The sequence below is a fragment of the Suncus etruscus genome, chromosome 4 (genome assembly GCF_024139225.1).
Source record: "Suncus etruscus isolate mSunEtr1 chromosome 4, mSunEtr1.pri.cur, whole genome shotgun sequence".
In the NCBI taxonomy this organism is placed as follows: Eukaryota; Metazoa; Chordata; class Mammalia; order Eulipotyphla; family Soricidae; genus Suncus; species Suncus etruscus.
This window is the reverse complement of record NC_064851.1, coordinates 16741177-16846493: the sequence shown is the minus strand read 5'-3', so window position 1 is coordinate 16846493 and position 105317 is coordinate 16741177. Positions and strand designations below refer to the sequence as shown.

Sequence of the window (105317 nt, the reverse complement as noted above, 5' to 3'; positions counted from 1 at the left end):
GAAATTACTCCTGGCAGGTACGGGGGACCATATGGGACGCCAGGATTTGAACCGATGACCTCCTGCATGAAAGGCAAACACCTTACCTCCATGCTATCTCTCTGGCCCCTCTTCTCTAGTCTTTATTATTATTTTTTCCTTTATTCCTGCTCTGGGTCAGTTTGCTCTTTTTCTGTTTGTTTAAGGCAGAAGATGAGATTATTGATTTGAGATTACACTGCATTTCATCTTTCTCAACCACCAGTAATATTCCTATTACATGATACATACTACATTTAAACATTTTTAGGACTGTTTCTCTTCGGAAGTTATTATTTATTTTCTTTTTCTTTCTTTCTTTCTTTCTTTCTTTCTTTCTTTCTTTCTTTCTTTCTTTCTTTCTTTCTTTCTTTCTTTCTTTCTTTCTTTCTTTCTTTCTTTCTTTCTTTCTTTCTTTCTTTCTTTCTTTCTTTCTTTCTTTCTTTCTTTCTTTCTTTCTTTTTTCTTTTTTTCTTTTTTTTTGGTTTTTGGGTCACACCTGGCAGTGCTCAGGGGTTAATTCTGGCTCTATGTTCAGAAATCGCTCCTGGCAGGCTTGGGGGACCATATGGGATGCCGGGATTCGAACCACCATCCTTCCGCATGCAAGGAAGATGCTTTACCTCATGCTATCTCTCCTGCCCCTATTTATTTTCTTTTAAAAAGTATATTTTATTGGGGCTTAAGAGATATCATGAAGGTAGGGCATTTTCCCTGCATGCAGAAGGATGGCGGTTAGAATCCTGACATCCCATAGGGTCCCCCGAGCCTGCCAGGAGCAATTTCTGAGCATAGAGCCAGGAGTAACCCTGAGCTCTGCCGGGTGTGACCCAAAAACCAAAAAAAAATTATGTTTTATTGGGGCCAGAGATATATCATGGAGGTAGGGTGTTTGCCTTGCATGCACTGTCCTGCATGCAAGGCAAACACCTTACCACTGTGCTATCTCTCTGGCCCAATGTTACTTTTTTTTTTTTTTTTGGTTTTTGGTTTTTGGGCCACACCCTGTGACACTCAGGGGTTACTCCTGGCTATGCGCTCAGAAGTTGCTCCTGGCTTCTTGGGGGACCATATGGGACGCCGGGGGATCGAACCGCGGTCCGTCCTAGGCTAGCGCAGGCAAGGCAGGCACCTTACCTCCAGCGCCACCGCCCGGCCCCCAATGTTACTTTTTTGACAATTCTTTTTTAGGTAATTACCGACCCAGGACCAATGGTGGTTCGAATTCCAGCATGCCATATTGTCCCCCGTGCCTGCCAGGAGCAATTTTTGAGCAGAGAGCCAGGAGTAACCCCTGAGTGCCGCTTGGTGTGGCCCAAAACCAAAAAATAAAATAAAATAAAATAAAATAAAATAAAATAAAATAAAGTGGCTCCAAAAATCAAAAGTTGAAATTAGGGCCTGGAGAGATAGTGCAGCAAGAAAGCTGCTTGCCTTGCATGCAGCTGACACAGATTTGATTCCTAGCTATGCATTTGGTTCCCCACAATGTCAGGAATTGATCCCTGAGCACAGACTCAGAGGTAGAATCTGAGCATGCTGGGGATGGCTGGCCCTAAATCCCAGAAAGAAAAATAGTTTGCTTCAATATAGAAACTGGAAAATCTGTCTAGTTAGGGATGGCCAAAAATATTGAGAACATTCCCTATATCTCTTCCTAAAGGGAAGGAAAAAACCTTATATAGAATTTTTTTATTTATTCAGAATCGGAGTGATAATTCAGCGGGTAAGGCATTTTGTTTTGTTTTGTTTTGTTTTTGGGCCACACCCGGCAGTGCTCAGGGTTTATTCCTGGCTATTTGCTCAGAAATAGCTCTGGCAGGCACAGGGGACCATATGAGACACCGGGATTCAAACCAACCACCTTAGGTCCTAGATCGGCTGTTTCCAAGGCAAACACCGCTGTGCTATCTCTCCGGCCCGGGGAAGGCATTTGTATTACACACAGTTGACATAGGAGTATAGAGCTAGCATAGGGGTTCAATTTCCAGGATCTCATATGGTCCCTGAACCATCCTGAAATGATTCCTGAGTGCAGAGCCAAGAGTATCTCCTGTGGGGCCAGAGTGATAGCACAGCAGTAGGGCATTTGCCTTGCACATGGCCAACCCAGGACAGACCAGAGTTCATTTCCCTGCAACCCATATGGTCCCCTAGCCTGCCAGGAGCTATTTCAGGTGTGTCTGAAAACAAAGAAACACAAAAAGAGTTATCTCCTGAGTATTGTCGGGTGTGGCCCCCAAAATGAAAAGAATAAAAGAGGAAGGAAGGAATCTTCATTCACATCAAAATGGTACTCAGGGGCCCGGAGAGATAGCACAGCAGTGGTTGGTTCGAATCCGAATCCAGGTGTCCCATATGGTTCCCCGTGCCTGCCAGGAGTTATTTCTGAGCAGACAGCCAGGAGTAACCCCTGAGCAACACAGGATATGGCCCCAAAACAAAAACAAACAACAACAACAAAAAATGCTACTCATGGCCCAACCCCTTACGTGAGTTTCTTTTGTTTTGTTTTGTTTTCTTTTCTAGTTTTCAAGAAACTTTACAAGAATTTCTTGGTCAGCCCAGTGCCTATCAGCCTGTAACCCACCATTCTTGACAACATGCTTCCTTATTCTCTCTTCCTACAAAACTGCTTCTTGTGACAAGTCAATGTGTGTGTGTGTGTGTGTGTGTGTGTGGTTTTGTTGTTGTTGTTGCTGTTTTGTGGGGATGCATGAACCTGCCATCTTCTCAGGCTGCTGGTCTCTAAGTAAATCTATTTTTCTTTTTTTTTGGGGGGGGGGAGGGGGTTTTTGGGCCACACCCGTTTGATGCTCAGTGGTTACTCCTGGGTAAGCGCTCAAAAATTGCCCCTGGTTTGGGGGGACTATATGGGACAGTGGGGGATCGAACCATGGTCCTGATCCTTGGCTAGCGCTTGCAAGGCAGACACCTTACCTCTAGTGCCACCTCGCCGGCCCCGTAAATCAATCTTTCTTCTTTCTTTCTTTCTTTCTTTCTTTCTTTCTTTCTTTCTTTCTTTCTTTTTTTCTTTCTTTCTTTCTCTCTCTCTCTTCTTTCTTTCTTTCTTTCTTTCTTTCTTTCTTTCTTTCTTTCTTTCTTTCTTTCTTTCTTTCTCTTCTTTCTTTCTTTTTCTTTTTTTCTCTCTTTCTTCATTCTTTCTCTCTTTCTTCTTTCTTCTTCCTTCCTTTCTCCTTCCTTCCTCCCTCCCTTCCTCCCTCCCTCCCTCCCTCCTTCCCTCCCTCCCTCCCTCCTTCCCTCCCTCCCTCTCCTTCTCTCCCTCCCTCCTTCCTTCTCTCCCTCCCTCCCTCCTTCCTTCCTTCCTTCCTTCCTTCCTTCCTTCCTTCCTTCCTTCCTTCCTTCCTTCCTTCCTTCTCTCCTTCCTTCCTTCCTTCCTTCCTTCCTTCCTTCCTTCCTTCCTTCCTTCCTTCCTTCCTTCCTTCCTTCCTTCCTTCCTTCCTTCCTTCCTTCCTTCCTTTTCTTTTCTTTTCTTTCTTTCTTTTTTGGATTAGCTGCATGCAAGGTAAATGCCCTACCCTACTGCTGTGCTATCTCTCTGGTTCCCAAGGAGTAATCTTTGAGCACAGAGCCAGAAATAGTCACTAAACACCACCACTGGGTGTGGCTCCCTCCAAATTTTTATTTATTTATTTATTTATATTTGGGGGGGGGTCACACCCAGCAGTGCTCAGGGGTTACTCCTGGCTCTATGCTCAGAAATTGCTCCTGGCAGGCTCAGGGGACCAAATGGGATGCCGGGATTTAAACCACTGTCGTTCTGTATGAAAGACAAACACCCTACCTCCATGCTATCTCTCTGGCCGCTCCCCCCAAATTTTAAATATTTCCTGTCCTGGGACTGAAACAACTGTACAGCTGGTAGAGCATTTGCCTTACATGCAGCTGACTGGGGTTCAATCCCTGGCATTCCATATGATTCCCTGGGCCTGCCAGGAGTAATTCCTAAATGCAGAGTCCTGAGTAATTCCTGAACATCACTGAATGTGGCCTCAAAACCAAAACAACAAAAACAACAACAAATATTTCCTGCCCTATCGCCTGGAAATTCCTTCCTTCCTCCTATGGCCTGAAAATTCCTTCCTTCCTCCTGCACCTGCACACATTTCTGTTTCTCCTTGAGGCCGAGCATCAGGGTCACCTGCACCTCCTGAGGATCCTTGGAAGCCACTCTTGTGATGGAGGACCAGGAACGAGAGGTAAAACTATCTAGATTGAAGACCTCTGTGGCTAAAGGTGAGAGGAAGACAGTCATGGGAAAGATCCAAGAGGCTGGAACAGATAAACACTGTGTGATGCGACATTTGTATTGCACCCGGTGGACTATTCCCTAGGAAATTCACCATGCTACATGTTCATGAAGAGCCTGTAAATGGAGTTTTGTGGTTACACTACATCCCATCCTTCAGAAAGCAAAATTAATTTACATATTCAGACTTGAGGGGCTCTTCCAACTAAAGAACCATATCAGAAAGGCCTGAATTGAGTTCTTGAATGTCTGCCAGCACAGGCATTATAAGTTTGAGGCCAGCATAAAGGAATATAAGGATCAAAAAAGCAAGCAGAAATGAATCCACATTCTAGTCAGACTCTTATTTTGGGGAGATCTTGAAAAACACAGTGGAATTTTGTGACTGTGTCATTACCTTCAGAAAGGTGTGCTAGCCTTTAATACATGACAACATTGCAAGAACCTCTGTGTGATTCCAATAAATTTCCTTTTTCATTAAAAAAAAAAAAAAAAAGGAGGGGCCGGGTGGTGGCGCTGGAGGTAAGGTGCCTGCCTTGCCTGCGCTAACCTAGGACGGACCGCGGTTCGATCCCCTGGCGTCCCATATGGTCCCCCAAGAAGCCAGGAGCAACTTCTGAGCGCATAGCCAGGAGTAACCCCTGAGCGTCACAGGGTGTGGCCCAAAAACCAAAAAAAAAAAAAAAAGGCATTTATCTTGCACATGGCCAACCCAGATTTGATCTCCAATATTATATATAGTCCTCTGAGCATCACGAAGAGTGATCCCTGAACACGGAGCCAGGGTAAGCCCTGAACTCAGTTGAGTGTGACCCAAATACCAAATAAATGAATAAAATAAGGAAATGAAACCCCAGCCGCTCACCTGCAGACTCACAGCAGGGCTTCCTGTGAGGTGCTGCCTGATTGAAACAGGTTGACATGTGCAGGTAGAAGGAAGTGTTGTAATTTAGACGCACCGAAGGATTTATCCCATTAAACAAGCAGCCTTGGAGACGATCTGGGGATAGGACAGAAAGTCAAAAAGGACCCTTGCTTCTTTGCAGGTGAAAGCAGTGCTGGTGAGCTGGGAACAGCCAGCATCTGGGGTTGATTGGTGAGAGGGCCATTGTGAGTTGAGGAAGTGGAGGTACTGTGAGGTAAAGATGATGGCCAAATGGTTGGTGATCAGTGAAAGGAATGAGATACAGTTCTAAGCACCTGCTGCTCCTAAGGAAACTTCCAACTAGTGTATTTGCTACAGGGAGTGGAGGCGGTGGATAAAAATGCTCCGGTGCTTTAAAACTGGCACTCTCCACGTCTGGGCATTCTGGAAGCAATTTCACACTTCTTAGGAAGACAGAGCCAGCAAAGATGAAGCCAAAAAACTATTTCCTGAGAGCACAAAAATACTCTTCTCAGTTGCCTTCTTGCAGATAGTGTGCTGTGCCCAATAACCACTGGGCAGAGGCTGTTGGCTCAGTCCATATCTGGAGGTTCAGGGTCCTGGAAATTGAACCTACCTCTTTTCTATTCAGATTTAGGGGTCACATTCCTCCCATACCTCTTCTGGAAAAACTCAGATCCTGAACATGAAAGGAAAGAAATGCTTTTTGTGAATATCTACTGGGCCTTGACACCAATTGGAAGAACTGAATCACTTGATTGACTTGCAAAGCAAGTTAATTCCCAGGTTGCCAACGCGGAAGTTGTGGTTCATAGAAAGGAGTAATTTTGCTGAAGGGCACACAACTAATAAGTGACAGGGGTGTGTCAATTTCAGTCATGCACCCCATAGTGGCGGCTCAGTCAACACTGGACTAAATATGACAGTAAAGCCCGAACTCCTATTGCTAATGAAGTGGCAAGGAGAATGGGGGGCCCTGGCAATGTGGATTAAAGAAGCTTTTCTAGCACCAGCCTGAACCCATGACGGCTGCAAGCCCATGGAGATATAGAAAGAAAAACCAATAATACTGTCCCAGAAGTCTGGACCTCTGACAAAAAAAATGCTCCTATAGGAAAAAACGCCATGATAATAATATGAAAGTAGGTTGCTAGAATGTAGTACAGCAGGTAAAGCGAAGCCAAGTTCATTCTCCAGCACCATCTGGTCCCCTGAGTCCCTCCAAGAGTGATCCCTGAGCACAGAGCCAGGAGTAAGTCCTGGACAACTCTAGGTGTCCATCCACAAATAAAAAAAAAATGAATATGAAAAAATAAAAGACCTCCAAAAGCTTCCAGCTCTTCCCCTTAGCAACAACTCTAAATAATTTTTTTTAAATTATAACACTGAGGTTTGTCACATTGTTCATAATATAGTCATTTCACGCATTAAATGTTCAAACACAAATCCTACTACCAGTGTGACCTTCCCTTCATCAGTGTCTCCAATTTCTCACTCACTATCCTAGCCTGTGCCCTTGCAGGCACAAACAAGTTTACTTCATATAGTTTGTTACAGGGACCGGAGAGGTAGCACAGCGGTAGGGCGTTTTGCCTTGCACGAAGCTGATCCAGGACAGATGGTGGTTCAAATCCCGGCATCCCATATGATCCCCCATGCTTGCCAGGAGCGATTTCTGAGTTCAGAGCCAGAAGAAACCCCTGAACACTGCCGGGTGTGACCCAAAAATAAAAAAATAAAAAATAAAAAACCGGGGCCGGGCGGTGGCGCTGGAGGTAAGGTGCCTGCCTTGCCTGCGCTAACCTTGGACGGACCGCGGTTCGATCCCCTGGTGTCCCATATGGTTCCCCAAGCCAGGAGCAACTTCTGAGCACATAGCCAGGAGTAACCCCTGAGCGTTACTGGGTGTGGCCCAAAAACCAAAAAAAAAAAAAAACCTCAAATATATTGTTTGTTACAATACAAAGGCAAATGAAATTATCAGATCAACAAGGGCCAATTTAACACACCTCAATTGTTATATCTAACAGCCTCATTTGTTCTATAAAACAACTCCCTGTGCAATTGTTAGATATAACAATTATTGATTGCTATATCTCTCCAGGAGTTACTAAAATCAGTGCTTAAGGATTTACTGGGCTGTGGTTGGTACTAGTTGAGTCCTCTCTGTTACTGTTTAGGCTCATTGAGCTGGGTAGATTACTCTGTAACTTTCCCTTCACATTTCCTGGGATACTATTGGGCTGACTGACACTACTAAGAAATTTTGAGGTGGGGGCCAGAGCCATAGCACAGTGGGTAGAGCATTTGCTTTGCATCTGGACTACCTGGGTTCAATCCCCAGCATCCATATGATTCCCCAGGCCTGCAGGAGTAATTTCAGAGTGCTGAGTCAGTAGTAGCCCCTGAGCACTGCTGGGTGTGAGCAAAAAAAAATTTATTTTGGGCCCGGCGTTTGCCTTGCAAGCAGCCGATCCAGGACCAAAGGTGGTTGGTTGGAATCCCGGTGTCCCATATGGTCCCCCGTGCCTGCCAGGAGCTATTTCTGAGCAGACAGCCAGGAGTAACCCCTGAGCAACGCCAGGTGTGGCCCAAAAACAAAACAAAAAATAAATAAATAAAAATTATTTTTTGAGGTGTCATGTGACCACGCTCTCAGATCTAAAACAAACTAGGTGGCTTGGCAGTTTGCTAAGGTTAAGTTATGGAGCTGGGTAATTTTTGTTAGAGGGTATAAGGTGTGGCACTAGGTTGCTCTGGTTCATGCAGAAAGGGGAATCTTCCCCCACCCCTTCTGAGAATGCCACAGAGGTATCAGCCCAGGCCAGACCAGACTACCTGGAAGTATCGGCGGCCATTATTTTCTTTTAAAACTTGGTGGAGGAGCCAGGCTATTTTTCTGCCAAGAAGACAATGGTTGTGAGTAGGGGCAATGGGTTTTCTGGTGGTAGGGTGAGAGGGAGAGATTTGGCTCATCTCATCCCCATTCTGAAAATATCCCTGAGTTTTTGGCCTGTGGTCTGGTCTCACTTGAGAAGGTTCAGCTCATATTATTTGAGTTCACTTGTGGAGCTGGGATGTTTCATACTCATCTACATCTGAGAGCCCCGAGTGGGAACAGTTTGGGATATATATATATATATATATATATATATATATATATATTTAAAATAACTCTGTAAAGGCAATCTTCATTCTGCAACTCACCCATATCTCAACTTGAATGTACTCTCAGTTCTCTCTCTCCTTTCTCCTCTCTTTCTCTCTTTCTTTCTCTCATATTTTCTTTTTCTTTTTTTTGGTTTTTGGTTTTTGGGCCACACCCAGTGTTGCTCAGGGGTTACGCCTTGCTGTCTGCTCAGAAATAGCTCCTGGCAGACACGGGGGACCATATGGGACACCGGGATTCGAACCAACCACCTTGGGTCCTGGATCGGCTGCTTGCAAGGCAAACGCCGCTGTGCTATCTCTCTGGGCTCTCTTTCTCTCATATTTTCTAAATAAAGGTATTTTACTTGATTCCTGAAATTCATTTCCATAAGAATAGATGATAAAGCTGGAGAAACTGAGCGGACAGGACTGATTATTCATTTATCCCTGTAATCTCTTGCTACAGCCTGAAGTCACGGCTCCCTGAGATCTTGGGTGTTGGGAATCTCTCAGGGTCAGTGGGTCTCAGGTACAGCTTTTCAGCTGCGCAGTTAAGCTGATGGAATAATAACATCCACCTGGCACAGATGCTGTGATAACTTTGCCCAGTTGCTCCCTGAGGACTGGAGGTGTTGGTAGCACTCTCTTGCAGGTACTACCATCCCCTCACTCCCTTCACCCAAGACACCTATAAAATTTGATGAAACAGCCGCCAAGAGTCAGGTGACCTGAAACATTGTCACCTTGTCACAGGAGTAGCCTAGAGGTCCTTGCAGCTTTAGTGCTTTAATCCATAGCTGTCTCATACATCTCAATGCCTTCTGTGTCTCTTGGCAGCAGCATTTTCCCTTTGCTTGATTTGATCTCTTGTTTGGCTCCAAAGTGTATAAAACCCACTGCTGATGTTGCTGGTAAGAGGTCACACTAAATGATTTACTTGGATCCAAAATTAAAATGGTGTAAAGGGGCTGGAGAGATAGCATGAAGGTAAGGCATTTGCCTTTCATGCAGAAGGATGGTGGTTCGAATCCCTGCATCCCATATGGTCCCCAGAGCCTTCCAGGGGCGATTTCTGAGCATAGAGCCAGGAGTAACTCCTGAGGGCTGCCAGGTGTCACCCAAAAACAAAAACAAAAACAAAAAAGGTGAAAAGGCTGGAACCCGAACAGTGGCACAAGCGGTAGGGCGTTTTTCTCTTGCACAAACACTGACCTAGAAAGGATCAGGGTTTGATCCCCAGCATCCCATATAGTCCCCCAAGCCAGGAGTAACCCCTGAGAGTTACCAAGTGTGGCTTAAACCCCCCCCCCACAAAAAAAAAGAGTAGTCTTTGCCAAATGTTGCTCAAGAACCAAATAATTTTGTGGGTTTCACACTCAAATGCTCAGGGATTACTCCTGGTTCTGCACTCAGGAATCATACCTAGCAGTGCTCAGAAATGCTGTGGACTGAACTTAGGTCAGCTACGTGTAAGGTAAATACCTTACCCATGGTACTATTGCTCTGGCTCAGAATCAAAACAATTTTAAAAGAAAAGTGAGGGGCCTGAGTCATAGCGTAATGGGTAGGACGTTTGCCTTGCATGCAGCCTACCCAGGACTAACCCCAGGTTGATCCTAGGCATCTCATATGGTCCCCACGCCTGTCAGGAATGATTTCTGAGTGCAGAACCAGGAGTAACCCCTGAGTGCCACCAGGTGTGGCCCAAACATAAAAATAAATAAATAAATAAGTAAATTTTAAAAAGGGAGGGGCTGGAGAGATAGCATGGAAGAAGGGCATTTGCCTTGCATGCAGAAGGGCAGAAGGTCAGTGGTTCGAATCCCAGCATTCCATATAGTCCCCCGAGCCCGATTTCTGAGTATAGAGGCAGGAGTAACCCCTGAGCGCTGCTGGTTGTGACCTAAAAACCAAAAAAAAAGAGTGAACACAAATGGAGAGATAGCACAGCAGGCAGGGCACTAACACTGCACATGTCTAACCCAAGTTCATCCCTGACATTTCTTCTGGTTCCCTGAGCACTGACAAGAGTAATTCCTGAGTGAAGAGCCAGGAGTAACTTCTGAGCACTGCTTGGTATAGCCTGCTGCGGACTTTTTATCATAATAAGATAAAAGTCCCTGAAGCAAACCTTAGTGGGTTTATTTTTCCACTGGGAGTCAAGCGGATGCACGAGCGGACGAATATGAAATATGAATTATGAAATAAATGAAACCACACAGAATTACAAGGTGAAAACAAGAGGGAGAGGCCAGAGAGAGGCTTTATTCCTTGAATTGGGCCTAATATAGACGGATTTTTGGGGCGTAGCCAGGGAGAAAAGAAAAGGGGATGAACCAATGAGATCAGAGCTAGAATTAGCATATGAAGAGACAGCTAAAGAGAAACCAGATACCTTTAAGGAAATGGGGGGGGGGGGGGAGAGAGAGAGAGAGAGAGAGAGAGAGAGAGAGAGAGAGAGAGAGAGAGAGAGAGAGAGAGAGAGAGAGAGAGAGAGAGAGAGAGAGAGAGAGAGAGAGAGAGAGAGAGAGAGAGAGAGAGAGAGAGAGAGAGAGAGAGAGAGAGAGAGAGAGAGATCACAGGAGAGCTCAGCAGGAGACTTTTGGCGGGCTTTGATACTGACATTTCTTTGTTTGTAGGAGAGCTGAGGCTGGATTTCTATAGTGGCCAAATAGGGGAGGAGGTAATGTTACAGCCATGTTAGAATTACCGCCAATGATCCACGCAAAGGGTTAAATGATTGACTTTGCTAAGCGGGCCTTTTTGGCAAATAATTCTTTTAGAAGAGGAAAGCCCTGCACCAGGGAAGGAAAAGACCACGTCTGGTGCGTGCTTTCCTGGGATGTAACAGTAGCCCCCAGAAACAAAAACAGAGAGAGGGAGAGAATGAAGGCTTCTCCAGGGTGGGAGAGAGTGAAAGCCCCAGTACACATTCCCAGTGTTTAAGTATGAAGGTTTGCATCTCAAAAGGGGAGGGTGGCACATGTGCCTGGCATGGTCTGGCAATACTTTGTATGCTTTAGTTTTAGTTAAAAAGACATATATGGGGGCCGAAGAGATAGCACAGAGGTAGGACGTTTGCCTTGCAAGCGGCAGACCCAGGGCCAAGGTGGTTCGAATCCTGGCATCCCATATAGTCCCCTGAGCTTGCTAGGAGTGATTTCTGAGCAGAGAGCCAGAAGTAGCCCCTGGCTGGTCCGATGGCAGTGGTTTATCACAACTTACTAATGTTAGTATTACAAAAGTTGCTATATAAGCCCCCCCCCACTGCTCAATTTGACTGGCTTTAAAAAATAAAAAGTAACCCCCGAGTGCCTCAGGTGTGGCCCAAAAAGCAAAAATAAATAAGTAAATAAAAGGCATATTAATTTATATTGGGGCTTTGGAATCACTGTGGTGCTCAGGTATGACATCCTGACAGTGTTCAAGAGACTATTTGAGGTGTCAGGAATTAAACTAGACTCAGCTACATGCAAGAAAAGTATCTTATCTTAGGGGCCGGAGAGATAGCATGGAGGTAAGGTGTTTGCCTTTCATGCAGAAGGTCATCGGTTTGAATCCCGGCATCCCATATGGTCCCCCGTGCCTGCCAGGAGCAATTTCTGAGCATGGAGCCAGGAGTAACCCCTGAGCACTGCCGGGTGTGACCCAAAAACCACACCCGTGGCACTCAGGGGGCTGAGGTTCTGCGCTTAGAAATCACTCCTGGTAGGCTCGGGGGTGGGGGGACCATATGGGGTCCCCCATGTGAAATCAAACCCAGGTCATCCTGACTGGGCTTTGTGCAAGGCAAATGCCCCTACTGCTGTGCTATCACTTTGGATCCTGGTTTTTGGGTCATACCTGGCAGCACTCAGGGGTTACTCCTGGCTCTGTGCTCAGAAATCGATCCTGACAGCTTCAGGGGACTATATAGGATGCCGGGATTTGAACCAATGACCTTACCTTCATGCTATCTCTCCGGCCCTCCTCTTTTCTTTTTTTTTTTTTATTCTTTCTTTTTACTCCCGGTTCCTCTTTTCTTATATTTTTCTTTTGGATGGGGGATTGGAGCTATATCCTGCCATGCTCAGGGGCTATTTCTGGTTCTGGCTCCAGGAGAGACCCTTGGTGGTGCTCTGGGGATAAAATGTGTTGGGGATGGAATCAGGGTGGGCTCTGTACAATCTTTATGTTCCTCTTAAATTGTTTTCATTTTTATTAAAGCACCATGATTTACATACAGTGTTATTCACAAATGGATTTTAGACATTCTATGTTCCAGTACCAATCCTACACCAGTGTCTTCTTCCCTTCACCAGAGTTCCCATTTTTCATCCCCACCCCACCCCCAGCTCCAGCCTGCCACCTCGACAAGTATATTTTAAAGTTTGGTATGTTCTTTTGTTCTTATTTTGGTTTACACCCTGTGAGGCTCAGAGTTACTCATAGCAGTGCTGGGGACTTTGTGGTGTTGGGATCAGAGCTGGGCTTCTGCAGGCAAAGCAAGTGCTCTAGACCTTTGAGTCATCTCCCTACTCCTTCCCAGCAAGCAGTTTTAAATAACCTCAAATCATGTATTGGTAAGACTTTCCTTTTTCAATTTTATTTCTCTCTGTCTGAGCCAATATATCTGCAGCACTTCCCTACTAGTTGCTAAAAAATCTTTGGCAAGCCACAGAGTCCAACTAGAACTCATTGAATCTATAGTCATGGTTATCTTCTATTTATGGCAAATGAGATCAGTTTTTTATTTATAACAGTGATTTATTCTATTTTTGTATTTGTTTTGGTGCCATGTCCGGCAGTACTCCTGGCTCTGTACTTAGGGATCACTCCTGGCGAGGCTCAGGGGACCATGAAGGGTGCCAGAAATCGAACTTGTGTTGGCCTTGTTTAAAACAAATGCCCTACAAGTTTCATTATCAGACTTAAAAAAAAAAAAAAAAAAGAGGGTCGGAGAGATAGCATGCATGCAGAAGGTTGATGGTTCAAATCCTGGCATCCCATATGGTCCCCTGAGCCTTTCAGGAGTGATTTCTGAGCATAGAGCCAGGAGGAACCCCTGAGCGCTGCTGGGTGTGACCCAAAAACAAAACAAAACCGAAACAAAACAAAACAATTTTTAAAAAAATCTGAAAGATGGGCAAAGAACATTCACTTGAGATCTTATATTAACCAGTCTAGCAGAGAGCCAGAGAGATGTTTCAATAGGCTAAATGTAATCCATCCTCCTTGGCATGGAGGAGACTGGGGATCATGCATGGTTTTGAACTAAAAGCAGTTATGTGCAAGGCAAATATCTTAATCCCAAACTATCTCCTCATCCAGCAGGACCAAGTTGGTTTTTTGTTTGTTTGTTTTGGGGTCACACCTGGCAGCACTCAGGGGTTACTCCTGGCTCTATGCTCAGAAATCGTTCCTGGCAGGCTTGGGGGACCATATGGGATTCCGGGATTTGAACCACTATCCTTCTGCATGCAAGGCAAACACCCTACTTCCATGCTGTGTGTGTGTGTGTGTGTGTGTGTGTGTGTGTGTGTGTGTTTAATTTGTTCGATTGTTTTTTTTTTCTTTCTGGGCCACACCCGGTGTTGATGCTCAGGGCTTACTCCTTGTCTCTGTGCTCAGAGATTACTCTTGGCAATGCTTGAGACCCAGGTTGACTGTGTACAAGAAAGTGTTTCTTTTTTTTTTTTTTTTTTTTTTTTTTTGGTTTTTGGGTCACACCCGGCGGTGCTCAGGGGTTACTCCTGGCTCTATGCTCAGAAATCGCTCCTGGCAGGCACAGGGGACCATATGGGACACCGGGATTCGAACCAACCACCTTTGGTCCTGGATCAGCTGCTTGCAAGGCAAACGCCGCTGTGCTATCTCTCCGGGCCCAAGAAAGTGTTTCTGCTGTTGTTGTTGTTCTTGTTTTTTTCGGCTACACCCAGTGACGCTTTGGGATTACTCCTGGCTATGAGCTCAGAAATCGCTCCTGGCTTAGGGTACCATATAGGACGCTGGGGGATCGAACCTCGGTCTGTCCTAGGCTAGCACGGGCAAGGCAGACACCTTACCGATTGTGCCACTGCTCCGGCCCCAATAAAGTGGTTTTACCTACTGTTTTCTCTCTGGCTCTGGAGGCTCAGATTTTTTCCTGGTACTATAAGGTTCACTAAATGCTACTAAAAATTATCCCTGAGCATCCAGTAGCCCTCGAGTTCTACTGGGTGTGGCCCAAAACCAGAAAGAAAAGAAAATAGAGTTGTTGGCATGGAGATTATTGAGAGGAATTCAGAAGGAAATATATTGTCCTCACCTAGCACAGCAGACTCACAATTACCCTGTGGAATTCTAGTTCCAAATTACCCTAGATATGAAGGATTTTTTTTTTTCCACTATCAACTGACAAAGAACCTGTCTGAGAGAAAAAGCAATTAATAAAGTTAGCAGTGTTTTCTGAAGGAAAAGAGACAAACTACTTGGAATCAGTTAACTGAGTGAGTTGAGCATTGTTTTGCAACTGAAGTCTTTTTTTTTTTTTTTTTTTTTGGGGGGAGGGAGGATCACCCTGGCAGTGCGCAGGAATTACTCCTGGCTCTACGCTCAGAAATTGCTCCTGGGGCCAGCGAGGTGGCGCTAGAGGTAAGGTGTCTGCCTTGTAAGCGCTAGCCAAGGATCAGGACCAAGGTTCGATCCCCCGGTGTCCCATATGGTCCCCCCAAGCCAGGGGCAATTTCTGAGCGCTTAGCCAGGAATAACTCCTGAGCACCAAACGGGTGTGACCCCCAAAATAATAAAAAAAAATAGTTTTCAGAAATTGCTCCTGGCAGGCTCAGGGTGGGGGGGAGGGGGGGGAATATATGAGATGCTGGGATTCAAACCACCGTCCTTCTGCATGCAAGGCTATCTCTCCGGTCCCACAACTGAAGTCTTAAATTATATGTGTATATTTTTATCTTTTTTTGGGGGGGTTTGGGCCACACCCGGCGGTGCTCAGGGGTTACTCCTGGCTCTCTGCTCAGAAATAGCTCCTGGCAGGCACGGGGGACCATATGGGACACCGGGATTCGAACCAACCACCTTTGGTCCTGGATCGGCTGCTTGCAAGGCAAACGCCGCTGTGCTATCTCTCTGGGCCCGTATATTTTTATCTTAATTTTGTTTGTTTGTTTGTTTATTTGTGGGCCACACTTGGCAGTGCTGGGACAGTTCTGGGGCAGGGGGATACTTCTGGTTTTATGCTCAGGGTTGCTCCTGAATTCAATGAACCATGTGGTATTAGGGTTCAAGTAAGGTCTCTGCATTAAAAAACATATACTGGGTCATCGATAGTATAGTGGGGAGGGCATTTTCCTTGCACCTGGGTTCAATCTCTGACATCCCATATAGTGTCGGAAACCTGCCAGAAGTGATCCCAGAGCTCAGAGCCAGGAGTAATCCCTGAACATCTCTGGGTATAGCCTCTCCATACACTCCAGCTTTGGAGTTATTCCTCTAGTACATTTTTTTTTTTTTTTTGGCTTTGTGTCCACACCTGGCAGTGCTCAGGAATAATTCTTGCCTCTCTGACTTCAGGACAGATCCCTGGTGATGTTCAGGAGACAATACACGGTGCTGAGGATTTGAACTAAAGTCAGTGGGATGCAACCCAAGTGCCTTAGCTCCTTACAGGGGCCACACCTAAAAGTGTACCGGGAGACAGAAAGTCATGCAGTGTTGAGGGGTATGAAACATGTACATGCCACATACCTAGTTCTGGATCCTAAGATATTTATTTAGTTGGGGGGCCGGAGAGATAGCACAGCGGCGTTTGCCTTGTAAGCAGCCGATCCAGGACCAAAGGTGGTTGGTTCAAATCCCGGTGTCCCATATGGTCCCCCGTGCCTGCCAGGAGCTATTTCTGAGCAGATAGCCAGGAGTAACCCCTGAGCACCACCAGGTGTGGCCCAAAAACCAAAAAAAAAGGGGCCGGGCGGTGGTGCTGGAGGTAAGGTGCCTGCCTTGCCTGCGCTAGCCTAGGACGGACCGCGGTTCGATCCCCCGGCGTCCCATATGGTCCCCCAAGAAGCCAGGAGCAACTTCTGAGCGCATAGCCAGGAGTAACCCCTGAGCGTCACAGGGTGTGGCCCCCCCCCAAAAAAAAAACAACAAAAAAAAACAAAAACAAAGAAAAAACAAAAAAAAAGATATTTATTTAGTTGGGGTGGGAAGAAAAAAACTTAATTAGTTGATTAATTGGAGGGGTCTGTAGGAGGTGGGTCATGTCTGTTGGTGCTCAGGGCCTACTCCTGACTCTGTGCTCAGGGGCCACTCCTGGCTGTGCAATGCTGAGGATTGAACCAAGTTGACTGTTTTAAGGCAAGCATCTATCCATAGTACACTCTAGATTTTTTTTTTGTTTGTTTGTTTTGTTTTTGGGTCTCACCGGGCAGCACTCAGGGGTTACTCTTGGCTCTGTGCTCAGAAATCGCTCCTGGCAGGCTTGGGCGACCATATGAGATGTCAGGATTCGAACCACCATCCTTCTGCATGCAAGGCAAATGCCCTACCTCTATGCTATCTCTCTGGCCCCTGTATTCTCTAGATTTTAAGATAAGGGACAGAGCCTGAGCTATATTACAGTAGGTATTTGCCTTACATGAGGCTGACCCAAGTTCAGTCCTTGGCTACCCATATGATCCCCAAGCAGTACCAGGGGTGTTTTCCTAAGAACAGGGCTTGGAGTAAGCCCTACATCTGTGAGAGTGGCCCCCTACCCACTTCTTAAAAAGATATTAAGGGAGAGTGATTAAGAAACAGAAAGTTGGGGCCAGAGCAATAGCACTGCGGTAGGGCATTTGCCTTGCATACGGTCAACTCTGGACAAACTGGGTTTGATTCTTGGCATCCCATATGGTTCCCTGAGCCTGCCGGGAGCGATATTTGAGCACATAGTCAGGAGCAACCCCTGAACGCTGCTGGGTGTGGCTTAAAAACCAAACAAAAAAGAAAAATAAAACAAAACAGAAAACAGCAAGTTCTGAGAGAGGTGATGACTTTAGATTCTTGGCCATGGATGGCAAGGTTTGTGCTTGCCTGCTAGCTCCAGGCCTACTTTAGACTGGTAGGATCCCAGTACTATGATGCTCCCTCTTGCCTCCTTCCCATGTATTTGGAATCTCAGTGACACTAAATCACACTTGCCTCACAGATAAGTTCAATGTAAGAAAACAAATCCAAACTTCTGTATTTTGAATTCACTAGCTGCAAAATTCTGGATAAGACAGTTGCAGTGAACTTTTATTCTTGGGTTTTCCTAGCCTAACTACTAGCTAAGGGAGGGAAAGGGTGGGGGTGAGAACGAGACTAGGACCGCCATCTGGGCCCTTGTTCAGAATGCTGACATGGCACCTGTCAAGTCACTGTGCCTGACATCCTCGAGGACAGTTCATCTGGATCCTGCTCCTTCTTGCTTTCCTCCCTGCCTTATGAACAAGTCCTTGTTCCTGTTGGTTTTATACAGACCCTCTACACTGGCATTCTGGAGAGATCAAGAAGCATGGTTGTAGCAAATATCCCTATGGTCTTCACCCACCATCAGAGAACTGGGTGGCAGTGAGGCTCCTCATTGCTGGCTTTCTCCAGCAGGGAGAAACCTGATTCCAAGAATGGTTAGCTGTCATTACTCAGTCAAGAAAAAAAGACTTGGGGCCAGAGAGTGATAGCAATTTAGTAAGGCGTTTGCCTCGCACGTAACCAACACAGGATGGACATCCCATATGGTCTCCCAAGCCTGCCAGGCTGATTTCTGAGCATAGAGCCAGGAGTAACCCCCCCCCCCAAAAAAAAAGGAAAAAGAACTTGGACATTTCAAATCGCTCTGAATTGTGTCACTTAAATATGTATGAGCAGGATTTAGTAACTTGTAGGTGCTCAAAAAGGAATAAAAACCAAACACCACTTTGCTGACTTTTTTGTTTGTTTCTGGCCACACCCAATGATGCTCAGGGGTTACTCCTGGCTCTGCCCTCAGAAATCGCTCCTTGGTGGGGGGGACCATGTGAGTCTCTGGGGGATGGAGCTATGGTCTGTACTGGGTCTGTCCTGGGTCAGCCGAGTGCAAGGCAAAAGCCCTACCATTGTGCCATCGCTCTTTTTTCAAGGCCATATCCAGAAATACTTGGGAAAAAAATTCTTATGCTGTATTCAGGAGTCACTCCAAGCAATACTTGGGGGACCATATGTGATGCCAGGGCTCAAACCAGGGCTGACCCTATGCAAGGTAAACTCTTTTCTCAATAGCCTAGTACAGGGATCCTTGAACTACATCCCGCAGGCCATATGCAGCCCACTGAGGACATTTATCCAGCCCATCAGGTGTTTGCTACTGCTGCCTGTCCTACTTAGCAGCCAAACTGTCTTGGCAGTAGGCTGTGGAATGTATACCACACTCTCTGACTCTCCTCTCTGTCTCTTGACTCCTCCACTTAGTTTTGAGCAGGGGTCCTCAAACTATGGCCCATAAAAAGCAGGTCTATAGTTACCATTGAAATACTGGTAAGTTGGGGCCGGAGCTATGGCACAGTGGTAGGGTGTTTGACTTGCATACGCTAACCTAGGACTGACCTCAGATCCCTGGCATCCCTGGTCCCCCGAGCCAGGAACGATTTCTGAGCTCATAGCCAAGAGTAACCCCTGAGCATCACCACGTGTGGACCAAAAGAACAAAAACAAACAAACAAAAGAAATGCTATTAAGTTTGTTGATTTAATTTTACTCATTCTTTATTTTAAATATTGTATTTGTTCCCATTATTTATTTATTTGGTTTTTGGGCCACACCCAGCGGAGCTCAGGGGTTACTCCTGGCTGTCTGCTCAGAAACAGCTCCTGGCAGGCACGGGGGACCATATGGGATTTGGGGAATTGAATCCACATCTGTCCTGGATCTGCCATCATCAAGGCAAAGGCCTTACTGTTGTGCCATTGAAAGCTTCATATTTTGTTTTTAGTTTTTGGGTCACACCCGGCGGTGCTCAGGGGTTACTCCTGGCTGTCTGCTCAGAAATAGCTCCTCGCAGGCACGGGGGACCATATGGGACACCAGGATTCGAACCAACCACCTTTGGTCCTGGATTGGCTGCTTGCAAGGCAAACGCCACTGTGCTATTTCTCTGGGCCCTGTTCCCATTATTTTTTACTTTAAAATAAGATATATGCAGTGTGCATAGGAATTTGTAGTGGTTTTTTTTTAAACTATAGTCTTGGGCCGGAGTGATAACACAGTGATAGTAGAGTGGTAGGTTTTTTGTCTTGCATGTGGTCAACCCAGGACAGTTCCGGGTTCCATCCCCAGCATTGTATCGAATCCCTGAGCCTGCCAGGAGAGATTTCTGAGGGTAGAGCCAGGAGTAAACCCTGAGCATCGCTGAGTGTGGCCCCCAAACAAAAACAATAAAAATCCAATTATAGGGGCCAGAGAGATAGCATGGAGGTAAGGCATTTGCCTTGCATACAGAAAGATGGCGGTTCCAATCAGGGCATCCCATGTGGTCCCCCAAGCCTGCCAGGAGCGATTTATTTATTTAATTTATTTATTTATTTTGGTTTTTAGGGCCACACTCGTTTGATACTCAGGGGTTATTCCTGGCTAAATGCTCAGAAATTGCCCCTGGCTTGGGGGGACCATATGGGACGCTGGGGGATCGAACTGCGGTCCTTCCTTGGCTAGCGCTTGCAAGGCAGACACCTTACATTTAGCGCCATCTCGCCGGCCCCACCAGGAGCATTTTCTTTTTTTTTTTTTTTTTTTTTTTGGTTTTTGGGCCACACCCAGCGGTGCTCAGGGGTTATTCCTGGCTGTCTGCTCAGAAATAGCTCCTGGCAGACATGGGGGACCATATGGGACACCGGGATTCGAACCAACCACCTTTGGTCCTGGATCAGCTGCTTGCAACGCAAACGCCGCTGTACTATCTCTCCGGGCCCAAGGAGCGATTTCTGAGCATAGAACCAGGAGGAACCCCTGAGCATAGAACCAGGAGGAACCCCTGAGCGCTGCCGAATGTGACCCAAAAACAAACAAACAAACAAAAAATCCAACTATAGTCTGTCCCTCCAATGGTCTGAGGAACAGTGAAATGGCACTCTGTTTAAAAAATTTGAGAACCCCTGGCCTTGCACATCTTTACTGAAGATTTGCTGGATGTAAGAGGAGAATGGAGTAGGCCTCAGTGAGCTATTCAATAAGTATAGTGATGGGGCACAGCGGTAGGGCATTTGCCTTGCACACAGCTAACCCAGGAAGGACAGTCAGTGGTTTGGATTCTGGCATCCCTTATGGTCCCCCAGGCAAGCCAGGACTAACCCCTGAGTGCCACCGGGTGTGACCCCCCCACAAGCCTCCCAATAAAATATAGTGCTAAAATGAAGATGGGGTGCAGAAGAGAGTTAGAAAGAGGATGTCTGGGGCCGGAGAGAGAGCATAGAGGTAAGGTGTTTGCCTTGCATGCAGAAGGACAGTGATTCGAATCCCGGCATCCCATAGGGTCCCCCAAGTCTGTCAGGAGCGATTTCTGAGCTTAGAGCCAGGAGTAACCCCTGAGCATTGATGGGTGTGACCCAAAATCCAAAAACCAAAAAAAAAAAAGAGGATGTCTGTTAGAGATTTGTTTTTTTGTTTGTTTGGTTTGGTTTTGGTTTTTGGGTCACACCCGGCAGTGCTCAGGGGTTACTCCTGGCTCTGTGATCGGAAATCTCTCCTGGCTCTGTGATCAGAAATCACTCCTGGCAGGCTCGGGGGACCATATGGGATGCTGGGATTTGAACCACCGTCCTTCTGCATGCAAGGAAATGTCCTACCTCCATGCTATCTTTCCAGCCCCAGATATGTACCTGCTTAATGGTTGTCTGGTCTAGGAAGAATTTCTGTATCTAAGTGCAAAAGCACAGTTGGGGCCTGGAGGATGGGTTTTCATGAGTGTATTGCTCTGCCCCTACTCTGACATGCTATGACCAGCTCTGTTCTGAGCCCTGGAGAAGGCCTTCCATCTGGGGACCCGCAGGGATGTTCTCTGGAGTTGGTAGTCATAGGATCATGTCTACAGGCTATTCTGTCCGAGTTATTTCTATCTCCTCCTGGGGGTGTCAGGTGACACTGGGACAAGAAGGGTATTGTAGCATGAGGTGACTCTCCAAGTATCCTTAAATGGATGTCATTTGGGACCAGTGCAAGCCACACACAAGCCTGCCCACAGGCTTCATGCAGGACAAATAAGGGAGTAGGTGGGAACTTCTCTCTCTGGAACAAAAGGAAGTGGATTAGTTATGATTTGACTTCAGGAGAACTAGGGTGTGAATTTTTAGAAGTCAATAAAAATGAATTATTTCTGTGTAGGGCACTTTTGGTGAAATGAAACCAAAAATTTCAGGACGGTGGTGGAGATTATGAGGCCGTTACAGGAAATCCCAGGCATCTACAAGCAAGTTAAATTCAGCCAGAGACCACTGGTATTACAAGTGGGGACTTGAGGGGCCAGAGAGATAGCATGGAGGTTAAGTGTTTGCAGAAGGACAGTGGTTTGAATCCTTGCATCCCATATGGTCCCCCGAGCCTGCCAGGAGCGATTTCTGAGCATAGAGCCAGGAGTAACCCCTGAGCGCTGCCGGGTGTGACCCAAAAAACAAAAAACAAAAAAAAAAAAAAAGAAAGAAAAGAAAGAAAGAAAAGAAAACAAATGGGGACTTGAAAAGTCAGAGACTGAAGCTGCTCACCTGGCATCATTCACTATTTTTCGTCCAGATTCTAGTTGCTCTAACTCCAGTTTTTGGGCAGAGAACACTTAGCAGTGCTTAGAACCTATTCCTGGCCCTGTACTAGTTAATGACTTTTGAACTGGAGAGATAGTACATAGAGGATAGGGTTTTTGCCTTTAATACAGCAGGCCTAAATTTAATCCCTGGCATCCTATCTGGTCCCCTGTGCAGTATCAGAATGACCCCTGAGCCCAAAGCCAGTAGTAAGCCGTGAGCATAATCAGGTATAGCCCTAAAACAAAAGCAAATGAACAAACCAAAAAGAAGTGATCCCTGGAGGTATATAGAAGACCTTCTGTGGTGTTTGGACTGGCTGCATGCAAGGCAAATTCCTTAACCTTTGTACTTAGTGGTCCCTAAAATATCTCGGGGTTCTTTGTTAGCTTGATTTTTGGTCTTGTTTGCTTGATGTTTTGTTTTCGGTTTTTTGGTTTTTGAGTCACACCTGATGATGTGATATACTCCTGGATATGCGCTCAGAAATTACTCCTGGCTTGAGAGACCATATGGGATGCTGAGGGATCAAACCGTGGTCTGTCCTAGGTAAGCAGCGTGCAAGGCAAATGTCCTACCACTGCGCCACTGCTATGGCCCTGTTGTTTGTTTGATTTTGCAGTAGTCAGTTAACCATGTATAGTGCTGGGGATTGAACAGAATCAACTGCATACAAGATGAATGCCTAAACCTTCAGTCTATTTCTTTACTCTCCTTCACCCCATTGTTGTATTTAAATATCTCAACTATTCTTTTTTTTTTTTTTTTGGTTTTTGGGTCACACCCGGCAGTGCTCAGGGGTTATTCCTGGCTCCAGGCTCAGAAATTGCTCCTGGCAGGCACGGGGGACCATATGCGATGCCGGGATTCAAACCGATGACCTCCTGCATGAAAGGCAACCGCTTTACCTCCATGCTATCTCTCCGGCCCCAAATATCTCAACTATTCTAAGTGTGGGTATTATTATTCTCATTTTACAGCTCAAGAAATGGAGGCACATGTTGACTTACTTTCTTTCTTTCTTTCTTTCTTTCTTTCTTTCTTTCTTTCTTTCTTTCTTTCTTTCTTTCTTTCTTTCTTTCTTTCTTTCTTTCTTACTTACATTCTTTCTGTCTTTCTTTCTTTCGTTCTTACTTTCTTTCTTTCTCTCTTTCGTTCTTTCTTTCTTTCTTTCTTTCTTTCTTTCTTTCTTTCTTTCTTTCTTTCTTTCTTTCGTGGGGGGGGTCACACCTGGCAGTGCTCAAGGTTACTCCTGGTTCTATGCTCAGAAATCGCTCCAGGCAGACTCGGGGGACCATATGGGATGCTGGTATTTGAACCACCATCCTTCTGCATGAAAGGCAAATGCCCTACCTCCATGCCATCTCTCCGGCCCCACATGTTTACTCTCTTGCCCAAGTGAGACTAGTAAAATAAGCCACTAACTTTTGTGTTTAGGGGATCAGGCAATGCTAAGGTTAGATCCTGGGGCCCCAACCCTTTGAACTCTCTCCCTGGTCCCTGTAATGGTGGCCCAGGCCATCTGACTTTGGGGTCTGTCCTAGCCCTTCCAGTGGAGAATGCTAGGAGATGAAGCTGACAGGCTGACAGGCTTCTGCTGTTTGCTTGTTCCAGCCCCGCTCCCACACTTGAAAGCTCCAGCTGAGAGAGTTGGCAGCAGATGTGGTGTTTGCCCCTGCCTTGCCCTGACCACCCACCCCTAGAGGTAGCAGGAGAGTCTAAAGTCCTTAGGTTTTAATGACATTGCATTTTGGGGTGATAAATATTAAACCCACTATTTGGCTCAGTGTCCAGAGATCTCTAGAACCAGGTAAGAGGTCTCTGATAAGGGAATTGAATCGAGAATGGCACTGGCCATTCTCACCTTCCAGAAGCATTTGCTGGTGCTTCTGGATAAACAGTAGTGCACTCCCTCTCTGGCCTGCAGACTGTGAGCACCAGGGCCAGGGCATGAGCTGGGAACTGTGTGTTGACTCCTTGCCCTGTTCTGGAAAGCCACATTCTACTTCATTGTCTGTGGAGAGGGCATCAGAACAACTCAGCCCAGAGGAGAAAATGAGACAGCATTTCCAGATGCTTAAACAGGATTAGAAAAATGCTCATTTATTACTTGAAGAAAGCAAGGATGGGGCTTGAGCAATAGTACAGCGGGTATGGTGTTTTCGCCTTGCACCTGGCCATCCCAAGTTGCTCCCTGGTATTCCATATTGATGGGATCCCATAGATCCTTGTTGGTTGATCCCATTGATCTCTATTGATCTCATGTTTATTTTTGAGTACTAAGAGTAATCCCTGAGTGCCAGAGCCAGGGTGTGGCCCAAAACCAAAAACCCCCAAAACTTCAACAATTCAGGGATCCTCAGTGCCATCCCATAACCCTATTTAATAACAAAAATGAAACAAACAAGTTTTCTAATAGCAAAGCTGGTACCAGGTGTATTCCCAAATCCATAGGACAGGTCTGGCATTTGGTACTTGAGTCCAACAGTGCATGGAGTCATGTGGTCTTGGGGTCACATGGTCTTGGTCTTGGGGTCTTGGTCTCAGAGCCTTGCACATAGTAGGCATGTGATTTACTGCTTGAACTGTTTTATTTTGAAATCTAGAAAGATAATGCCATCCTGTTAAATTGGATATCTGTGTCATAAAATTACAGAGTATAGGGTCAGAGTGTAATATAGTGGGTAAGGCTTGCCTTACATGTGGCTGACCTGAGTTTTATCCTCAGTAACCCATATAGTTCCCCAAGTTCACCAGGAAGTGAACTTCACCCCTGAAGTGAAGAGACCAGGAGTAAGCTCTGAGCACCTCTGATTGAGTATGGCCTCCAAACCAAAAAATAATAAAATTCAGATTTTTTGTTTGTTTGTTTTTGGGTTACACCTGGTGGTGTTCACGGATTACTCCTGGCTCTGCACTCAGAAGTCACTCCTGGCAAGCTCAGGGGACCATCTGAGATGCCGGGATTTGAATCAGATTTTGTCCTGTGTTGGCCGGGTGCAAAGCAAATGCCTTACCACTGTGCTATCGCTCTGGCCCCACATATAAATATATTTATTTTGTGGTTTTTTTTTTTTTTTTGGTCACACCTGGCAGTGCTCAAGGGTTACTCTTGGCTCCATGCTCAGAAATTGCTCCTGGCAGGCACGGGGACATATGGGACGTCAGGATTCGAACCGATGACCTTCTGCATGAAAGGCAAATGCCTTACCTCCATGCTATCTCTCTGGCTCCATTTTTTTTTGGGGGGTTACACCCAGCAGCACTCAGGGGCTACTCCTGAGCTCAGAAATCGCTCCTGGCAGACTCAGGGAACCATATGGGATGCCGGGATTCGAACCACCATCCTTCTGCGTGCAAGGCAAACACCCTGCCTCCATGTTATCTCTCTGGCCCCATATATAAATATCTTTATCATTATGTACTTCAAAGTGTGCTGGCAAGTTCAAAGCCTCCCATGAATGTGTAGCTTGCCTTTTTTGAGTCTGAAAGTTCTGGTACATATGTGTGAGTGTGTGTTGCAGAAATGGGGGGGGGGTGAGTATCTTTCTCTGCTTATTTCCTCATAAGTGGATTGGGGAGCCTGTGATGGAGGTTGGTTTATTAGAACTCAATTCCAAGACTAGGTTGAGGAAATAGATTTCCATTTTCAGTGGCCCCCTCCTCCATTTTTTTGTGTCAGTCTGATGATGCTAGTGAGTCTTGGAATGGTGGAGGGACGTGGTGATGGGATGAAACTTGGGGCTCCAGCATGCAAAGCATGTTCTCCAGCATTTTGAGTCATTTCTGTAGCCCAATATTTCCACTTGAAAAAAAAAAACATATATATGTGACTTCCATATGCCATGTAAAAACTTCTACTTGGGGTGAGAATGAGATCAAGAGAGAGGAAGAGAAACTAAGAAATGCAAAGAAAGAAACCAGGTCATAAATATGTCTCTGAGCACTGAATAAAACCAATAAAACCTTTCCTAGGTAGAGGCTAGAGACAGTGGCTAATATTCTTGCTTTGTGAGCATCTGACCTAGATTTGATCCCTGGCATACTATATGGTCCTCCAAGTCCTTCCAGAAGTGAGTTCTGAGTGTAGAGCCAGGAATAAGCTCTGAGCACTACTGGGTGTGACCAAAAGTCAAACAAACAAAAAAGCTCTCCAAGGTGCAGTTTTTAATCTCATCAATGAAAGGGAAAGGTCTTGAAGCCAAGGTCAAGTTGTAGACTGTCTTGGATTACTGGCCCTGCTTGAAAGCAAATAGAAGAGACTCTCGTTAAAGATTTAAGACTATTGCTGGGCCAGGAAGGTGGCACTAGAGGTAAGGTGTCTGCCTTGCAAGCGCTAGCATAGGAAGGACTGCAGTTCGATCCCCTGGCATGGTACCCCAAAGCCAGGAGTGATTTCTGAGCGCATAGCCAAGAGTAACCCCTGAGCGTCAAATGGGTGTGGCCCCCCCCCAAAAAAAAAAACTATTGCTATGTGGGGCTGAAGAGAGAGAGCTGTGGGTAGAACACTTGCTTTGCACACAGCCAATCCAGTTTCAAACCTCAGCCTCCCATATGGTCCCTCTAGAACTACCAGAAATAATTGAGAGTAGCCAGGAGTAACCTTTGAGTATCATCATCTGTTGTCCAAAACAAACAAATGATCGTTGCTAAAGTTAGGTCAGGAAAGAGCTAAACAGTCTGAACACATGCTCTGCATGTAAGAAGTCAGAGTTTTTGTTTTTTTTTTTTTGGTTTTTTTTTTTTGGTTTTATTTTTTTTGGGGGCCACACTCGGTGACGCTCAGGGGTTACTCCTGGCTATGTGCTCAGAAGTCGCTCCTGGCTTGGGGGACCATATGGGATGCCGGGGGATCGAACCGCAGTCCGTCCAAGGCTAGCGCAGGTAAGGCAGGCACCTTACCTCTAGCACCACCGCCCGGCCCCAAGAAGTCAGAGTTTGATCCCTGAAACCACACATTCCCCTGAGCATTGCTGATAGCCACTCCTTTACACAGAGCCAAGAGTAACACCTGAACATATGGGGGTATGGCCTCTCCCTTCCCCCCCAAATCAAACAACATACAAATATTGCTTAAGCAGGGGACTGGAGAGATAGCACGGAGGTAAGGCATTTGCCTTTCATGCAGAAGGTCGGTGGTTCGAATCCGGGCATCCCATATGGTCCCCTGAGCCTACCAGGAGCGATTTCTGAGTATAGAGCCAGGAGTAACCCCTGAGCACTGCTGGGGTTTTTTGGCGAACCAACCACCTTTGGTCCTGGATTGGCTGCTTGCAAGGCAAACGCCGCTGTGCTATCTCTCCCAGCCCCTTTGAGTTGCTTAAGCAACTCAATCTAGTTAAAATCAGTCCAAGCTCTAAAGCACCCTAAGATCCTTGAATAAACTTCTTTTTGTTTGGTTGTCTTGTTTTGTTTTGGGTCACACCCAGCAGGGTTCAGGGGTTATTCCTAGCTCTGCGCTCAGAAATCATTCCTGGCAGGTTTGGGAGACCATCTGGATTGGAACCCTGGCCTGCTGTGTGCAAGGCAAACGCCCTACCTGCTGTGCTACTGCTCTGGACCCCTGAATGAGCTTCTGAGAGAACTAGGGTAACTGATGTATACTGCATTCATTCAGTTGTGGGGGCTTTGCTAAGACCCATTCGGAGACTTCTACTGCAGACAGGGAGCTCAATGAACTGGCTACCCAGGAATCTTTAGTTAGAGCCCTCCTGTGACCGGTGCCTAGAGGTGGGGGGCAGGAGTTACTGCCTTCTTGGGGTCTTCAGGTACTCTTCCCACTTCCCAGGACTGCCTTCTCTCCTATCTTCATCTTGGCCAGGCCTGCTGAGGCTGGGACAGCTTGAAGCTGCTTGGCCCTGGAATGACCCCCAGCAGATGGCCTTGACCCTTCCTCTGGCCCTGCAGCTTTCATGGCTGAGAATAGGAAGCAACATGCTCCTCATCAGAGCCTGGATTCTGCCCACAAGTCCCTTTAGAAATAAAAAACAAAATAGGTCATTGTTCCCTGGACAATAGTTCCTTTGCAGACAGTGTGTCCCAGACCTTTGCCATGAGAGATTTCTTCATGCACAGCTGGGCTGGAAGACAATGTTGGACTGGGGCCGGTCAGTCTTAGGGTATCCGAGAGGGCTGACAGCTGTTAGTGGGCTGGTGTAGCTGAGGGCTTGAGAGTGTAGCTGTAGGTGTGAAGGGACTTCAGGGGTTAGCACTTTCTGTGGGGCAGTTCTAAGAGAGATGAGGGCTGGCTAGACTAAAGGGGTTGGAGGAATACATGAGGGTAAGGCCATCAAATGTTATTTAATGCCATGCTGTTCTCTCCCTCTTCCTCCTCCACTTTTTTTTGTTTTGGTTTGGTTTTTGGGCCACACCCGGCGGTGCTCAGGGGTTACTCCTGGCTATCTGCTCAGAAATAGCTCCTGGCAGGCACGGGGGACCATATGGGACACCGGGATTCGCACTAACCACCTTTGGTCCTGAATTGGCTACTTGCAAGGCAAACGCCGCTGTGATATCTCTCCGGACCCCTTCCACCTCCACTTAACATCTGCTCTATGTCCATTCCCTTAACATTTCCTATGCTACCTACCTTTTATAATAGTTTGGTTTTGGGACCTATAGTTAGTTGTGCTCAGAGGTTACTCCTGGCTCTGTGCTTGTGGGCCATTGCCAGCAGTTCTCGGGTGATCACTTGGAACTAGGGGTTTGAACATGGATATGAGGATTGGAGGAGTTCATAAACTGCTTAGATTAGAGCCTCTCACAAAGTCAGGGTTCAATAATTCCATCTCTCTCTCTCTCTCTCTATCTATCTATCTATCTATCTATCTTCATCCATCCATCCATCTATCTATTGATCGATCTATGTATCTCTATTTCTCTCTCCATTCATCTTTGTGTTCTGGGGATGAAAACCAGCCCTCACATACAGGCATGTGCTCTATACTAAACCCCATTCTCAGCCCCATCTCCTGCATCTGGGGGGACCATATAAGGTTCCAGGGTCAAACCTGGATCAACCAGCCAATCTCAAGGCAAGAATGTTATCTTCTGTAATATCTTTGTTCTCATGCCTTTTGGTGCACTGCATTATTGACTTGGAGATGAAACCAGGAGTGGAGTGAAAGACTGAGTTTCTGCTTACACGTGGGCTTGAGAAATAATGGTCCCTTGAGGACAGAGAGATAGCACAGCTGTAGGGCGTTTGCCTCCTAAGCGGCAGACCCACGACCAACAGTGGTTCAAATTCCTGCATTCTGTGCCTGCCAGGAGCGATTTCTGAGCACAGAGCCAGGAGTAACCCCTGAGCACCACTGGGTGTGACCCAAAAACCAAAAACCAAAAACCAAAATAAGGATTAGAGCAGACACTCTAATAGGGCTCACTCTCCCCTAAGTTTCACATAGTCATTGTGCCCCCAGGTCAGAGCTCATATCTTAATATATCCCATTAACAGTATTCAGAGGTTTTTGTTTTTGTTTTTTTAGTTGGGGGCCACACCCAGGAGGCTGGGGCTACTGTGGGCTCTATGCTAAGGGATCCTTCCTAGAGATATTCAGGAGATCATGCAATGCTGGAGATCAAACTTGCTGCCTCAGCATGCCAGCCTTATGTTCCAGCCCTCTGAACCAAGACACTCCTACCTGCCCCCTGTCTCTTGGGTGTTTTTGTTTTTCTTTTTCCACTCTCACTCCTTCATTCCTCCCACTCAGCATTTCTCACTGCTGAAGGACCTCCATGGGCAGTGGGAGGGGGACTTAAAACTGAAATTGGGGAGGGGCCAGAGAGGTAGGACACCAGGTAAAGCATTTGCCTTCCATACAGCTGACCTGAGTTGGATTTCATATGGGCCTCATCCCTGAGCATTGATAGGTGTGGCCCAAAACCAAACAAAAAATCACCACCAACAACCAAAAACTGGAGCTGGGGAGATAGCTCAAATGTATGAAAGCACATCATGTGTGAGGCCCTGGGCTCAGTCCCTGGAATATATACTTTCCTCTGTCAGCACCATCAGCTTCTTGGATGTGAGCCTTAGAAAACATTAATTAGGGGCTGGAGAGATAGCATGGAGGTAAGGCGTTTGCCTTTCATGCAGAAGGTCATCAGTTCGAACCCCGACATCCCATATGGTCCCCCGTGCCTGCCAGGAGCAATTTCTGAGCATGGAGCCAGGAATAACCCCTGAGCACTGCCGGGTGTGACCCAAAAACCACACACACACACACACACACACACACACACACACAAAGAAAACATTAATTAACTAAAACAACAGCAACAAGGATTCTGGGGTCCCTGGTCTTCTCACCTCTAACTTCGCCTTCAGTACTGGTGGATTTTAGGCTTTAAGTCAGAGGGCTCAAGCATATGCTTAATAAGTAGTTTTCAGTAACAAATGAGTATATCCATAATATCCATCTTGTATTGGGACCTTGATACTGCCCTACAAAGCTCATTTCTAATATTTTACTGCCTCAGTCCCAACCCTTACTTCCCCCCATCCTCCCATGTAGGTGCAGCTAATGACATGAAGCTCACCACATAGAGTGATAAGTGCAGTTAGAGAAATAACTACACTGAAAACTATCATAACAATGTGAATGAATGAGGGAAAAAGAAAGCCTGTCTCGAGTACAGGTGTGGGTGGGGTGGGGAGTAGGTAGATCTGGGAAATTGGTGGTGGGAATCCTGCACTGGTGAAGGGGGGTGTTCTTTACATGACTGTAATCATACAACTACAATTATATTTGTAATCACTGTGTTTAAATAAAGATAATTAAAAAAAACAAATGAGTAAATGAATGAATGAGTAGATGAGACCCCCAATTCTATCTTCCTAATCTTTAGGAAACTAATACCTTTGACTTTCTCTATTTTCTGAATCTGTCTCTTTCTCTCTCTTTTTTTTTTTGGGGGGGGGGGGCACACCCGGCGGTGCTCAGGGGTTACTCCTGGCTGTCTGCTCAGAAATAGCTCCTGGCAGGCACGGGGGACCATATATGACATCGGGATTCAAACCAACCACCTTTGGTGCTGGATCAGCTGCTTGCAAGGCAAATGCCGCTGCTGTGCTATCTCTCCGGGCCTCTTTCTCTCTTTTATTTTGTTAGTTTGTTTTGGGGCCACACCTGGCGATGCCCAGGGGTTACTTCTGGCTCTTTGCTTAGGAATCACTCCTGATGGTGCTTAGGGATGTGGGATATCAGATATGGGATGATATGGGATGTCAGAGATTAAACCAGGTCAACCATGTGCAAGACAAGCATCCTATCAACTGTACTATGCTATTGCTCTGCCCTGTTTCAGGCAGAGAGGGGAGGCTTTTGGGCCACTCAGGATGGTCCTGGGTTGGCTGCATGCAAGCCCTATCTGCTGTGCTATCACTCTGGTTCCTGCTTTTGGATCTCTTAAGAGAAAGAAATGCCTGTCTTGAGGCAGAAGGCTTAAAAGGCTGAGCTGTGCTTTGCAAAGAGGGGGTGCCCCAGCATTGTAGTACTCCAATGCTACTCCTTATTCTAACAGTAGTCCCCAGAACTGCCAGGTGTGGCTCCAAAACAAACAAAAAAGCCCCAAACCCTAAAATGGACAAAAAAAAGAAGTGTCTGTTTTTTCCACATAACAAAAAGTTTCTTTTGGCTTTTGGACCACACCTTGTGGTGTTCAGAGTTTACTTATTGGCTGTGCCTTCAGCGATCACTCCCAGATAAACCTGGGTTGGTGTGTAAGGCAAGCAAGAGACTTAACCCGGTACAGTTTCTCAGTCTCCAAAAAAATTGTTGCAAATCCAATGAAATGATTACAGTAGTTTTCAAAACAGAAGTTGCTTAAAGAGCAGATACTCCACTTTGCTTTTTTTTTTTTTTTTTCATTTTTATTTGTTTGTTTTCCACACCCTGCTGTGCTTACTCCTGGCTCTGCTTTGGTGCTCAGAGAGCCATGTAGACTAAACCCCGGTAGGAGACTGAACTTCGGTAGGCTGTATGCAAGACTTACCTGCTATACAATCTTTGTGGCTTTCTTTTCTTTTCTTTCCTTTCCTTTTTTTTTGGTTTTTGGGCCACACCCGGTAACGCTCAGGGGTTACTCCTGGCTATGTGCTCAGAAGTTGCTCCTGGCTCGGGGGACACTGGGGGATCGAACCGAGGTCCGTCCAAGGCTAGCGCAGGCAAGGCAGGCACCTTACCACTAGCGCCACCGCCCGGCCCCTTCTTTTCTTTTCTTTTCTTTTTTTTTTGCTCCTAGCAGGCTCGGGGATTATATGGGATGTTGGGAATCAAACCCGGGTCCTTGCTGGGAATCAAACCCGGATCCTTCCTGGGTTGGCTTCATGCAAGGCAAATGCTCTACTGATGTGTTCTCTCCGGCCTACTTTTTTTTTGTTTGTTTGGTTTTTTTTTTGTTTGTTTGTTTTGCTTTTTTGGGTCACACCCAGCAGTGCTCAGGGGCTCTACGCTCAGAAATCGCTCCTGACAGGCTTGGGGGACCATATGGGATGCCGGGATTTGAACCACCACGCAATGCAAATGCCTTGCCTCCATGCTATCTCTCCAGCCCCCATTTTTTAAAATAATTTTTAGACCATTGTTGATTACAAGTCTTTCACAGTTATATTTCAGGCATATAGTAACAGTTGACCCTTTATTTTCAACAAGGAGACAACCCCTAGAGTCTATATACAGATGGAACAAAACAGGGTGCAATAAACTGCTTGCTCTCTATCAGGCTGGGTTAGATGTCCAGTCCACCCATCAGAGAGAATATAAAGCAGATGGAAAAAGCTCCTGTAGCTCACCCAAGGAGCTGGAGAGGAGCAGGAAGGCAGTCTCTCAGCTCAGATCCTCTTCTGGCAGTGTTGACAGCGTCAGAGGAGGAAATACCGTGGGGAAAGCACCCTACCCAGCTAAATTCTCCCTGGGGATAGAGGCCAGGTGCAAGGTGAGAGGGACTGGCTGCACAGTAAATCTTTCGGGTGATAGCCAGTTCCTGCACAAGGTAAAGGTTACCTGGACATGCTAAGAGAAAATCACCCACATACTAGGAGCCCACTCTATATCTTTGGGGAGTTCAGAAGTCAGGAACAAATGGTGTGGGACTCAGTAGGTTCATGGGGTCCCCTCACTGCTTCTTGCCTCTCCTCTGTTCTTCCCTTTCTCAGATTTGCCTCAGATTTGCTTACATCTGATGACACCATTTCAAATTTTCTTAAATCACTAGGCACTCCCTGGTCCAGTGCTCAAGTCTTTCACTCAGTTTCTCCCAAAAATAATCTATCTCTGAAACATCACTTACCAACTCCCTGGAGGTGCTAAGGAAACTATTTGAGGCCACTGACTCACAAGGCAAGTGTCTTTTCTTTTCCTTTGGTTTTTGGGCCAGACTCAGTGGCACTCAGGGGTTACTCCTGGCTCTGTGCTCAGAAATCGCTCCTGGCAGGCACAGGGAACCATATGGGATGCCAGGATTCGAACTACCCTACCATCTGTTCAAATCAGCTGTGTACCCTATCGATGTGCTATCTCTCCAGCCCCAAGGCAAGTGTTTTAACCTTGTGCTATCTCTCTGGTTCCACCTCCATGAAACTGCCATTAAAAGATTTTCTGAGGAGGCTATGCCACCTAGCTCCCTTCCCCCACCTCACATGACTGTCATTCCTGGTGGGGGACCCAGGACAGACTGGCTGGTGCTGCCAGTGAAGGGGCAGATGAGTTCAACACAGTCAAGTGACTGAGAGTCTGGAATTTGGGCCCCTCGGTCACGTGGGAGGAATGTCAGTACTCTGGCCGGGGGTGCCCCTTTCCTCTGGATCAGAATCTAGAGAACAGGCCCTGTTTAGGGGAGGATCCCTCCCAAGATGCCCTTCCTGGGTACCCTCTGTAGGGGAGTGGGGAAGGACGGAAGGCAGGGAGGTGAGACTGGACAAACATAGAAAGAGAAGTTAAAGAAGGGCAGATGGACACAGAGGGGCAGACCAGAGGGAGGGATAAAGACTCCCAAAGAGAGGTCAAAGTGATAGCACAGTGGGTAGGATATTTGCCTTGCATGTGGCCTACTGGGATTCTATCCTGGGCATTCTTTTTTTTTTTTTTGGTTTTGAGAGAGAGAGAGAGAGACAGAGAGACAGAGAGACAGAGAGAGAGACAGAGAGACAGAGAGAGACAGAGACAGAGAGAGACACAGAGAGAGACACAGAGAGACAGAGACAGAGAGAGATAGAGAGACAGAGACAGAGACAGACAGAGAGACAGAGAGAGCGCATAGGGACCTTAGAAGGGATGGGGATGGCAGGGCACTATTGCACTGAGAACCCCAATTTGGGGGGGGGCACACCTGTCAGCGCTCAGGGGTTCCTTCTGGCTCTACGCTCAGAAATAGCCCCTGGTAGGCTCGGGCGGGGGGACCCTATGGGATGCCAGGGATTCGAACCACCGTCTCCTTCTGCATGCAATGCAAAAGCTCCAACCTCCGTGCCATCTCTCCGGCCCCCCCGAGAGCCCCAATTTGGAGCCCGAAGGCGCCATCCCGCTTGCCTCCAGCAGGGAGCGCTCTCAGCGCGCGCGGCCCGGGGCCGGGGCGGGGGCGGGGGCGGAGGGTCCCGCGCGGGGGCGGGGGCGGGGGCGGGCGGGCGTCCTGGTCCCCACTTGGGTCCCCGCGGCCGCCTTTAAAAGGCCGCGGGGGAGGTGGCCCGGGTAGCGTGGTGGTGCTCCCGCGATCCTTGCATGCGCGCCGGCTGCTCCCCCCCACCCCCGGCACCCGACTAGGACAGACAGACCCTCGCTTTCCACCAACTCTGCGCGGGTAAGGATTCGGGGTGCTCTCCCCAGCTCCCGGGGACCCCCGATCGCTGGAGCAAGCGGCTCCTCCCACAGCTGTGAGCTGGGCTATTGCAAAGCAGAGCCCTGGGGATCCCCACAGTGTACCGGCTCTAGCCCGTCGCTGCAGTAGGAGTTTTCCTGCACTGCACCCCGAATCACAGCCTTTCCCCCCTTGTGCTGTGACTTGAGCACCCCCTGGGATGCAGATCGAGGGACACCCCTTTCCTGCTCCTATCTGTCTCTTACTTCTTCTCCATCCCCTGGCTGGACCCCTGGCTGGCTGGTCTGTCCCAGAGAGGTTCAAACAAACTGGGGTGCTAGGAGAGGGAAGGGGTGGATGGACTCTGGGTTGGGGGTATTCACTCCAGATAGATGGATAGATGGATGGATGAAGATAGATAGATTATTGAACCCTGACTTTGTGAGAAGCTCTAATCTAAGCAGTGTATGAGCTCCTCCAATCCTCATAGCCATCTATCTCAAAGTCCCCAAGCTGTGAGAGACTGTACCCCCACACCCCTGCACCCCCAACCCTCCACCATCTTGGGTCTGCACAGGTGTGATGTGGGTTGCACAGCTGGGGGGCTCTCTGGCTGGGTCTAGGTAAGAAGGTGTTAAATGCATGATCACAATGGGAAGGCGGGAAGCTGAGCAAAGTCCCTTTGTCCCCCCCAACTTTTGTCTCTCTGACTCCTTTTCAGGACTTAATGGAGCTGGGAGGGAGGGGACTTTTCACAGGCTCTGGGAGGAGGTGGGGAAACCTCCGGGGATCAAAAGACACCCCCCCCCCCGGTAGTTTTCAGGCCAGAAAGGACCCTTGGAGCATTAGGAAAAACTTTTAACTCTGGGTTGTCGAGGTTGGCTCCCCACACGGTGAAGATGAGGTGACTGAGGACTCAAAATGGGCTCTGTGTGTGTGTTGGGCGCACGCACACTTCTTGCATCACTGCCCATTGTACAAGGGCTTTCTTAGGGGGTCCTTAGCTATAGTATGTGGCTTTTTTGCCTTGCATGTGTCCAACCTGGGTTTGATTCGCAGCAACAGAGTCCCTGGAACTCATGTGGAGTGACACATGGGCACAGAGCCAGGAGTAAGCCCAGTATGCCACCCCTAAAACAATAACAAAAAAGAGGTGCTTCAGGAAACAGATAGTAAGCCCAGCATTCACACACAGGCTTACCTTCAATGGCTACCTATCTCCAGTCTACTGTACCAGAAAGGTGGGGAACCAATCCTTAATTCCTTCTTCTGGCCATTTGCTTCAGTTTTTTGTTTGTTTGTTTTTGGGTCACAACCGGCAGTGCTCAGCAGTTACTCCTGGCTCGGTGCTCAGAAATCGCTCCTGGCAAGCTCAGGGACCATATGGGATGCTGGGATTCGAACCACCGGCTGTCCTGAAAAGGCTGAGTGTGAGGCAAACTCCCTTCAGCTATGCTATCTCTCTGGCCCCTGCTTCAATTTTTTTTTGGGGGGGGGGTCACACCCGGCATACTCAGGGGCTGCTCCTGGCTCTACACTCAGAAATCACTCCTGGAAGGCTTGGGGGACCCTATGGGATGCCGGCATTCGAACCACCGTCCTTCTGCATGCAAGGCAAATACCTTACCTCCATTCTATCACTCCAACCCTTTTTCAGATTTTTAATGCATCCATCCTGGGTCATCCACTTTCCCCTGGTTTCCATTATTCACAACCCCCTGCCCCCCATTTCCTCCTGAGCTCTATCTGTGCCTCTCTGAATTGCTGGAGTGAAGCTGGACCTGACTTCCCTGTAGCCCCCAAGTAGGACATGCTTGGGGAGGGTGCCTGTGATCCTGGCCCACTTCCCAGATGGGGAGACTGTGCCTCTCAAAAGATTATGAGAATAAAACTGAACGGGAACCAGAAACTCCCAAACTTCAAAACAGCCACCGGCCTTTGCACCAGCTGAATACTTTTTTAGGTGTGGGGAAGGAGCAGTAACTCCTCCAGACATTTGGATAATGCTTTTCTAGGTTCTGCTTCTTTTTTTTTTTTTGGTTTTTGGGTCACACCCGGCGTTGCTCAGGGGTTACTCCTGGCTGTCTGCTCAGAAATAGCTCCTGGCAGGCACAGGGGACCATATGGGACACCGGGACTCGAACCAACCACCTTTGGTCCTGGATCGGCTGCTTGCAAGGCAAACGCCGCTGTGCTATCTCTCCGGGCCCGCTTTTCTAGGTTCTGATACTGACAGTTCAAGACAGGAACCTGGCAATTGGCAAGGAAGGGAAATAAAATGCAATAACGTGGATCAAATTAATGAGCATTTGCTCTTATTTATTTATTTATTTATTTATTTATTTTGGTTTTTGGGCCACACCCAGTGATGCTCAGGGGTTACTCCTGGCTCAGAAATTGCTCCTGGCTTGGGGGGCCATATGGGACTCCGGAGATGGAACCGAGGTCGGTCCTGGGTCAGGTGCCTGAAAGGCAAATGCCCTATCACTGCGCTATTGCTCCTTATTAAAAGAGATGGTGGGGGTGGGTGGGTGCGGGGAGCAAAGAGATATACAGCAGATAGGGCAATTTCCTTGCATGCAGCCAACCCAGGTTCACTCCTGGCCAAGCCAGAAGTGATTCCTGAATTGCAGGGCCAGGAATAATCTCTGAAGTATTTCTGGGTGTGACCCAAAACACAAACATCCCCAAAAACAAATCAAAAAAGAGGGTGGAAGGAGCTAATCCTTCCCATGCAGAAGCTCTAGATTCAATCCCTTCAGCTCTGCAAGTCCCTGAGCTTAATGGGGTGTGGCCCCAAAGAAAAAAAGTTGAATTTAAGACTAAAGAGAAAGTGCCTTCCTGTGACCTGGGATAAGTTCTGTTCCTTTTGTGGCACAGTCTTTTCCCAGATCGCTGAGGAGACAATAGAGTCCAGGTGCAAGGTTTGTGATCTGGGGATATGTTTGCAGTGGTTAGCCAGTGCCTGTGCTGAAGAAAATAATGACTGCAGTCAGATCTAAGGGTTCTCTTTTTCTTTCTTCTCTTTTTTTTTTGGCCAAAGTTCTGGTGGGGCTCAGAGGACCATTTAGGATACCAGGGCTCTGACCTCAGTTGGTTGCATGCATCCTACCTGCTGTTCTATTGCTCCTCTATAGCTAGCTCTAATGCCAGCAGAAAATGCAGAGCTGAGACTGGGTGTGAAGTCACCTCAGCCTCTCTACCCTGCCAACCCATCAACTACCTTGGCCCTGGCCCTGTCCATTCCCTAATAAGCTGTGGTGATGGTGGGTATTGTGCCTTCCTTGTCCACTTTTACCTGTCAGACCTAGCCTTGGTCAAGGGCCAAGAGCTGTATGCAGGGAACAGGCCTGGAGCTGGACTTTTTCCAATGCACTCTTCCCTCTGCCTCCTACAGTAGTTTAGTGTAACCCAACGGAAATGGGAAAAGTGGTTAACTCAAGCTTTCACCTGTCTTGAGATTTGATGCCTGCGTGTGATGAACTCTGTTGGAGAGGGAAAGGTGAACTGTCCAAGGATACCAACTGGGACCTGTGCCTGGACCCAAGTAAATTTCAAGTTTAGGGAGCTGCATGTTGTACTCATCTCTGGGCTTGAATTCTCCTTTTCAAAGGAGACTGCACTTTGAGTTACCCCAAATCAGTGCTTGGGGTTATTCCTAGCATTGCTTGTGGGGGGATGCATGTGGTGCTAGCATCAAACTTGGAATTCCTTTCTGCATGCAGAGCATAGCTGAACTGTCTCCCTGGCCTGGATGATACCCTTAATCCAAAGGGGAGACCCAGAGATCTTCTTTTGGGTCCAGGATGGGGAGATAGATAATACAGTGGTTAGGGCATGCCTGGGTTTGATCTTCAGCACCGCAGGGCCTGCCAAGCATTTCCGAATTTGGCTCTCGAGGTCCCTGAGCACTGCCAGGGTGGCCCTGGTGGTCCCTGGCACACAGGGCTTCAGCATCACCACATCCTTGGATCCTAGCATTGAACCACTTGATTCTGTTGGCCAAGTAGGTTGGCCAAGCATTGCCGGGAGTGGCCCCACAGTTACCTAAGAACCTCTTGGGAGTCACCCTCCTCTCCAAGAAAAAAAAAAAATAAATAGGTTCAGTTGGAGTTAGTAGTATAAAGCTCAAGACTGGAAGAGAACATTGCAAAGAGAGTGAGCAATCTGGGCTGAAAACTGGCACTCCAGAGTCTCAGCGTGGCCACAGGAATGCTGACTCAGCTTCCAGCATGCTGCCGTGTCTGCAGACTGGAGAGATCCTGTGCCCTGTGAATTCCTCTGCTAGAGATGGCTTCATTTGTAGTTTCTTGGGGTGGGGGGTCAGGGACTAAGCCCAGGGCCTTATTCGTGGTGAAGCATGAGCTCTACCACAGAGTCCCTTGGCTTGACTTCCCTTTCAGCAGGGAGCTGGACAGTAGATTGCAGATTCGTTATCAGCACTACTTGTGACCTAAGTCAAGTCATTTCCCCCCTCTGAGTTTCAGGAATCATCAAGCCTGATAGAGTTGCTGCAAGGGTGGCAAGATCATATAAATAGGGTTTTTGATTTTTTTTAACAACTTGGTAAACCATGGTGTGACCTTCCCTTCACCAATGTCCCCATTTTCTAATTCACCACTCCAACCTCTCCCCTTGCAGGCACAACAACTAAATTTACTTCATATTGTTTGTTACATACAATACAAAGGCAAATGGAGTTATCAAGACTTAGATCAACTCTGGTCAATTGGTAATAATGTCCTATCTTTCTATGGTGTTACTAAAGTCTAAGGATTTACTGGGCTCTGATTGGTGGTACTTAAGCCTTTTGTGTTATTGTTTAGGGTTACTGAGCTTGATGTTCTATGCAACTTTCTTATCAGATTTGCTCTGATCCTAAAGGGCAGATACTACTGTGAAATTTTGAGGTGTTGGGATTAAATCTGGATTTATAGCTCAAACAAATTTTGTGGTTGGCAATTGGATAAGGTTAAGCTTGGCCATTACTTTTTTTTTGGTTTTTGGGCCACACCCGGCGGTGCTCAGGGGTTACTCCTGGCTGTCTGCTCAGAAATAGCTCCTGGCAGGCACGGGGGACCATATGGGACACCAGGATTTGAACCAACCACCTTTGGTCCTGGATCGGCTGCTTGCAAGGCAAAAGCCGCTGTGCTATCTCTCCAGGCCCGGCCATTACTTTTTATTTTTGTTTGTCTGTTTTGTTTTGGGGCCATATCCAGCAGTGCTCAGGGGTTACTCTGGGTCTGTGATCAGGAATAACTTCAGACAGGCTTGGGTGAACCATATGGGATGCCAGATCAAACCTAGGTTAGGTTTGCAGATTGCAAGGTAAATGCCCTAACTGCTGTAAGATTCCTGCGTGGGACAAAAAGGGGAGTATGTCCCTACCCATTCAGAGATAGCCACAGACCAGAGCACTGGAAAGCGTCTATAGCCATCATTTTCTTTTAGTTTAGTAGAGGAGCTAGGCCTTTTTTCTGCCTGGAAGATGGTGGGTGTGGGCCCATAAAAATGTTTTTTTTTTCAACATTCAACTTGATGATGGTCATTGAGAAGTTTATTCCCTATAGGGCAGCATGGGTGTTACTTGCCTTCATTACCCTCAGACAATGTAGAAAAGGCCAGGGTGGAGACTCCCTTTAGTTTACAAAGGCTGGATTATAGGCAAAAGACCAGTTTGGGGGGCCAGAACAATAGTACAGTGGGTAGGACATTTGCCTTACATGCAGCTAATCAGGTTCTATCCCCGACATCCCCTATGGTCCCTCGAGCAGTGCCAGGAGTTATTACCTGAGTACAGAACCAGGAGTGATCCCTGAGCCTTGCTGGGTGTGACTCCACTCCACAACAAACAGACTAGTTTGAGGACTATCAGGTTGGGTTCCAGTTTCTAGCTGTGTGTGACCTGAAGCAGGTCACTTCTCACTGAATGTTGGGTTCAACAGTAAGCCCTCAGCAACCTTTATGTGATGACTTAATGTCCAAAGAACATTCAAGAATGCTCCTTTCCCCCCGCCCCCTGCCTTTCCATACTACCCCCAGCATTTTCATAATTGCTCCCAGAAAAACTTCATGCTTAAAGTTTTCCAGGCGGAAATTCTCAGCCTTACTGTGGCATGAAATCAATTGTTTGCATTTAATTTGACTTCTCAAATTAAGGGGTAAAATTTGAGGAGAGGGTAGGGGGCAGGGTGGGAGGGGAAAGGAGAGGAGGAAAATGAAGTTAAACCAGATGTGTTTCTGTTTAACTCTAGGATGGTGGTTAAACTGGCGAGGCATTACCATCCTGCTTTCTGAATTCCTGTAACCCGGAGTTGGGTTTCTCTAAAAATTGTAGTGTTCCTTCCCAACTGGTGTGGACTTGTCCTCCCCATTATTATTACTATTTTATGTTCATTGGAAGCCACAGCATACTGGCCAGAGAGAAGACCTCACAGATGCTGGGGCTTTCAGACCTGGAAGGGTTTTAGAAGTTGGCCCTGACAGTCCTAACTGGCCAGAGTCAGCCCTTGAGAGGGTAAAGGGCTAGCCCTGGCTCATCCTATATTAGAGGGAACTGAGTTGGACTGAAATGCAGTCTTCCGACTCAAAATTCATGATCTTTGCGAAACTAAGTGTAATATGAAACTTTGAAATGAAAATGGTGTTTCAGGGGCTGGAGCAGTGGGCAGCAATAGGGCGTTTGCCTTGCACGCGGCTGACCTAGTTCATCCCCCGGTGTCCCATATGGTCCTCCAAGCCAGGAGCAATTTCTGAGTTCATAGCCAGGAGTAACCCCTGAGCATCACCGCGTATAGCCCAAAACTAAAAACTAAAAAAAAAAAAAAAAAAAGAAAAAGAAAAAAAAAGAAAGTGATGCTTCATTTTTATAAGTATATCCCTGTATATCTATTTTTTTTTTTTTTTTGAGGATGGGTGTTAGATTACTCTCTGTTCTGTGTTTGGAGGTTAATTCCAGCAGTGCTAGATATGAAGGGCCTGGGATCAAACATGCTTTCAGCCTTTACAATCATCTCCTCAATTTCAAAATTGTTTTTATTTTGCTTGTGGAGGGGAGCTGTTATTGGGACACACCAACGGTGCTCGGGGCTTACTCCTAGCCTTGAGTTCACAGATTACTCCTGGAGGTGCTCTGAGAACCATATATAGTGCCAGGATTGAAGAGGGGTCTGTTGTGTACAAAGCAAGCACCTTAACCTCATGCAATCTCTCCAGTCCCACTTTGGGGAGTGGTGATTTTCAGGAGTTGGACCACACCTAACAAGATGCTCTGGATTCCTGGCTCTTTTTTTTTTTTTTTTTTTGGTTTTTTGGGCCACACCCGGTGACGCTCAGGGGTTACTCCTGGCTATGCGCTCAGAAGTCGCTCCTGGCTTGGGGGACCATATGGGATGCCGGGGGATCGAACCTCGGTCCGTCCTAGGCCAGCGCAGGCAAGGCAGGTACCTTACCTCCAGCGCCACCGCCCGGCCCCCGATTCCTGGCTCTTTAACTGGGAAGTTGGGGAAGTTGTTGCTTGGAGGACAATGTGGTGTGGGGAATTCCTGGACACCCTCCCTTTGTCGTGTTCCTCATCTCCCCTACAACTGCTTTCCTTTAAAAATTCTTTTTGGGCCACACCCGGGACACTCAGGGTTTACTTCTGGCTCTGCGCTCAGAAATCACTCCTGGCTCGGGGGAACCATATAGGATGCTGGAGGTCAAACCAAGGTCCGTCCTACGTCAGCTGCTTGTAAGGCAAATACCCTACCACTTGTGCCACCGTTCCGACCCCTCCTTTAAAAAAATCTTAAGTACAGGGCCGGAGAGATAGCATGGAGGTAGCGCGTTTACCTCGTAATGCAGAAGGTCGGTGGTTCGAATCCTGGCATCCCATATGAGCTTGAGCTTGCCAGGAGCAATTTCTGAGTGTAGGGCTAGGAGAAACCCCTGAGCACGCCAGGTATGACCCAAAAAACAAAAACAAAACAAACAAAAATCTTAAGTACTACAGTACTTTAAGTACCTTTAAAAGATCTCTCATGTGATTTTGTTGTATCAAACTTGGTTTTGGTGAGCACCATTTGATTTTCTCTTCCTTTACTTGTCCCTGCTTGGACACATTCAGTCAGTAAACACAGCAGTTAATAACTCACTCCTGTGAGCCATCTGGGAAGAAAGGGCTTAACTCAGCTCTTCCTGTGGATTTTTTCACCCCACCTCCAGCTGCTGTTTGCTCTGCCTTGTTAGGGAGCACCTGTCCCAGTGGCTCAACCTACCCTGATTGGAAGTTCAGAAATTAGCCCCACACATTACAATACACAAGAAACTAAAGGCTTAAAGCCTAAGTGGGAAATAATAGATACCATCCTTCGCCCTTGCCAGTCCCCAACGTTGCTTCCATCTTTGCAAGATGAATGCCACAATGCATATTTCTACAAAGATTCCTTTATTTCTTGATTTTCCTTGTTGTGGTTGTTTTGGAGCCACATCGGTGACACTCAGGGGTTACTCCTGGCTCTGTGCTCAGAAATCACTCCTGAGTCGGGGGATCATATGGGATGTCAATTGGGATTGAATCCAGTTCTGTCCTGGGTCAGCCGCGTGCAAGGCAAACGCCCTATCACTGTGCTATAGCTCAGGACCTCCATTATTCCTTAATCATTAAGATAAAGCCATTTAGAGGCCAGGTAGATAACATGCTTGGCACATTCTAGACCCCGAATTTATTTCTGGTCCTGCTCCTAGCACTGCCATATGTAGCCCTGTTAGCCTCCTAGTACTGCTGGGTGTTTCCCCTGGTTCTCCAAGCAGTTCCAGTGACTCTAGCACTGCTGACTCACCAGCCTAGCTTTGCTTTGGGTGGCCCTGGGCAATGGAAGACTGTGGGTGTAACTGTTATAAAAATATGGGACCAGAGAATATTACAGTGGCAGGGTGTTGGCTTTGCGTGTTGCCAACCTGAGTTTGATCCTTAGTACCATATATGTGATCCCTAAACGGAGCATAGAACCCGGAATAAGCCCTAAACATCAGGTATGGCTCCCTCCCCCTCCCCCCAGAAAAAGAGGGAGAGTATATATATCTTTGTTTTGACTGTTTTTGTTGCTTTGGTTTTTGAGACACATCTGGCAGTACTCAGAGGGCTGTTCTGGACTCTGATCTTGAGGATTGCTCCTGGCAGTGTTCAGGGGAACATATGTTGCTGGGAATCAGACCTGGGCTCTTCCATGCAAATGCACAGTAAGCATGAGAGGTAATTTGAGGAGCCCTACTTATTATGATGAGTTAACTAAAACTGCAATATCAAGTACTACTTAGGGTATCAGGAATCAAAACCAGGACCTTACATATGCAAGTGCTGTACTGCTGAGTCACATTCCCAGCCCATTACAAAATAAACACTGAGGTGCTGGAGTGAGAGGTTAGGGCATTTGCTTTGCATGCAGCCAACCCAGGTTCAATCTTCAGCATCTTATATAGTCCAGCAGAGGTTTTGTGAAAATGCTACAATTTGGTGGGACCGCATCAATGATACTGGGGCTTACTCCTGGCTCTGCAGTTAGGGGTCACTTCTGGCAGGCTTGAGGAACCATCCATATGGGATACCGGGATTCAAACAAGATTTGACAACATACAAGTTACCCATTCTACTATTGCTCCAGCCCAAATGCTGCATTTCAACTGTTTCCTTTCATCTAAATTAGGATTAACATTTCAGGACTTCCTCTGTCAAAAGACAAAACCAGAGACATAACATAGTCAACCTGGGTTCTAGCCCCAGCATTCCATTTAGTCTCCTAAACATTGATAGGAGTAATTCCTGAATGCAGTTTGACCATTGCATTGAACTTGTTTTCCTTTCCATTTACAGAGAAGGAAACACAGGCTCAAAGGAGTTGAATAGAGGATTTCTCAAGGGTCACAACTGGAAAATGAAATGAGACCTAAATCTTGATCACATGTCTCCCTACCCAATCTAATTAGCATCAGATGGAATTTGGAGGGGAAGGGGGACACACCCATCAACACTTAGGACTACTCCTAGTCAGTGTTGGAAGTGGGACCACATGATGCGATCAGACTCCCACACGCAAAACTGAGCTATCTGCCTAATCCTGGATGTATTTTTTTTCTTTGACAACATTTTATTTATTCCATTCATCTTTTTTAATGTTGTTTGTTTACTTGGGACCACATCTGGCAGTGATCAGGGTTTATTCTTGGCTCTGCACTCCAGGGTTACTTCTGGTGGGCTTGGGGACCATATGGACTATGAGGAATCGAATCTGGATCAGACTTGTGCAAGGAAAATACTCTACTAGCTGTGCTATCAGTCTGGCCCCTTATGTTTTTTGTTTGTTTTGGCTTTTGGGCCACACCCAGCAGCGCTCAGGGGTTACTCCTGGCTCTGTGCTCAGAAATTGTCCCTGGTAGCTTGGGGAACCTTATGGGATGCTGGGAATTGAATCAATGGTCATCCTGGCTTGGCTGTGCTATCTCTCCAGCCCTCTGTTTTTTGTTTGTTTGTTTGTTTGTTTTTGGTTTTTCGGCCACACCTGATGATGCTCAGGGTTTACTCCTAGCTATATGCTCAGAAATTGCTCCTGGCTTAGGGGACCATATGGGATGCCGGGAGATCAATCGGTGGTCCATCCTAGGCTAGCACGTTCAAGGCAGACACTTTACCACTTGCGCCACTGCTCCGGCCCCTGACCAAGTTGTTTACAAAATAGCCATTTCACAGCATCAAATGTTCAAACACCAATCCCACTACAAGAGTGACCTTCCTGTATCCTCAATTTTTGACTAATCTCCCTAGCCCATCACATTGTAGGCACATACAAATTTACTTCATATTGTCATAACACAAAAGCGAATGGAATTATCAAAACTTAGATTGACAACGGTCAAATTTAAATGATGGTTGTATTTCTCCAGGTGTTACTAAAGTCAGTGCTTAAGGATTTCCTGGGCTATAGTTGGTACTAGTTAAGTCGTCTCCTTTATTTACTGGCTCACAGAGCTTTATAGATTTCTATGTAACTTTCCCATCAGAATTTCTATGGTACCATAGGGCTGATAACTACTACAAAGTTTGAAGTGACAAGCACACAGTCAAGATCAAATTTGGTGGCTTGGCAGTTTGCTAAGTAAGGCTGGGTTAGGGAGCTGATTCCAGGAGAATGTCAGGTGTGGCTGTGGGCTGTTATGGTTCATGGAGAAAGGAGAGTCTTTCCTCATCCATTCTTTTTTTTTGTTTGTTTGTTTTTTGGGTCACACCTGGTGGCGCTCAGGGGTTATTCCTGGCTCTCTGCTCAGAAATCACTCCTGGCAGGCATGGGGGAGCATATTGCATACCAGGATTCGAACCACCGTCCTTCTGCATGCAAAACAAATGCCTTGCCTCCATGCTATCTCTCCGGCCCCTCCCCATCCATTCTGAGAAAGCCCCAGAGGTACTAGCCTGGACCAGACTACCTGAGAAGAGACAAGCCATCATTTTCTTTTTCCATGAATATTGTAGCTATTATTGATGTAGTTAAAGTAACATGGCTACAGTAGTAGTCGTATTTATGATGCTTTCATTTTATTCATTTCTAAATCTATTTTTTTTTTTTTGGGTTTTTGGGCCACACCCGTTTGACGCTCAGGGGTTACTCCTGGCTATGTGCTCAGAAATCGCCCCTGGCTTGGGGGGACCATATGGGACGCCAGGGGATCGAACCGCGGTCCTTCCTTGGCTAGCGCTTGCAAGGCAGACACCTTACCTCCAGCGCCACCTACCCGGCCCTCTAAATCTATTTTTATGTCAATGTCATGAGCATATAGTTACTGTACCTCACTATCACCATGGATGTAATGCTGTGCTTATTTGATTTCAGAGGGATCCCTTGTCTTGAGTTTGTAATGGAGATGAGGTGGGAAGCTGCAAACGGGTAACCAGGCAGAGCTGCTCCTGATTGGGCAGGCTTGGCAGGCGTCCTTTTCCCTATATAGCAGGTCTTGGCCTGGACATGCCCTCTTCTCACAGAGAAGGAAATGAATATTTCTAACAGAAAGCATTCAGAGACCCAGAATGGCCTGAATTTGTAGCCTAACTCTATCATTTCATTTAATTTCTCCCTTTTTTTCTTTGTTTTTGTTTTTTTGGGTCACACCTGGCAGCGCTCAGGGGTTACTCCTGGCTTCATGCTCAGAAATCACTCCTGGCAAGCTCAGGGGACCATATAGGATGCTGGGATTCGGACCACCGACCTTCTGTATGAAAGGCAAACACCTTACCTCCATGCTATCTCTCTGGCCCCTAATTTCTCCCTTTTTTTTAAGTTTTTGTTTGTTTGTTTTGTTTTTGTTTTGGGGTCACACATGGCAGCACTCCTGGCTCTATGCTCAGAAATCGCTCCTGGCAGGCTCGAGGGACCATATAGAATGCCGGGATTTGAATCACCGTTCTTCTGCATGCAAGGCAAATGCACTACCTCCATGCTATCTCTCCGGCTCCTCTTTTTTAAAGTTTTAATTTTGGGGCCACACCTACCAGTCCTTAGGGCTTACGTCTAGCTCTGTACCCAAGAAATCACTCCAGACAGTTTCAGAGGACCACATTGGGTGCTGGGCCTCAAACCTGGGTTAGCCACATGCAAGGCAAGCTCCCTATACATTGTAATATTGCTTGGGTCCTAATTTCATTTCTTGTGATCTTTGGGCTATTTATTGGTTTGGACACAGTTACCCATCAGTGCTCAGGGCTTTGGCTCCTGGTGGGGCTCAAGGGTCCTTATGCAATGTCAGCAATCCAACCTGATCCATTACATGCAAGGGACCTTACCCAGTTGGACCTCTCCAACTCCTTTTTTTGTTTGTTTGTTTGTTTTTTTTTGGGTCACACCCAGTGGTGTTCAGGGATTACTCCTGGCTCTGCACTCAGAAATTGCTCCTGACAGGCAATGAGGGGACCATATGGAATGCCGGGATTCAAACTGGGGGGGTCCGTCCTGTGTTGGCCATGTGCAAGGCAAATTTCTTACTGCTGTGCTATTGCTCCGGCCCCTCTCCAACTCCTTTTTATCACTCTTATCTGAGAACCTTGGAGACTTGAGGGAAGTCAGGCTAGTTCCTATATGCTATCACTTACCCATCCTGCACCCCCTGCAGGCAGACATTATTATATTTGGTTTCAGGGCCACCCTTGGCTTTGCTTAGGGAATATTTTTGCCTCTGTGTTCAGCCTACCCCTGGTAGGCTCAGGGGACCATGTAGGATGCCATGACTCAAGCTTGGGTCAGCTGAGTGTAAGGCAAACACCCTACTTGCTGTACTATTGTTCCATCCCCACACCAGACATTATTAATCAATAATATTCACTTTCTTTCAAAGCCTCAGCGTCACTATCTAGAAATATTTTTTAGATATTAAAAAAGATCTGAAGTGCTCAGAGCTTACTCATGGCTCTGTACTCCGGGATCACTCTTAGAGGGACTCAGTGGTGCTGGGGATCAAATCTAGGTTCTAGCTTCCTACACCCTAGTTGTTCTATTATTTCTCTAACCCTGCCTCATGTGCTTCCTGAGTGCAGTCTTCCTTGCAGCCTGATGACTGCTGAATGTAGGTAGACACATAAGATTAAAGAATAGGGGCTGGCAAGATAGCACAGTGATAAGGCATTTGCCTTGTACTCAGCCGATTCAGGATGGACAGTGGTTTGAATCCCGGCATTCCATATGGTCCCCCAAGCCTGCCAGGAGCAATTTCTGATTGCAGAACCAGGAGTAACCCCTGAGCGCTGCTGGGTGTGACCCCCCCCCAAAAAATATGGAAAAATATACTGGAACTGAGAAGTTTAGATAAATCAAAGGGTAGACCACATGTCTAGCATATGAAGGCCTGGAGTTCAATGCCTAACACATTGCCTACCACATCTCACTCTCCCTGAGCACTGGGTGTGGCCCCTATGAAAAAATTTTTTTCAAGAGCTATTTAGATTTAGTTATGTTACAGGGAAAGGGGAGGGTCATGTTTATAGATAACCAGAACTTATCACTGAGGGGCCAAGGAATGGTACAGGAGTTCTGGCAAGACAACTGCCAGAACCCCTGTTAAGATACCACATAATCGGGCCCAGAGAGATAGCACAGCGGCGTTTGCCTTGCAAGCAGCCGATCCAGGACCAAAGGTGGTTGGTTCGAATCCCGGTGTCCCATAAGGTCCCCCGTGCCTGCCAGGAGCTATTTCTGAGCAGACAGCCAGGAGTAGCCCCTGAGCAATGCCGGGTGTGGTCCAAAAAACCAAAAAAAAAAAAAAAAAAAGATACTACATAATTATCTGGAATCCACCAGGACTAAGCCCTGAGCACAGCCAGGTGTGGCCCAAACAAAGGAATAATTTCTGAGAACTGCCCTAAAAAAACAAAACAAAACAAAATAGGTATGGGTTCAGGTCCTGTGACTAAGAGTGCTGACTTATGGGGCTGTGTACAATCCAGGCTTTTTGTTTTATTTTGAGGTCATACCCAGAAGTTCTCAGGCCTTACTCATGGCTCTCTGCTCAGGGATCTCTCCTAGTGGGTCAGGGGACTAGATGGAATCTGGGGATCCAATCTTGGTTACTTGTGTGCAAGGCAAATGCCCTACCTGATATACCAACTCTGTGGCAACCACAACCCAGTGTGTGTGTGTGTGTGTGTGTGTGTGCGCGTGTGTGCGTGTGTGTGCATGCGTGCATGTGTCTTGGGTCACACCTGGCAGCGCTCAGGGGTTACTCCTGGTTCCACGCTCAGAAATCACTCCTGGCAGGCTCAGGAGACTATATGGGATGCCAGGATTTCAACCACCATCTTTCTGTATGAAAGGCAAACACCTTACCTCCATGCTACCTCTCTGGCCCCAACAACCCATGCTTTATGAGTGAAAAGGAAGTGAGTTTCAGATATTTCAACACCCAAATATAATTATGTCAATAGCTATAATAATAAAAATAATAGTGGTAAGAATTAGTAATAGAAAGTGTGTGTGTGTGTGTGTGTGTGTGTGTGTGTGTGTGTGTGTGTGTGCACGCGCGCGCGCGTTTGGCTTTTGGGTCACACCTGGCAGTGCTCAGGGACTATTCCTGGCTCTACACTCAGAAATCGCCCCCTGCAGACTGGGGAACCATATGGGATGCCGGAATTCAAACCACCATCCTTCTTTATACAAGACAAACACCCTACCGCTGTGCTATCTCTCTGGCCCCAGCTCTTAGAAATTGTTAACCAAGCCACAGTGTCAAGTGCTCTGTATACACTCATATCTTTATTATAGCCTACTTTTGTTTTTTTATTTTTGGATCATGCCTGGTGGGGCTCAAGGCCTTACTCCTGGCTTTGAGCAGAAAGATCATTCAGTGGTACTCAAAAGTGGTACTTGGGAAAATTAAGCTCTGAGAATAGACTAATTTCTTAAGAGTTAACATTTTTCAGAGGGTTGATGGGATGGGGGATAGCTGCTAGGTTGTGTAGTAACTTGGCATGCTCTGGATCAATCCCTAGCAATACATGTTTTTCCAAGTGTGTGATCCCTAAATACTAAGTTGTATGTTGGCTCAAACTTTTTTTTTGTTTTTTTTTTGTTTTTTTTTGGGTCACATCTGGCCGCGCTCAGAGTTACTCCTGGCTCCACGCTCAGAAATCGCTCCTAGCAGGTTCGGGGGACCATATGGGATGCCGGGATTCCAACCACCGACCTTCTGCATGAAAGGCAAATGCCTTACCTCCATGCTATCTCTCCATCCCCTAGGCTCAAACTTTTTAATAAAAATTGTTCCTTTTTGTTCTTGGTGATACGTCAGTAGTGTGTGTGTATGTGTGTGTTTGTGTGTGTGTGTGTGTGTGTGTGTGTGTGTGTGTGTGTAATTCCCAATAGTACTGGTGAGAACAGGTAATTGCTGGGAATGAAACCACAGAAAAGACATGTTCCTGTTGAGCTTTCTTATCCCAATCTTTTATTTTAATTTATTTTTGGTTTTTGAGCCATACCTGGCTGTATTGAGCTTATACCTGACTATGTTCAGAGATTACTCCTGGCAGGACTCAAGGAACCATAAACGTACTGGGGATGACCCAGTTGGTCATTTGCAAAGCAAGCACTACCCTCATTCTATCTCCTCATCTCTCCTGCCCAAATTAAAAAAATTTTAACCTGGGGCTGGAGAGATAGCATGGAGGTAAGGTGTTTGCCTTGCATGCAGAAGGACGGCGGTTTGAATCCCGGCATCCCATATGGTCCCCCGAGCATGCCAGGAGAGATTTCTGAGCGTGGAGCCAGGAATAACCCCTGAGTGCTGCCGGGTGTGACCCAAAAACAAACAAAAAATTTTTTTAACCTTGTCTGTTTTATTTATATTTTGTATTCCCACTTTATCTTCCTTCCCTTAACATTCTTTCTCCCTTTTCATCAGGTAACCTTACTTCTATTAATCAAACCATTCATATTTTCTTTTTGGAGAGATGTAAGTAGGGAGGGTGATGGGACACCCCTGGCAGTACATTGAGACTATTACTGGCTCTGCTCTGGACTGACTGACCATTGGCAGTGCTCAGGGAGTCATATGATGTGCTGGAATCGAGTAAGATCATGGTCATCACATCCTCATGCATAGCAAGTGCCTGCTAACCATACTATCTCTCTTACTTCTTGTTAGCATATTGGGGGGGGGGGAGAATCATAGTTGGATCATACAGTGCTGGAGATTAATTTTGGGACCATAGAGAACATGTTCTCTATCCCTTTCGTGCATTCCCTTGTTCATTAATTTTATGTCCTTAGAATGCACATGAGGTGAAGTCTAGTATTTGTCTTTTTTCTTCTAATTTATCTCATTTCAGTGTCTTCTATTCTATTGCAGAAGGAAACTTCCTTTCTTTTCAGCTGAACAACTATCATTGAAAAATGTGTCGGGCCCGGAGAGATAGCACAGTGGCGTTTGCCTTGCAAGCAGCCGATCCAGGACCAAAGGTGGTTGGTTCGAATCCCGGTGTCCCATATGGTCCCCCGTGCCTGCCAGGAGCTATTTCTGAGCAGACAGCCAGGAGTAACCCCTGAGCAATGCCGGGTGTGGCCCAAAAACCAAAAAAAAAAAAAAAAAAGAAAAATGTGTCACATTTATCTAGGGCCCCCTTACATTAGCTATTGCAAATAACGGAAGAATGCTGCTGGCATGTTTGTGACACTTATTATTTTTAAGCCAGATGGCAGCTTTACAATTTTATTAACATAATACAATGTACCCAATGACTGTCTCTTTGGAATTGGTGACTTTGATGGCCAGCTGGACTGCTCTGTCCACAGTTGCTTTGTGATTCTCGGAAGAGGCATCCTAAGCAGTCACAGCACAATAAGATTAGTTGCATATCATCACCTCAAACTCCTTTATGTGTGGACCAAGAACTTGAAGAAGCTGCTGGGAAATGTGTACGTTGTCTTGTTGCTCCCAGAAGTGATGCTGGGCACCAAGATCTGTCCCTTGAATCTTCGACACACTCTGTTGTCAATGCCTCTGGTCTTCTACCAGTTCTGCTTAATCTTGTCCTAGTGGTTGGACAAGTACCTGATGAACCTTATGATGTCTAAAATTGAACCCAGGTCTTTTCATGCAGAGCATGTGCTCTTTCAGCTCTCCCTGGCCCCACGCTCCACATTTTGCAAGTTATGAAACTTGAGCCTGGAATTCCGTATGAGGAGTGATAGCATTGTCTGAGTATTTACAGGTATTGTTTATGTATTTGGTGTTACTTTCACCATTGAGCTTGGTGGGCTCCTACATGTTTTCTCAATTGGTTTTCGAGTGGTTCTTCTAGTGCTGGGGGTGAATTCTGTTTCTGTGCCTTGCCATGAAGGTGACCGCAGGGAATCTGTACAGAAAGGGAAAGTAGGAGCATGTAGTGAGGTGGGATTGGGCATTTTCCTTGCCCTATACATGGATGGACTATGCTTAGTTCATCTAGAGAGGTAAAGGGGAAGTAGGGCTTGTTGGCAGTGCTCGAGTTCTATTCCTGTCTCTAGTCAGGAGGACTCTTAGCATTGCTTAGGAAACTATATGGGGTACTGGGGATTTGAACTAGAGTCACAAGAAAAGGAGTGTATGCAAGGCCTTCCCTCTGGGACTCTCTTGGGACCTTTCTCCTGCTTCCTGTTTTAATCAACCATGACACCCTGGAGTCTTCCAATTACAATTTACAATCATACTTTCCAGTTTTGCAAACTCTGGGGATGAGTTCCAGGGTCTTTTCCATTTCTATTTTTTTGTTTTGGGGCCACAGCTGGTGATATTCAGAGATTATTCTTGGTTTTGTAAATACTTCTGGTTTTTGGGCCACACCCAGCATCGCTCAGGGGTTACTCCTGAACACCCTCATTATACTATATTCACTAAAGACACTAAAGTCACGAGTATTTACTGGTACTGCTTGTCTTTTGTGATACTGTTTTTGTGCAGTGAGCTTGGTGTGCTCCAACATGTTTTCTTGATCGTTTCAAGTGTTTCTTGCTGTGCTGGGGGTTAGTTTTTGAAATTAGACACCCTGATACATGCTGAAGAGTTAAGCTGGGGTTGTTCTCTTTGCCTGTCTTTATCAAGTGACAGGAAGAAGAACTGAAAGCAGCAACCCTTAATATGGTACAAGTCAGATACTACGAAGGCTGCTGGGACCCACCCAGTAGGGGCTTTGCCTATAGTTCTAGGATAAGCCCAGTGATGTCAGCCAGAAACAGGCCTTTCCTGGTATGGTTGGAGCGGTAGGCGGAAAGTCTGAGTTCCAGTTTTGCACCTGCTGTTCCCTCCTTTTAGTTCCCTTTCTGTCTGTATTGGCAGTTGGTAACATGGCTTTTTCTAGAATTTTCTTTACTGTTGTGGCTACACCTGGTGTGCTGGGGGAGTTTGTGTGTATGTGTTGTGGGGGAAAGTTGGGTGGGACCTTGCAGGTGCCAGGGATAAACCTGGAGTCCTAATCATGCAAAGCATTGTACTTGAGTCATATCTTAAGTCCTGGCACTCCTTAACTCTTGCTTAGAAATCTTGAATCCTTTGTAATCCAATCATCCATGATGCCACTCTGAGTTTCCTGGATGGAGAATCTCTTGTGGAAATATTTTATGCTCTTTTTTATTTTTTGTTCTTGGGCCATACCCTGGGAAGCTCAGGGGTTTCTTGTTGCTATGTGCTCAGAATCGCTCCTGTTTTGGGGGACCATATGGGATGCCGGGGGATCTAATCACCGTCTGTCCTGGGCCAGTTGCATGCAAGGCAAATGCCCTACTGCTGCACCACCACTCCGGCCCCTTTTGTGCTTCTAATATCTAACAAGGTGTGTGTGTTTGAGAAAATGATGTGGTGTTACCCTGAAAGGGGCTTGCAATCTCACTTGGGTTTGGTTATCAGTGTCCTTGTCCTGCCTTTTGTTTTTCCCTAAGAACCTGTCCAAGTCTCCCACAGGTCAGTTCTCTGGCTCCTCTGCTGGCTAACAGTGGGGCAGGCCTATTCCTTGGGGTGGAGATCCAGGCCCCAGGGAGGTTTCCAGGAAGAGAGACCAACTGTCAGCCCGCCTGGGGTGTTTCAGATCCTGTGATTTCCCCAGCCCTGCCCAGACTGACATGAACAGGAACTGACACCCCTCCCCTTGGGGACTGTTCAACACCAGGTCCTGAGAGGAAGGTATCGCCACTCTACAGTGAGGCAGAAAGGACACTCAGAGAGGGTAAGGAGCTTCCCCAGGGTTAGAGCTACGGGTCAGTGGAGCTGAAATTTTAATTTAGAATCTGGGATTGTAGGGCCAAAGAGATAGCACAGCGGTAGGGCATTTGCCTTGCACGCAGCTGACCCAGGAAGGACAGTGGTTTGAATCCAGGCAATCCATATGGTCCCTCGAGCAGCCAGGAGCAATTTTTGAGCGCAAAACCAGGAGTAACCCCTGAGGGCTGCTGAGTGTGACCCAAAAACCAAAAACCAAAATAATAATAATAATAATAATAATAATAATAATAATAATAATAATAATAATCTGAGATCTTTTCTTTTTGCTACCCAGTCTGCTGATCAAGCAAGCTGGTTTGGGCTCTGATGAGACAGGATGGGTCTGGTCTGTCTTGGAGGCGAGGTCTGGTCCAGATATCCATGCTTGGCTCCAAACCGTGGCTCATTGAATTGCCCAACAATGCTAGGATCAAACCAGGGGCTTCTACAGGGCTACGCCTCTATGGCTACAGTCTTTGGAGTTCTCTCCCTGGGACCTTATCACTGTTTTTGTTAGAAGGGCAGGAAAGGGAAGGAAGTTAGCAAATGTTACGTAGTTCATAGGTAACTAAGCTGAATTTGGGTTTATTTTTTTGGGGGGGGGGTGCAGCATACCTGGCAGCCCTCGAAGGTTACTCCTGGCTCTGCACTCAGAGATCCACTCCTGGCAGGCCAGGGAACCATAGGAGATCAAAACTGTTGGTCCCGGGTTGGCTACATGCTAGGCAAACGCCCTACCCTCTGTGCTATCCCTCTGGCCCTAAGCTGGAATTTGAACTTGGATCTAGCTAAGGGTCCATGACCACTTAGTAAATATTAGATCCAATTCTGCAGCGCAGATGTGTAAACTCTTCTTGAACCTGATGCTTCTTCCAGAGAAGCCCTGCAAGACCAGAGTTAAGCCTAGTAGAAAAGGACTACGTGACTTGCTTTGATATTCCTGAACTGATGAGGGAAGAGCTTATCTGTTCCCTGAGTGTGTGATTTCTGGGGATGGGGGGGGGGGGAGGAGGAAGGGGAATGGAAGTGGGGTGGGGCAGGCTGAGTGTCTCCAGGATCAGGGTCAGGAGGAGGCCAGAGCAGTTATTCCAGGTTGAAGTCTTCAGAAACTTCATGTGGTTGGCCCTAGCCTTGTCTGGCCCAGTACTCTGGGCTGGATCTTTCTGATTTTCTGTCTCTGGCTTGAAGTCTTTCTGGGGTGGAGAGGCAGAGCACTGGCTTGTGTGAAAACTTTATTCTTTTAGGACCCATCTCCCTGGACCCGGCCACTGTCTCCTCGAGGAGGAAGCAGATTCTTTCCTTCTGGGCAGCTACAGGACTTGAATGATGGAGTGCTTCCTGACTGGCCCTTGGCCAGGCTGGGCTCAGCTGTGCAAAAAGTTCTGGTGCCGAGGCTCTAGGTTGGTTTGCCACCTGCCACCGCCAAAGGCTCTAACGAGGAATGCGAGATGGGGTACAGTGTTTGGTGTAGCCATAGCATTAGTAATTTCTTTTTGTCACACATGGCCCTAAGCTGGAAGTAAGCTCAAGGCTTACTTCTGGCTCTCCATTCAGAAATTAATTATTTCTGGTGGTGCGCAGGGGACCATATGGGATGCCGGGGATCAAAGTTGTGTCAGCCATGTGTAAGGCAAGTGCCCTACCCACTGTAACTATTGCTCCAACCTGGAGCTCAGGAAATTTCTGTGACATGACAGGTGGTACTGGCCTGAGACCTTGTTCCTTTAGTATCTAGAGTGGTGCCTGGTTGGGGACAGAAGGGAAATTACCCCTGGAGTGGCATTTGGGTTTTTAGGCTATATTCTGTGTGTTCAAGGGCTTACTCCTTTACTGTATACTCAGGAATCACTCCTGGCGGGCTTGGGGTAACCATAAGCAATCAGTGTTAAATCAGCAGCTGCATGTAAGGCAAGCACCCTGTCTCACCTCTCTTGCCTTCTTGTCTTTTTTTGTTTGTTTGGGTTTTTTTGTTTGTTTGTTTTTGGGCCACACCCCGAGGTGTTCAGGGGTGACTCCTGGCTGTCTGCTCAGAAATAGCTCCTGGCAGGCACGGGGGACCATATGGGACACTGGGATTCGAACCAACCACCTTTGGTCCTGGATCGGCTGCTTGCAAGGCAAACACCGCTGTGCTATCTCTCCCGCCCCAGAATGATTTCTTGTCAGTCCACTTGGGCAGCACCAGCACCCACTTCTGTGACCTGTTGTGGGCGGTGACAGTAGGGAAGGGGGGAAAGAAGGGGTGCACAGACATTCTTGCACACACACATCATGTAGCAGACATTTTCTTAGCACCCTTGCCCGTGAATCGTAGGGTAAGGTGCTGGTATTCGACATGAATCTGGTATCGTCTGTACCTTTAGGGCTTCAACATGTGAGGAGAGGGTTGTAGACTAGACCAAACAAAGTCCCAGGAAAGGAGAGCACCTCAGAAACCCAACCAGGCCAAAATGACCAGTGATTTCCGGGGGAGGTTGTTCTTACTCGGGACAATAAACATCACTGAGCATCTGGTGGAGTCAGGTATGGTTCTCCAGTGGCGTGCTGGCAGTGGCCATCACTGGGTCCCTCTTGAAGTGAGTGCCCTAAAAGAGCAGAGATGATAAGGGAGTTGAGAACATTTCAGAGAGTGAGGCAAGCATTCAGGCTGTGGAATCTGAAGCTGGGCTGACAGGGACTTCTCACCCAGAGGGACAAGTAAAGGCCTCACTCAACCTTTGGGCTGCTAAAATTTTTTTTGTTTTGTTTTCTTTTTGGGGGGTATCACACCCGGCATGCTCAGGGGTTACTCCTGGCTCTGCGCTCAGAAATCACTCCTGGTTGGCTCGGGGGAACCATATGGGATGCCGGGAATTGAACCCAGGTCCGTCCTGGGTCAGCTGCGTGCAAAGCAAATGCCCCCTGTGCTACTGTTCTGGTCCACTATTTGTATCTTAATTATTTTAGAAAACTCACACTGCAAGCTATTCACCCACAAGCCAGTCTCTCCACCATGTGGAATCACAAGCCTAGATGGAAGCCCACTCCAAAACTCTCCTGTCTCCCATTTATTGAGAATCCCAGGGGGAGGTGAAAAAGCCAGATGAAAGGCAATGGGAAAAAAGGTCTCAATTTACCTCACAGGTGGGAATAGGAGTTTGATGGTGTCGGAAAGGAAGGCAGGCAGGAAGGATCCAGGTTTGTAGACAGGGTTGGCTCTGCCAAGGGAAGAGAGGGAAGGGGGAAAAGAGGAGGGAGCCTCCCATTAGTTAGATGGCTTATTAAACTGTTAGAGGGGGCTGGAGTGATAGCACAGCGGTAGGGCATTTGCCTTGCATGCAGCCAATTCAGGATGAACGGTGGTTCAAATCCCAGCATCCCATATGGTCTGCCCTGCCACGAGTTTCTGGGTTCAGAGCCAGGAATAACCTCTGAGTGCTGTCGGATGTGCCTCTTCCCACAATGTTGGGACCCTGAGACATTGAGACATAGTATATTAAATTAGGGGTCAGGGATAGGAGGGAGAGGAGGAGGCAAGAGAGATTGTGGAAGAGTGCTTGCTCTGCACACAGCTGACTGGGTTCAATACTGGTACCTTGTATTTGCTCAGAGCTTTCTCCTGGCTCTATGCTCATGGCTCTATGCTTTATGCTTTCTCTTGCAGTGCTTACTCCTAGCTCTTACGGAGTGCTCACTACTAATGGGCTCTCAGGGAACTCTATATGGTACCCCAAACCAAAATCAGGTTGATTGCATGCAAGGAAAGTGTCCTACCCATTGTACCATCGCTCTGTCTCCTATCTATCTGTACAGTGCTAGGAACTGAACCCACATCTCTTGTATACATGGAATGTGCTTTGCACTGAGTCATATCCCTGCCCCTAATTTGTATTGAGATGGGGAGGGAAGAAGGAAGGGAAGAGAGGGTGGTACAAGGGATCAAACCTAAGTCCCCACTTATGCAAAGCATGTACTTTACTGCTGAGTTAAATCCCTGGCCCTAAGTGTTAAATTTTTTGTGTGTGGTGGGGAGAGGAGGCCCACCACCAACACTTTTTTGGTTACTACTGACTCTGCACTCAGGAATTACTTCTGGCCAGTACTCAAGGGACCGTATGGGATACATGGGATTGAACCTAGGTCTGCCATATGCAAGGCAAGCACCCTCGCCACCGAACTATTGGCTTCAGTTCCTAAATGTTAGGGTCTTTTGTTGTTTGTTTTTTGGTTTTGGGGCCACACCTGGCGGTGCTCAGGGGTCACTCCTGGCTGTCTGCTCAGAAATAGCTCCTGGCAGGCACGGGGGACCATATGAGACACCGGGATTCGAACCAACCACCTTTGGTCCTGGATCGGCTGCTTGCAAGGCAAACGCCGCTGTGCTATCTCTCCGGGCCCCAAATGTTCTTTTACCGATTTTTGGCCCTTTCAAACAATATCACTTTTTTGTATTAAATATTACTTTAAAAAACTCAATACTGTGGTTTACTATATTGTTGATTTGTTTTAATGTTAACTTTGATTTATTTTTTATAATCTTTGTGGGGCTCCAGGGACCATCTATGGCACTGGGGATTGAACTAGGACATGCAGGCTACCTGTATGCAAGGCAAGTTCTATACTCACTGGAGTATCTCTTTGGCTCCTTCTCTTTCTTTCCTTTCTTCTTTTATTGTATGTATAATTATAAATTTGGGGTCAGGAGAATACAGGGTGTAATGTGCCTGCCTTTTGTGTGGCTGACTTCATTTTCACCCCTAGCACGCAGGGGTCTCAAACTCTCGGCCCCTTAGCTGTTTGCCCTGTCCTAGAGGAATCTTTTCTTGTTTTGTTTTGTTTTAGTTGTTTGGGTCACACCCCCCCCCCCAATGTTCAAGGCTTACTACTGACTTTGCACTCAAGGATCACCCCGACTTTGCCTCTTGCGGCCCCCAGGTAAATTGAGTTTGAGACCCCTGATAAGGTCTCCTGAACACTTCCAATAATGAATCAGCCCTGATACAGGTGTAAGTCAACCCCCCATATCATTTCTTCTCCCCCTAAAATGTTCAGATATTAAGTGTTCAATTTGACAAAGTTTTGTTTGCTCGGATTTGTTTGTTTGGTTTTGTTTGCTTGGATTTTTTTTTTTGTCGTGCCAGGAACTGCACTAAAATCAGCGTGTGTGCTAGCTAAGGGCCACATTCCTGGCTCCAACTTGATGAATATTGGGGAGACGGAGAGGAGTTGAGCCACAGCCAGCCTCAGTAAATTCAGGCTTATTCTTCACGAGTTCTGTGGTCAGGAGTGACATCCGGCAGTATATTCGGAGAACCATATATGGTGTGGGAGATTGAACCAGGGCATGCGGGTTACAAGGCAAAAAGCCTTTTAAAAATCTCTCTGGCCCACCAATTTCAGGAATTTTGACAAATGACATTATGTCATAATCATGTTGCCGAGACAAGATTGAAAACAGTTTCTCTCACTGCACTGACTTCTGTGGCCTCCTTTTGCTGCTTCCATACTGGTCACCTATTCTTTTACCACCCATTAAGAGTTTCCTGTCAAGTGTTAGAATCATTTAGTCTGTGCTCGTAAGTCCATCTGCTTTCACTAGTGTCATGTTTTAAAGATTTCTCTCTATGGTGTTCACAATTTTTACCTTTTTTTTGGGGGGGGGAGGGAGAGTTTGGGTCATACCTAACAGGACTGGGCCCTTTTCTGTTTGGGCTTGGGGGCCGCTCCCAGATATAGTTTGGGGACCTAAAATGCCAGAGATGAAACCAAGGTCAGCTATGTGCAAGGCAAATGCCTTAATCCCTAAGCTATCTCTCTGGTCTTCTCCCTCTCTTTTGGTTAGTAGGTTTTTCATTGCATTGGTTTCTTTATTATTTTATTTATTTGTTTGGTTTTGGGGTCATATCTGGGAGCATTCTGGAGTTACTCCTGGCTCTCTGCTCAGAAATCGCTCCTGGCGGACTCGGGGATCATATGGGATGCTGGGATTTGAACCACCGTCCTTCTGCATGCAAGGCAAATGCCCTACCTCCATGTTATCTCTCAGGCCCCTTGGTTTCTTTATTATTAATAATAAATTATTATTAATATTATTCATTGATCTGTTAACTATTTAAGCAGTTTCTCTTGAAAGGTATAGCAATATTCCTTATGTATGACATGGCTGTTTTGGGAGTGAGGAGAACTCCCAAACTAAGCTCAGGGGGCCTGGGTACCCTTCCCTGGGGTTTTCCACCCAACCAGGCCAGGTGGTTCGGTGCTAGGACCTGAGGATGTGAAACTGGTTTGGTCTTTAGGGCTATATCAGAGGGATTGTGTGGTAATACGGCTACTATCTGAGTCCTGGCACCTGCAAAGCAGCATTCCTAACCACTGCGCTATCTTCCATCTCCCTGTGTTTTCTTTTTTTCTTTTTAGGACTCTACCCAGTGATGCTCAGGGAACTGTGACATTAGGAAACAAACCCTGGGCTCCTGCTTACATATGCTGTAGCCAGCCCAATCGAATCATCTCTCTGGGCTCTTTATTTGTTGGTTCATTTGACTTTTGGTTCCTATCTGGTGGTGTTTGAGAACAACTTATAGTTAGGGGCTTGGAGTCATTGCTAGTGGTACACAAGGGATTATGCAATGCTAGGGGTTGAAACTGAATCTCCTGCATGCAAAGCATGTGCTCTAGTCCCAGGTTTCCTTTTGAGGGGCCACACCTGGTGATGCTCAGAGGTTACTCCTGGCTCTGCACTCAGGAATTAGTCCTGGTGGGCTTGGGGCACCACCTGTGGTGTCTAGATCAAACCTGTTCAGCTGTGTGTAAGGAAAATGCCCTTACCTGCTATACATGCTTTTCATTTTCATTTTTCTTTTTTTTTTTTTTTTTCAGTTTTTGGGCCACACCCTGCATTGCTCAGGAGTCACTCCTGGCTGTCTGCTCAGAAATAGCTCCTGGCAGGCACGGGGGACCATATGGGACACTGGGATTTGAACCAACCACCTTTGGTCCTGGATCGGCTGCTTGCAAGGCAAACGCCGCTGTGCTATCTCTCCGGGCCCTAATTTTCATTTTTCAAATAAGAATTTTTCTATAAACATTTCCAGGTTTTCTTCTTGAATCAGTTAAATCATTGTTAGTGTGTGTATGTGTGTGTGTGTGTGGTCTAGTTATAATTTTATTATCGTTTGTGGGGGATTGTGATCAACTAGCTTTGCATTCAGGTGACAGTACAGTGCTGGGGATCAAATGGGGTCAGCTGCATGCAAGACAAATGCATGTACTATCTCTCTGATCCATTAATGAATTCACTTACTGAATAAAAATCTTTCTTAGTATGAATTCTCCCCCTTTTATTTTTTTTGTGGGGGGGGGGCTACACTCAGGATTTACCCTTGGCTCTGTATTCAGAAATCGCTCCTGGCAGGCATGGGATGCTGAGATTCGAACCACCATTGGTCCTGGGTCAGCAAGGCAAAACACCCTACCGCTGTGCTATCTTTCTGGGGCCCCCCCTTATGTGTTTTATCTATTTAGTTTCTTGCTCTTTTTATCCCTTTTGTTTTATTGGTGGAGGGGACATGATATATGGGAGTACTTGTTACTCTTAATTCAGTGCTCAGGTGGTGCTGGGGATTGAGCATGAGGGACTCTTGCCTGTGAAGCATGTTCTCTAATCTTTTACTGTTTCTAGCCTCTGCATTTTCTTTTTTGTGTTCTTCATGCTTATTTCATATTCTCAGTCCATTTGTTGACTATGGCATTTCCAGTAAAATCTTCAAAAGAAACGAAAGTTCCTGATCTTAAGAGTTCCCGTTCTTTATGCAGTGATCTCATTGCTTTATTGGGGCCAGTGGGTCAGCTCTTGTCTGGTACTGAATAATCTAAGCCTGACCCTAGTCTCACTGTCATGGAGCTTGTCCTGGGATGGGAGGACCTCATAGTGCGAGCTCCAACCACTGGGCCACATCTGGCTATGCTCAAGGCTTGCTCCTGTCTCTGTGCTTTAGAAGGCTCAAGAGACCATATGGGGTGCTGGGGATCCAACATGCGTGCAAGGCAGATGCCTAAAATGCTGTTCAATTTTTGGCCCCCGAGGTTTTCTTTTTCACCCAGTGTTCCTGGACTCTAGGAAGAAAGGGGTGGCAAGTAAGTGTGGGGGCTACTACTTTCCTCTTTAGTTCCACGTTGCCTGCTGTGCTATCCTGAGTTGCCAGGGCCTAGAAGAGACCCCAATATTTGGCTTGTCCAGGACAGTGGGCACAGACAGAGCATGGGGAGATGCAAGGTGTTGGAGGAGAGATTTAATGCAGTCAATGGTTTTCTTTTTCTTTTTTTTTTGGGGGGGGGGAGGTCGTACCTGGCAGCACTCAGGGGTTCCTCTTGACTCTACGCTCAGAAATCACTCCTGGCAGGCTTGGGGGATCATATAGGATGCCGGGATTCAAACCACCATCCTTCTGCATGCAAGGCAAACACACTACCTCCATGCTATCTCTCCGCCCAAATGGTTTTCTTTTTCTACAGGATTCTTCATCACCCCAAAACCATGCCCTACGGGTTGGCATGCTCAAAGGGTTGGCACACACTTTACAGGTAGGAGCCCCTGGTTCAATCCCTGGCACTACACAGTTTCCCAGCACTGTAGTATCTAGTCCCCGAAAACAAAAGCACAAACTCCCAATAACATTCTCTGTGCTCTAGTGCTGCTATTGCATCCCACCCTCACCTTCCAGTTTTGTTTTCTCCAGCATTTCCTAAACTGAGTCATATTTGTGCTTTTATTTTTGGGGTGCCTCCCAGCACTGTTGAGGCCCCAGAGTTCAGTCTCCATGATTCTTAGTCATGGCCCCACAGTTCAGTATCATGACCCAGTGATGTGCTCTGGACTTGGGGTTGCTGAGGGCCAAGCTCAGAACTCCCACATGCAAAATATCCTTTGAGAGTTCTCCTCAGCTCTCTAATAATTTTGGGTAGTAGTTTGTAAGTCACACACCCCTTCTTCACTCGTGAAAATCTTTGGAAGAAAGGCAGCAAATTAATCATAGACATCACTGGATTCAATGATTATTATTAGAACTGATGGGACAAATATGTTTTTTTTCAGTGCTGAGGATCAAACCCAAGGCTTCATACATGAAGCAAATGCTCTGCAGTGGCCCTTGGAACAATTAAGTAATCGTTAGAAACTGCAAATGAAGAGACATATTAGCAACAAAAATAGAATAAAAAAGTTTTTTCTTTTTTAAAGATCCAAAGGAGGCTGGAAGGTTTGCTCAAGGGTCTGGAGCATGTGCCATGGATGTGAATTCTGGCATTATGTTTCCTCCAGATGACAAAATAAAACAACAGACAAGGCCGGAGAGATAGCATGGAGGTAGGATGTTTGCCTTGCATGCAGAAGGATGGTGGTTTGAATCCCGGCATCCCATATGGTCCCCTGAGCCTGCCAGAAGCGATTTCTGAGTGTAGTGTGACCCCAAGAACCAAAACCAAAGGAAAAAAAAAGGAAGGAAGGGAAGGAAGGAAGGAAGGAAGGAAGGAAGGAAGGAAGGAAGGAAGGAAGGAAGGAGGGAGGGAGGGAGGGAGGGAGGGGGAGGGAGGGAGGGAGGGAGGGAGGAGGGAGGGAGGGGAGGGAGGGAGAGAGAGAGAGAGAGAGAGAGAGAGAGAGAGAGAAAGAAGAAGAAAAGAAAGAAAGAGAAGAAAGAAAGAAAGAAGAAAGAAAGAAAGAAAGAAAGAAAGAAAGAAAGAAAGAAAGAAAGAAAGAAAAGAAAGAAAGAAAGAAAGAAAGAAAGAAGAAAGAAAGAAAGAGGAAAGAAAGGAAGAAAGAAAGAAAAGCAAAAACAACAAAACAAAACCAAGTGGAAATTCCATATGTAAAACCAGCAACATGAAACCTCACCTGACCTTTCTGCTTTCATCACAACGAAAGTCTCATTTTCCAAAGACTGTCCTTTCCCAGTTTGTTCCCCCCCCCCTTTTCTTTTTATTTGTTTGGGGACCATACCCAGTAGTGCTTAGTGGTTACTTCTACCTGTATTCAGGAATCAAACCCAGATTGGCCATGTGCAAGGCAAGTGCCCTACCCACTGTACTAGCTTTTCTTCCCCCCACTTCTCTCCCTTCATACCAGAAACATTCCCGTTGCATTTTCAAGACTCCTCCTCTGATTGAGGTGGTGCTCGATGACAAGGTGGGAAACAGATTCTGGTTTCTTTTGTTTATTTTTGAATCACAGTTGACCTTGATCATCCATCAAGGTTGCCTTTTGGGGTTTGGTTTTGTTTTAGAGCCACACCTAAGCAAGCTCAGGGCTAACGCCTGGCTGTGCACTCAGGGATAATTCCTGGCAGGGTTTGGGGGACAATCTAAGATGCTGGGGATGGAACTTGGGTTAGACATGGCCTAGGCAAGTGCCCAACTCAGCTGTACTATCAGTCTGGGTCACAGTTTGATCTGAAGATTGAACCTAGGACTCCTACTTGTAAAGTCCCTGCTCAGCCCTTTGAGACATCTCTCCCCAGATCCCAGTGTGGTGATTCTTTAACTGGCCTTCACTCTAGGCTTGAGGAAGGTTGGACTTATCTGGACCTTAGGCCTCTGTAGGGGAAGCCTGAAATGATTCCTAGAGTCCTTTTATAGCTCTGATGAACTGGTGGCTGAAAGTAAAGGACTGCCTGCAATCTCTTCAGGGTCAGCACTGAGTCTGTGTGCAGTCCCTCATCTCAAGTTACTACTCTAGGTCACAAGTTGGTACTTTGAGTTGGATCATGCAGGTTCATAGTTCATAATCTCAGCCTTGCAACTTGCTGTGTGACCAAAGGCAATCTACTTGACCTGTCTAACCTTAACTTGTCAATTTTCACATCCTCTATAAAAATGAGGATCGGGACCGAGGTTCGATCTTTCGGCGTCCCATATGGTCCCCCCAAGCCAGGGGCAATTTCTGAGCAGTTAGCCAGGAGTAACCCCTGAAAAACCAAAAAAAAAAAAAAGAGGATCCTAAAAGTTCACCCTCACCCTGTCTGGGTGGCAGGTCACAATGATTGCAGGTATTGTTTCATTGCTTGCTAGAGTCTTCTAAGTGCTTTCTAAATACATTGTCTATCGAATTTTATTTGTGACTAATACTCTATTTTATTTTGACCACAAGCTTGGTAGGCAGGGATCAGTGACCCTGTGGAACAGATAAGGAACCTACAGCTACAGCACAGATAGAAAGTCACTTTTTTTTTTTTTTTTTTTTTTGATTTTTGGGCCACACCCGGTGATGCTCAGGGGTTACTCCTGGCTATGTGCTCAGAAGTTGCTCCTGGCTCGGGGGACCATATGGGACACCGGGGGATCGAACCGCGGTCCATCCAAGGCTAGCGCAGGCAAGGCAGGCACCTTACCTTTAGCGCCACCGCCCGGCCCCGAAAGTCACTTTTAAAGCTCTATGTCTGGGACTTAACCTCACACTCACCTCTTCCATCTCCAAGGTCTTGCTATGCTTCAAGACTATGCTGCAGTGTTCAGAAAGATTCAAGTGGGGATTGGGGAATTACTGAACAAACCGAGCAGTTCCGGAAATCTCAGTGAGAAGCATCCTCTCCCCATGCCTATACCTAGCTTTTCTGGCCTTGGTTATAAGATGGTTGCTTGCGTGCAAATGCCGGGTTAGTGATGGGCCAGAAGTTAATTAAGGTAGAAGGAGGGAAGGCTGGACCATAATGGAATCATAATACCTGGGAAGAATTACGGACTCAGAATACCTGGGATCGAGAGCCAGAGAGACTGGGAAAGGGAGAATCACTCTTGGGGCACTTGGAGTCAGCAAAAAAAAAAAAAAAAAAAAAAAAAAAAAAGGCTTAAGTTTCATTGAGTTCGAAGTGGAAGTTGGAGTGTGAACCTGGGGCTACAGTGTTGTCTTACCAAGAGGCAGGGCCAGACTCTGAGACTCCATATAGCTTCTTCATTTCTTTGGTTTTTTTTTTTTTTGGTTTTTGGGCCACACCCGGTAACGCTCAGGGGTTACTCCTGGCTATGTGCTCAGAAGTTGCTCCTGGCTTGGGGGACCATATGGGACACCGGGGGATCGAACCGCGGTCCGTCCAAGGCTAGCGCAGGCAAGGCAGGCACCTTACCTTTAGCGCCACCGCCCGGCCCCGCTTCTTCATTTCTTGCAGTTTCAATTTACTCACTGGCAAAGGGTATCTAGTGTGTTGAGTGAAGTTAGGGGGAGAGGGCAGTGCAGGGACCTTGAAGGTCTGGTTAGATTGGCACAGGAATGCCCAAGATTTTCTGAAAATCTTGCTTGTTTTGGACCATGCTTAGGGTTTATGCCTAACAGTGATGGGGAACCATATGCTTTTTTTTTCTTTTTTTTTTTTTTTTGGTCAAGGGGAGGGTTTCTCTGGGCCTTGGGCTTACTCCGGCTCTGCATTCATGGATCATTACTGACAGGGCTTGAGAATTATATGATGGTCCATGGATCAAACCCAGATCAGCCACATGCCAGACCAGCACCCTACCTGCTATAGTACTGTTTCAGTCCCTCATGCATTTTCTTATCCCAAATATGAGACACAGGGGCCAAAGAAATAAATAGTACACTGGCAAAGTCACTGCCAGGAGTAATCCCTAAGTTCAGAGCTAGGAATAGTCCCTGAGCACCACTAGTTTGACTCCACCCCCCGCCCCCAAATTTGACCATCATACATATTTGACTCATGGGGTTCTTGGCAAGGCAACAGTGAGATGATTTTGTGGTAAGACCTCTGACCTCCCTAAACCGCACACGCCAGTTTTTCTCCCATTCTCCTCCCAGCTCTTTTTAACACTGCACTCAAAAATCCTGGAATTTTGACATTTAATTTCCTTGGGGAGGGGGGCAGTGATTAAGGGTTTCTCCTAGTTCAGGGGTCCACCACAGGGGACCAGACAATGTATGAATTTGCCCAGGGCAGTTTCATGCAAGACAAGCTCCTGGTACTGTCTTTCCAGCCTTATCATTTTACTTATTTCCTCCTCTGGCCCTCCTGCAGGGAAGCAGGCCCACAGTGGTTCAGTGCTTTAGTCTAGCTCACTGAACAGTGAGGAGCCTGGAGGGAAGGACCTCCAGCCTAGGGGTGTCGAGTCAGAGAAAATTGGATCTTGGAGAATCAGGGCACAAGAGCAGCTGAGACAGCTGACTTATGGTTGGCAAGAGCTGCCCAAGAAAGTATTTGGGACCTGGATTGTGGTGATGACTGGCCCCTGTAGTTGGCCAGCGGGCAGAGAGCCCCATGCCCGAGTTAGGCTGTCAGGTCAAAGTGTGGGACTTTCCAAGGATCCACACCCGTCCAGCAAGCTCAAGTTCAGACACTTGCTTTCTAGCTTTCTTTAACTTTTCTATTTTTCATTTTGTGGTGATGGGGATTACTCCTAGTATGCTGGAGATCAGGCCTCAGCACTGAACCACCACCTCTCCAATCTTTTCTTTAGCTTCTTGTTAGTTTGGTTTTTGGGGGGAGTCCCACCTGGCTGCCGAGGGCTTAATCCTGGCCCTACACTCAGGAACTACTCTTGGTGGTTCAGGGAACCATATGGGATTCTGGGGATTAGAATCTATGTCTGTCATGGACAAGGCAAGCACCCTACCCACTATTGCTTCTTTTGCTTTTTTAACTTCTCTACATGCCCCCAAAATGGATAAAACTACCTCAAAGAAAGGATAGCCCAGGTCTCCCTTCCTTTGCACCCCACACCTAGGTCTAGGAGGCAAAGCACTAGACTTGGAGCCAGGCAGATACAGGGGGATATAGGGACCTTGGACAAGTTGCTTCACCTCTTGGTCTTTGTTTTCTCTTAGACAAAGGTTGGAGCTGTCTTCCCCTGTATGCTGACCTCCTGGGGCTTTTGTGTGAGCCCTGTAAATACATAGTATGATTAACTGAAGGTTGTCCCTGTAGCCCTCAGCACAGGGCCCAGCGCACAAGAGACCTGCAATCGGGAGGCCAAAGAGGGGCTGAATTCAATGAGCTGCTGGGACAGGGCAGTCACCTAGTTCTGCACCCAGTAGGGCTGTAGAGCAAATGCAGTTGCAAACCTACAATTTGACAAGCATACAGAACACACAACAGTGAGCATTCAGATGGCCTCCTGCACTTTAAACTTACCCATCTTTGGTTTGTTGGCAAGATTTTCTCCATTGGTAGAAGCAGTTGTTAGAATACGGCATAGAGTGGTTGCAACAACCCTCTTTTCCTTCCCTCAAACCAGCAGGTCCAGGGGTGTTTATTATCTCTGGCTTACGGATGTTGAAACAGACCTAGAGTGTTCTGCCAGGACTCTCTGACCCCGACTAGCCCCTGACAACCCCAGAGAGGCTGAAGTTCAGGCTAGATAAGAAATCTTCCAAGGAACTGGCCATCATGTGAGGGAGGTGTGGGTGGAGGGAGCAGTCTGACAGGAGAACCAGTCTTAGAATAGTAGCTGAGATGGGAAAATAATCTTTCTGGCCCTCCACTTAGACTTTCTGGGCCTCAGTTTTCTCTTCTGACCTGAGCTGATAGTCCTGCTTCCCAGATCTGGGAAGGCTGACTAAACACCCTGCACAAGGAGGTACCTTGCTGTTTCTCCCACACTCCTGGGTGCCTGTTGCTACCCTCAGGCAGGCCACTGAGTCCAGTGGGAGTAGTAAGGGCACTTGCCACAGTGTCAGAGGGTTAGATGAGGCCACATGCGTGAGACAAGTTTGGCACATTCAGCAGCACTCTTAGTCTCATGTAGGCCACCAACTGGCCTTTATCTCTTTGCTTCTTACCGGAATCCTCTCTCCCCAGAATGAATGCTCAGGGTCAGGGGGGAGCACTCCTGCTGTGCTGAGTCAGGCTTGGGGAAGGCCTGACTGGGCCATGCATTACTGGCATGGCAGTTCTGAGAGCCACAGAGCCACTCTGGTGGCACTTGGGGATCCTAGGGATGGAACTCAGATGTGCTGGAGCATATGCTCTGGCCCTCTGAGCAACCTTTCAGCCCTGCCTCTCTTTTCTAAGTATTGTTAGGACTGTAGGAACACAGGAGCAAAGGAGAAATGATATGCCCAGGTGTCCCACATCAGTGAGCAATGGGAGTTTTGCCCAGCTGGACGTTCTTGCTCAGGAACCCTTGGGTTCTTGGGTTTCTTATCTAGAGGTTGGGTGTGTCATTCCTGCTTTGCTACCTCCCAGGGTCCCTCCCAGGGTCTCAGACGCATAAACAAATAGCCAGGAGCCAGGGGGTGTTCTGAAAATATGAGGAACTCCCTTATCATGCATGGGCTTAGCTGAAACAAACACTATCTCTGAGAATATCTGGGTACTCCTTGCTCTCAGGCTAGTAGGATGTTCTTCAGCCCCCTGCTCATACCACCCAGGATCCTGCTTATGTCAGCTGAGGCCCAGCAGGGTGAAGTTCACAGTTCCTTTCTCCCAGTGTTGATCTGCCTCAGTCCCTCTTACAGGGTGCTGTGCATGCCTCAACCTCATCTCCTCTTGGCCACTGGAGAGCCAAGGTCCTACGGGAACACCAGCTGAATCAGGGGACTGCAGGAGCAAGTATGTATCCTGGGCTCCAGGGACACTGGCCAGAGGTGAAGTGGAGCCAGGTCTCAAGCCTAAGTCTGTTGTCTTCTCTCCTACCCCCAAATATACCCTCAAATATTCCAGGGGCAGCTCTTTATCTCCTGCACAGCAAACGATTTTGGTTCCTGGTGAGCTTTAGACAAACTTGTCACTCATTTTGCACTAACACATAACATACATGTTGCAAACAGATATGGTGTTTCCTCTTGGCTATGCCTCCTGTTTTGGGAGTTTATTCTTTTTTTTGTTTGTTTGTTTTTGGGTCACACCTGACAGTGCTCAGGGGTTATTCCTGGCTCTATGCTCAGAAATCGCCCCTGGCAGGCACAGGGGACCATATGGGATGCCGGGATTCAAGGGAGTTTATTCTTGTCCCTAAATATCAAACATCTACAAGGAACCGTGATTTCTTCTTTTCTATTTTTTTTAATCTTTTTAATTTTTTATTTTTGGGTCACACCCGGCAGTGCTTGAGGGTCACTCCTGACTCTGGGCTCAGAAGTTGCTCCTGGCAGGCGTGGGGGACCATATGGAATTCGAACCACTGTCTGTCCTGGATCAGCTGCCTGCAAGGCAAACACCCTATCACAGTGCTATCTCTCTGGCCCTGTTCTTTTTTTTTTTTAATTTTTTTATTGAGATCAATGTGAATTACAAGTCTTTCATAGTTATATTTCAGGTGAATAGTGACAGTGATTAGGGCAATTTCTACCTCCAGTGTTGACTCCTTCTAAGGAACTGTGATTTCTAGCTTAGTCACTAACTGGTTTTGTGATCTTGGGAAAGCAAGTTAACCTTTGTGCATCTGTTTTGTTGCCTGCAATAGCGCCTACCTTGAGGCCAGGGATGAATTTCAGAGGTAAATAGAGCGTTTATCTGGCCCTGGGTTTCATCTCTTCAAAATATGTAGATAAAACAATAATGTTACCTACTTCACAGGTGGTTGTGAATGTGTTAATGTGGACAAAGCCTTCATAGTACCTGAAGTTAGATGTTGTTAGTTCTAATATTAAGAAAATATAAAAAAATATAATAGCTTAATATTTATTAGATGAGGGACCTAGAAAGGTAGTATAGAGGTTAAGGTGATTGTCTTGCATATGGTTGGCCCTTACTCAAATCCTTGGCACTGCCTATGATCCCTTGAGCACTGCTGGTTGTGATCCCAAAGCTAAAAATAATTAAAAAAAAAAAAAAAAAGAGGGGCTGGAGAGATAGCATGAAGGTAAGACGTTTGCCTTGCATGCAGAAAGACGGTGGTTCGAATCCCAGCATCCCATATGGTCCCCTGAGCCTGCCAGGAGCGATTTCTGAGCACAGAGCCAGGAGCGCTGGCTGGGTGTGACCCAAAAACAAAACAAAACAAACAAAAAAAAAGAACAGGAAAAATAGTATAGCCGGCAAGGTATTTACTTGCCTTGAACCAGTTAAATTTTCTGGCATGCAGACAGTCCAAACACCCCCCAGGAATAAGCCCTGAGCACAGCTGGGTGTGAACCAAGAAACCAAAACAAAGCAAAAAAGAATATAGGGCCAGAGAGATGGCTCAGAAGGCTTGATATATGCCTTGCATAAAGGAGGCCTGAGTTCAGTTCCTGGTACATGGTTCCTCATTACTGCTGGATTTGTGTTCCCCCCAAAAAACCTACATGACAAACCTAAATGACAAAGTGCATCACTATGGTTTTTTTGGGGAGGGGGATTGAGCTCTGGGTTTGCTACCAGCAGTTCTCAGGGAGTCCTGAGGGCACAGAATCAGTACAGTCTGTTTGAAAAATGTTCTCTACAATTGACCCAAGTCATTCAAGCTCGGAGTACTGAGATGTTGGCATTTACTCTGAGTTTTGAACTACTTCCTGCTTCCAATGCTTCCTAAATTCCCTTCTCCCCCTCACTCCTTTACAGGTTAAAGAAACTTTAGCTTAGCCAAGCTCCTGAGGTGCTGTGTGAGATGGGGAAGTTCTGTATCCTCTCTGAACTTTTCTTCCTGGATTTTTGAGCAAGAAGGGAACAACTACATTGTCTGGAAGCAGGGGTGAGGGACAAGAGGCAGCAAACAGGGTGACAAACACCTCATGGACAGCTCCACCCTTCACTCTGCTCAATCTCTTAGACTTGGAACAGAGCAGACTGGCTGGGGAGAGAACAGCCCTCAGGGGCTAGTGTGAGCCTGCAGTCATCAGCCCTTCTCCTCTGTCCAGTACATGTGGCCTCAGGTCCTCCTGGCTCTACACTCAGAAATCACTCCTGGACAGCTCGGGGGACCATATGGGATGCTGGGATTTGAACCACCATCCTTCTACATGCAAATGCTTTACCTTCATGCTATCTCTCCGGCCCCAGATTCAGAACTCTTTTGCCAGCTTACCTCCCACCACTAGGTCTGAGACCACTTGATCAGCTCCAGTTCTCTGCACACAGACCCAGTTTGTGGCATTCAAAGTGTCCAGAAGCCAGAGGGAGCCCCCCAGAAAAATCTTTGACTTCAGAACCCAGACTCTTGGGGCTTCTGATTCTGCTCTGTGGCCATTGCATGAGGCAGACCCTTTCCCCCAGTCTCCTTGTGAGAAAGTGGGGCTGTTGTGAAGCATGGAAGTGCAGTGGGCTGAGGGCTGGACAGAGGGACAGAGGCTCTAGAATATGTTGGCTACGTGCCTACGTGCCTCTGTCCTCTCGCCAGCTACTCCTGCTTCTCTCCCTGACCTCAGTACTGCCTTCCTATCTCCTTCTTGGCCTCCTACTGGGAGCACAGTACTGCCTTCCTATCTCCTTCTTGGCCTCCTACTGGGAGCACCTTCGTGGTTCATCCCAGTCCTCCCTCCCATCTTTACACTCTGGCTTTCCTCCCAGCCTCTCCATGTACCTTCCTGGCTGACCCTGCATGTTCTCTTCCCTTCATGAGGAAAAGAAAGCGTCAGGCTGTCTGGGTAATGTGTCTTCGTGCGTGCGTGCGTGCGTGCGTGCGTGCGTGTGTGCGTGTGTGTGTGTGTGTGTGTGTGTGTGTGTGAAGAGACAGACAGAGTGAGTGTTCTGGTCCTCCCATGAAACATGGAGCTCCTTGACAAACACTGGAATTTTAATGAACCTCATCCCCAGCTGTGAAGGTGCAGGCAGAGGAACCCTTTCTTTTTGAGGGTTTAGCACAGAGCCTGCCAGGTAAATGATTCTGTAGAACCCCCAGGGGGCAGGTGGCTACCTGGCTCAATGGACAGAGAAGGATCTGTTTGTTCTGCTCAAGCCCCTCAGCTGCCCCACTTGTCCATCCATTGCCAATTAGTCTCTTTCACACCCCCGTGATCAGAGCTGTTGCCAGTATTCATTGAACATTGTGTCCCAGGCTGTTTGAAACCCGTTTATGCATGTATTAGCTTATATACTCCTTGTAACAATAAATTATTTTTCTGTTTTGATTGTGCTCTGGGATTGCTACCAGCAGTTTGAGGGAATCAAACACGGGCCTCCTGCCTGTGGAGCCTGTGCTCCAAGCCCATTGAGCCCAGCCCTCCTTACCACAACTTTGCGGATGTGAAGCCTGAGGAACAAAAAGGTATGGTTTGCTAGCCCTGAATCCAGGGGCCGGAGAGATAGCATGGAGGTAAGGCATTTGCCTTGCATGCAGAAGGTCGGTGGTGAAATCCCGGCATCCCATATGGTCCCCTGAACCTACCAGGAGTGATTTCTGAGTGTAGAGCCAGGAGCAACCCTTGAGCACTGCCGGGTGTAATCAAAAAACTAAAAAAAAAGAAAGTCAGAGACACGGGTTGGAGTGGTGGCGCAGCAGTAGGGTGTTTATCTTGCATGTGGCTGACCCTAGAACAGACTGCTTTGATCACCCCAGCGTCCCATATGGTCTCCCCAAGCCAGGAATGATTTCTGAGCACATAGCCAGGAGTAACCTCTGAGCGTGGCCCCCTCTGGGTGTGCCCCCCCCAAAAAAGAAAGAAAGTCAGAGACTAGGTTTAAATCTAGCTCCAGAACCAGCTCTGCCTGCTGATGAGTTGATCCTCTTGCCCCCTCACCCGGCAACCCAGCTAGCATTTCACCCCATTGCAATGTCCCTGCCTGTCCAGCTTCCCACCAGGCTCTGCCATCAGCAGAATGTGCTCCCTGTTCTCCAGGAGTCTAGGTCATAAGGACAGTGTGACAGCCAATGGCCTCTGATAAATATGACCAAGGTCTGAGTGTTAGGTCTCTGGAAACTCAAGGGGGAGCAGAAACAACCGCCTGGGCTTGGGCTGGGTCGCAGGGCAGCTGGGCAGAGTGGAGGTCCTGTGGAAGGACTTTGGAAAAGTTTCCCGGTGTGGCCAGTGGGAACATTCCAGCCCCAGGGAACGCAGTGTGCAGAGGTGTTGAGGGTGGAGGTGTTGGGGGACAGCTGGCGTCTTATTCGAGCCCTAAAGACACAGCGGTTTGGCCACAGGCAGGCAGACACCAGCCTCCTTGGGTTCTCCCACGTCTGCTTGCTGCAGGGATGGGCTGCGGGATGGGGTGCTTCATAGGGTGCTGCCAGAGTTAAGGTCTCAGCCCTGCTTAGACCTCTGTTGCACCTGGTCCACCACCCTCTGGGGAAGTCCCTCCTTGAGTGTGACCTGTAGCCCCTCTGACAACCACACATTCCTTCCCCAGCCCTCTGCTCCTGGCTGCTCCTGGCAGCCATAAATAACTTCCCTCTGTGAATGAGTCCAGTCCCTCCAGCCAGGCCTGCCAAAACGCTGCACTTGGCTGAGGAGGGACTCGCTGTCCCTCTCCCTGACCCTGCAGCTGAAAGAGTACCAAGCTGATCTTTAATGTGCTCACCCCGGGCAACTGCTGCAGCCCAAATCTAGTGCTGAAGCAGCCTGGACCTCTGCCCAGACCCCCTCCCCATCTGAAAGCACAGAGGCATCAGCACTTCCTTATAGGCACAGCGACTTGGAAGAGCTCCGCAGGCCTTGTGGACACAGCCCAGAGGACACCAGCTCCAGGCAGGTCCCACGGCCCCCTGTGTATCTGGCGGGAGAGCAGTTGGGAGAGCCAGTCTGTCTGTGCTCCTCTGTGGGCCTCTTTCTTCCTTCCTGGGCTTCAGAATGACCCCTAAGGCAGTGTTTCTGAAGGCCTTGTTCTGGGACATTTTGCCTGTGTATAGGCTTGGCTTGGGGAGAAGAGTAATTGTTTGGTGCTGGAGGTGGGAGAGTCAAACTCTTTAATCATGAATACTGGCCTGGGGGTGTGTGATTCAGAGTAGTAGGAACATGCTTGGCGTGTGTGAGGCCAAGTTCAAGCCTGGTACTGCATGGACCTAGATCCATCAAGCCCAAATTGCCAGACTGAGATCATAGGAAGTGCTTGCCCCTCTCTAGCCTCCCCCATTACATTTATTGGGGGGCAGTGCTCAAAGCTTACTCTCCTGGTTCTATGCTCAGGGCTGACTCCTAATGCAGCTCAAGAAACTGTATAGGGCTTATGGAGATCAAAGAGATTGGGTACAGGCAAGGCAAGTGCCTTATCCACTGTACTATCTCTCTTTGAAAGGACTAGAGAAATGATTAAAATGATATAAAGGGTTGAGTGCTTGCTTTGTATACAGAATGTCCTAGGGTAGATCCTCTGCACTGCCTGGTTCCCCAACACTGAAAGAGACCCCTACCCTACCCCAACACTGAGTGGGAGTAGTTTCTGAGGGAATTTGGTATAACCCACTAACCCAAAATAATACATTTTAATATAGTCACTCCATTTGCTATGTCCTCCTTTTTTTTTTTTTTTTTTAATTTTTTATTTTGTGAGTCACACCTAGCTGTGCCCAAGGCTTCCTATCTCTATTCAAAATTAAGTCCTGAGTATACTCACCCCTGACAGGTCTCAAGAGACCATTTGTGGTATCAGGGATCAAACCCAGATCAGTTGTATGCAAGGTTAAGTGCCCTACCCCCTATACTATCCACTCCTCTTTGTTTTTAATATTGCCTTTACTCATCTCTCTGGGCATCCTTACACTATCCTAAAGGTATATATATAATTAAGTGAAGGTTAGGTTATCCATCCTGGATGAATTTTGTTTTGTTTTTTATTCTTTAAAATTACTGGATGCATTTTTATATCTTTGCTATTACTTTGGGTGAGGTAGATTATACCTGACGATGTTTGAAAGTTGCTGGCTCAGTGCTCAGGGATCATTTTTCAGAAGTGCTTGCTTGATGGGGAGGGTTCCATACCCTCCCCTCTATCCCTGCTGGGGATAGAACTAGGGCCTTCTCCATGCAAAGCCTGTGCATTTGCTCTAGAACTGTCACCCTGAAACACTGCCTTCACCCCCATGCATTTTAACTTCCTCTCAGATCATTTGCATTGTACCAGAAAATTCCTTAGCACTTCCCTTCCCCAGGGAACTACTGGGGATGCAGGGCTCTTCTACAATATAGCCAAGTGATTTTTGTTATTTGGTATTTTGGGGAAGGTTGCTCGGAGGATCCTCTCCAGTCCAGATTTTCTGGGAATTTTTAATTCTAGTTGAATACCTGCTAGAGATTCCTAGGGATAAATAACTGCTTTGGTGGTACAGAGGAGTGCCCAGGAGTCCAGAGACTGTCTATCCCACCAAGTCCTTATTCCCTTGCACAGACCTGGACAACCCCCAGTTCTCATCTCCAGGAATGAAGAATAAACTAAATTGAATGAATGAGCATGGGTGACCCCTCCCCCCACTTCCCATTTCATTCCTCCTATGCTAATCCCTGAAGATTAGCCTTGAGGTCAAAGCCTGCTCAGGGCCACTGACCCAGGCTCCAAAACCAGCTCTGGAGGCTGCTGTGACCTGAGGAGTCCCATAGGGTCCTTCTGTGCTTGAGATGGCCCTCCCATCTCCCTCGCTGGCCACAATCCTCACGGCGTTCCTTTCCCTCTTCCTGCTGGTGCTGACTTTGAGCCTCCTCTGTTTCTTCACCTGCCGCCTGGCCAGGCCACTGAGGTGGGAGAGCCTTTCCCTACACCAGCCTGGCCCATCTCCCACCCTGGAATACCTTGGGCTTTGTCTTCTCTGGCAGGGAGTGGAGTGGGAGCTTGACTTTCCTTCCCTAAAGTGGGGACAGAGGGATGGGGCAGTTTGGGTTGCATGGCCAGGAACAAGCAGTGATTGTTGTCACTCTGACCTGTCACAGGAGATCAGCCAATCCTAACTGAGCGTAGATCACGGGTGAGAATAGCCCCTGCAAGTCTAGGAAACAACATGAATGCCCCAGAAATTGTGATGGCTTGCTTCGGTCTCATTACGCTGCCATTTGTTCTGGATCTTTTGAGATCCAATTGAGGCTGGCTTTCTGCCAACTAAAGGGGCTCCTTTGCCCTTCGCCCCAGGGCCTCTGTGCCAAAGCCTACCCCTTTTGCTCCCTGCCTGTAGCTGCTGCTTCTCCCAGGCCAGAGCCTGGCCAGGACTCCTACACACTTGTCATGAATATTCAGGGCACGTAGTGGGGAGCTTGGCGGGAGCTTGGCAGAGATGGTGCACATTGGGGGGGTGATGGGACTGGCACACACCCTGAGGCTCCATGCTGAGCCAGGGGGTGTGGTGCAGGGGCCCAAGGAGTCCATCAATCACTCTGGGCTGCCAGAGTCTCTGAGAGGTGGGGCCGAGAGGGGAGAGTCTGGCTTCCCACCTCTTCTGTGCTCCATTTGCAATTTGCAGCACAGACCTGGGGCTAGCATGCCAAGTGTCCCAGACTGGATCTTGGCTTCTTTCTTTAAGTGCCAACAGCACTGATTTCTCTGCATGAGGTTGGGATTCACTGGTAGTCAACCAAAAAGAGACAAACAAGAATGATTAGCCCTTTAGCTTGCTCAGGACTACACTCCACTCTTCCTTTGACTTATTTACTTGTATTTTGTTTGTTTGTGTTAATTTGTGGGGTTTAGGGCCACACCTGCCAGTGCTCAGGGCTTACTTGTGACTGTACAAGGATGACTCCTGGTAGGGCTCAAGGTAGCCTATGTTGGCTAGGAGTTGAACCCAGGTCAGCGGCATACAAAACAAGTGCTCTATCCATTATAGTATTGCTCCAGTCCCTACTTGTTTGTTTTAGACCCAGGGTACTGAGAATTGAAATGCAGGGTACTCAGTGTATGAGATTATAACTCATTCCCTTTTGGCTTAGGGCACACCCAGCAGGGCCCAGGAGTAACTCCTGGCTCTGCCCTGAGGAATTATTCTTGATAGTGCTTGTGGGAGGGACCACATAGGGGCTATATAAGACACCAGGGATTAGCCAGGGATTGAATTGGGATCAGCTGTGTGTACAAGTGCCCTGCCTGATAGACTATCCTTTGGCTTGCTATTTTTCATTTGTTTGTTTGTTTTGATGTTTGGAGGGAGGGGTGTCTTCACCTGGTAATTCTCAGGAATTACTTTCGGCTCTGCACTCAGGAATTATTTCTGATAGTGCGTGGGGGAGGGGGACATAGGTGAGCACCCTTCCCACATAACTTGATTGTGTGTGTGTGTGTGTGTGTGTGTGTGTGTGTGTGTGTGTTTAGTCCCATGCAATAGGGTGTTGGTGGAGGGACTTTTCTGGTGATATTCTGCCACCTGGACCAGATGGTCCTATACACAGACCCAAGGATCAAATGCTACTTACTGTCTGTGATGCTGGGGATCACCCCAACAGTGCTCAGGAATCATCTCAGCAACACTCAGCTGTACTTCGAGGAGCTGGTATGATGTGGGAATAGAACCAGGTCAGGGAGAGTGCTAACCTCAGTGATACTGTCCCAGAACCCCCAATTATTAATGTGTGTGTGTGTGTGTGTGTGTAGTTTTTCTTTTTTTAGTTTCCCAGTGTGTGTGTGTGTGTGTGTGTGTGTGTAGTTTTTCTTTTTCTAGTTTCCCAGCCTTACTCAGGGCTCATTCCTGGCTCTAGTTCAGGAGTTAGGGGGACCATATTGGTAGTGGGGAATGAGCATGGGTCTATTCCTAGCAAGGCAGATTCCCTACTCACTGACTCCAGCTCCTAAATCCTTGCTTTATGTTTTTATTTCCCCTCTCATCCCTGATCTCTGCTTCTCTCTAATTCTACCATTCCGCAAAGATTCTCATGGAAATGTATTCTTAGGTCCTTGAATAATTGTATGTGTTCTTGCGAATTGCGCATGTGTGGTATGTTGGTGTGGTTTACATTTACAGAGTCTTGGATTTCTATGTGTGTTTTGCTTATTTTTGTTTTGCTTTGCCATGCCAAGGATCGAACTCAGGCCTTCACATATGCAAGGCAAGTTTTCCACCGCAGAACCCCTCCCTGCTCCTTGTCCCTCCTTTCCACATCACTCTCTTGACTTCTGGTTTTATTACTCTACCACTTAGATATTACTTCTATCATCCTTTCCTAATGCATTTCCCTAATTATGGGCAAATGTTTATCTATTTGTAAGTTATGAAGTCTTCTTTTTATTTAAGTTGTACATTAAGTTAAGATATCTAGTCTTTGTTCTCGTTTTCCTTTCTTAATTTAAAGGTTATTTTTTAGTTTTGGGGCCACATCTGGAGGTGCTCAGGGGCTACTCCTAGCTCTGAGTGCAGAAATCACTCCTGGCAGGCGTGGGGAACCATATAGGATGCTGGGGTTCGAACTTGGGTTGGCTGCATGCAAGCGCCTACCTGCTGTGCTGTCACTCTGGCTCCCAGTTGCTTTTTTTTTTTAATGTGAGGCACTAATTTACAATATTATTATTATTATTATTATTATTATTTGGTTTTTGGGTCACACCCGGTAGCGCACAGGGGTTACTCCTGGCTCTCTGTTCAGAAATCGTTCCTGGTAGGCTTTGGGGACCATATGGGATGCCAGGATTCGAACCATCATCCTTCTGCATGCAAGGCAAATGCGCTACCTCCATGCTATCTCTCTGGCCCCTACAATATTATTGATAGGGATTCACAAATGTTTTCCCTATCCCCAGAGTATCCCTTTCCTCAACCTACCTTCTTCCCTCTTCTGGGTATTAAATCCTGATTGAGTTAAAGGTCCTCTTTTTTATTTTTTTTGGAATCACACCTGGCTGTGCTCAGGGATTATTCCTGTTGGTAATTGAGGTATTATATGCTGGTGCCAGGATGGGACCTGATCGACTGAGTGCAAGGCAACATTCTACCTGCTATATTTATTTAGCCCGTGCAAGAAATTCTTTTCCATTCTGGTTCATGAGGGCTTTTATCAGAATTACCTGTGTTCTGTTCCCTTTGTAAGTTTCATCAGTTTATTTTGTTTTGTTTTGGTTTGGTTTGGGGGGGGCATGCCAAGCTCTATTCAGGGCTTACTCTTTACTCTGCACTCGGGGCTAACTCCTGGCTGGCTTAGGGAGCCATATGAGGTGCCAGAGATAAAACTCACATCCATTGCATGCAAGATAGGCACCCTACCCATTGGACTATCCAGATTGAATACTGTGACACTACCAGGTGGTATTTTATAAGGAGTGATTATCCCCAGAGGCTTCCTAGAAGAAGGGACTTCTGCTTTTAAGCAATTTGAAGTAGTGATTCAGTGTATTTGTATATCATCTCAATTTCATTTTTGTTTTGTTTTATTTTATTTTGGGGTCATTTGGTGGTGCTCAGGGGTAACTCCTGGCTCTATGCTCAGAAATCGCTCCTGGCAGGCTCAAGGAACCATATGGAATGCCAGGATTTGAACCACCATCCCTCTGCATGCAAGGCTAATGCCCTACCTCTCAATTTCATTTTGGGAGTACACTCCCAGTGGTGGGTGCTCAGGGCCTACAATTAATTGGCTCTGCTCAGGAGGACTCCTGGCAGTGCTCAAGGGATCATATATAGTGCCAATAATTCAAACCAGGGTCAATCAGAGATAAGACAAGTACTTTAACCTTGTACTTTCTCTCTAATCCCCCAAATTATTTTTCTACTGATAGGATTAGCTTTAGAAATATTTGGAAGATGGGCCCGGAGATGGGCGTTTGCCTTGCAAACAGCCGATCCAGGACCAAAGGTGGTTGGTTCGAATCCCGGTGTCCCATTTGGTCCCCCATGCCTGCCAGGAGCTATTTCTGAGCACACAGCCAGGAGTAACCCCTGAGCACCACCAGGTGTGACCCAAAAACCAAAAACCAAGAAAAAAAAGAAATATTTGAAAGTTAAAATAAAAAAGTTGCAAATTCTAGCACAGTTCAATGCTGTAAGATGCTGTGACGGTCATTTTCCTGCCTCCTACCCTTCTCTCCCCACTTAGGAGCTGACTTTTTTCAGAGAACCAAGTAGAGAGGCTGGAGCAATGGCACAATGGTAGGGCATTTGCCTTTTATGCGGCTGACCCAGGATGGACCTTGGTTTGATTCCCTGGCGTCCTACATGGTCCCCAAGCCAGGAGAGATTTCTGAGCGCATAGCTAAGAGTAATCCCTGAGTGTCACGGGATGTGGTCCACTCCTCCCCACCAAATAAAGAACCAAGCAGATAGGGAAGGGGCGAAGGAACACTGGGGCATGTAATTATATGATGTGTTTGGTGGCCAATGGGTAGTTTCTATATGGGATCCCATGGAGGAGGCTCTCACATCTTGCCACTAGAACTATATATAGTCACATTTGTCATTTTCTTTTTTGATAGAGAGGGTGGGGCACTCGTAGACATGATCTGGGGTTGTATGTGATGTAAGAATCAATTCCAGGGCTTCAGTGAGGCAAGACATGTGTGACAAGTTGTATGTGGCAACTTGTACATGTACAACAGAATCTCTGGCTTCAGCCTGCAGCGTTTTGGGAAAGATGTCTCTCCCAAACAGCAGTCATTGGCCCTGGGAATCACTCCTGGCAATATAGCAACTATAGCAGTCCTGGAAAGGCCACCAGGTGGTCCGGAGTCTTTATGGTGCTGGGAATTGAATAGGCCACTGCCTGCCAGGCCTTTACTTTGGCCCATTGGTTTGTAACTAAAAAAAGAGTTTGTTTTGTTTGGGGGGCCACAGTACTCGGGTCATATGGTGCCAGGGATTGAGCGTAGTGCTCTGGCATTTGCACAGTCAGTTGAGCTGCTTCCAGCCCAGCAAGCCTTTTTGTGGTGGACGTTTCTTATCTCTGAGGACGCTGGATACTGTCTCCAGGTACAATGTTGTGCATTACTGCTGTTAACCACAAGTGGAAGAAACGTTTTCATCTTGGGGTTGGTGGAAATAATGGGTTCCAAGCGAATCGCTTGTCATTTAAAATTCCTCATCTTCCAGTAACATTTATACACACGGGGTTAGTACATTTCTCAGCAGCCAAAGGGATCATTTGGACTTTCCTGCACAAAAGTTGCCTTTTGATCCCGACAGATGACCACAATTTAAAAACATTCTTTTTTTTTTTTTTTTTTTTTTTTTTTTTTTTTGTGGTTTTTGGGTCACACCCGGCAGTGCTCAGGGGTTATTCCTGGCTCCAGGCTCAGAAATTGCTCCTGGCAGGCACGGGAGGACCATATATGGGACGCCGGGATTCGAACCGATGACCTCCTGCATGAGAGGCAAACGCCTTACCTCCATGCTATCTCTCCGGCCCCTAAAAACATTCTTATACCATTTATACATACTCATTTTAGGCAATTTGGAAAATTTAAAAAATAAAAAAGAAGAGAAAATAATCATTCACAGTCCTACTGCTCAGAGAAAACCCACAACTACATTTTTTTGGGTGTATTTCCTTTCAGTATTTTTTTTATAAATAGCATGTTAAAAATTGTATTTATTATTTTTGGAAGCCTCCCCAGTGGGACTCAAGGGGCCCAGGGTCATTCTGGGCTATATTTGGCCCTCAAGTATTGGCCTGAAGATTGTTCTGGCCTGTGGTATGGGTGGCCATCAGAAGCCACACTTTGGCTACATACTCATGGGGACCATGAGGTGCTGGAATTCAACTCAGGGCCTTATGTAAGCCAGAGATGTGGCTTAGAGCATGTATCTCACTTGAGAGAGGCCTTGGGTTTGATCCCTGGCACTGCCGTAAATTAACACAAAAAGTACCTTAATAGAAGAAAAGTTGGGAAATGCAGAGAAGATGATGAAAACAAGACAATTTGTAATGTCACACTACCTGGAAATGTCATCAGGCGAGCTCATCACTTCCTGGATGGCTTTCCCACCATTTTCCTCTCTTATACATGATCAACACTGGGAGAGAACATAAGAAGTAAAGAGTTTCTGTTGTGTATGTAGGGCATAGAAGATCAAAAATCTCAAGACTGTTCTTTAGAACGTGCTTCTGCAGGGCAGGCATGAGAATCTGCGGCAGGGAGCCCCGAGGAATTGTGTTTTTAGGAAATGAAGTTGGTCTGTGTCTAAGAGACTGTGTACAGGCCAGCTTCTGGGATGTGGCAACGAAGGGCCTTAGAGCTCTGATTTCATGAAACAAATGCAACTGTGTGAGCTGCCAAATTCCCCAATGGGGCATTGGGGTGCAGCCGGAGGAGACCACTGCGGTTTTGAGTCCCAGCACCCACCTCTGTATGTAACAGGTACTCTATAAATCCTACTGGAATAACAAATAAGTAAGCAGTGACTCTGCAGTTGGGACCCATATGTCTTTTTTCTTTGTTTCTAGGATTGGAACATCTGTTAACATCAGCTAACGGCTGATCTGTGCCAGCCTGCCACCTCCCACCAAACCAACCAAACCTCTAGAGAGAAAGGAAAACTTAGAGTAAACCATGATTTCGCCATTCTTAATTCTGGCCTTTGGGACCTACCTTACCAACGCCATAGTGCCAGGTAAGATTGGGGGCACATGTGGAGGAATGAGGAAACCTGTGAAGGTAGTAACTGCTCCAGGCCACTAAAACAGGCAAAGTATTGAAATACAAAGAACAGTTTTCAAAGCAGGAATCCTAGCTCTGTTCTTATAGATGCTAATTGTTGCCAATATTGGTCTTTTCCTTCTATGTACATACAATCTTAGTTTGTAATTTTGGACCACATGTGGCTCTACTCAGACTTCTAGGTCTGCCTTCGGATCACTCCCAGTTAGGCTTGGGGACCATGTGGTGTGCTAGGGATTGAACCCAGGTCAGCTGCATGCAGGACAAATAGCCTCCATCCTGTTCTTTACTTGAGGTTTCCGTTTCTATCTCTAATAATCTGAAATGTGGATCATTTTACAGATTACTCCAGATTTTGATAAGCTTCATCTGTTGGTTTTGTCTGCTAAATTCCTGTGGTTTTTAATTCCTGCTGTGAATTCATCTTTCTTTGTATTTTGGTTTTTGGGCCACACTGGGTGGTGCTTGGGAGATAGGTTATTCCCAGCTCAGTGGGTGCTGCTGGACATGTGTCTCAGCCCTTTGAGCATCTCTCCCACCCCCGCCCTTGCTTTTGTGGGGGGTGGAGAAAGGAGCACCCCCAATTATGCTCAGGGCTTCTTTTTTTTTTTTTTTTTTTTTGGTTTTTGGGCCATACCCGGTAGTGCTCAGGGGTTACTCCTGGCTGTGCGCTCAGAAATAGCTCCTGGCAGGCACGGGGGGGGCCATATGGGACACCGGGACTCGAACCAACTACCTTTGGTCCTGGATCGGCTGCTTGCAAGGCAAACACCGCTGTGCTATCTCTCCGGGCCCTGCTCAGGGCTTCTGACTGTTCAGGGATTACTGCTGGAGCACTGGGAGACCATATGAGATGCTACATTGCTACGGACGGAACCCAATTTGACTGCATGCAAGGCAAGCATACTGCCTGCTGTACTATCACTGTGGTCTCAATACATTCTTTTTTGTTTGCTTGTTTTTGGATCATGCCCAATGGTGCTCTGCACTCAGAAATTACTCCTGGAGAGACCGGAGAGATAGCACAGAGGTAGGGCATTTGCCTTGCATGCGGCCGACCCAGGATGGATCCGGGTTCGATTCCCAGCATCTCATATGGTCCCCAGAGCCTGCCAGGAGTGATTTCTGAGTACAGAGCCAGAAGTAACTCCTGAGTGATGCTGGGTATGGCCCAAAAAATGAGGGGGGGGGGAGGGAGGGAGGGAGGGAGGAAGGAAGGAAGGAAGGAGGGAGGGAGGGAGGGAGGGAGGGAGGGAGGGAGGGAGGGAGGGAGGGAGGAAGGAAGGAAGGAAGGAAGGAAGGAAGGAAGGAAGGAAGGAAGGAAGGAAGGAAGGAAGGAAGGAAGGAAGGAAGGAAGGAAGGAAGGAAGGAAGGAAGGAAGGAAGGAAGGAAGGAAGGTGATGCTCAGGGTTTACTCCTGGCTCTGCACTTAGAAGTGCCTGGCAGGCTCAGGGGACCATATGGATGCCAGGGATCAAACCCAGGTTTGTCCCGGGTCCACTGCATGCAAGGCAAATGTTTACTGCTGTGCTGTGGCTCTGGTTCCACCATCTTGATTTCTGATGGGAGAGGTGAGTTAGGCTCCTGTCCTTCAGGGAGAGAAATGATAGCCATCTGCTCGGAAGAAAAAAGGGTTTTCAAGCTGGAGGTGGGATTATGGGAGTTGCTATATCGTTCTCCTTATCTAATAGCCCCCTAATGGCCTGTAAGGAGGCTGCCAGCATCTGCCGGAAGGAAAGGGAGGTTAGGGGCTGACCTGTTCACAGCTGGTTCTTGGCACAGCTGTGGTTTAATTGAGGGCTGTCTGCAGTGCAGCCGTCCCCTCTCCCCCGGGGAAGGAGGGATAGATGGACACACAGGAACATGGGGTAGGGTCACAGAGAAAGCCAAGAACATTCCTAGTTTCACTCTTGTCTCAGGTTTCAGGACCCAGTGGTGCTCTCTATCGGTCACCCGGGCAGGGACAAGCTCCAACTCATGCTTCCGCTTGAATCAGGATTTCTTTGCTACGATCACAGTTGCTAAGTCAGGTCCTGTTGAGCCCACTTGACTGAGTGAAGCCCAAAACAGAGTTTATTATTGATGACAGGATGGATACATCTGGGTACTTTTGCGTCTGAAAGTGGCTTGTCTCTTGAATAGGTTAAACATTACCCTACTAAATGTGCGAGCACAATTCCTTTGACTCTCTGCCAGGAAGTCTCTGTAGGGTACAAGGGGAGCATAGGAATGGGCTTTGGAGTCACCTTAGCGCTGCTGGTGCTGGACTGCCTTGGGCACAGTACTTTGGAACTCTAATAAACCTTGGTTCCTTCCCTTTGTGCATTGATCAAACACCAGAGATTTGTTGGTTGAGTTGGACTGGCATTCTGCCCACAAGCCACACTCATGGGGGCAGTCTGAGGCACCACTGCTGGTGTGTCCCCCACTCTCCCTCCCCTCAGTGATGCCAAGAAGGGATCTCTGGGGGAACCAGAGAGATAACACTGGGGGCAAGGTGCTTGCCTTGTACATAGTCAACCCAGATTTATTTCCCTCGCCCTACATACCGTATTTTCCAGCATATAAGACGACTTTTGAAATAAAAAAAAAAGTCAACCGAAAATCGGGGGTCGTCTTATACGCCGAGTATATCCCGAAAAATGTTTCAATATACCGCTAAATGAAAATTGTCTGAATATTGCCACAAAATGAATTTTCCAACTCGATCCTGCACCAATCACTGCCAGGCTGCTCAAACCGCCTCTCTAACTCAGCCAATCCAAGCAGGTTTTTTATGCGTGCAAATTAGACAATGTTCTGTACCAAATCTACACTGTAAAAAGCCTGCTCAGATTGGCCAGAGTCAGAGAGGAAGTCTATGACCCTTTGCTTGTCGTGATTGGCTCACTGTGGTACATACAGTGGCAGCACAGGAACGATCTGTCTGATAACAGTGAATATAGGCCTAAACCTATGTTTTAACTGCAAAATTAGGGGGTCGTCTTATACGCCAGCAAATACAGTATATGGTCCCCGAGTCCCACCAGGAATGACCCCTGAGTGCAGAATTAGGAGTGGGTCCTCAGCCTAGTTGTGAGAGGCCCAAACCCAAAGGGGGCGGGGGCTACAGAGTGATAGCACAGCGGTAGAGCTTTTGACTGGCACATAGCCAACACAGGATGGATCCTGGTTTGAATCCCGGCATCCATATGGTTCCCCGAGCCTGCCAGGAGCTATTTCTGAGCGCTGCTGGGTGTGACACAAAAACAAAACAAAAAATAGGGGGGTATTTGACAAATCTAAAGTTGGGAAGTTGCCCCTACCTGCTGCCTAACAACAACCTTCTGCTTCATCCAGAGAAAGAGAAAGACCCCAAATACTGGAGAGACCAGGCTCAGCAGACCTTGAAAAATGCTCTCAGGCTTCAAGAGCTCAATACCAACGTGGCTAAGAATGTCATCATGTTCCTGGGAGATGGTGATGCAATGGGGCACTGAGGGAGGGGTTGGGGAGAACTTGTTGGAGGTGATGAGGCTAGCGACTTGGGGTGGGGGCTCACTTCAGGAGAAGGGAAGTGGTGGGAAGGGAGAGACTCACATTCTGGTGACACTGCTCAGTCTGTCCTGGCCCTGGTGCTGGGAAGCGCTGCTGGAGGAAGAAAGGGAGAGAGGCAGGGGCCCCAGAAACTAAGGCCACCCTTCACCCCCTACCACAGGGATGGGTGTCTCCACGGTGACGGCCGCCCGCATCCTTAAGGGCCAGCTCCACCACAACCTAGGCGAGGAGACCCGGCTGGAGATGGACAAGTTCCCCTATGTGGCGCTCTCCAAGGTGACTATGGCTGGAGTATTTGGTGACAATGGAAAAGACGGGGCGTGGCAGGCCCTGGGAAGTGAGGGTCTTCCCCAGGTTTTATTTTGAGGTGTCTGGCTTGGTATGAAGCAACTGGATGGAAGTTTAATAGACTCAGCGGGAAGCCAGCCCCTCACATGCTGCAATATCATACCGAGAGGTCCCTGGAGCTCCTCTAGAGTCTCTGACCCTTTCCCCACATACCTGACTTGAGGGGAGGGAATCCCCATGCACTTAAAATGCTTCATGGGGGCTAGAGTGATAGCGCAGTAGTAGGGCGTTTGTCTTGTATGCGGCTGACCCAGGACGGACCTCGGTTTGATCCCTGGCATCCCATATGGTCCCCCAAGCAAGGAGTGATTTTTGAAAGCAGAGCGAGGAGTAACCCCTGAACATCACGGGATGTGCCCCCCACAGATAAAAATAAATAAATAAAATGCTCCATGACTGAGTTCTATCCTGGCCTGGACACACTGGGTAGCACCTGAGCCTCTCTCCAGACATGTCCCATATTCAAATATGATTTCAGGGCTCAAGCTTGAGTGCTGGGTGGCAGCTGTCATCACAGGAGGATGCTGGGCTCTGCAGTAACCATTTCCCAGACACTGGGTTGAGCAGGGAATGCTGGTTTCAGATCCCCACTAGAAGTGTGACTGGTCAAGGGAGTTACATAGCAGGAAGTGGGTACTGAGCCCTCACTCCCACCTTTCCCATCCCACTTCCCACTCGGCCCACTTCCATCACTTCCCCTGTCCTGCTCCATTGCCCTCCACCCCCACCCACTCTTGCCTGTAGCTCCCTTAGCCACTGGCCCAGGCCCCACTCCTGCCATACCCATTGCAAAGTCCCATTCTGTCAGGGCCATCTGGATGCAAGAAGTTGGGGCAGGAAGTGGGCTCTCTTGGGTGTTCCTTTGGATTTGAGGGTTCTGAGATCAGCAGGGGATGGGAGGTGGTGGGGCTCTGCCTTCCTGAGGCCCGGGTCTTGCCAAGAATGGTCAGCCACTGCTTGACCCTGTTCGTACCCACAGACGTACAACACCAATGCCCAGGTCCCTGACAGCGCAGGCACCGCCACCGCCTACCTGTGTGGGGTAAAAGCCAACGAGGGCACCGTGGGGGTGAGTGCCGCCACTCAGCGTTCCCAGTGCAACACCACACAGGGCAACGAGGTCACCTCCATCCTGCGCTGGGCCAAGGATGCAGGTAAGTGAGGGGCAGGACACAGCCCAATGCTGGTGCCTCAGTCTTAGCAGCTGCTCCATGGGGCAGAGGGTAAAGAAATTGCTTTGATATGTGTGTTGGGCTCCCTACTGGAAAGGGGAAGGTTTGGGGAATCTTCACCGGGTTCTGGTCTTGGCCCATTTTCCTGAGTCTACTCCTTGGACCATAAACGGGGGTATGAAAATGGCAGGTTTGGTGTAAGGAAGGTGAAGGATGGATTCCAGAGAAGTTTAGGTCAAGTTCCCATTCACAGGACTGGGGAGGGACCCAGAAGTAATGCACTTGACCCCCAGGTGTGAGGCTCTTGGTTCAATTCCTGCCACTGTCCAAAGCAAAACAGCTCTCCCCAGAACTATCCTTTTGCCTTCTTCCTTAAATCAGAAGACCTGGGCCATACAAATACACCTGGGAACTTGGGGTGAAGGTGTGAGTCTGAACTGAGTGACAGAAATGGCTGCACCTGATACCCAAAGGAGGGCACCCTATCTTCATGCAAGACATGAGCCGGAGTGGGGGGTCTGCATGGGCATGGCTCTGCTTTGTTTATTTTGTTTGGGACCAGATCCAATGCTGCTCAGGACTCACTCTCCTGGCTCTGCACTCAGGGATCATTCTTGACAGTGCTCAGGGAACCCTATGGGATACCAGAAATTAGACCTGAGTCAGTCACATGCAAGCACCCTCTCCTTGGTACTATTTCTCTAGACCCTACAAGGTTCTTGATGGAAAGGAGACCCCAGTGCTTACAGCCCAAAGTAATGGGAAGCCCCAGACCATCAACAGAGCTGCCAAGAGGCCAGGCTTTGTCTAGGAGTAGGAGGGGAACCATAGCTTGTGCACCCAAGCCCTTTATGACATCCCCCAAACTCCCCTCACTCAGGGAAATCTGTAGGTGTTGTGACCACCACACGAGTCAACCATGCTACACCCAGTGCCTCGTACGCCCACTCTGCCGACCGAGACTGGTACTCAGACAACGAGATGCCCCCCGAGGCACTGACCCAGGGCTGCAAGGACATCGCCTACCAATTGATGCACAACATCAGAGATATCGAGGTAAGCTGATGGCGGCGCTGGGACTGGCCGCTCGCCACATACTGGGGGGCCTTCCAGCTTGTGAGGGGATTTGCAGTAGGCTCTAGAGGGATCAACCCCCAGGGTGGCAGCCACCACACCCCCAGAATCAGGCGCCCAGGGATTATTCTATAAACTGGAGCCTGGTGGTTGACACTGGGGTGGGGTGGAGGTTAGTTGTCATCTGATATTACCTGCCCAACGCTATCCCATCAGCCCTTACTCAGCAGGCCCAGAGGAAAGCTGATCTAACACTCATTTGAAAACTTAGGGTGCAAATCCTTACCCTGCTGTGTGGCCTTAGGTCTGTGATGTCACCTTTCTTTTGATAAGCCCACTGTGAAGTATCTCATAAACTTTTTGCAAGATATAAGCAGAATTCTATTTACCCTGTCTAGCACAGACCTGGGCCCCCCTGGGGAGCTCAGGAAATTGGCGGCGTTTATGTCCACTCCTAATCCCAAATTCTGCAGGCAGGCACTGAGGACCTGTGCATTTCTGCTCTTTTCCTTACTAACAAGCAGGCCTGAAGGGCCTAGAATGAGGGTTCACTGAGGCTTGGAGAAAGCCATTTGGATCCAGCTACTCCTCAGTTGTTTTTTGTTCTCACCAAGACTTCTCGTCGTCTCCAATACACTCTTCATCTTGGAGGAATTTTGACCAGCCCATGAGTGCCTTCCACCAAGCAACAGATCCAGTATTCCCTTTTAGGACAAAGAGCCCACTTGCTTGTTCCCTCCCAAATAAGTCAGGAGTCAGTTGCTGCTGCCTCTCCCTGGGCCTCAGTTTCCCCACCTGTGCAACAAGAACAATGAATCCCCCCTTCACTCCCAGGCCCCTGGAGGCCGAGATGAGGTCATGGGTGTGAGAACATTTGCTGTACAAGCACAGGGTGTAATTATGGGACTACTCCTCCAAGAGGCTTGGCAGGCACAGCATGAGAGAACGGGGGACGGGAACTTAGGGGGGGGGAGTACAAGGAAAAGGGAGACATCTCAAGCAGCAGGAGAAAAGGTTGTTGGGTCTTCAGGGCCATGGAGGGTTGAGCTGCCTCTTCTTAACCATTTCTCACCTATCTATCCTATATCCAACCACCACCCCCCAAACTCCCCAGTCATCCATCCATGCATGAAACAGCAATCTTGGTGTCCCGCCTTGAAAATAAATATCTTCTACTAAAAAAAAAAATTTTTTTTAAAGAAAGAAAGACACAAACCCAAACCCCAAAGCCAAACAGCAAGTCTGTTATTTAGGGTTTAATGAGCCCATGTGAAGTCCCTGTTGGGGCTGGAAATGATGAGGCTTAGGCAAGAAGATTGGGGGCTTCACATTCCACTCTGAAATGCCAAGGGGTCAGGTTCTATGGGAACAATGTGGGGGGGACAGTGGCCAGTGACCCACAGTCTCCTTCTCCAAGCTGCCCCACCCTGGGGGGACCTGCCTTTGGAAACTTTTTGATCTCCTGCTCAGTTGGGAGCATGGATGGCTCTCTACATGACAATAGCTACCCACAACAGGTCTGGGAGTGAGCTCTCTCTTAGAAAGGGCTACTGAGGCCTCTGTCAAAAAGCAGGAGCAGGAGTTGGGGCCAGAAAGATAGCATAGTGGTAGGGCATTTGCCTTGCATGCTGAAGGATGGTGGTTCGAATCTCAGCATCCCATATGGTCCCCCGAACCTGCCGGGGGTGATTTCTGAGCATAGAGCCAGGAGTAGCCCCTGAGCATTGCCAGGTGTGACCCCTCAAAAAAAGAAGCAGGAGTCACCATTATACCAAAACATGAATTTACTCTTTTTGTTGTTTTGAGGCCACACTCAGTGATGCTCAGGGGTTAGTTACTCCTGGTTCTGAGCTCAGAAATCACTTCTGGTTTTCTCGGAGAATATTAGGGGATCCAGGGATCAAACCTGGGTCAACCATGTGCAAGACAATTGCCTTACCCACTATACTCCAGCCCCCAAAATCTGACTTTAAAGCTTTTGACCTCATTGTTTCCCTGTGACCTGGTCTGGCCATTGGACTGCCTCTCCATCTTTGCTTCCAGCCTGGACCCTATCTCCCTTTTTGCCCCATTAGAAGCTGGCTATGAGGAGGGAAGTGGAGTGAAAGACAGAGTAGGGGGCCAGAGAGAGCATGGAGGTAAAGCGTTTGCCGTGCATGCAGAAGGACAGTGGTTTGAGCAATTTCTGAGTGTAGAGCCAGGAGTAAACCCTGAGTGCTGCCGGGTGTGACCCAAATGAAGGAAGGAAGGAAGGGAGGGAGGGAGGGAGGGAGGGAGGGAGGGAGGGAGAGAGGGAGGGAGGGAGGAGGAAGGGAGGGAGGGAGGGAGGGAGGGAGGGAGGGAGGGAGAGAGGGAGGGAGGGAAAGAGAGAGAAAGAAAAGAAAGGAAGGAAAGAGGAAGGAAGAGAAAGAAAGAAAGAAAGAAAGAGAGAAAAAAAGAAAGAAAAAGAGGTAGGAGCCTGCTAAGTTTCAGGTCTCGGTACCATGGACTAAAGCCTGCTATGTCTAGCTCTCCCCAGGTGTCAGCCAGGGGCGGTGGCCTGGGCTGACGCCCGCGGTGACAGGAGGACACCGGTGTGGTGGTCACCGCAGGCGGCGGCTGTTATGTTCTTGGCCCCCATTTTAAAAATAGTCAGGACTTCAAACATGGACTCCCAAGAAAAACAAACAGTCCCGCGTCCGTCTGTCCGCGCACGCCAGCCGCAGGGGGTAAAATTAGCCTGGCTGGGACTACACAGACCAGCGCTGGCCGGCAGCTGGCCTGGCCTCCCAGCTGGGCTGCCCCTAACCTCCCGGCCTCCTGCCGTGGGACAGGGCTTCTTCCACTCCTGCCCCCAGCTCTTCCCATGCAATGGGCTCCTGCTAAGGGGCAGAGAGGCCTTGGGTTCAAATCCTGTTTCTGCCACGTCCTAGCTTCCTCTGTGTGTGGCCTGGGGGAAAGAAATGACCTTTCTGAGTCAGAGAGCTCAAAGGACTGAGACTCAGTTCAGTTCCTGGGACCACATTGTTCCCCAGGCAGATTCTGGGTGGAGGAAGGAAGGGAAGGAGGGAGGGAAAGAGAGAGAATTTACCCTTTTGAGTCCATTTCATTATTTGAACACTGCCACCTTTTTTCTTTTACGTTTCTTTTTTTCTCTCTCTCTCTCTCTCATTTTGGGAGGGGGATTTGGGTCACATCCGGCAGCGCTCAGGGGTTACTCCTGGCTCTACACTCAGAAATCGCTCCTGGCAGGCTCAGGGGACCATATGGGATGCTGGGGTTTGAATCACTGTCTTTCTGCATGCAAAGGCAAACGCCTTACCTCCATGCTATCTCTCTGGCCCCTTCTCTCTTTTTTAATGTAGGTGCCATCATTTACAATGTTGTTTACCGCGCAACCCCCCCAGCCTGCCTGCTGGCCTGACATGCTTTGAAGTTTGCTTACTGTAATTAAATCTCGAGTGTTTGCAATATTGCTATTCTTTGCTTTAGCTTACCCTCCCCCCAATCGGTAAGTGATCTGAAATATACACTGAGCTGAATGAACCCTTGAGTCCCTGGATACCGTCCCTACTTCTGTTTTTGTCTTTAGGGGCCACACCCAGCAGCACTTAAGGCATACAGCTGGCTCTATGCTCAGGCATCACTCCTGGTAGGGCTCGGGATCATGTGTGGTGTGTCAGGGGTCGAACTCAGGTTGACTATATGAAAGATAAGCACCTTAACACTTATACTACCAACATGTGCTAGTAAGAGATGTTATTTTTATCCAGTAGAAGTGATATTTCAGACTCTGAGAGTCCTGGCAGAAAAAGGAAAATATTTAGCACCTACAGTTTGTCATCTAGGAGCCTCAGCTGCAGTCCCATCTTTCCATGCTGGAAAAGTGAAGGCTCGGGCATGTGGCAGAACTGAATCAAGCCAAATCAGCCATTCCTGACCTCCAGAAACCCGGTTTTGGGCTGGGATTCGGGACTGAGAGGAGGCACCTGGCATCTGCATGTCTTGGATCTCTGGAAAATTGGTGACTTTTTCCCTCAGGTGATCATGGGGGGTGGCCGGAAATACATGTTCCCCAAGAATAAAACTGATGTGGAGTATGATATGGATGAAAAGTCCAGAGGCACCAGGCTGGACGGCCTCAACCTCATCGATATCTGGAAGAGCTTCAAACCCAGAAACAAGGTAGTGGGTTGTAGGGGCTAGTGGGTGCTGCAGGCGGGCAGGCTGGGCGAACCCACTCTCCATTAGTTTTTTTCCTCTGTGAAGTGGGCATTTCAATTCTGGCCTCCATGGGTTTAGATGTTCTGATAGGTGAAAAGCATGGTGTAGATGACCCATCAGTTCTTTCTGTGACCCTGGGCTGGGCATGAGAACTATTAGATAATTGATTGCTTTGACCAAGCCCCAGGCACTGATGGGTGAAGGGCTGGAGTCCCAGGCTTCCTGCAGTAGCTCTGTTCCTTTAAGTGCACGCTGCCCACTGCTGGGCCTGGGCAGCTGGGGTCTGGAAATGACTGTGGTCAGCACTGAGAACAGTGGGGAAACAGCCTGGCAGCCACTTTGATGTCACTCTGGAGTTGGGTTTCTGAGGGTTCCAGGACTGGCCCCCAGGGAGGCCTCGTGGAGTGGAGGCGGGGCCAAGGGAGAGGTGGAGTTGGGAAATGGCCTTGTAGGATGGAGAGTCTTGACAGCACTTTGATCTTCTGAATCAGCATGGCCGGCTTTCTCCCGGCCTCAGTTTCTCTCTTGAGAACATGCCAGAGCCTCATCCTCTGGCTCTGGAGGGTGCTTAGTCTTGTATGATTCCAAGAAGAGCCTCCATCTAGGGTCCCATGACTCTGGCTGGATGTGTATTTAAAGGGACCCCAAGATGCTGTTGGAGGTTGTAGGACTGGGGCGAGTCTCTAGCAGTGGTCCTCTAACTATGGCCCGAGGGCCATATCTTGTATTTGATCCTGTTTTGTTTCTTCATTGCAAAATTAGATATATGCAGTGTGCATAAGAATTCGTTCATAAGTTTTGTTTTTACTATAATCAGACCCTCCAATGGTCTGAGGGACAGTGAACTGGCCCCCTGTTTAAAAAGTTTGAGGATCCCTGCTCTAGGGGATAGTGCAGTGATGTGGGATGGGTGCTTCTGTGCTTTCCCACCTACTTTCCACACAGCCCCAAGGTCTGGAAACCACAAGTGCTTCCCTAAAGATCACAACTTCCAGTGGGTGGGCTGTCCCCTCTCCAGGCTCCAGGGGAGCTGCCCTTCCCTGCTATCCCTCCAAGTTAAAGTTTTCATTTTCTCCTGAGATGCTTCCTATGCTCTCAAAACACACAAGGCCCAGGCCCTTGGGCTCACCTGAACCTCTCACCCACCTGCTGCACCCCGCCTCTCCTTTCTCTACAGTCCCTCCCCCTACTCCAAACTCTGCTCTCTGACCCTCAACCCATCAGCTCTACTTTTCCTTGAGCCCTTTTTTAGGCATCACCTCTACCAGAAAGTCCTCCTTGATCCTGCCTCTGGGGCTCACCACATCCTCCTCCTCCCAACACACACATACCCTCAATTTCAGTTCTCAGAAGTGTTGTGTCTCCAAGCTGGAATTGCTGTTTATTTGTCGTTTCTGAGGGCAAGGATGTTAATTCCTTGGAGAAGGATTGCTAAATGGCTGAGGAAAACAAAAACTCAGAGTCAGAGCAGCTGGGGACAGCCCCAGCTGGTGCTGACCCAGGTCCTCCTCTTCCCCCCAGCACTCTGCCTACGTTTGGAACCGCACCAAGCTCATGACCCTCGATCCCAACTCTGTGGACTACCTCTTGGGTAAGTAAGGCTTGTGGCGGGGGTAAAGGAGAATGTGGCATCCGGGTGGGGCCCCAGGACCCTGGGCTGACTTGTGTGCAGCACAGTCGGGGTCAGTGAGGCCTCTGCATGTCTCCCCACTTATGGACCTTTGCCCTTGGCCCTTGGAATGGTGAGAAAGAAAGGGTTCTGGTTCAGAAACTCCAACCAGAAATCTGCTGGCTCTGCAGGGTAGGTAGCCCTGCTTGGTACAAGGGAAGAGGAAAGTCAGACAGGAATGTGCTCCACAGCATGTCACACAGCCACTCAGAGTGACCCCAGCCAGACTGGTCTTTTCACATGGCCACCATGTTCCAGAGACCTGGTGTATGTAGCTCCTGTGTGACCCAGGTCACGCCAGTCTGGTTGTCTCTGCTGGTCAGGACAAGGTGTCAGGAGTAGGTAAGGAGGCAGAAGGGGCCAGTGTGGACATCTGGGCACTTAAGTCCAGAAAGTGGTAGCAGCGTCTCCTACAAACCTTTCTCAAGGAGCACAGGCCCTGGGCCCTGGGATGTCATTAAAGACAGGGACTCAGATCCTGGTATAGGAGGATCCCAACAAAGACACACACATCACACAGACACCACAAATATGCATATATAGACACTATACACATGTACTCATGCACACACACCACGCCTATGTACATACCACCACACATCAACAACACAGAGACACATAATATATACACATGTACACACCATCTTATATCACCACTACATAGACACAACCATACAGTACCACCACACATGCATTGTCACACGCACAACACCACCTCCATGGACCACGTGCTATGACAGTTCTTCTGCTGGATCTGAGAATCCAACTCCACATCCAGTTTCCTCTTCTGTAAAGCAAGAATGATGATTCTTCTGAAATGGAGGTAATGACAATCTATCTGAGGCTTGAGGATTAGATGAGCTTACACAGCTAAGTCTTGCTGCTGTGCGATAACTTATCCCCATGCTTTCAGGGTTTAAGACAAGAGTAAACATTTATTACAAAGTGTAGTTTCTTTGAGTCAGGAATAGGAGTCGGGGGGAGTCCCCCTTAGCTGGATATCTCAGGATTTCGCAATTATCTGAAAGATGTCTTTCCCAGGTCCACTAATATGACTCAGCTCAGAACCCTGTTCTCTCTCTCCCACCCACGCGAGAGTCTCCCATGCTTTCAAGACCCTTGTGTTAATTTTCTGGCCAGCATGGGAGGGGACATGAGAATGTGAACTCACACTATGGGTCCCATCCTGTAGGCAGGTTGGGGTGCATCCCACCACAGACCTGCATGCAGCCTGTGGGAGGAGGACTTTTATGGAACTCTCTTTGACTGCACCTGTTAAGACAGGGCACAAGACATGCAGGTATGGAAGTACCTGGGTTATACATGGTGCCCTGTGACCTGGGCCAAGAGTGCTCCTTTGCCTTATTGCATAAGGGAACAAATGCAGCTCAGTGAATATGAAGGGCATGACCCCAAGATTTCTGCAGCATCACTGCCCATGTCCTTCAAACCCAACCTGGGAGGTATCTGCGCACCATCACTCTGCCCACTAGGGTCGGGGCATTATCCTCTTCTTTCTGCCCATTGTCCTGGATCTGGGATCCTTTGGGAGGAGCGAGGCAGATAGATTTGAACCCCAGAAGTACTTCTCTCTTGTATCTGAGCCCCTGAGCCTCAGTCTCTGCCTCTGCAGTACTGGAGTACTGAAAAACCTCTGACTTGTGTCCTTTTCACCTCCCTGTCCCCAAGTGGGGTGTGGGGAGTCTTGAATTTCCCTACACACCCAATTTCTGAGGCTCCCAATAGTCAGTTGTCTCACCACCCATTATTTTTGGAGGGTGTATAGGGCCATATCCTGCAGTATTAGGGGACTCTTGATTGTGAAAAAGGACATATGGTGCCAGGGATGAACTCCAGATGGCCACATGCGAGGCTCGTGCTCTATTCTCTTTCCCTTCAGGTCTCTTTGAGCCGGGGGATATGCAGTATGAGCTGAACAGGAACAATGTGACTGACCCGTCGCTCTCTGAAATGGTGGAGGTAGCCATCAAGATCCTGAGCAAGAACCCCAGAGGCTTTTTCCTGCTGGTGGAAGGTATGGAGGGGTCCTACCCAAGCTGCAGGCTGTCTCCCTGGGAGTACTTTGCCATCTGGAGAATGGGGGATGGTATAGTTCAACAGATTTACGTGGACAGGAAATGGCATGTCAGGCTTACTGGTTACTAGTCCAGGAAGGCTTCCTGGGAGAAAAGACAAGTTTTCATTGTTTATTATTTGTTTGCTTGGTTGATTATGGTCTTTTGGGACACAACTAGCAGTGTTTAGGACTTACTTCTGACTCTGCAAGGCTCAGGGACACATGCAGTGCTGGGAATCGAACCCAAGGCAAGCAATCCTCCCTGCTGTGCTGACTCTGGCCAGAGGCAACTTTCCTTCTATGAGGGCAGGGCTTGCTCTGGAACTGTGTGCATTCCTTCTTGTATCACTTCTCTAGAAAGACAAATGTCCAGGCTCTGGCTTTCCCACACTGTGGCCAACAATCTTGGGGATTTCTGTGAAGAAATCCTGTGAAATGACTCTGAAGAAGCCAAGATCTGACCTGGGTCCTTCTTGTGCCAATGCTGCCATCCTCTGGCAGTGTGACTTCTTTTCTTTTTTGTTTGTTTTGTTTTGTTTTTCGAGCCACACCCGTTTGATGCTCAGGGGTTACTCCTGGCTAAGCACTCAGAAATTGCCCCTGGCTTGGGGGGACCATATGGGACGCCGAGGGATCGAACCGTGGTCGCCATCTTTCTTTGGCTGGCGCTTGCAAGGCAGACACCTCTAGCGCCACCTCGCCGGTCCCGTGATTTCTTTTCAATTGGACCCCAAATAACCCTCTTTACAGAAAAATGGTTGTTGGCATCCATTGCATTCAAGACATGAAGTCCTGGGAACAGAGCCCAGCAGAAAGAAATGCTGTTTTAATAATGATGACGATTGCACAATAGCTAAGTCTAAACAATAGGAAATGTGAGGAAGTTTCCGGAAACTTCTGGAGTTCTAATAGCCATAGTCTTCCATGGTTCCTGATGCTGCCTCATGGAGAGATGTGTACACACACAGACTTGTATGAATATATACAGAGACATATATACACAGGGGCACACAAACATGCCCAGAGACACTTATTCCTGGGCATATTTGCCCACATCTTCTCACCACATACATATTCAGGGGCCAGAGGCTGCCAGCCTGACTTAGTTGCTTTCTTGCCAAAACCCCAGGATTCCCATTTAAGGTCGGTGGTCTCTGCCTGAGCCATAAATCGACAGTAGTGAGTACCAGCTTTCCTGGTAGCTGTCCTTTTTTATTGCAGGGCCAGGCAAGCTCCCAGGGGAGCAAAGGGAGGACCCACCCCAGGGGAGGGAAGTCAGCCAAACCCAGGCTCAGCACCCTCGGACCTGAAATGTCCCTGTAAGCAGGTCACACAGCTCTTTGCCAGACCTTTAAGGCAATTTCCGAGGCCACAGCCATAGTACAGCAGGTAGGGTGCTTGCTTTGCATGCAGCTGACTGGTTTTTCTTTTTTTGTTTGTTTGTTTGTTTTTGGGCCACACCCGGCATTGCTCAGGGGTTACTCCTGGCTATCTGCTCAGAAATAGCTCCTGGCAGGCACCGGGGGACCATATGGGACACCGGGATTCGAACCAACCACCTTTGATCCTGGATGGGCTGCTTGCAAAGCAAACGCCACTGTGCTATCTCTCCGGGCCCGCAGCTGACTGGTTTTGATTCACAATATTTTATATGGTTCCTTGAGCTCCACCAGCAGTAAATCCCTGAGCAGTGCCAGGTGTAACTCCAAAACCCCCCAAAATAAAAAGAAGCCAATGCCTGGGTGTGAAATGGTGGATTGTGTGTTCCACAATCCCCAGAGAGGGAGCAGAATCCCCATGCCCCCAATCTGTGTAGGACAAGAGGCATAGGGCCAGCAGCAATTCCAACGCAGGAAATAATCCACACACGATTGGGAAGAAATAGCGGGCCAGAAACTCACACCACAAGCTGTTTACCCACAAGCCACCATGTGGCACGAGGAGCCAAGATGGCAGCTTCCCCTCCAGGCTTCCAAAGGAGCCTTTATTGGGAAAAACGAAGCCCACCTCCAAGGGTAGGGGCAAAAGCCAGATGAGGAGGCAATGGGGAAACATCGTTTTAACAGGAAAACCAAAGGAAGAACCAATCGTGAGACATCTAATTAGAAGGCAATATGAGGACCAATCCAAAGGCCTCTACCAACACCTGGGTACACCATGCCCCAGCACATGGCACCTGCATCTCCCATCTTGAAATGTAAACTTTTTTACTTTCATGTTGAGTTGTGTACAGGGCTCTTTTTGCCTTTGGAAAAACCTATGTTCTCTCTCTCTCTGTCTCTGTCTCTCTCTCTGTCTCTCTCTGTCTCTCTCTCTCTCTGTCTCTCTCTCTCTTTCTCTCTCATCCTTTTACTCCTCTTCCTCGGTAACTCCACATAAAATCTTTTTACTTAAAAAAAAAAAGATAGGGGCCAGAACAATAGCACAGCAGGTAGTGTTTGCCTTGCACATGGGTTCAGGCTTAGCGCCTCTGTGCAGGAATTTCAGCTGGCTCTTCACCATGTCTACACTGCTGCCTGAATTGAATGGTTGCAGAAACTGTGTGTTATGGGTCGCTTTGAGGCATGACAGTTCCCTGTCAAAGAGGTAACTCTGGAGGCTCTGGGCTCAAGTCTTGCTCCCAGCTCCATTGTTCAAATTATTTACCTTCATATCTCAAGGAGGCAGAATTGATCATGGGCACCATGAGGGCAAAGCCAAACAGGCCCTCCACGAGGCAGTGGAGATGGACCGGGCTATTGGACTGGCAGGCACCATGACCTCTGTAGATGACACGCTGACCATAGTCACCGCTGACCACTCCCACGTATTCACCTTTGGCGGGTACACCCCTCGTGGCAACTCCATCTTTGGTAAGTGGGCTCTGGGCCCTCCCAACATTGGTATGAGTAGGGTAGGGAGGCAGCAAGGCCAGGGCCTGGTGCTGGTGAGATTCAGTGAGTAGTGGGTAGGGAGGAAAATGTACTACTGGGGTGAGGAGAATACAAGATGAGACACTAGAGTGAGGTGAGTGGGTGGGTGAGGGGCTACCTGAAAGAAGGATGGAATCAAGTATGAGAGATGAATGGATGGATAGATAGAGTAGGTGAAAGAATGAGTGAATGGTGGGTGGATCTGAAGAGAAGATGAATGGACAGATAGGAGTATGGGATCATGAAAAAGGAGATTTGGCTAATTGTGTAGAGGAAGCCTGGGATTGAGACACATGAGTCTAGAAGCAATGCCAACACAGGAAGTAATCCACACCAGGTTAAGGAGAAAAAACAGGTTTAAGAACTTCTACCATGAGTAGCTGCAAGGAGGCAAAAAGGATATATATATATACTGTGGAACCAAAATCAGCTGAAGTCTCTCTGACCTGAGGTCTTTATTGGGATGAGTAGGACCACCCCAATGATGGAGAATAGGTAGGAGCAGGGGGCCAACCCATGGAATAAGCACATGCAAAAAAGAAGAAATCATTCTAATTAGGGTGAAAACTGGTAACACCAACAACTTGGAAACAAGTCAGGCTTTACAGGGGTGCCAAAGGGGTTCCCTCGCTGCTGTACTCCTGGTGCTCCACATGACCCCTCACCCTACACTTCCCTGTGCAGGTCTAGCCCCCATGGTGAGTGACACCGACAAGAAGCCCTTTACATCCATCCTGTATGGCAATGGGCCTGGCTACAAGGTGGTGGGCGGTGAGCGAGAGAACGTCTCCATGGTGGACTATGGTGAGACTCAGACCCAGGGTTGTGGGGGACAAACCAATCCTTGGGATGGGCCAGAAAACTTGGGTCAGAACAGTAGCAGTCAGAACTTCCTTCCTAAAGTGCTCAGAGCTATGACCTGGGCCATATCCCTTTGCTTCAGGAATGTTTGAAGGCTAGTCCAGTATGGTGCGCCCAGATGGTGTCTGGCACATTGCTGACATTCTGTCATAACTACAGAGCTGACATTTCTTTTAACTGAGCCTTCCCATTCTGTTCCTTCTAGTCCATATTGGTGAATGTTTTTTATGTTTGCTTTTTATGGATTTTGGGGTACCACACCCAGCTCTGGGCTCAGGAGTGAGGAGTGCTTGCATGTGACCTCTGCTATCTCTCTGACTCCTTATTTTGTTTCGAGCCATGCCTAGTGTTGCCCAGAGACTACTCTGTACTACAGTGCTTGGGGGAGACACAATGTCAGGGTTCAAATTGGGGCTCCTGTTGGCAATGCATGTGTTCCAGCCCTTTGAGGACTCTTTCCTTACCATGGATGAATAGTCTTTTTTGTGAGGGTGAACATTCTTTTGTCTTCGTTTTGATTTGTGGCCATGTCTGGCGATGCTCAGAGGTTGCTCCTGCCTCTGTGCTCAGGAATCACTCTTGGCAGTGCTTAGCGGACTATATGGGATGCTGGGGACTGAACCCAGTGCAAGGCAAGCACCCTACCCATTGTACTACCAGTCTGGCCCTATGGGTAAATGTTTTTGATATCTATCCCCCAGTGGAGTAGCCAGTGATGGGGAGGAACATGGGGAAGTTGCACTATGTCACCAGCCCTAGTGGGCTCTCACCTCATGTTTCTCCTGCCCCCAGCTCACAACAACTACCAGGCACAATCTGCTGTGCCTCTGCGCCACGAGACCCACGGCGGGGAGGATGTGGCCGTCTTCGCCAAGGGCCCCATGGCACACCTGCTGCATGGCGTCCACGAGCAGAACTACATCCCCCATGTCATGGCGTATGCGGCCTGCATCGGGGCCAACCGTGACCACTGCACCTCGGCTAACTCTGCCGGCAGTCCCGCCACAGGCCCCCTGCTGCTCCTGCTGGCCCTGCTGCCCCTGAGCGTGCTGTTCTGAGGACACAGGGCCCGGGCACCCACCCATGACAGAGAGCCAGTCTCTCCAGCTCAGCCTGCAGCCTGGCAGTCCACACCTCACGGAGGCGGAGGTGGAGGCCACTCTCGCCTCTGCAGCTGCCAAAAAGGGGGGCCCAGGAAACCAAAGTCTGCTACCTGCCTTGCTCCCCTCCGGAACCCTCCAGGGGGGGCCAGACAGAGCCTGGCCTCCAGCCTCCGTTCCGCCCCTTCCCCGCTGCCTCTTTGGCCATCAAGGAGGTTTCTCTTCGGCAGGCAGAAAGTACAGACTGCAAAAATTCTCAAAGCATCTTATTTTTCTAGCAAACATATTTCTCCAGAACCGGAGCCCCTTGGACATCCATGGAACATTCCAGATCTAACTCTCCCTCTCTTCTCTCCTTCCTACTGGAGTTCAGCAGGCCCCTCCATACTCCTGGCTCTGTCCTCAAGTCTGGCCCTACCTGTTGGGGAGACCAAGTGGTTTTTCCAGGGGGCAGGGCTGGCTCACTCATTCCAAAGCACCCAGGACTCCCAGGAAGGGCACTCCTGGCTCTGGCTGGCTGTCCAGCTTTCAGGGTGGCCAGGCTGGGACACACAGCCTGGCAGGACGGATGCTTCCCAGCTCTAAACACGCATGCCAGCTCCTCTCTGAAGCGACTCTCCTGTTTGGAATGGCGTTTCCTCTCTCTGTTTGGTGTTGGTGAAAAGAGAACACAAAACATTCAAATAAAACTCTCCAAATATTTCTGAGGACAGAGCCGAGTCTTTGTGGTCAGTGAGCAAGAGATGGAAATAAGCTCATTTCTCTGGGAAGAGCTGGGATTCAGGGGATGGGCAGGGAGAAAGGGAGTGGAGTGCCATTAGCCTGGGGGCTACTCACTTAGGGGGGGAAACTTAGGGACTTAACTTTGTGCATCTCAGTTTTCTGATATGTGTGATGGGTTGCTTTGGGAATTTAAAGGAGTTGCCTGTGCAGAGGTTCCTTGGGGGTTCCTGTGTCACTCTGATTAAGTGTCCCCACACAACATGACCCTGTTGCAGCTCATTTATTGAGGATGGAGTTGTTCTGGGCTCATACTGTGTTAGAAGAGACAGTGAGAGGCTGGAGTGATTGTAGAGCAGGCAGAACACTCGCTTTGCACACAGCTAACCCAAATTAGATCCCCCTGAATCCCACATGCGCCCCCCCCCCCACCAAGCTCCACCAGGAGAGATTCCCAAGTGCAGAGCCAAGAAAGATACCCACCCAAGATATCGCCGTGTGTAGCCTAGAAACATAAAGGGGGTAGGGTGGGCTGGAGAGAGTACAGTGGGTTGAGCATTTACTTTGCACATAGCTGATCTGGTTTAGATCCCCGACATACCATACGATTCTTCAAACCATGCCAGAAGAAATTCCTGAGCATAGAACAGAGACTGGATCACAGATATGTCCTAGCCCTCATATTGCTGCCCCAGATTGGCCAGGTTGATCTTCTCTCCACTCCTAATCGTCAAGCTTGACACTGGTTCCAGGAAGGACCATTGCATTGAGAGTATGTTGGGATAAAAGTCCTTGTAAGTATAGTAGTGATGATAGTGAAATAGGCTTTTGTACCTGGTAAGGATTTGGTTCATTGAGCCCTCACTAGGACTCACACCTGGTCACTCACTAGATGATGAAACCAAGGATTTCGAGGCTGGAGAGATAGCATGGAGGTAGGGTGTTTGCCTTTCATGCAGAAGGACGGTGGTTCAAATCCCGGCATCCCATATGGTCCCCAGAGTCTGCCAGGAGCGATTTCGGAGTGTAGAACAAGGAGTAACCCCTGAGTGCTGCTGGGTGCGACCCAAAAACCGAAAGAGAGAGAGAAAGAAAGAAGCAAACAAACAAACCAAGGGTTTCAAGGATGCCCGGTTTGTAGATTTGGATTTGAATCAGCTCTAGATTATTTCATAATCCAGTCTTGAAGAGCAGTTCTGCCTTAACTTTTCTGAAATGCATTTCCAATATCCAGGTTGTGAGGTAGGCAGTGTGGTGACCCAGAAGTCATCAGGTAGAACCTTGGAGAAGAGAAGCCAGGCTAGAAGCAGGACAGCCTTTCAGATGGAAATAAGACTGAGTAAGATTTCTCCCAAAAGTGTCAGCAAAAAGGGCAGTTTTGGGGTAGGGAGTGGAGTAGCTGGGCTAAGAAATAAGGCTACAGCTCCATACTCTTGCCAGCAGAGACCCTTCTTACCTTCACTCCAATGCAGAGTACTTGGGATTGGGCTTATATTTTTTAATATTTTAATTAGTAATAAAATTATTTTTTCATAATAAATGTTTATTTCATAACCTAACACAAGGGGTCGGAGCAGTAAGGTGTTTGCCTTGCACGCACTAACCTAGAACAGACCGTAGTTTGGTCCCCCAAGCCAGGAACGATTTCTGAGCACATCATCAGGAGTAACCTTTGAGCGTCATTGGGTATGGCCCAACGCC

The 105317-nt window shown here is 47.8% G+C and overlaps 1 protein-coding gene and 1 pseudogene across 1 annotated transcript; both read left to right on the top strand.

Moving 5' to 3' along the window:
• The first annotated feature begins 4217 nt into the window (after nucleotides 1-4217).
• Nucleotides 4218-4623, top strand: LOC126006657 (DNA-directed RNA polymerases I and III subunit RPAC2-like; annotated as a pseudogene).
• Nucleotides 4624-34727: 30104 nt separating this feature from the next.
• ALPL (alkaline phosphatase, biomineralization associated) lies at nucleotides 34728-103608 on the top strand. Its single transcript, XM_049772034.1, has 13 exons — nucleotides 34728-34879; nucleotides 83730-83896; nucleotides 87283-87402; nucleotides 87641-87756; nucleotides 88808-88982; nucleotides 89881-90056; nucleotides 94095-94238; nucleotides 95799-95868; nucleotides 97847-97981; nucleotides 100684-100875; nucleotides 101620-101739; nucleotides 102589-103302; nucleotides 103351-103608. The coding sequence occupies exons 2-12, from the start codon at nucleotides 83836-83838 to the stop codon at nucleotides 102852-102854; spliced, it is 1575 nt and encodes a 524-aa protein (XP_049627991.1). The 5' UTR covers nucleotides 34728-34879; nucleotides 83730-83835; the 3' UTR covers nucleotides 102855-103302; nucleotides 103351-103608.
• Nucleotides 103609-105317: the final 1709 nt, after the last annotated feature.

What these genes read in the sequence shown, in the direction of transcription:
- ALPL (XM_049772034.1), top strand. Translation starts at nt 83,836, where the DNA reads ATGATTTCGCCATTCTTAATTCTGGCCTTTGGGACCTACCTTACCAAC. An exon ending in TACCAACGCCATAGTGCCAG is followed by an intron (nt 83,897 to 87,282) that starts GTAAGATTGGGG and finishes TGCTTCATCCAG; the next exon opens with AGAAAGAGAAAGACCCCAAA. An exon ending in CTTTTTCCTGCTGGTGGAAG is followed by an intron (nt 97,982 to 100,683) that starts GTATGGAGGGGT and finishes TCATATCTCAAG; the next exon opens with GAGGCAGAATTGATCATGGG.